The sequence below is a fragment of the Sinohyriopsis cumingii genome, chromosome 15, assembly GCF_028554795.1.
Source record: "Sinohyriopsis cumingii isolate HCF-2022 chromosome 15, ASM2855479v2, whole genome shotgun sequence".
In the NCBI taxonomy this organism is placed as follows: Eukaryota; Metazoa; Mollusca; class Bivalvia; order Unionida; family Unionidae; genus Sinohyriopsis; species Sinohyriopsis cumingii.
Window position 1 is genome coordinate 33,755,940 of NC_142975.1, and position 139,103 is coordinate 33,895,042.

General features: G+C 36.6%; 1 protein-coding gene and 1 long non-coding RNA gene across 2 annotated transcripts; one reads left to right on the forward strand and one right to left on the reverse strand.

Moving 5' to 3' along the window:
- Window positions 1–50,507: 50,507 nt before the first annotated feature.
- Window positions 50,508–54,963, reverse strand: LOC149781578 (uncharacterized). The gene is made up of 3 exons (XR_016414738.1): window positions 54,888–54,963; window positions 52,693–52,747; window positions 50,508–51,316 (listed from the first exon to the last, which is right to left on the reverse strand). It is a non-coding gene; the product is annotated as an uncharacterized LOC149781578 (long non-coding RNA).
- LOC149781579 (cell surface hyaluronidase-like) lies at window positions 54,465–120,380 on the forward strand. Its single transcript, XM_089935619.1, has 25 exons — window positions 54,465–54,981; window positions 63,425–63,641; window positions 68,439–68,593; window positions 69,489–69,651; window positions 69,946–70,122; window positions 77,297–77,521; window positions 78,103–78,207; window positions 79,117–79,304; window positions 80,102–80,174; window positions 80,666–80,796; window positions 85,338–85,468; window positions 85,878–85,947; window positions 87,090–87,224; window positions 89,596–89,722; window positions 90,130–90,193; window positions 90,992–91,027; window positions 91,607–91,741; window positions 92,860–93,043; window positions 95,624–95,830; window positions 96,349–96,548; window positions 102,509–102,682; window positions 112,397–112,559; window positions 115,308–115,361; window positions 115,775–115,877; window positions 116,303–120,380. The coding sequence occupies exons 1-25, from the start codon at window positions 54,832–54,834 to the stop codon at window positions 116,485–116,487; spliced, it is 3,552 nt and encodes a 1,183-aa protein (XP_089791745.1). The 5' UTR covers window positions 54,465–54,831; the 3' UTR covers window positions 116,488–120,380.
- The last annotated feature ends 18,723 nt before the right edge of the window (window positions 120,381–139,103 follow it).

Consider the following 139,103-nt stretch of genomic DNA (forward strand, 5'->3'; position numbering starts at 1 on the left):
ATTCCTTCCTCATGTAGTGCATTTCCCTTGCTCGGCTATCCCACTCGCATAAGAAACACATGTATTTTGTATATCCTTGCTGCAGTCCCATTAAAAGGGCAACTACCTTCAAATCACCACAGAGGTGCCAGCTGTACTTGTTATACTCAATGGAATTCAGTAGCTGCCTTAAGTTATCGTATGTCTCTTTCATGTGGACAGCATACGCTACTGGAATAGATGGAAGAATGTTTCCATTGTGCAAAAGCACAGCCTTGAGACTCAGTTTCGAAGAGTCCACAAATAGTCTCCATTCTTGTGGGTCATGAGTGATTTTTAAAGCATTCATGAGGCCCTCAATATCGGAACAGAATATCAGATTACTTTCCTTTCTGAAGAAAGGCTCCAATTGCTGGTGGCGCTTTCGATATGCAGTAATTGTGACATCTTCTTCTAGAAGATTCCATTGTTGGAGTCTTGATCTTAGCAATTCTGCCTTGTTCTTTGATAAGTCCAAATCACGAATCAGGTCATTTAGTTCTTCCTGTGTTATTCTGTGTGGGGTTGATGATGCACCACAGTGAAAATCTGGATCACTGCATGCTGATGGACCAGGAGAAGAACAGGTCGACTCACCTTTGTCTTCGTCAGATGAATCAAGAGAATATTCTGCTGGAGGTTCTGGAATAGAAAGTCCCTCACCATGTGGAACTGGTCTCAATGCAGACGGAATGTTTGGGTAGACTATTCTCGACTTCTTTCGCTTCGTTATTCCGCCGGAAAGAGGAGGAACCAAGCAGAAGTAACAGTCATTTAGGTGGTTGCTTGGCTCTCTCCACACCATTGGGACTGCAAACGGCATTGATGACCTTTTGCAATTCAACCACTGTGAAAGCTGTGTTGTACATGTAGCACAGCATATATGCGGAGCCCAAGGCTTGTCTTGGTCACCAACCTTGCATCCGAAGTAAAGATGATATGCCTTCTTCACTTGAGAATTGATACTTTTCTTCTGGTTGGCAAATGTCACTTCCCCACAAATATAGCAAAATTTGTCCGCGGTATTAACACACTTTCGAGGCATTACTGTTCTTTATTGTACGTAAATGGATAAAATAATAAGTTTTATGTAACAGTAGCTTGAACTGTCTCGCACAACGTCTAAAATATTTTAAATGCTGAACCTATCTGATTGGGCTTTATATAGTACACTGCTTACGTCAGCTTCAGCAGCCGCCTGGCATTAGTATAATAGGCCTACACATGTATAGTACACTGCTGACGTCAACTTACTTCAGCAGCCGCATGGCATTAGTATTGCATTGCATCAGAAAATGATGCAATCAACTGTGGATGATGTGAGCATGATGGTATTATGCAATGTTACATCATTATTCCGGATGTTGCTGCAGTCCTACTGGAGAAATTTACACAGTGAAACATAGAAAATGAGGTATATGAATATCTTCAAAACGAGAGCCAATACAAATTTTTCACGGTTATATTCGTGTTCGGCACACCAAAATACTACAGATTAGGGCCTTTTCAAGTCAGTAATGATTTCACTGTTGACCAGTGTTTTTTACGTCATAAGTGCGGTGTAGCCTTTTGATATCATATAGATCATTATGTCATGAGTGTTATATAATATTTATTTCAGCTAATTCATTGTTTCACAATGTTTGATATGACTTCCACGTCATCATCTCGTACATTATGTCATAAGTGTGATATGATATTTAGTTCATCATTTTGTTCATGACCTGACACGTCTGATATAGTTTTTATATCGTCACATATAACATCACGTCATAAGTGTGAAATTTCCTCTATGGCTGGGACAGTTCATGTGATTACAATGCACTGATGGAAACAATGGAAACAACCATAGTCTGGAAATTAAATGACCCACTTCTAACGGTTGTTCTAAAAAAGAAATATAAACTTTATGCCCTCATATCATGAGCCATCTTAAGGACTACACATTTAATTTTATGCAGTTTAATAATACAGGATTTTCTGCTGCGAAAACATTATTAAGGCAACTATTAATGGTAATATATAAGAGTTGCCAGGATTACAGTTGATGGTACCCTTGATAGGAGGAGACGGCGGGGTTTGGAAGGGCTTCATCAGTGTCGCAGCATGGAGCTTTCAAATGGATCAGCGCACGATTTTTAAAAGCTATATCAGATGTGTCAAGTCATGAACTAAATGATGATATAAATATCATATCACGTAGCTGGAAATAGCATATCACTTGGCTGGAAAGCATTTAGGACTACTATTGGTGGTACCGTTGATAGGAAGGAACAACGGAATTCGGAAGAGCTTCATTGGTGGCGTGGCATGGAACATGTTGCCCTGATGCTTGACAGGTTTTGAGGCTGGTGTGATTTGTAGGAATTGAAAGCATTTTAGACATACCATTATGTTTAGCCTCAGTGCGATTTATAGGCTATCGGGATTTAGTGAAGTTGTAAAAAAAAGCTTATATAACTACAGTTGATACGAAATTTCTATAGAACCGCGGTTTGGGTCATTTGCAATGGGACTTTGGCACAGTTGTGAACAAATTATAGGGCTGCTGAGTAGGCCCTAGTTGCACGGGCACACAGCGTTTATCAAAGAAATATGCGGCATCACACATGTTTCGAGCGAACATGGTGCCGCGGAGCGAAAACATGTACTTCCGCCTGAACATATCGATTTATTTGCTTGAGCATATCGAGCAGAATTTCTAATACTGACGGCTTGAACGAGCTGCTCCAAAGAGGACACACCGAAGTGAAAACGGTGCGCTGGATCCACTACTAACCCGCGATACGCATCAGCAAGTAACTCACACCAACGACCACTCCCGGTTCCAATGTGCGATATTGAGCCTCCAATACATACGTGTAAGCGCAAGAGTACGGCGCTATCTTACCGAAACCATGAGATTGAAGAGGACGCTTAGGTATTTGTAGCAAATCGGAGCGTAATGTGCAATGTGTCATCGTAAGGGAGCTCTTCAGACTTGGCCGACTGAAGTATAGTCGAGTTCCGAACGCTCGGCGGGAGAAAGCTACACCTGACCAGGCGAGCCTACTCAAGGAAGATGCAGAGCTAACAAGAATCGTCCAAGCATCAGGTTTTATGACTCTAGATCTTCCAGCATATAAAAGACAAAGGTTAACCCAAACATTTAAGTAAAATCAAAAAGCAATTTATTTCTCTACAATGAAAATTCAAGAGACTCTTGGAGCACTGTGAGCTAATTCAAACTAATCTTAAATGTCTAAAATATAGAATGTTCCGAATAAATTCCAACAGCTTGACGAACAGATGTAGGGTATCACACTCACCCCACCCCCACCACAACCATTATCACCTACACCCGACCTTTCTAAAAGAGTGTGGTAAAAAGAATAATAACATGTGCAAAATTTTGATCAGGATTTTTCGTTACAGTAAATAATTCCACTGATACCATTGTACCATTATTAATATCTAGCCCGGCTTTCTCAAGGTCATTGTAGCTATTTTATATTTGGGGAGATTTTTCTCTGGAACAGAAAGGAATTTTCTAAAATGGTTAGCAACCAGTCTATATGTTCATAGTAAGGCTGTCAATTTTACTACCATATCTGTTAACTCTGTTGTGTGTCACTCTAGCTCAGTAATAGTAATGTAACAGAACACTCTTTTAATATTGATGCCTATATTTTATAGGGAGCGTTGAAAATAATTGCCTTTGCGCAACTGAACCCATTGTGTATGCAACTGAGCCTTCAGCACTCTCGGGGGAAGGTGTACTGCAGAACATAGATTTTGGTTATTTTGCAGGAGTTGCGTTAATATACTTTCTTTCCACAGATGACCATTCTTTGCCACCCAAAGAAATGGTATGTATGCTTCATGCAAAAATACAGGGACTATGTTATTGTACATTTTCACGTACACCATAGATATAGTAACTAATAATTCATGCATTTAAATGCTGACTGGCACAAAAGCTATAACATTATTGAAACTTCTTCTTCAGCAGGTTATTTTATTCAACTGTTAAAGGAGAGCCATCAGCAAGATCAATGAAACATCCATCTTATAAATCTCAAGCCAATCTTTACATGGACATAGGCTATTCACTAAAATACCATATAGTTCGTCCATCAGTAACACCCATAAACGTCTAATATAGTTTCCATGGTGGCCTCTTTAAACTTTTATTATCACTACTCATACTGAATGGAACTTGCATTGACATCGGGTTTTCACGGAAAGATTTTAAATCGTCTTAAATACAAATGGCACTTCTCATACATTCAGAATGATCGCCATGGTGGCCATCTTGAAAGTATTATCATTCCTGTTGAAAGGATGGTCGTTGCTGAAAGTGTTTTTCGCTATAAGACTTCTGATGACATGCCTACCAGATTTTGTTCTTGTTACATTTTCTAAATGGATAGCCATAGCTATGAAGGATTTTCACGAGGAGGCTGAAATATGTTCATTGATTGATCCTAAATGAAAATAATGCTGATCTCAAATACATTATATAGGTTATCTTGCAAATCTTTTATGGATACTTCTCCTAAACAGATGGTAGTATCAGCATGGGGGTTTCATTAAAAAAAACATTTTTTTTCTCCCTCGTGTAGTTAGTCTTCAGTTTATACTTTATCACTATGACACCCAATATAGTCATTATTGCGACCATGTTTAAAATCTTGCTGAAAGACTTCTCTAGAACGGATAGTCGTAGAAACATTGGTTTTCGCAATAAGGCTTCTTAAGATGTTTAGAATTTAACCGTAGGATGATCTACTGTATACAATGTAGAATATTCATTTTAGGCTGAATATTTGATTTGTTAATATTCAAAGATTTCCTCACAAGAAAGCAATACGAGTTTTGAAAATGCTAATTTATATTTGCAGTCATGATTCTAGAAATGTATGGGTAGAACTGTAAATTAACATTTTAAAAAAGTCTACAGTTGCAGTAACTGATTGCTAGAGGTATCTGCAAAGAAATAAACGAGAACGACGTCATAATTATTGTTGAGATTGTTTCTACTATATACCGTCTCGAATATAACCAAGTAATGACAGACTTTTCACGATGACGTCTGTGATGACTCTTTTAGATGTATGATAGGAAATATTTTCATTTAGGTACAACTAGACTAATAAAAAGTCTTTTGGTAAAAACCCTATGTCGATATAAACATGCAATCAGGAGTAGAAGCGATGAAATACTGCTATCATATCGGCCATATCGGATGAAAGATCGACACTATTTTCATTTAAAGCTAACTGATATCATAAGAAATCTTATGGCGAAACCGAATATCGATATGATTATCTATTCAAAAGAAGTAGTAATAACAAGATTTTCAAAATGACCGTCATGCTGGCCTATTTGGACGTCAGATCAGCATAACATTTATTTAGGACCAATCAGAAACATAAGAATTTTTTTTTTTTTTTTTTTTTTGGGGGGGGGGGAGAGAAAACGCCATGCCAATATGATGATCCGTCAAAGAGGAGAAGAGGTAATAACATTTTCAACATGGCTACCATCATTGGGAACCAACTAGATACTATAAAAGTCTTGTGACCAAAACCTTCCATCGATGATTTTTCTTTCAGGAGAAGTATATATAACATATTTTTAAGATGACCGCTGCTGTGGCCGTATTGAATGTCAGATAGGCAACAGTTTGATTTGGGATCAAATATACCTTGGGATGAATGTGTAAGAACAGTTTTATTACAATCCTCCAAGTGGGTTTAGAGAGGTAGCGCTAGCAAAAAATTTCTATGACCAGTTAGAACTAAAAATGCGAATTTAAAATTAAGGAATGTGCAAATCACACAATAATTATTCAATATATTTTGCACAATTATCACGTTAGTGGTAACATACTTAACAAAACAACATAACTTTTTAATATATATATATATATATATATATATATATATATATATATATATATATATATATATATATATATATATATTAGGACAGAACTTTAAGTAAAAGTATTACGATTGAAATTTATTCTAAATTGTATTAAAAGTAATTTTTCATTAATTTATATTAAAAATAATTTTCCACTAAACCATATGGAGATACAATTTATATATCTGTGAAATATAACTGTATGCTATTTTATAAAGATCGCACTTTACAAGCAGGTGCAGAAACCCATACAATAATACAATACATTTCGCTCATAACTAAATATCAACAAATTGTCAGCACAAAATATACAATACATTTCTCTCGTAACTAAATGTCAACATTTATCAGCACAAGTACATTTTACTCGCAACTAAAAATCAACAATTGTCAGCACAAAATACATTTCGCTCGTATCTAAATGTCATCAATTTAGATTTGGAGGAAAGCTGCAGAACATGCAAATTATTAATATATCAATATTGGATGCGTTGTGCAGATGGTACACACGATCGCCATGGAAAAGTTCAAAGGGCATGTTCTCACTAACATTGAGCAAACGAAAAACTGTATAAATAGCGAGTCAGGCTTACGAAGAATTAATTCGTTGCTCCAGTCAGAACAGCTCTGTCTTTTCCTTACAGCGATTGCGTAATTCATTCCCCAAAGACGTATTCGTATCTTCACGGTTGTTGTTGACACCCTTGTTGGAGAGTCTGAATTCTCTCTCTGAACATGGGCAAAGACATTTCTTAACTTATGAGTAATCCCTTCTCATAGCAAGATATGAGAAGAAGGTTATGATACAAGTCATGCCATAAAAGTTGGTGGAGAAGAAACAAAGGAATAGTGAAGATTATCATGAATAAGGGTGTCACCCCGCATAATTATGATCTACGGAACAGACTGTCACTGAAACTCTTGCAACCATCAGACTTCACGCCGCCCAGCTGTGCTACATCAACTCCGGAACGACTGGACAACTCTTCTGTGATTTTCGTACCTTTTGCCCGCAAGAAGTTTCTATTCTAAAACATCAGTAAAATGAACATCACAACGGGATCGAACACAATTACTGAGACGATTTCCAGCATAAGATTTATACATCGCCGGTGATAATTCTTCTTGCAGTAACACCTGAAATTCCCAACATATCGAATACATACTATTTCTAGTCCAGACCCGAATTCGAGCTACCTACAACCCAGGCTAAAATACATCTATCCATGCCATAAACAATTTCCATGGGTGCAACAGCTACATCTACGCCAGCCCCAAGTCAACGACAGCCGCATTGACAGTTTTCTCTCCAGTGATAGTGACTTTAACTTTTACTATTCATTAACATATAATTAGTGTCTTAAAAAGAATATTTATGGACTGTGGTAATTCTCACATAGGTATGCTTTTGTATTACCATATTTTGTTTCTTGAAATGCAAAATTACAAGGTTAGTGCGTTAATTTCAAAATATTTCCAAAAGCGTATCTAATATATGCTGTATTTAATTTATTATATAGTAACAATAACTTTTTCTATACCTACTTCAGTAACATTTATCGCGTTTGCTAAGGTTTCTACTACAGAGTGTACATGAACCTACTGTTTTAACATGTATTCCACTGACTAAGCTTTTATATCAAACCTGTTCGTACTGAAATTTAAAACCAGTGTATACACGTTTCGCTGCATAAATACATGACAAGGTCTTACCGTATTTGCCTGTCTTAGGGAGAATTGTAATTTCCGCCTAGCCGTCTCAAACATATTGATGCAGATGTTTATTTTGTCAGCCTAATGGGGTTCGATAATGTTACTGAGGTTTCTCTCTCTCATGTTGTCATACGAATCGTATGAATGTGTACCTTATGGTATTGTGTCTCGGCGATAACGCCATAGAAACGGCTGGAATGCCTTCAAACCAGTCGGAAGAGGAGCTTCCTTCCCTGGCTTGGCAACATTCAATGATGTTGTCGTGTTGTTCATTATATATGTATATATGTATGTTAAAATGCTAAATTAGTCAAAGTGTCGAAGCGATTGCTCGAAACCTAGTTTTCCACGTTGCATAGCTGTGATAAGACATGAGCATCTATAGGCCTACATACGGCCAACTTCAAAGTCAAATTTGTTTGAAACGAAAACGGCGATACATTCTCTTTCATACGTCACAGGTAACGTCGGTAATACATGTCCATTTCAAAGTTGCACTGGACCTCACCAAACCAGTATTACAATTATAATGATATTTTCACTTATTACTCTTCGGTTGGTTTAAATGCGATTTCTATTTCACACAAGCGCAGGTCCAGGTTTGATTGCAAGTGAACAGAGGTCATAGTTATTAGGGTAAGATTAACACAACACTCAAATTTTCACTTTCCTTGCTCTTGGTTAATAACAAATTATTACGCGATTCTCTTCGCAAACATTTTTACTTCAATGTCGCTGGTATCTCATTGTTGATAGTATTTTTGCATTAGGAAGATAAATTCAATATCGATTCAGTAGTAATATCCAGAAGAACGAGAATTCATTTCACCACACGTGGCTGAAGCAAAAATAATTACAGCAGTCACCCATATATATATATATATATATATATATATATATATATATATATATATATATATATATATATATATATATATTCTGCTGATATTAAAAAAGATAATAACAAAAAAAGAGTAAACTAATATATAAAAAGAAAAATAATGAAAAAAAGAATTTCATGCTAATATCAGTGTCATAATTATTTAACAAGACTAGTCGTAAATGTAAATAACGTAGAATTGTATTGTAATATTTTAACAAGACTAGTCGTAAATGTAAATAACGTAGAATTGTATTGTAATATTTTAACAAGACTAGTCGTAAATGTAAATAACGTAGAATTGTATTGTAATATTTTAACAAGACTAGTCGTAAATGTAAATAACGTAGAATTGTATTGTAATATTTTAACAAGACTAGTCGTAAATGTAAATAACGTAGAATTGTATTGTAATATTTTAAAACGCCTTTTTGTCATTGTATCTTTTCAATTTTTATTTGGTGTCGTGCCATGCTTTTTTGCTTGTACTTTTGAATTTTATTGAATGTCGTGAAGTGTCATTTTCATTTATTTTTATTTTAATTTTACTAAATACTTTGCAATGTACTTTTCAACGTATCTTTTTTTCTTCTTTTTTTGGTTGCATTATACTGAGTATTTTGCAGTTTTTTCATTTTATTTTTGAACTTCACTAAATGTCTGGCGATGTTTTTCCATTGCATATTTTGAATTTTACCGACTGTTTCAAATATTATTGTATTTTTGATCTTTCACCTTCTTGAATGTAATTTATTTTTCCTCTGTCGAGCCTTGAGGACTCGGCTCAAATGACCCGGAGGGTATTATTAAGACAGAACTTTAAGTAAAAATATTACGATTGAAATTTATTCTAAATTGTATTAAAAGTAATTTTTCATTAATTTATTTTGAAAATGATTTTCCACTAAAATATATAGAGATACAATTTATATATCTGTGAAATATAACTGTATGCTATTTTATAAAGATCGCACTTTACAAGCAGGTGCAGAAACCCATACAATAATACAATACATTTCGCTCATAACTAAATATCAACAAATTGTCAGCACAAAATATACAATACATTTCGCTCGTAACTAAATGTCAACATTTATCAGCACAAGTACATTTTGCTCGTTACTAAATATCAACAATTGTCAGCACAAAATACATTTCGCTCGTATCTAAATGTCATCAATTTAGATTTGGAGGAAAGCTGCAGAACATGCAAATTATTAATATATCGATATTGGATGCGTTGTGCAGATGGTACACATGATCGCCATGGAAAAGTTCAAAGGGCATGTTCTCACTAACATTGAGCAAACGAAAAACTGTATAAATAGCGAGTCAGGCTTACGAAGAATTAATTCGTTGCTCCAGTTAGAACAGCTCTGTCTTTTCCTTACAGCGATTCCGTACCTCATTCCCCAAAGATGTAGTCGTATCTTCACGGTTATTGTTACACCCTTGTTAGAGAGTCTGAATTCCCTTTCTCTCTCTGAACATGGGCAAAGACATTTCTTAACTTATGAGTAATCCCTTCTCATAGCAAGATATGAGAAGAAGGTTATGATGCAAACAATGTCATAAAAGTTGGTGGAGAAGAAACAAAGGAATAGTGAAGATTATCATGAATAAGGGTGTCACCCCGCATAATTATGATCTACGGAACAGACTCTCACTGAAACTCTTGCAACCATCAGACTTCATATATATATATTCCGATTTTCTTATATAACAGAGAGAACATGAATATGCTATATGCTACATGTGTGTAACTCTTCATCCGTCTCCGTACGTCCATCCTAATCGCTCTCATTATAGTCCAATGAACACTGGTGTCACTTTGATTGCAAAATACGCTACACACGAATGACTGTTACAGATTATAAATTCTATACTAGTCTGGTTGCGGAGGTAGGGGTGGGGGCTGAAGGGTAAACGTTTATTTCTGTACGCAGCACGAGGAAACGTGTTAGAATGGATTGAGGCTACTTTCGGAAACTTCATTGCCTATATAAACTGTATGAAACGTGTTAAGAGCACTCACACCCCGTTGGTAACCGTCGGTATGATTAATTTTGGACCGGTAAGAAATTTACATATTAGAGGTGATTTCAGAAAACGATACTTGTCCTTGTCAAATTCCTACGTGTGTTTTGCTCACGTAGGTGTACTGAAAATATAATAATTTAAACCTTATGTGCCATTGCAAATATTTCTGATCAGCATGAATTTTATTTTAATATGAGAAACAGGTCACAGGTTGGTGAGAACACTGATAAGATTCATTCAAGAAAAATCGTTGACTGTGAAATTGAGTTATCTCATAAATATGCAGTCGACGGTTACATGAATATATACATTCAAAGAACCTGTCATTCATTATTTTGTTTCATAATTCTTACACGTCTACTATTATTTTGAAAAGATAAGTATCATTGGACTTTATTCCGTGCACTAACCTCCTAGACCCTGTCTAGATTAAATATCACATGATATCTCCTTTTTAGTACAACGTGATGCCTCATAATTTGATCGCAAATGAATCATGCAAGGGAACACTTTAGTTTTGAATAGAAGGTGTGTCGAGAAATCTTAAAATAGACTTTATCTCATAAGAAGAAGATATCACGTAATTTAGTCATAATCGTTTTCGTGACATAAAAATCTATGCCTCATTAAAATTTCCTTCTCAACCCCAGAGTACTTACTTCAGTCCACCTCGATTTCTGAACATGTAAGCACTGTGTGGAATTATTAGATTTGAACCTATGTTGTCTGAAAGGAAAAGTGAAGCTTGTATTTAAAAGCTGTATTATACATACAAATAGTACATATCTTCGACGTGCTGATTGTGTAGACATTAATTTTAGTTCTGGGCAAGGCTTCTGGGGAAAACGATAATCACTTTTTAGACCCTAACTTCCCTTTGATCATTAACTTAAGACGTAAAAGCTCCAAAAAAGAAGTCATCGCCTGTTATCAATATGTTATGTTAAAAGCATGTCAGATTCTGTTCAAAGAATACGTATTAGAAAGACTGATTTTTCAGCCACACTTTCTTTTTTGTGCTTTGTACTGACACAACATTGTGGAATTATGGCCTATGTAGACATTATCATTTTATTTGTTTCATATAATCCTTGTTTACACATCGAATTTGTGAGGTTACTCTGTGTGTGTGTGTGTGTGTGTGTGTGTGTGATTTGGATTTGTAACGTAGCTTTAACCATTTTTCAGTCTTATCACTACGATGTCTGCAGTGTGGCAGGTTATAGTGGTGTCTAGCACTGGTGCATCATGCAGTAGTCATATAACATGATATTCCACCCAGTCACATTATCCTGACACCAGGCCTACCAGTCCTAACACTAACCTCTTAACACATTAACCCCTGGCGACGAGTTAACGTGGCAGGAGGTAGTAGCCTACAGCCGAGCTCTGTAGCGTCATGATCATGCATGATACCCTAAAGGGGGTGGTATTATAGAAAGTTAGACAGGCGTAGCTCTATAATGATACAAAATAATCTGGAAGTTCGAGAATACAGAGGGAAAAACCTCATTTTTGGACCCGATTTGTTTCTACCCAAAATTCGCCTGTGGTCAGAATCCGATTTTGTGTCCGGATTTTAGACTTTTTGGTCTGAGATCTAAGGCAAACCGGTATGAACTGCAAACAGACAGAGTGGTCTCGATACAAAAATAATGGCTCCGTTTAGCAACAAAAAAAAAAAATAATTAAAAAATCCAACTTTTACCCTTCTTCTCATGCTGGAGCCAAATCAATCAATCAATTAAGATTTAAGTCTCCTACGCAAATGGTGCTTTCGCGACTGGTTAAGTCTCGAAGGTCAAGATTTTCAATTGATCGGGACTGTAGGAATGGAGCTACTACAGTCCCGCTTTAATTCATGAACATGTCCGGCTGAGGAGAGGAGGCAAGGGGCCCGCGGGACGCGAAATGCCACAGGAAAGGTGTACGCCCAGAAACGGCAAAGCGCGTAAGATCAAATCAAGTCCAGTTGTACTAGTGGACAGAAATCTATTCCAATGGTGTGTAAGCCACTCGTGTAATTTTCCTAATCCTCTGAGTTGTGTAATTTCATTACTATTTTTAATTAAAGTTGGAATTTGGTGTACATGGTGTACTTTTGATTTTCCGAAATGTTGTCAATCAGCTGGGTGGCATGCACCCTATACATGTTTGTGTCATCTGTGTTTACTTTCGGTTTTCATTTTTGATGGTGGTATACAAATGATCGAGTTAGGGTTGTGGGGATAGAGCTTGTATCGAAAGAGGTCTTCAATAGCCAAAGGAATAACCTCATATAAATTGGCAATTTGAAAGTCGATGTCCGTTTTCTTCTTTACTCCTTCTTCATACTGTGATACCCTCTTTCTTTCTTCTTCGTGCTGTGGTAGTGTTTTGCTGTTTTGATAGAGTTTGGTGTTCTGTTCTGGAGCCAAAAAGCCAATGAAAAACGATGTTTCTAACACAACTAGGCAGTATGTTATTGGATGATCACCTGGAAGCTGGTGTTTTCGGATGTTTCAGAAAAAGCTTTCAAATTTGTTTCCTACTCGAATTTCAGGCGAAAACGACAAACACCTTCAGGGGTTAATGTGTTAACGCTGAGCACCTAGCTAGGCGGCTATTAGTACCATTTTTATAAGGCTATGGTATGATTCGGCTTTGGTTCGAACCTTGATCTCCCGCATCCATGGCGGATGCTCTAACCACTAAGCCACCTGAGCAGTCGTGAGGTTCATTTTCTGACTTGTTTACAGATCGATTTTGTGAAGGTCATCATATACATTGTTTATAAAATGACTTTGTGAAGGTCATCGTATAACTTGTTTAAATATCGACTTTGTGAGGGTCATCAGATAACATGTGTATACACCAATATTGAGACAACTGTAGTGCATACTCTCACTTATAAGGTAATTATCATACATTTCAGACAAAATACAATAAATACATATTTTACTGTTAGGAATATCTTCAGTGTAAAACTCTTTGTTGTAAAAATCTTTGAACATTTAAGTCCGGTCTTTTTTGAGTGAGGTCTCAAATCAATGGCTCGATGTGCTTCATATAGTTTTCTTAAGTGGCATCATATCGTTCGAATCTTTCGGATCTGTCTAGATTACTAAGATAGATTCTCAATATTTTCCGAAATTCGGATATTTTGCTTGCTATTTCTCATGCATAGGAGAAAACATAAGGACACCATAAACCAACGTATGTATCTTACCAATATCACATGTCCTCCTAATATTTTTTATGCAAACATGAGGTTTCCTCATAATCTTGGTAAGGTACACACGCACACTAAGATACAAATGCGCTCTCGTGCGCGTACGTACGTTTAAACATATTTATGATGAAGTATTCGAAGTGCGACATATTTGAAAGAGTTTTTGGATGTTCCTGGTGAAACGATTTGTACATTGTTTTCACTGGGAAAAACAAATATCTTTGTCAGATAACACTTTTTCCATGTTGACGTACATCACAGGTAAAGAGAAAACCTCAATGGAACTAAACAATATTGACAGAATAGAGACAAATTTTATTTTCATGACCAATGGCATATTTTTTAATCCAATTCTCCACTCACCTGTTTGATATTGGGCCCAGTTCCGTTTCAAAGGAAAATCAATGTTATTTTCCCAGTTTCTTTCCCCCAGTTTTGTGATAGTTTACTAATGTATGATCTTTGAATCTTGAATATTCAATTTGCTTAAATAAAGTTTAACTTTGCACAAAAATAAAGTTTAATTGTACACAAAGATAAAATAATAACAGTGCTACATAAGATTTGTTTCTTTCGAGTGTTAACCTTTTATTTCACTTAGCTTGTTATTTCTGAAAGGAGAATGCATCTTAATTTCGTTTTAACAACAGCTTCCATTGTTTTGAAAGGGAGGAAACATTTTTGTTTCTAATGTTAAAATAATCCCTGGTTAAAATGTTATTTCTTACATAGTAATATTCTTGCATCATAAATAAACTGTTTCGCAGCAAAAAATATTTCTCCATTTGTTCCACGTGGGGTAGTTCGTTATTCTTTAAAAGTTCAAGATGATCTTGACCAAAGGAAAAACCAGTAAAAAGAAAAACGAAAGCGTGTTTTGGAGGAAAATAGTTTCATGCTCGTTCTTGAATATACTTACATTTAGTGTATACATTGTTCCAGTGAAGTGATAGTAGATATAATTGGAGTTAATATTACCATCTAAATCTTTGTTAGGATACTTTGGGAGCTTTATTTTACCTGGAATATTGTAACGTATGCACCCCATCTACCAACCCATACCAACTCTCCACCCCATCTATAAAGACTAACCAGCAAAACTTCGTCATAGCCATATAGATGTTATTATAGATACAGTCGTTTCAGTTCAAATTAATGTTCAGTTTCACAAAACACGTTCAAAGTTATATTATATGCTTGCGTTGTTTTGTCATACTTTTAGTTTAATTCACCAAGAATGTATGGCTTATGTTATTTGGTAGAAAGAGATGGTAAGGGTGAGATTATTGACAGTCATATGACCATACATGCAGTACTCCTGTTTGTCGGTTATTTATTTCGCTATCATGACTGATATTGAAGATGACTGTATATATATTAGAGTTTTAGTATATCATATTTTTATTTAAACAATCAATGGTATGTCATTTGTACATTACAGAAAGTCGTACATAAGGAAATATGTCGGGTGTGGTGATATTATTTGGAAAGTTGTTTTCTCGTATTCAGCTAACTAGATGTGGATAACTGTATGCGGGCTAAACAAGATGTAGCTAGAGACTCATATAGTGAGGAGAGAAGAAAGACCGCCATTAAGTGCCATCGTGTGTGTGCATGGAAAGCCTGGGTGGTTCGCCGGGATAACGAGAAATGTCAATACAGTGGTTGGCTATAAAGACAAGATGTACTGTAGTGTTTGACTATCTAAGACAACGTCAAAGAGTTTTTGAATATTCCAAATAATTATTTGTTCTTCATCATTGTTTTCTATTGGATCCATACTATGTACCTTTGTATTTATTTAAGTGTCCTCTTTCTTTATTTTAAAATCATCAGTGCAAGAGGATAATGCATTTTTCATTGTCACTCACATACGTGTTTGTTTACTTAAATCCCATTCAGTCTCAAAGGATGTTAGCTCGATTATATTACAATCCAAGGAATGGAAATCTGAAGCAATAACGTTTTGAATCCCACACCTGGATCAATACAGATATGGAACAACATGATATAGGGTTTGTTCTTGTTGATAAGTAAAACTTTAACAGCATTTACCGTTATAGGTAAAAGGGATTCATATCGTTAAACTTAGATATATGTAACATTACATTTCACGTTAGACGCCTTATAGATCTATACGTTAAAGCAATACACATTTTTGTTATGATTAGATTTCGGGTTAAGAATAAAGGTGTGTTTAGGTTTTTTCTCCATCCTGCTTAATGTGTAAGACGCATCTGTTGCGTTAGTAAATTATCTTTTATCACAGATGAATGCATACATTATTAATGATGCTCGTTTACAAGCGCATTCCATCTTTGAAGATTTCAGAGATTGAGATCTATACTTAGGCAATTATTGTTAGACTTACATTGATCGCCCTAGAGCTATCAACTTAACATTGAAGACGAACGTTAGGAACATAGACCTACTAGCATCACAAGGAGGCTAATTTAAATTTTGCCTCTGGAGGACGTAAAAATTACGATTACCATTACATACACAAACAAGGACAGCATAATGTAAAAGGACTAACTCTGAACTGTTGTTGTAGTCGAGAGATCGATTCTGAGGTCGAGTCTTGTTAAGATCAATATTTGCGTGTCAAAACGGTGGACTTTTTAAACGATTGTACGTTTGTCAGTCCATGAAATCACGCGACAGTCGACGTTAGGAGAAAGTTTATCAAATCGGCGAGAAATGGACGAGACTTCCCCATCACAACAAGATACCTCACAGGCAAACCAATTTTTTAATCAAAAGACAGAAAAGGAGAGAGTTCCAAGACAGAACGTTCATAGTGGGTACATACGTTGACCGAGAATTGTGCATTACACACAGAAAAATCCTGGTCTCTCGTACACAAGTTTAAACGAAGCCGAATATGATGCTGCAGCATGCAACCAGTGATGCTGTACCGTGCAACTTGAGCGAGGCTGCACACACTTGCCGCTCTACTATCAAATGCGCTGTTTTGTGCGCGTTTATGTATCCCATCCATACTCACAAACCACACTCAAAGTAGAAACATATTTCTCTTGGTTTTGCCTGTTTATTGTGAGTTTGAAATTCGATTCCAGGCATTCAAACGAAAATGAAATGTCCTAAATATTTTGAAGTACTTACACCAAAATCTTTTAGCGCCCAAAGACGAAGCAATTTAGTGGCGTGGGTGTTTTTTTTCTGAATACTTGCAACGACAGAGACTCGAAACCCTAGAAGATAGCAGATTCTTTGTGACACGACTCTTCCACGAACAGGTTATAAAACTTGTCATGACATTACTTCTATCGTCATAGACACAACCTATACCTAACTGAGTACACACATTATTTTAATCTACGGAGATGTAAGAGCCACGACCGGTCAGAGATTTACAAAAGACTCTTTTGAACATACACTTGGAGAAAGACTCCTGTAGATATCCAGGCTACTGCTCTGAAGATAAAGTCAATATGCGTTTTACGTTTGTCAAGATTAAGGATACTGGACTCCACGACGTCCAACCACAATGAAAAGGAAAAGAAACATCCAAGACAGGAAAAAAGAAAGAAAATACAGAATGCAAGTTATCATTATGAAAAGAAAATGAAAAGAAAATGACATTGGTATATAGAGAAACCCAGTAAAGTTGAAACAAAAGAATCAGACAAAGAAGAAACGGAATAATCTATTACAGCAAAGATCTTTAAAGCAAGACAAGTGGAAGAAACATCAGATAAAACAATGTCAATAAATATATTCACAAAGGATATATAGTCCATGAAGAAACAAAGAAGTTTTTGGAATGTGCATGGACCATTCGTTCTGATTTTTCACGAAGATGAGCCAAACAGTTTCAATGACTTTATGTCTTGACTTTTTTAGTGTGGATACGATATATTTAAAACTTTACTCTGTTCATTAGAGGATATGGACGTTAGCTTTGTTTATAACGGATTTAGATTCCATTTTATATGTCTTCCTTTACATCCTACCCTATTTGACCAGTATGAGTATGTGTTGGTCACTCCAGGCATGGTATTGACTTGTAAATGTTTGGGTATGGTATAGTAGAAAGGTGAGTAATGGTTACTACATATGACTTACTGGAAAGTACATAACTTGATGTTTGATAGCTGGTAACTGATCTCTGGAACTCCAAAACGAATGTTGATGTTTTTTGTGCGGATGTTGGATAGTCCATATGTGGGTGCTGACATATATGTCGCTGATTTATAGTAGACACGCAGGTGTTTGATAGTAGATAATTATGATTGATTGTAGATATCTTTGTGTTAGCAAATTGTGGTACTTGGTGTAGTTATACCATTTCCTGTTTGACCATAGGAAGACCCACGTGTTAAATATGTGGACAGTTTAAACTTTTCATTTGAGTTACACATTCTTCATCGTGAATACTTCATGATAAATCACCGTTTGACCCTGACGTTGCTAAAACATGTCAAAATTGTGTATTTTTTAACATTACATTTTTCCCTGTTCTGGATCAATGATACAAATGGGACATAATAATTTATATCGTTTCAAAGGATTTTTACATGTACAAAAACCCAATTGTCTTCAGACAGTCCCATAACGTTGTATCTGTATAATAATGAATCTACCAAATATTAGATTTGAGGGAATTATTGGACGTTTAGTCAGTTTTGCAAGCATAGGATTCAGCATGACTTTAAAATAATTAGCTTCCTTTGTTGAGTCATTCTGAGTTATAATAGTCATTTACATTTTTTAATAGGCTAATCGACGTTTTTGCTTGTTTTGTTGTGTCTTTGTTTTGGTTTTCGTTTATTGTTGTTGCTGTTTTCGAAGCGGCAAAGCTGATCCAACAATTCTGAATGTTTTCAATTTTACGCTTTCGGGGGCGTGACAGTGTCAAAATTGTAAATTAAAAAGGCATTGGTAGAAATCATTGGTCAGATCATTACATATAGTTATACCCGTACTGTCTGAAAGTTGTGTGTGATTTTAATTTTTAACGTAGCTTTAACAATTTTTCAGTCATATCGCTACGATGTCTGGAGTGTGACAGTTTATAGTGATGTCTAGCACTGGGGCATCATGCCGCGGACATGAAGCATGATGTCCCACCCAGTCACATTATCCTGCCACCAGGCCGACCAGTCCTAACACTAACCTCTTAATGCTGAGCGCCAAGCGAGGCAGCTGTTAGTACCATTTTTGTAAGTCTTTGGTATGACTCGACCGGGGATCGAACGCACGACCTCCCACAGACGAGACGGACGCTCTAACCACTGGGCGGGGGGTGGGGTGGTGGGGGTGGTGTGCTGTTGCTACATTCATATTATCAGTCCAGTCAGCAATTTGGATCAAGAGAGTTATGAGGATGCTACATATCCTACATACCACTTACGATTTGGGAATCATGATTAAGTTGCTTTAATAATCATTTGACAAGTCCATGAAAAGAAATACATATGATTGAAAACAATTTGGATAATAGCAAAACAGCTTTTTATGTGCCAGTGTCCTTCTGTCAGCAAAAGAACAATATCTAAGTGATCCAAAAGAGGGTGCAAATTTGTAATAATATTCATCGAATCTCTTACACTTGGTTGATCAAATTATCAGATGAGAGACAATGGTTATTGATGATCGGGACTTATTCTTGATACAGTGATTTATAGGTCTGATTCGCGAGACCTTCTGCGGCAAGAATTGAGAAGATTTTCGTTCGAGTTCATATGTATGTTTATTTATGATTTCAGACAGATGTTATTTAGGTGAACCGAGGATGATGAAGTATCACATTTGATATTTATGTCAAGTTTCCTTAGTGAAGTTCGTTAATTAAAGACGCTTGTGCACTAATTTCAGATAAAGATGCGATTTGAAATACTGACTATGAACTTGTTCGATTGTACAGCTAAGCAAGAAATATTAAAAAGTCCACCTCAAGGAAGTCCAGCCTTTATGTGTACAAAAGAAAAGAGAGTAAATTACTACAGAACAAACGACGTTTAGACCCGTTAAAATACAAAGATTGCTTTCTTTTGGTATGGCGTCGCAGACATAGAATAACATCCAAACCAGGGAAGTAGATTAAATGAAAGAAAAACAATCCCTCGTGTATAGGATATATGCAGTTTTACTTTGGTCCATACAAAAGCAGACCATCGTTTGTAAGATGTACGCAGTGCGAACTGCTCAGTTTTACTTTGGTCCATACAAAAGCAGACCATCATTTGTAAGATATACGCAGTGCGAACTGCTCAGTTTTACTTTGGTCCATACAAAAGCAGACCATCGTCAGAAAAGAGCAGTGGATTTGGAACATTACACTACAACGATTCTAGAAATGGATAGCAGTGTTCTGGATTCCTCTGCAAAATGCCATAATAGGAAGCACATTTGGAATGAAATGGCCGGAAAATGTCCAGAGGTAAGTATGGAGGGTCATCATGTGGACTATTTGATGGACACTGGTGATCAAGTTTATTCTGTTACATGACGTTTGTTGAGGCAACTTCGTAGAAACAAAGCTCAGGTAGACTGACATAAAATATAATTGAACAGTATAGATACCTATGGTTCAGATTTATTTACCTTGAATATACTGAAGTACAACTAAACCTTTTGACAAGACTTTTGAACATGTCAGGTTCTTGGTCGTCAAAGATTCAGTGATGTTTATGCCGGTGTCAGATAAAGACAGGTCTGTCTAGTTCTTAGAAGTACATTTTGTACCATGATCAAAGACGTATTGACCACTGAAGTTGAATATTAGTATCTGGAAGAATAGTTTGTCTTTATTTCCAATTGTATATTCTAATTAAAATGGCAAGATCGGTGTTGTCATTTCTTGAGCCCAGCCAGTAAAGGTACCTAGTAAGTCAATAATAGTTATTTTTATTATTTTATAGAGCATATTTTCATGGTAAAATAGTCAAACTTAAATTGCTGCTTTCCATGCACATCCAATAAACGTTGTGGTTATCGGCACTACTGTCAACGCTCAAAATGGACGAATGCCAGTAAGCATTATCAATAATGGTAGAACGATATTTGATGGGCTGTAACCCAAACCATGACCTGAAACGTTGCACAGGATTGACATTGAAATGGAGCGCACGTGGGACGACGTTTATGATAATACTGTGAATTATAGTAAGATTCATGTCAGAAGAGAAAATGTTCAAGTCAAAACAATCCCAGAATTCAAAAAGTCAGTAAATATGTAAGCGTTCTATTTGAGTTTGAAATATCTCAGCTACATTCCAGACATTAATGGAAACTTTACTTCGTCTAGTAAATTTTTATATTCTTTAGACATAGCTTAAGATGGCGTATTGGTGATCTCTGCGACGTACGAAGAACACCCTCAAAGACATGACTTTGCCTTGTGCCTTCTCAGAAAACTTCAAAACTATAACAGCGTCATCTCTCGCTAGAGCAAGTACAATATGTAGGTCTTTTTATTGACTGATGGAGAGAAAGAAGAAGAAAAACATTATAAGTATGGATTGGTTTCATCCAAAAGTAAGGAGTTTTGTTCGATTTTTATGTTTATCTGGCAATTACCGGGAGTTGCTAAAGGTGTTGCACACATGGTGGCTCCATTAGATTCTTCTCTTGATTAGTATTGATTTTGAAAGTTAGAAAGAAAAAACAACACCCAATTAGGTACGTTTCTATTACTCAGCCTTGTACCAGAGATTGCCAAGAAATGTTAGAATATTTTTTTAAATTGATCTCTTCACTTGTTTTGAGTTAGCAAAACTTAGTTAATAAATTATTCATTTTGGAAATAAACTCTATAGTTTTGATGATATTTGCTCTGTGTTGTCCCACGATCATAAACGGACAGAATTGTACTTGCACGTGCGTGAAAACATCTAGTCCTATCTGAGAAGAAGAAAAAAAGAACAATTACTGCCCCATTAAATTAGAGTTTTTAGATGTAAAATGGTTCGTAACACAGAATACAGAATGTATTCCCAGTTAAGTCATATTGAGATAACAATTATGTTAACTACTTGCTAATAACAGAAAACTTAGTGCTGCCTATACGCTGTCTGAGTTGCCATAATTAAATTTCAGTATCGGTCAGGTAAAACAAATAGGAATGATGATGCCTTGCACCGTAGGCCTCTACTGTATGGAACGTTTCAGCGACCTGACCCAGTCCATGTCACTGGAGGATGCCAAAGGTGATTACTGATAAGTCTGCTAAATAATATCTCGTTGTAGAAGAAGATGATGGTCATTAATGGTTTTGCCAAAGTTTTCTTAGACAAACGTGTATAAAATGAAATGAGATAATATTTAATTGGTTTGGAAAGGTTATCACCCAGCCGATCGAGAGATACGATATCAGGCTGCAGATGACCGAACATACATCAGGAGATTGAGCAAACTACACATACTTTATCAGGTCATTTATTACAAAATCACTTCTCCAGATGATGGAGAAATGTTGCGGGGTGGAAGAGAAATTCAAGATATTGGAAAACAGTCACACTCATTTCGGCTATCAATACAAGGAGGAAGCGAAGACAAAACTTTGGAGATATTGTTATTTGCCAGAAATGATAAAAAAAAAATATTGACTGTTATGTATCACACAGTGACTGTCCTACAATTACAAAGCCTAAATGCATCCATATGAGATACATAAATAAGCTACATAACAAAACCCCTTAACATTAGTTAAGTTTAAAGTTTATAGGACGATTAAGAATACGGTTTGGTGACATATCTTTGAAGCAATTTACACACATCGTAAATACAAGGGGTCAAATGCAAGATGTCCCAAACGTTTTGGCAAAATATTTGGTTTATAAAATCGGGATTTCAGTCCACGCTATTATCTACTGATCAAGCGGGAAAATTTTAGTCTTGAGATTAACATTTATGACAAAACAAACGAGCCGAACTACATCACATATATGTCAAGTAACTATCAGTGCGAGAGATTTAAAATGACTATACAGAATCGATTGAGAACCTTACCACCTGAAAGAGAACACAATAGTTTTGAATATTTACCAGAATTGGGTGTTTGCATATTAGAGAAAACCTCATCCAGCCAACGGTTTATGTCCCTTTTTCATTATGTTTGGTCGGGAATCACCGCTTCCATTCGACATACTGTTGAGTACTGGGGGAATGAAAAGGATAAATTCATTTGATTGGTTAGCTGGTCAGTGGGACGGATCTTACAAGAGTGAGACAAGTTCGAATTTGTGATAATCACGATCACAAAATCATTTTTTAAAAAAATAGAACGATTAGCTTTTAGTATCATAGCATACATTATTGCTTATAAGTCAATTATTTCTGATATTAGTAGGGTGGTCTTTTATGTGAAATATAGAGCATGATATTCTCTGACTACAACGTTCTCATGAGGCAGCAAAATACTTAAAGTAGGTAGATTAATATGAATCGGTCATAAATATATTGATACCTAATTTAAGAAATGGATATATTTTCTCCCAGAGAATTTGCTATATATTGATTGGAAAAAAACTTGATTTTTGGATGGTTTAGTACACTATTTTGCAGTCAGCTTCTGGTTTTTCGCGGGTGATGAATTGAGAGAACAATGATATTATTCAAGTTCCAGGTTTTGCCGATAAAAATATTTGGCTTATCTTCTGCTTCTTTAAGAGAAGCGTGTCTTTATAAGTATAAATTATCATTACTAATGCATTATATTTCTTGACAAGTCAGTACTTGGCAACGTAATTGTATGAATATAAATATTTTCCAAAATAGTTTAGTTCTAAGATCGGTAAAGTGTAATGCCTGTTTCTTTTAAATTATCTGCATTGCAAGTCTGAAAGTGTGAACATCTTATTGCTCTTTGTAACGTCTGATGCATTGAATATCAATGCCAGTATATTTAATAGTCCAGGAAATTTGCAGGTTTGTAACGAAGCTAGCAATCCATGTTGAAATCCATTAGTGTCGAATTATGATTAAACTTATTTGCCATATGTGTGTCCTTTCCATGTATTTTATATTCCTAATAATTTTAAATCTTTGTAAAATATTGCAAATATAGTGCTTATATTTTCAAATACTATTGTTACGAGACTAGTACATACATGACGGAGCCTGCAGATTTTTCGATGATATCTGTCCAATCTGGAAACTGATCTGCCTCCTGTAGCAGGCAACACACCCTTAAGTAGAGCGACCCTGCTTTATACGTTATGAGCTAAAGGAGAACACACTCGTTCACTAAAACTGACAAAATATGGTAAATATACAATGAAGCAACAATCCAGTAAGTAATAAGTTATTGAACATTTAAAATATTACAATAATGTAGGTGCACCATGTGCATAATACGCGTGCCTATGATAGCGATGATTTGCGAACTCTTACTTGGGTTTTGTCGTCGTTTTAAGACGAAGCTGGGCAAAGATTTTATTACTTTAAGTGGCTTTATTACTTTAAGTTGCTTTGCATAACATAACTGGTACAATGTGGACATGTCGTAATGCCATATATATATATATATATATATATATATATATATATATATATATATATATATACTGTACCTACATACCCAATAATATAGTGTAATTATTCAAGCATGAACAGTTAATGAAGGGAAGATTTAAAAAGTCACTGAATCGTCAAATATGATTCACAGTGACTTACATATATAATGAGAACGTTATACTCATTAAAATCCATTCCCTCACAGTTGCACAGTTCTAGATTTAACAGGAAACCAAACCATTAATAATGTGAAATGCAGGTCATAGTAATCTTCTTTTGTTGTAAGGTTGTGATAACGATGATGCATACACTCATCTAGTTTCATTATTCTAGCATGATCAGAGCTTGATTATTTTGATTAGTACATTATAAACACAGAATTCAACCCTAGTCAATGAAACAGGAAATATTGGTCACATTGACCTACATTTCTGATGAAGGTGATGTAATCACCATAATGTATATCACCTGACAAAACGTCCCGGTTCTAGGAATACTATTATGCATACAGAGTGAATGAGAGCAGGGTTTAATGCAAAAGTCCTAATACAAAACATACAACTATGAAGAGTAAAACTGTTAACACTTTAAACATCTCCCCGGGCAATAGGTCCACTGAAACTCACTCCAAACTGTTTTCGCTTGATATAAATGCATGGTGCAGTTTACAAATTTAGACTAGTACTAATATTATAAAGAGCACAAAACTTTGGAAAGAAAACTTCAGACTGACGTGACTGATCAAAATGGTGATGTACAGACCCGAAACGAACAATTTAAGCAGTGAAATGAAAACCAAATTCTGAGTGAACACAAACGATGACACTGTTCTGAAAATTGAATTGTATATGATAACGACATGACCAGTAAATGTGTCAGTACAGTTACAATTTTATATTGGAATAATGAGTTTATTTATTGCAAAATAATGACACCAACTTGTGCATCAAGCTTCTAATTTCGAACTAATTTACTTATTGGGGCATGACAGAGAAAACTCAACGGTTGTTACACTTCAGGCTTGCTTTCAAGCATTTACACCATTTGATTTGGCACTGTTTTGCTTCACAGTTGCATTGTCTGAATCCCTGTACACCGCACCTTGACTGATTGTTAAATGCTCCACGTAGTGACAGTGTCTTATCTCGTCTCAAGTTGGCTTCTGTAAGAAGCTTCTGTGGACACAGTTCAAGCTGATTCCTGGAAAAGTGTCCCGTTAATATAATATATCTTACTGCTGTTTTGTACAGATCAGTTTCTGGATCGTGACATGAGATCAGTTCGTAGATATTCCTGGGGTCCCCTCTGTCCCTGTCAACTAGTGGAATAGGCACGCCAATATTGTCTCCCACTTGACATAGCTGACTGCGTTTCACCATGCGCTCAGATAAACTGGCTTGTGCTTGTTGGTCACCTTAATGATGTTGCTGAATATTCTCCAGTATTTTGATGACAGCTGTTGGTGCAGGACTAAGATCTGGTGGGCAGTTGACAGTTGTTGATGGCGGCATGTCTGGCCGAGAGGACAATGGTGTGTCAGGCATGGTTCATGGTGGCAAGTGAAGCTGGGTGGATGGCGAATTGTCAGTCTGGCTGGATGTTGGATTTTCAGCCTGCGTACATGGCGGCGATTCAGACAGGGTGGATGTTGTAGTAATAGGTTGGGGTGTATAGTAGTACGTCAGGCTGTGTGGACAGCGGTGTGTCAGGCTGGCTGAATGGCGACAAGTCAGGCTTGCCACGTGTCAGACTGAGTGGATGGTAAAGTTTCAGGCTGGGTAGATGGCGGCGAGGCAGGCTTGGTGGACGGCGGTTTGTCAGGCTTAGTGGATGCTCTATCGTCGGACAGAAGGGTACGTACCATCGAAGACAGCACTTCTTCATCACCATGAAGGTTTCCAATAATTACGTGGGCAACGATGTTGAAGCCAGTCCAAGCTTTGCTTTACAGCCAAACACAGCCTCATATGGCGACCTTTGTATTCCTGCATGGTGGGCACTGTTCTTTGCAAGTGAATAAATTTCACCCCAAATATCCAGTCGAATGTGTTGTTATCCCCATGCCAGGCTCTCATCATCGCTTTGATGCCACCTTTGGCTCCTTCAATTGAACCTTGGTTCTGTTGATGGCGGGGTTTTCAAAGCACAAACTTGTGCTCCGGACATATTTCTTACAGCTCATGAAGCACACGTGCAGTTAACTCTGACCCATTGTTAGATCGAAACACGGCTGGTGCACAAGCAGCGAACAAATATTCATCAAGTGCAAGGCATCCTCTGCAGCTCGTTTGAATGTGATTGTTCGAATCACACAAAACCTGGTCAAATGGTAGGCACCTTTCGTTTGAAAACTGAAAATGTATTTCACCCCATATTTTCAGTTGGATATGTTGTTGTTCCCTGGCCAGACTATAATATTGCCATTACGTATCGGTCAACAAATTATTCCAGCACGGGTAGATATGCCATACATCTTATACCTCAAAGAGTTGTTGTTGTTGTGGGGTTTTACGCCATTTTTTATCACACGATAGGCTATACATTGAGGCCAGTATTAATGGTGGAGGAATAACCTGGGGAAACCTCCGGAAAGAACCACTGACCCACGAGAAGCTACTGGCAAGCTTTCTCACATACCCACATTGGCCAAATCTGAGACTCCAAATCCACGCAGACAGAGGTGAGATGGCTGTGATCCGTAACGGAGAGCGCTTTAGACCACTAGGCTACTCGGGGCCCCTGTAACTCAAAGAGACCATTGTACATAAATGTAAAACCTAAAAACGAGTTCTGTTTGTCAGCTTACCCATCAGCTAATCACAGCCCAACGAAAGTCTTTTTTTATATAAAAAATAAAAAGATGCTCGTATCTTTTATCACTTTTGTTTTGTTTTGGCTACTTGATTTGTTTTTGTTTTGTTTTGGGAGGGATTGTTTTTGTGTGTGGGGGGGATTGGGGTGTACAATGATCTGTAACACACGTTACGTTATATTTGCTGTTCAGTGTTACAGGGAAAAGAAATATAACTGGAAAGAAGCATGAACCCACCAAAATGCTACCGGGAAACCACGTTGTACTGTAGTGTACAATACTAACACAGTGCAAATCGTGCTTGGAGTCGCCATTATCCTTGTTTGCTCCAAAAGCTTGATAATGCAGATTTTGCTTTATTCACTGTATCTACCAAATCGCATTCTTCCAGGTCACATTCTGGCTTCTCCTTTGTTTGTCATTTGTGTCCGACAGCAACCAAGAACAATTGAATCGTGAAAACTTATAATAAGAGGGAAGTTTGTTCGAGGCTAAGTCAATAGATTCTTCCTGATAAGATCACTAGCAGACGATATTCTGCCCATTTTGCCTCGACGTTGTTTCTCTTATGGGTTGTTTGTTTTCAGAGACGTCACGATTGTGTACGCAAATACCTACAATTCAACGAGCGCGTACCTTTCGCCGCCATGTTGAGTCCCTAACAAAATTGTATCAACACCAGTCATCAAGTATATTAAAGATAATACTCGGATTTAATTATCGATTAGGATATTTACTTAATCGAAACAATACATAGATTATACTTCAAATTATGTGCCCCTATAGTACGAAAATAAATCTAAGCTACCTAGCTTATATCGAATGACAGAAAAGTGAAGTTAAACCGTAATCGCGCATATTGCTATCAAATAGAAATGGAGTTTTTTTTAAATATACAAACAGACAATATTGTCTTTTTTTTTAATTAAAATAAAAGTATTTTGTGTGATGTCCCTAATATTGTCACCTTGAAAGAGTCATTCCGGACAATGATCTTCGGGATACAATAACAGTTAGGGAAATACAAGTTCATAGCATGTGTATTATGCCAGAACTTTATGAACAAATACTTTTTGCAAAAACGTGCATGTGTCAAGACCGGCTGACAAATCAGTTTTAATAGGTACGGTCAACTATTGTGTTTGTGGTGGAGATGATGGACGTAGGATGATACTGAATGTAAGCGATAACTATCCAAAGAATTATCGTCTAAAACGAAACATTTACCTAACGGATCATGACTTTGTACCGAATGTCAAAACCGATTATTCTTGAAATACGTTTAGAAATATGAAAACATATATTAACAATTGGCTTTTTAACTTGAACTTTAATCAGATGATTAATTTCAGCCCATGTAAATTAAAAATCACTACATATTTCTACTTGTTTGTGTATCCATTTGTTTATGCGTCTGTTTATTAATGGATCTATTTGTTTATGAAAGAATGACAATGATGGTTGAAATTTCAATGTTTTACTTGAAGAAAAAAGGGGAAAAGTCATGCATTTGGTCTCGTCAAGTTGACATGCACAACAGAGTGTGATGTTATATTATGTCCTTGCGCACAAAAATGAGACATGCATTCGTAATTATGTGGGATGAACAATGTTGGTAGGTGCCGGCTTTCGTGGCGAGAGAATCAAAATGGCGGATATGGAAGTACACACGTTTTGTGACGTCACGTGAAAACAACGGCTATGTAAGCACCAAAACTGACAATTTTGAACAAGCCGAAACTGAAGCAAAATCAGCGTATACATTACTAATATAGATACTAACAGAAAGCCTGAGTTACGTTCAGTTTATGTAAGTATGTTTTGTAACAGCATCTTCAGATTTAATGAATTTATTTCAATTTATAAAGACCATATAAATTCAACGGCAAATCTGCCAGCATACCATAAATATGGCTGCTGATGACGTCATTCGGGAACTATCGATACCTATATGTGCAATTGCCATTTACTCAATAATTTTAGTACGATTACCGTAGCTGTGTCAATAGGTTTTACGGTCGCTTACTTCAAAGCAGACTACAGCTTAGCTTGTATGGTATTTTACTCGAAATTTAGCTTAAGTTACTATTGCACATAAGCTGAAGCCAGCTCGGAAAGTACAAAGCAAACCATGTAAAGAAAATCACAGATTCTGAAAAGGAACTAGGATTACAATTGATTACAATTGACATTGGATGGCAGAACATGGAATTAAGTAGATGAATCAAAAAGAAAATAAATCATAACACAGAAAAATACAGGTACAGATTGAAAACCAAGGTGAACTCAAAGCACGTGAAACACGAGAAAACATGGCGGGTAGAAATGAACTGAAAAACCTAGAAAAGTTCTTAAAGCTTAGGTGAATTGAAACACATGAAGGGAATTTTATTGTGTGTGCATATAAGGAGGGAGTACAAGAGCTGGACATGTCACATATACCGAAAAAGAAAATACCGGGATCATCAGCCGTGATGATTGCAATTAAAGAACTAAATCCGGACTACATAAATAGATTGTAATCAATCGGTTCACATTTTACTGTAACACACATACACACACGCGAGCACACAGACAACCACGTACATACATACATACACACACACACAAACACAGACACACAGACACACACATACATACATACATACATACATACATACGTTTGTCTCTGTGTGTTGTGTGTATTGTTTTGTACTTGTTCAGTATTGCAGGTAGAAAGCATATTACTAGAAGGAGGCATGAACCCACCAAATGCTAGCGGGAGAACAGGCTGTACTGTAACGTACAGTACTTAGTGCAAATCGTCTTTAAAGTCACTTATATCCTTGTTTGCTCCCAAAACATACTAAATGTAGATTTTGCTGTATTCATTGTGTCTTCCAAATCGCATTCTTCCAGATCACAGTTATGGCTTCTCCTTTGTTTGTTCTTCATGTTAAAAATCTGTAACGCATATTATAAGAGGGAGTTTCTGTCCTTGGCTAAGTCAATACTTTTGATGTGTAATTGCCTCGTGCTCCATACTTTTAGTACAATTACCGTAGCTGTGAACCTTGGGTTTAAGGTCACGTACGTAAAAGCAGTCTACAACGGTATTTTACAACGGTGAACCAAACAGTATTGATCTCGTTGTCATCATACTGGGATCACATTTTAATACGTAGGTATTTACACTTTTAAGAGAGAATCTTAAGTACTGGTGCACTGATACAAAATTCTAGACTTTAATAATTTAGTGAAGCCATATAGCCTACTTATTTCATAAATCTATACTGCTTTGAAAATAGCTGAATATACGAAGCCATTCCTGCAGGTTTTGTTTAATCTGGAAACCCATATTTGGACTCATGTTATAGCTTCATAACACCAGTCAGTTACAGGGAGACATATCCCCACTTTTTTTTTTTTTTGTATTAGTTTGAAATGAAGAACAAGTATGAGGCCACATTCTACCCTTTGATCTCTACAACATTACACATTAATACTAATTTAGATTTAGTAACCTATTGAAGTATGGTGACCGTTAAAGAGATAAAATTTTACATTAGTACTGTAACACATACAATCACGGACGCAGGCACACACACAAATACATACATACATACATACTTACATACATACATACATACATACATACATACATGCATGTGTGGTTGTGAGTGTTTTTTTTTTTTAAAATGTGTATTCTGTGTAACCTGTACCTTTGAAATACATCGAGATATAAAAGTTCTTAAATAATGCAAACATGGCGTGTCAAATTTCCTTTAAATGAATAATCTATACTGCATGATGATTTTGTACAATCTGAAACTCAAGTTTAAGATTAGTCGTCATCGCTACATTGCGGAGTTCACTGTTTCACGGATTACGCAGACAAAGCACGGTTACAAGGATGGCAGATACATACTGTATTAATTCATTTCTATAAAGGGGGCCTAGAGGGGCCGAATGGTCTAAAGCACTCGCTGTTACGGATCATTGCCATCTCAACTCTTTCTGCGTGGTTAGAGTCCAGGGTTCGGCCAATGTGGGTATATGAAAAAGCTTGCCGGTAGCTTATCGTGGGTCGGTGGTTCTTTTCGGGCTTTTCCCGGGTTCTTCCTCCACCATTTATACTGGCCACCATGTACAACAAGCAGTCTATCGTGTGCTGAAAGATCGCATTAAACCCTATAACAACAAGAAGTTCTATAAAATATGGCATTGGAGAGTCTTACTGTAATATGTGTTTATCATGTATTAAAGTTCTATAAAATATGGCACTGGAGAGTCTTATTGTAATATGTGTTTATCATGTATTAAAGTTCTATAAAATATGGCATTGGAGAGTCTTATTGTAACATGATCATGTATTAAAGTTCTATAAAATATGGCATTGGAGAGTCTTATTGTAATATGTGTTTATCATGTATTAAAGTTCTATAAAATATGGCATTGGAGAGTCTTATTGTAACATGATCATGTATTAAAGTTCTATAAAATATGGCATTGGAGAGTCGTATTGTAATATGTGTTTATCATGTATTAAAGTTCTATAAAATATGGCACTGGAGAGTCTTATTGTAATATGTGTTATCATGTATTAAAGTTCTATAAAATATGGCATTGGAGAGTCTTATTGTAATATGTGTTTATCATGTATTAAAGTTCTATAAAATATGGCATTGGAGAGTCTTATTGTAATATGTGTTTATCATGTATTAAAGTTCTATAAAATATGGCATTGGAGAGTCTTATTGTAACATGTGTTTATCATGTATTAAAGTTCTATAAAATATGGCACTGGAGAGTCTTATTGTAATATGTGTTTATCATGTATTAAAGTTCTATAAAATATGGCACTGGAGAGTCTTACTGTAAGATGTGTTTATCATGTATTAAAGTTCTATAAAATATGGCACTGGAGAGTCTTACTGTAATATGTGTTTATCATGTATTAAAGTTCTATAAAATATGGCATTGGAGAGTCTTACTGTAATATGTGTTTATCATGTATTAAAGTTCTATAAAATATGGCACTGGAGAGTCTTATTGTAATATGTGTTTATCATGTATTAAAGTTCTATAAAATATGGCATTGGAGAGTCTTATTGTAATATGTGTTATCATGTATTAAAGTTCTATAAAATATGGCACTGGAGAGTCTTATTGTAATATGTGTTTATCATGTATTAAAGTTCTATAAAATATGGCACTGGAGAGTCTTATTGTAATATGTGTTTATCATGTATTAAAGTTCTATAAAATATGGCACTGGAGAGTCTTATTGTAATATGTGTTATCATGTATTAAAGTTCTATAAAATATGGCACTGGAGAGTCGTATTGTAATATGTGTTTATCATGTATTAAAGTTCTATAAAATATGGCACTGGAGAGTCTTATTGTAATATGTGTTTATCATGTATTAAAGTTCTATAAAATATGGCATTGGAGAGTCTTATTGTAATATGTGTTTATCATGTATTAAAGTTCTATAAAATATGGCACTGGAGAGTCTTATTGTAATATGTGTTTATCATGTATTAAAGTTCTATAAAATATGGCACTGGAGAGTCTTATTGTAATATGTGTTTATCATGTATTAAAGTTCTATAAAATATGGCATTGGAGAGTCGTATTGTAATATGTGTTTATCATGTATTAAAGTTCTATAAAATATGGCATTGGAGAGTCGTATTGTAATATGTGTTTATCATGTATTAAAGTTCTATAAAATATGGCATTGGAGAGTCTTATTGTAATATGTGTTATCATGTATTAAAGTTCTATAAAATATGGCATTGGAGAGTCTTATTGTAATATGTGTTATCATGTATTAAAGTTCTATAAAATATGGCATTGGAGAGTCTTATTGTAATATGTGTTTATCATGTATTAAAGTTCTATAAAATATGGCACTGGAGAGTCTTATTGTAATATGTGTTTATCATGTATTAAAGTTCTATAAAATATGGCATTGGAGAGTCTTATTGTAATATGTGTTCATCATGTATTAATGTTCTATAAAATATGGCACTGGAGAGTCTTATTGTAACATGTGTTATCATGTATTAAAGTTCTATAAAATATGGCATTGGAGAGTCTTATTGTAACATGATCATGTATTAAAGTTCTATAAAATATGGCATTGGAGAGTCGTATTGTAATATGTGTTTATCATGTATTAAAGTTCTATAAAATATGGCATTGGAGAGTCGTATTGTAATATGTGTTATCATGTATTAAAGTTCTATAAAATATGGCATTGGAGAGTCTTATTGTAATATGTGTTTATCATGTATTAAAGTTCTATAAAATATGGCACTGGAGAGTCTTATTGTAATATGTGTTATCATGTATCAAAGTTCTGTAAAATATGGCATTGGAGAGTCTTATTGTAACATGATCATGTATTAAAGTTCTATAAAATATGGCACTGGAGAGTCGTATTGTAATATGTGTTATCATGTATTAAAGTTCTATAAAATATGGCATTGGAGAGTCTTATTGTAATATGTGTTTATCATGTATTAAAGTTCTATAAAATATGGCACTGGAGAGTCTTATTGTAATATGTGTTTATCAAGTATTAAAGTTCTATAAAATATGGCATTGGAGAGTCGTATTGTAATATGTGTTTATCATGTATTAAAGCTTGATATTTGCCATTAAAAATTTATATGCAAAGTTACCTTTTAATTACAATTTATATCACATCTGAAAGCATGCAAGCGTAATGCCAACATCAACTATCTTTGGAAAAAAGAAATAATTCCCACTGTTCATAGATTACCATAAATTTTCTATTGGCCGATTTGACTGCAAGATATGTTTCTAATGTATAAGCATTTTCCAATAAATTATTAGCCATTTTATATAAATAGGTCTCATTATATTTTACTCAAGTGTGTATAAAACTCATTAAGACGACGAATAAATACAAAAGGTTGCATATAAATATCACACATATGTAGTCTTAAAGTGACATCTGCCGTCAGCACATGCAGAATCCAATGATAACCATCATTCCATAACCAATTAATCATACTTCATTCCCAAAAGAAATGATGTATAGTTTCAGGTGAACCGTTACAAAAAGTACATTCCTCAGTCTTATAAGCATGTACTTTACGGAAAATTTATTCATCGTTATAGTGATATACACAACACGATCTTTAAACGTCTGTAATGTCTAGTTTTTCTTACATTAAACACTTTATAATTTATTTTTGGCCAGTAGCCTTATGTAAAAAGCAATAAAATGTTTTCGTGCCGTCTTATTTCACAGCTTAGTGAAGGTTTCGATCTCAAAATAAGTTGCACACAAAATATGTGGTACAACCACTATTACAAATAAATTCTTTTTGGTAGGGAATAAAAGGTCTGTCATTTGCACATGTGTCAAGTTTTATATATACCTTTCTGCCTAATGACTGTATAATCTGACAGGCAGTTTGAAACTCAAGAAAACCTATACTCATACCCTGGTTTCATTTAAAGCTGTCAACTTCAAGAAAGCGTCCCCGATATGTAAACATGTCTCTAAAATATATTCAATACAATGTTTACTCATTTCGTTTTAGTGGGTTCAGCCACATGACTGTGTACATATCATCGCCTGTTTGAGATAAATTTCTTTTCATTCGAAGTTTCCAAGCTTATAAAGCTGTCAACATCAAGAAAGCGTCCCCGGTATATAAACATGTCTATCCAGACTGTATTGGCTTGTGATGAAATTTTTCTGTTTTATGTTTCTTGCATCCTATCCAGACTGCCTTAACTTGTGATGAGTTTTAAGTTTTAAATACTATACTTCTTACATTCTATCCAGACTGATTTTGTTATGTTAATTCCAAATGTCATTCCCGTCAGTCTTGCAACCAAATTCAATAGAGATTTATGAGATTCAAACGAACCATCAAGAATTAAATTGGTATCATCTGATAAAGGTGACAAACGAAAATATATTCGTTTGATCTTTAAATGTGAATATTAACCAAAATTAACTTCTAACGTAAGATTGACTAAAATTGCAGTAGTTTTATAAACCCCAAATTACCGCGGTATCTATATTGTGCTATACATCTACGCCAGAGAGAGAGAGAGAGAGAGAGAGAGAGGGAGTGTGTATGCAAAACTTTTATGCAGACAATATTATTAACTCATACACGTTAAAGTTACAGGAAACGCGGTTGATGTTAAACACAATAAAGACACAAAAACGTCTTCTTTCTGTCCAAGATGACAAGGTATACTGCAATTCCCTACCAGGCTAAAAAGTATAGGGGGAGCAAGATTGTTTTATTTAATAAAATAAGGAGACTCCAATATTTATTACTTTTAAGACCTATCCTAGGTAAAGAATAATTATATTGCATGATGAAAGGAGTAATAATTTTCCCTTTTGTACATTCTGCTATGTTTCAAGCATCGTTTTAGTTAGAATACGGACTTTATTTAAAAAAAGAAACAATTACATATCCAGGAAAATTCCTACTTTAGGGGTACACAACATGTTGGGTCAAAATGCAAAAACTTGATAATAAAGAATGTTTACAGAGAACGTTACTAGCTTCCCATTCACGTCAAATTCTGATACGGCATAGTTATTCACGATTGCTCAGTTATAACCGCGAAACATTAAGGAAAGTTATATCCCGGTTGTCTTCCTCTGTTATCTGTTTACATGTTCAAGGTTTGTCGTAGCCGTGTTGGCATCATAGACGTGAACATATTTGTAATTCATGATAAGCTAATATGCCTCAGCTGCCGTTTTTATTATTTGCGTCTCATCTATATGTGGTTACTCTGTACGTAGTATTGGATGCTGTTCTGGTTGTGGTTTATCTGGCCCGGATTCTGGCTGCAGTCGATCTGGTTCTGATTGAAGTTGTCCTTCTTTTCGTTGCGATTAATATGGCTGCAGTTCTGGTTGCAGTTATTATGTCTCTGGTTGTGGTTGTTGTTGTTGTTGTTGTAGTGTTTAACGCCATTTTTCAGCACAAGGTAGGCTATACATGGCGGCCAGTATAACTGGTGGAGGAGGAACCTTGGAAAACCCTGGGAAGAACCACCGACCCACGAGAAGCTACTGGCAGGCTTTCTCACATACCCACGTTAGCCGGGCCTGAGACTCGAACGCACGCAGACAGAGGTGAGATGGCAGTGACCCGGTCTGGTTGTGGTTATTTAGCTTCTGTTTCTGGCTCCGGTTGTGGTTATTTAGCTTCTGTTTCTGCCTCTGGTTGTGGTTATTTAGCTTCTGTTTCTGGCTCTGGCTGTGGTTATTTAGTTCTGTTTCTGACTCTGGTTGTGGTTATGTAGCTTCTGTTTCTGGCTCTGGTTGTGGTTATGTAGCTTCTGTTTCTGGCTCTGGTTGTGGTTATTTAGCTTTTGTTTCTGACTCTGGTTGTGGTTATTTAGCTTCTGTTTCTGACTCTGGTTGTGGTTATTTAGCTTCTGTTTCTGGCTCTGGTTGTGGTTATGTAGCTTCTGTTTCTGCCTCTGGTTGTGGTTATGTAGCTTCTGTTTCTGACTCTGGTTGTGGTTATTTAGCTTCTGTTTCTGGCTCTGGTTGTGGTTATGTAGCTTCTGTTTCTGACTCTGGTTGTGGTTATTTAGCTTCTGTTTCTGACTCTGGTTGTGGTTATGTAGCTTCTGTTTCTGCCTCTGGTTGTGGTTATGTAGCTTCTGTTTCTGACTCTGGTTGTGGTTATGTAGCTTCTGTTTCTGACTCTGGTTGTGGTTATTTAGCTTCTGTTTCTGACTCTGGTTGTGGTTATTTAGCTTCTGTTTCTACCTCTGATTGTGGTTATTTAGCTTCTGTTTCTGACTCTGGTTGTGGTTATGTAGCTTCTGTTTCTGACTCTGGTTGTGGTTATGTAGCTTCTGTTTCTGCCTCTGGTTGTGGTTATGTAGCTTCTGTTTCTGACTCTAGTTGTGGTTATTTAGCTTCTGTTTCTGCCTCTGGTTGTGGTTATGTAGCTTCTGTTTCTGGCTCTGGTTGTGGTTATGTAGCTTCTGTTTCTGCCTCTGGTTGTGGTTATGTAGCTTCTGTTTCTGACTCTGGTTGTGGTTATTTAGCTTCTGTTTCTGCCTCTGGTTGTGGTTATGTAGCTTCTGTTTCTGGCTCTGGTTGTGGTTATGTAGCTTCTGTTTCTGCCTCTGGTTGTGGTTATGTAGCTTCTGTTTCTGACTCTGGTTGTGGTTATTTAGCTTCTGTTTCTGGCTCTGGTTGTGGTTATGTAGCTTCTGTTTCTGACTCTGGTTGTGGTTATTTAGCTTCTGTTTCTGCCTCTGGTTGTGGTTATGTAGCTTCTGTTTCTGGCTCTGGTTGTGGTTATGTAGCTTCTGTTTCTGCCTCTGGTTGTGGTTATGTAGCTTCTGTTTCTGGCTCTGGTTGTGGTTATTTAGCTTCTGTTTCTGGCTATGGTTGCGACCTCTGTCCATGGCCAGTTATTTTCTTGAAGCTGCAAGTACGTGGCCGTACATTGCCTCAATTTTTGTTTTATAAAATTGTAATGGGTTTGTGTTTTATTTTTTTTTAATGTTTTCTAAAACTATCTTTGTCATGCTCTATTATGTCTTTAGCACCCGCAGAAGTACTCTCAGTTATATGTTTTTGCCCCGATAAGACTCGCGAACGACGTTTTTGTCTTGCCGTATAATAGGTAGAGATATTTTCATCGTATCCTTGTCTTTAATTGATACCCGACAATATGATCATATGACTATATCGCCTTTTAGCCCTGTTTTCATGAGCTGCGGCATGCATGTTGGTGTCATAGATGTTATGATCATTGTATTTCATAATATTATAAACAAGCGATCCTCATACGGCAGGGCCCTAACTAGTACAATCGTAGTACAATCGTGTCCAGATCGTCAAAGTTCAAACCAAAATTACTTTTACTGAGCCTTTGTTGTGGATGTTTCTTGATTTAAAATCTTGCTTTCTGACAGATTCGTCCTTGCCGTTTTAAACAGCTTTGTGATCGCCATCGTCATCTTTTCATAAAGCCAATGATTGTTTTAGTCTTAGACAGTAGATAGGTGCAACTTATATTGTTTACCAGCGTCCCCATGCTCTTGGTATGTACGTTGTCATTGATATCACTTTTTACGACTAAATTCTTGGTAATTTGTAATTTTATATGTTCAACTAGCACACCTCTATAACTGAAAAATAATTTTCCGCATTCTTGTCGATAATATTACTATTCTGGTTGGCATAAAACAAGGAATGGCATCGCTTCATCACTCCAATATTTACATAATGCGCCTGGGCCTGGTTTACTCTTAGAGAATAGTTATCCGCATAATCAAACATGAGCAAATACGTTCTTTTGCAATTCTGATAATTTCAGACTCTTGCTCTGCTTGTGACATTATATAATCACTTAAATTAGATCATCAACTGTAAACAGTTGAAAGTATGTCAGTCCAGGGTTGGATGGCTCCGCAATTCAAAATAAGCGGAAAAAGCGGTGTTTATGTTACCTGGCGGGTCTATGATAAATGTCCGCAATGTCGATTTGATTAGCGGTAGAGCTGCTATATAACGTGATCAAGTTACGAGCAACGTTAGACTCTAGTCACAAACTTAAGTATGGGTTCAATAGTGCGGCCTCTCCAAGAGCATTTCACACCGTGACCATAGAAGAACAAAGTTACTTAAAATCCAAAAATGCCTTTAACACCTGATCTTGCCTACTCACCAATGCTGGCAGAAACTAAATGTTTTGAAAACGCACAAAAAGCCAGATAACTAGTCCAGACACCAGTGGTACACAAATATTCAAGATATTGTCTGTGTTTGATGTCAATGTGGGTATAAAACCAGAAACAATTTCTACTCGTCGGCCATCAGCGTGATTTTTGTTTGCTGTATCAGTGCCCAATGTTGCCAAGTCCACATTTGTTACAATTGCATTTCTTGTGTCGACTCCACTTCCGCTAAAGACTTCAGATACTGCCTTGACTACAGTATTGATGATTTTTATGAAGTTGGCCGGCGCCTGCATTATTATTGGTGTGTAAGGCATCGCTGTTTATATCTGAACTATCTGCCCAAAAACATCCCAAAAACAACATAAAATGTCCGGCTTTCCGGCAAATCAATTAAAATGACAATACTTATGTCTGTGCCTCTAAACGTATTTACTTAAAGGCGTTGTCTGGACCAGATCTGAGTGGTCAGTTTGTTTCCACATACTGTTGTGTCCCAGCTTCTGGCGTTGTGGTTGATTCTCCCAAAAACAACAACAAATGTCCAGCCTTCCGGCAAATCAATTAAAATGACAATACTTATGTCTGTGCCTGTAGACGTATTTACTTAAAGGGAGTTGTCTGCACCAAATCTGAGTGATCTGTTTGTTTCTACATACTGTTTTGCTCCAGCTTCTGGTGTTATAGTTGGTCTTGCCAAGCCTGTGACCTTTGCCAAGCTTGGGATCTAATTATTATTCGTATTTAATGGAATATTAGCTCATTGTGAGACTGCATCGACAGAATACCTTGTTGCATAGTTGCCGTCAAAACATCTAAACATCCGCTATCACCAAATGTCATTGCCGAGTAGGCTCCATTTGATAACGTCTCACAATATAGTTGTGTAGATGGGTTTTAGCGATAAGTCATGACGGTGTTGTTATTCATCTCGTTAACGCCACGAATTTTTAAACCTGTTGCTTATTTGACACAAACAAGTCTCCGCCAAGCTTATCATCGGCGTTTTATTTGCTTGTTTCGTCTGTTGTCGCATTCGCCGTGGCCATGTTTGTTCCCATTCGCGCTGACAAGATTTGCTGGACCAAAGGCAGCTCATTTGGTGCCATTAGCTGCATTTGTTGATAAAACAGTTTGTGACGCCAGGTTTAAACAGATAGAAAGAGTTTACGCGTGAGAACAAATTAAATGAGCATCTGTAACAAGAATATTTACCGCCTCGTACTTGTCTGCGTACTGTTTTGTTGACGAATTGTTATTGTCTGTTGGCGTTGTCAGTTTTTTATTTTCTGTGGTGACATATATAACGAGCCTGTCCTTGTGTCACAAATGTTTTACAAATGCTTGTTTACTAACTTTCTCACCTGTTCAAGTGAAACTACCTGCATTGTAGCCATCCCTCCAATAATTGTCTCAAATGATAAAGAATTAATTACATAACCGTGCTACACGTATCATTGTCTTTGTCTCAGAAAACGTCCAGGCTTCCAGGCACAATATTTTGTTTCTGAATTGTCATAATACGTGTTTTGGGCTAGCTAGTTGCGTAAACCCTAATCTGCTGTTGAATATGCTGCCCAACAAGGGACCTAAATTATGACAACGTTGTTATTTGCACGCTGAATCCAGAGTTCGACAATATATTAGAAAACTTCGATGAGCTTGGCAAAGACACTAGTGGTATAAACATATTTACGACATTGATCCCAGATGAGATTACTCCTGTGGAAAAAGTTAATCGCGACAATGATTCTGTTGTGGTTTTTGAAGACATTATAATAGACCGAGACAGATCGACCCGTTTCGCTAACCTTACTTTTCCTATCTGAGTCTGGTTATCTAAAGCCTGTCGTTGCAGTCATTGTGTCCACGCGCTAGGAACTACATTTGAAAAGAAACCCTTGATGTCTTCTGCAGTGCCGGATGGAGTTGTTATAAAAGCCAAAAATCAACAGATATATAACAAGAAGAAATTCAATCACAAGGCAACTTAAGGTCTTTCCTATTTTGATTACATCATACAAAATATTTTGCCACATACACACATTCAAGTCGAGCTAGTTGACAGATCTCCAGTAACACGGGCAAAACACATCAGTGGTCATACAAACTTTGTCGAACACCCACAAATTCCCCAGTTGAATCAAATATAACAATGCGATTACAAAACAAAACTCATGCACTAACCATCCAGAGTGATTTTTCATTCATCAGTCGAGTCCCATTCGATTCCAGAAAAAGATTTCGATTTTCTCATGCGTAGAACTCTTGTACTTATTTATGGTCGACAGGTCACCTCCATTGCCCACATTAACAATTTTTTTCTTAATGCTCTGTATACACAAAAACACGCGGGTAAAGACTTTTGTTGCACAATACTTCAACACATAAAAACTATAACTTGTTTCTTGATTTTTGTTTTTTTTTCTGTGCGCGGAATATACAGCTAGATTCCATTTTGATAATTATTTAGATTTTCATACCAGAGGAGAACACCTGATGACCTTTATATAGAGTGTGAAGCAACAGTAGAACCTGATTAATAATGTGTTTTGAATCTGCTAACTAAATTGCAATGGTGCAGGCTTATTTTAATTTAGTTCGACAAAACTGAGTGAGACAAATAATCTTTGTCGGTGTTTATACGAAGACAAAGAAAGACCATTTACGATGTTACATTATTGGTATCCCCACGAGGCCGGGCCTCGTGTGGGAGACAAATAATATAACACCTTGACTGGGATATCCTTTCTTCGATCCTAACCCAAACATAGATTCTTTTAATCTCTCATTTCCACGAAACAAGCGCTGCAGTTCTATTTACCTGGCGTATTGATAGGATGACTTTCTAACATGCATAAGAAGAAACATTGGTTGATTTATTTTAGTTTCCTGCGTCTATAAACGCGACATGTATTATTTTTCACGCAATCATTTTCCTGAAATAGACGTCAATTTTTAAGTAGCATTACCACGAAGACATAGGCGGAGGCAAACACTGTTTTATGCCGTTTAATGAAGGTGCGAAAAATATTCAAGAAATGTACTTGTTCCGTTTTGAAGAATTGTGTCTACCTGATTCATAAACAGTGACATTTGTACCCGTGGAAGCTTCATATTACAAGTCTGAAAATGCAGAAGGATACAGAACAACATCAACTGCGTCGCGGTGTTCTCGCTCAAAGGATTAGCAAGAAGAAGGCCAAGTGCGATGTTGAAACACTACTGCAGCCGGTAACATCAGCGTTGCAAGAGACAGAGATTGCACACGACGCCAAGCTGATTGAGCTTCGGAACAAAACTAGACTTTGTAAACGGAATTTGCTTGAGATTCTTCATACAAAGAAAATACAATAGGTAAACATTATCGAAAAGCATAATCTCTACGGACATTTGGAACTCGTTTCAGAATGTCTCCCAAATATATTTGCGTGGGCACAGCAGATAGTTTCGTGAGCGATCCTAATTATTCCACAGTTGATTTTCCAACTGCGTGTCACCTGAGAAAAACATACACGGGTGTGACTCGCGCTTGGTACAAAGTTACCGCAGTAAACGTTAGAGAACTAAACAGTCTGTTCGTAAACTGTTCTATCCTTAATGGATCTTTTGTTGCCATTGTTAGCCGCTGCCACGTCATATATGTCTGTAGCCCAAATGTTTTGTCAGGGTCTCGGATGGTTATAAAATATTTTAATTTTATTTATTATCCCACAAACAAATCACAATGTCAGTCACAGATCAGACGATGCTGACATTAATGACGAGCTAGTCACATATTTTCTGCATCTGTGTGCCGGCGATAGAGTAAACCAAAAACGTTTTTCAAAACAACTTGAACAATTTGTATGACAATACGGTAACGACGTGTTAAGCGTAAACAGGTCATGTTGGCGGTTTCGTTGGACATTATTTTCCACAGCAGTCTCAAAGTTACCCGGGCAAATTTTTAAGATGGACTGATGCATTTCACACTACAAAATTAGTTGCAACTGGAGCAGCTGACGTAGCATTCATCGCGGGTTGGCTCAGAAATTGCTAATAGGATTAAAGGGATACCAACGCAGGCAATGTTCAAGATGATGTCGCGTATCATGGGATGTAATAGTATTCTACAATTTCTTGTTTATATGCAATCAGGTGATGTTATCTAACTCCTTATTGAAGTGATTAGTCATTTATGCCTTATTTGTTCTCGTGCTTTAATTACTGAAATGTAAATACGTTGTGTTGATGTGGTGTTACTTTTTTAACAAAACTTACACGTGTGTCAACCCTATAATTATAGTTACAACCTCCTCTTCCTCCTCTGTTCTCAAATGATTGACGAAGAGTTAGATGGTCAAAATTCGGAGGCACTGTATATTCGCTTTCCCTTTAACATGTTGATAGTTGGACCGAGTGGTTCAGGAAAAACCAAATTTGTCGAACGTTAAATCATAAACAATTTATACTTGTTTCATCGTGCACCGCAACGTATCGTGTGATGTTATCAAGAATGGCATCTGACGTACACCTTACATGAAGGAAGTCAAGAGAGAATCTATTTCGCCTGTACATGGCATTCTTCGCAATGAAGATGGGACTTTGTCTGACCTTAGTCAAACAAATCTTGTAATATTCGATGACATGTTAGGAGAAGACGATAAAGAATTTAAATTTGAAAATATATCATCGCAACGCTTGTATAATTTAATTTGCTTAATTATTTTTTTTTTCAACAAGTAAAGCGCATTGCACCATCAGTAGCAATGCCCGTTATGTACTCTTGTTAAAACGTCCAAATGACAAATCTCAAGTGGATGTGTGAGCCGAAGATTCAGGAACACCTTGGCTGAATTATGAACAATGTCAATCACCTCATGCATAATTACTCATCGTATTAATACCCACCACTCCCAGTTATTTGAGATTTCATATATATGGGTTTCACCATTAAAAATGATGCACTTGCTAATATTACAAGTCAGGTCGCGATTTGTTTGCCATGCCACCTACCATGATGACAATGCAAGAATCACAGTGGGTATAATTTCATCCCGTCTAATCTTGTACTACCTCAGCCGTTATTAAATGTGAAATCGAAGGAAAATTAGAAATATTCCATCGATCTAAAAAAGTCACTTGTATCTGAAAGTCAAAGTTCTAAAAGTGGATAATACCTATGCAGAGGAAGATGCTCCCGTCAACAAGTATATGCATTCGTTGTCGATTTGTACTTCAATAACAAATTAGTCAGCAGTAGAAAGGATACATGCCCTTACATAAGGTGCATGGAAAATCACTTGAAGTACACAAAGAGCATACATTTGGATTATTTCGCAACATGGAGACCTGAGACTTTGGATGTCCTCAACAATGCATAACTTACAGAAACTGACAACTCTCACAATGTAAGAGATACAGACACAGGTAAGGACTGATAGTTCGTTATGCTTTCGGACAAGTTGGTGCAAGTCACTTGTTGTATCGGGTGGATATACGCCTGTGACTGAATTGAAGTAGTACCGTACACCATTGTATGGACAATATTAACTAGCACGAAACCATCATTGAAGAAGTCAGATTTTACATGCACCATTTGGAGGTCTTATTTAAAGTGGGAAACAACGTCAGTCAAACGTTGAGCAGAACGAAGGAAGTGACAACTTTCAACATTTCTCCTATAACCCGATGCAAGATCTGAAATCATACTTTCCAAGGATAACTACCCACACGTTTACTCATTGGCATCGTCAGAAATGTGACCCTCAACGGAAACATCGTAAATCGCGTTCTTAATTTCAGCAGGTCAAACTGTCTGAGATAGAAGTCACTCGAGATGACCATGTATTGTGTACCAGGCCCTCTGAACCTAACTTGCCTACAAAAATTACTTGAGATCTCACTTGACACTGTTTGAACCCACATGACAGGTACCAACAGGGGCCGTGGTATTTCGTACGACCGACTATGCAGGGTCATAATACTTGTGTGGATTTGATTGTACCCAGGACCAAGGGAGCAATCAAGGACATTTTCATCCTTTAAAATCTGGCATCGAAGCTCTCTTGCAAATCCGGGAAAACGCCAGGTTTGAACTGATGACTTGTCATTACCTAAAAATAAAACAGAAATGGATAACTGGGAAATTCATTACTTTCTGTCGCGCCATTCGAGAATTTCGCCTCCTTGCTAGGTAAGCAAGGATCTGATGATCTGTCTCCAAAATGAAATTCCGCCTGTATAAATACCGCTCAAACCGTGATATGCCGAGCACGATTCCTTGACATTCCTTCTCCGATATGAAGCAGAGCTTCTTGGTAGCGGACAGTTTCCGACTACCGTACGTGACTGGAAAAGAGTTCTATCATCTTCTTGCAAGTACACTGCGCCACGACCGGTGTCGCACTCGTCCGAGCGATGAACGAAGGTCAAAATAAGTGATTGGGGGATACACACATTTCTATAGAAGCATTTGGATTATTCAACCAATGTGAAAACATATGTGCATTGTTTATGAAAGCCCTATCTATATTTATTTGTTAAATTTCTTCTATTTCCTGAACTGGTTATTGTGCGCATGGTCATATTCATGATAAAAATTAAAATAGACGACGATGCAAAATGATAATAATGAGGAGCAATAAATTTAAAGCAACGATAAATGTAAAAGTTAACTCAAAGTTAGCCTCTTTTCAAAATTGTTTTTGTTGTTATTGTTGTTGTTGGGTTTAACGCCATTTTTCAGCACATGATAGACTATACATGGCGGCCAGCATTAATGGTGGAGGAAGAACCCGGGAAAACCCCAGAAAGAACCACCGACCCACGAGAAGCTGCTGGCAAGCTTTCTCACATACCCACTTTGGCTGAATCCGAGACTCGAACCGGTGCAGACAGAGGTGAGATGGCAGTGGTCCGTAACGGAGAGCGCTTTAGACCACTCGGCCACTCGGGGCCCCCTTTTCAAAATTGTTTTTGTCTTTATAAAAATCTAAACGTTATAAGGTAAGAACAAAAATAGATACAATAACTATATATTGGATTTTTCAGTTTGACCACGTAAGTCAGTTGATATACTACATAATCAACCAATTAGCGATTTTGCAAGTACTGTTATTTAATTTGCACAAGCACATTTTCAGGAGTGGTGCTCCAGTATCAGTTTTGAACTTTTATTTTTTAAAAGAAATATTTTGAATAATTGTAATTGAAATAAGAGTATCGTGCATATCAATTACATCGATACTCAATACCTTTTCTTGTTGTCAATAACTGACCTTACTATTTTAAGACAAAGATTACTACATCATAAGTGTACTGTAATAATACACAGCAAGATACTTACGCTCCTCTTCTGACAATCGTATTCTCATTATTCCCACTATGAAAACAAAGTCATATGGACAGCGTTCTTTTGCATACCAGGGCCCAGCAACGTGGAATGAATTGCCCACTGAACTTAGACATAAAGACACAGTGATCACATTCAAGAGGCTCTCAAAACTCACTTATTTCGACTGCAAGAACAAGCTTAAAGACCTAATAATGTTTCCTACCTGAAATATTCTCAGCATGTTTTTAATTTTTTAATATTTTTCTAATTTCATGGTGTTTGTTTTTGTAATAATATTATTATATGTTTTTATCTTATAGGTGTTGTCTAATGTTGTAAAGCGCTTAGAGCTTCTAAAGATTAGGCTCTATACAAAGTTCTCATTATTATTATTATTATTATTATTATCATGTTTTGATATATAAAAAATCAAATATGTGCCTTGCTACAGACCACCAGGCAACCCTTGGATAGGTATTAGGTTATTTCCATTCCTAGTACCGCTCCGGTGGTCTAGTGGTTAGAGCATCGGATGCGGGAGGTCGTCGGTTCAATCCCCAGCCGAGTCATACCAAACACTTATAAAAATGGTACTAACAGCTGCCTCGCTTGGCGCTCAGCATTAAGAGGCTAGTGATAGGACTGGTCGGCCTGGTGTCAGGATAATGGGACTGGGTGGGACATCATGCTACATGTCTGCGGCATGATGCCCCAATGCTAGACATAAACTGCCACATTGCAGACATCGTAGCGATATGACTGAAAAATTGTTAAAGCTACGTTAAAAATCAAAATCACATCACATCACATCACAGACCATCAATGTAATATGTGTGGAAGCACATGTGGCAAGCAGTCTTACAATGTAAGACTTAAACTAATTAAGATTTGTAAAGACTGGTGTCGAACTTTGGAGAAGACTTATACTATTGTCAATTAAGACCAAATTTCACAAGATGTGATTTAGAAATACTCCATTGATTATTGATGATTGAATTCGATGTATCTTTTTTAAAACTAATTTTATAAACATGGTGTTACTCTTCCAGGAGCCTGCTTGAGAAAGAATAGAAAAGTCAGGCTAATGAAGTGGAAGATGCCGAATCGGAGACCCTCAAGTATGCACCCTTGAGTATGCACCAAACAGACGAAGAAGGACGAAATGCAAGATTAGTCACTTGAACTCTTATTTCACAAATATTGGATTCGATTTTGTCTTTTGGGATATTGAAACGTGGATGCATTTATAAATTGCAAATAGAACTGACCCCCGGGAGTATCAAAAGTTTAGTACAAAAAACTACAACTTACACCCATCTTCATCTGCTTCTACTTGGAATTTTGTTGAAGAGAATTGTCTGAACAAATAAAATCTACCTTTGCGCAAATGGATTTCACCATCCACTTGCTTGAATTGACATGGGTATGCAAAAGTTAGCAATGTAACATTCTTTAATGACAGCAAGGTAAGCACATGTACAGCGACGAAAGTTTCATTACACTAGTTACCTTGACTTCTACACGTGTACACAGTGCTGAGATGACACGACTTTGTTCAAACATTAATTTTTTTCTCGAAGCAGAAGAAGGCATGGTCCGAATTTGCTGTGGATGATATCGATTTTTGTTAATGATATCGATTGCTGTGGATGATATCGATTGTTGTTAATGATATCGATTGCTGTGGATGATATCGATTCTGAATTTCAATCTTTTCAAAATTCAGAAAATCAACAAAAATTAAAGTAATGACAAAAAATATATGTTTATTTGTTTCTTTTTTCAGACCCAATGGTCTCTCCTAATTATGTATCGTTGCTACCTAATTGTTTCAGAATCTTATTCAGTTTAAGTTAAATAAAAATTATCTACAATATAAAGTCTATTTTTACATGTGCGACTTTGAACTAAATTTGTAGATGTTTGTGTGATTTGTGCACTTCTGTGTTCTGTCATCTTAAAACTACTCCTTCTATTATGGCCAAATGACTGGTGGTATTTTAGTGTGTCACAAAAGAAAATGATGCAGACCTGACACCCAATATGGTGACCATGGCAGCCATCTTGAAAATCTTTTATCTCTAGAAGTCCTGGGGAGGGGGGAAATGTTAACAATTTTGTAATGTTTAATTTAAGTTTTGGACTTTATCGGCAGCTATAGGGGCTGATGGGTTTCAGAAGCGCAAACAGCTTTCATTCTTCACTCTTCAATATTGTTTTTGAACGCTGGGGAATGCTATGTTTTTACCTTAAACAACAACGTTGTAGCAACTATCCAGCAAGTTCATCTAATCACGCTGCCACGACGTTATATGACAACGATGCCACAACCTTAATGCAACGTTGTTGCAACGTTGAACTTTAAGCTGTTATTCCTTTCAAATGTACTAGAGAACAAAAGACTACATTCATATCGCTGAAGGCTCATTGGTGAGAAGTAAAGTTCTGACATCCTTTGATCTGCGAAATTTCATACAAAAGAGCTTTGGGCAACAAATTTGTTTCGTATGCAAGTCGCTCCTTGAGGTCAGGCTCGCAGCGGTTCAGCAAAGACTAAATACTCTTGTTCTGAATAATAGGAGTACGCCATACCCATCAACGGATTTAGCCCCAGTTTAGGTAATTTTCTCTCGAATAAACAAAACCATATTACCTCAGTAAACTGTGAAGCCAAATGACAATTCTATTAGGGAGTGGGATCGTCGATCGAAAGTGAAAAACAAGGGTTATGGTGACAATCGAGGCCACGCACTCTAGAACAAGGTAATCATGGTTTGATAAACCAGCGAAGCAAAAACAAATTTGACACCCCTTTCAACCCAAATCCAACAAAAGTCGTGTTGCGCAAGGGGTCAATCATAACGATTAGGCATTTTAAAAAAATCGTCTCCTTACACGAGATACCAATTCGTACTTAGTTCCGACTTCATCTGTCGATGCATGTAATATATAGAGTTTGTAGTGTGGAGTCTGAATAAAGAAGACGTATAAACCTACTCGAGTTTGATTCATTCTTGACCATCCTTTAGGGTCCGTAACGACGACAGAACATTACAAACATAACATAGAGTAGAATCACGGAGCAGAATCTAGTTGAAGAATGGAGTATCCGGGTGGGGGTAGGGTTGTGATATGAAAATGAGTGTCTCTTTGCTTTCAGCTTAAATTTGCTTTTTATAAATTTTTGTAATAACGCCCTAAGTGTAAAGTACTGAATAATCGTACATTAACAACCTTTAGTAAAGTTATTTTAATATTAAATTCTAAAATAATTAATATTTTATTTAAGATCAGTAAAGGAACTTACAAAGCACGTTGAACTATGTTAATGTGAATCTAATGAATTATTTAAAACTTTTATAAAATCTATCACCGTCACGGTTTCTTAATATTTCAATATATCCTGTGCTGAAACTGGGTTTATTCAAGTCTTTCGTGATCAGTGTAGTTTCTTCTTCATAAAACACTGACCAGTGTTTAATATTATAAAAGTAAAGATGCAACTGTTTCCTTTTTCACCTATTAATTTCTTTAACAATTTAACACTCGGTACTAAACAAAGGTTTTGTCCACAATTGTTCAACACGATTGCAAACGAGGTTGATGCACATCAGCTGCACTATTAGTCGTGAGACATGGATTCTACATCAGCATATATACATATATAAAGTATATTCTCGTCTTACCAGGGAACCTCCTCCCACTTTCATTAGTTATTCTCCTTAATTGATAGACCTGGATGTGTTGAGACCTTAGAATCTGGCGCAGAGGGATTTTTTTAATATAAATACATACAAATTGTCTAATGTAGATTAAGTCCCGTTTTACTGATTTGAAAGTATAATTCTTGTTTAGACCTCCGAAAAGAGCGATTACTTTATAGATTTCTCTTGATGTCGATAATTAGACGTATTGGACAATAGTTGTTCCATTGTCGTCTGCAAAATAAGATATCAGCATGCGTCCTGGCGCATTTTGTCATGGATAGCAGCGCCATCATGTGTGTGTTTGGGTTTGGGCTAAATGACTGGCAGTTTGACCTCAAATTGTAGTTCCAGTCTCAGGGAGACTTTGCTAAACTGTTTACTTCCATACATTGTATGCCCATTTACGTGATTTCCTGTCATATCACTTTAACAGTAATCAAGCTATTTGATACTGGATTTATTTACACTTTGTTCTTTTCTTTGTTGAAATGATTTCTTTTCATGGCATGCAATTTACTTATGCTTCACATCATGTGCATCATATATAACTTTGATGATCACTGTTCCTTCATTTTGAATACCAGTTGACTATTCAGCCAAGGTTGTATAGGTCATTCCCTTTTCTTGTATTTTTTTCATGTTAAATTAAGTATAATGTTGCAATATATTTCACAATAATAGCATTTAATAATGAGTTAGAAATCTTCGTTCAGTTTTGTTTTCCAACGTATTTCATTTCACCCTACGTCATTTGGATTTTTATTCATCATTCCGTTTTGACCTTCAAATCATTTATATTTAATACCACCACAACTTGAATCCAATTTGATCATTCCATTTTTTGCGTTAAATCATTTCCATACGTCATTGATTAATGTCTTTTTGGCGACGATGGCTGCTCATACCTTTGTACCTGTACCCATTAATGAAATCGATGTATGAGTCACAGCCTAGAGCTGCCGGTAGTCAATATCGATTCATCATCACAGCCTCAAACAAAATACATGTGTATCACTCTTGCATTATATCGTATAGTTCAGAAATAAATGACATCGTATATAACATTCCCTATCAGTTTACAAAGTAGAACACGTGAGTCCGCCTCATGCCAAAACTTGCCTATAATATAAACTCTGATAAAATGCTGCTAAAAATATGTGAAATCAGATTATCAATTAATATTATAAGTGCATTAAATTAAGCAAGCATATTTTCAAATATATATATATATATATATATATATATATATATAGCAAAATTTAATAATGGGTCAACATTCAATGTTCATGAATAGACCAATGGATCGAAAAATGAAAAGAAATAATTTAAGTCAAGAATTGACCTTATTACTGTAAATTGATGACATTTATCCTTAACACATTGTGTTAGGCGAAGACGAAAGTCAAAAAAAGGTTTCGGCACCCCCGGACTTCTGGTGCCCGTGTGTTAGGCTCACCAAGGCCTCTGGTGCCCGGAGCAACCGCCCCATCTGCTTCTCCGCCCACGTTATTACGCTACTGAAAACAGAACATCAGAAAGTACACAGTGTGATTCTTTCTCGAGGTCTTAAACTCTCTGAACTATGTCTCTCTGTTCATATTAATCAGTACAATGAATAAACAACTATTTTTGTTTAAAATTAACAAACAGATTTAGAAGAATAAACAAATTAAAACTTGTTTTAAGGTCTTTAGTCTTTTAATTAGGGAGATTAGGGTACTATGGGCTACTAAAATAATTGCTTTATTGTTAACTAAAATAACAGCACTAAATAAATACCCCCACTCAAATGTAACCTCACTGTTGTAATTTGCACCTCGCATTTCCCTTGCTAGTTTCAGAACTTAGAATATCCATTTGCGAATGATTTAGCTGTTTATTAACATTTCTACCTTCATAAAACAAAATCACAAAATTTGTCTCAGCCATATTTAGTTTACGGTAATCAGAATATTTCAAACTTGAATGCTACAGACATTACGCAAAAGGATAACATTATCTTGCGCATACAGTCACATAAAACACTTAAGCTATATCGAGACATGTTTTTATCTGGCGTGATTTTTGGGTCTTAACCGGGCCACTGACTAGCTAACAAATCTACTACAGTCAGAGGTACAAGTAAACCTGTAAGGTACTGTACACCGCGTAGTTGACTTATTTGCCAGTACGGCCGTACCGGAAAGACAGGTTCCTTGCTATCGCTACTTCTAAGCTATATGAAGGATTGCCACCAAACATTCCACATATTTATATCAATTTATATCACGACTTGGCTATTGTTAAATGAACATTGATGCCGTTGGAATATCAATAGTAGATGACATGGAAGCCATCTTCAAGATCTTTCTATTGCTACTCCTCCTGGATGTGGTTTTTACCAAAACTGCCTGTTGATATCTCGATCATCCAAATTGAAAACGGTGTTAATCTGACCTCCATTTTGGTCTCTATGATATAATATCGGATGAGATAATTTTCTTGATTTTAATCTTTTGCTAAGTTAAATGAAATGATGAGCATTTTAATTTGTTTTCTTCTTCAAGTTTTGAAAACAGTTATGCATTTAATTGTCTGTTTTCTGTTATCTGTCATTTTATTATTATTTAATCATTGGAAGAGTTCATCTTTTGACGATATCCGTGTTACTTCATCACCTGGACCGCTACCATTGACCAGTGACCTTGACTAAGACCATCTGACAGATTGTCCAAGAAAGTGACGTCAGAATCTACACGTTTTGCATCTCTGCATCAGCCAAAGGCCAATGTAAACAGCCATGGAAATTATATCAAAAGTAAGAAATTGATAAAGTAATATTCTAGATAAAGACAAACCGCCGATATTTATTTTATGGTGAAAATATATACAGGTAAAGAAAGCGTCATCTTACTTTGCTTTGCTCATGCCGATCGTCAGTCTCTGGTGTCCTTGAGGTGGTGACAAACCTTGGTAATTAAACACAGAAGAGTGTTAGATGCATCGATCTGTCTCTAAAAATCAAATCTTTTATATGGCCACTTTTGTGCTCACCAATGAAAGCATTAACAAAATAAAAAGAAAACAAAATTAACTCTGACCTCAAATTAAACTGAATGTTAGAATTTAAGATACTTGATTCCAAGAAAATAAAAACAGAAATTCATTTAAAAGATACGTGAATAGTATTACTTGATCCAAGTGTTTGAAACATTTTACAGACTTATCAAGACTCTTAAAAAATAAATGTTTTGCTAAAAGTATTTACTGTTCATGATTCTGATTAGGTCGATTGGAAAAAGATACAATTTTTCTTTGTTTTGTTATTTATGTAACCTTACAGGTATACCTTTGTGTGCAGATATGATGATATAGATTTGTATACATACATACATACATACATACACACATACATACATACATGTGTGTGATTCGGATTTGTAACGTAGCTTTAACAATTTTTCAGTCATATCGCTACGATGTCTGCAGTGTGGCAGTTTATAGTGATGTCTAGCACTGGGGCATCATGCCGCAGACATGTAGCATGATGTCCCACCCAGTCACATTATCCTGACACCAGGTCGACCAGTCATAACACTAACCCTTTTAATGCTGAACGCCAAGCGAGGCAGCTGTTAGTACCATTTTTGTAAGTCTTTGGTATGACTCGGCCGGGGATCGAACCCAGGACCTCTCGCATCCGAGGCGGATGCTCTAATCACTAGGCCATTGGAGCGGTATACATACATACATACATACATACACACACACACACACACACACACACACACACACTGACATACATACATACATAAATACATACATACATACATACATACATACATGCATTGCTTCAGTAATCAGTGAAGAATTGTAGAAGATAAATTAGACCTTAAAATTGAATATTCCCTTCGAATACTTACAATGCTTAACTTAAATACATAATCCAATAGTTTCTTCATCCATCTTGAGCGAGTATTTATTCATGGAAACAAATGTGAACGTAATTACATTTTGCTGAGTCTTTCTTTGCTGGCAAAGATAAATCCGTACATATCTTAATGAAATGACCGTGCACATTTTCAAATGAATTAAATTGATAAAATTGCTATACCCAAACTCAGCGTAACATTGATATGACGGTGTTAAACTTGATTTTAGTCTTTGGGTGGAATTCGGGTTTTATTGCTTACAATTATATATGACTTTTGACTGGCGATGAAAGTTGAACAACGCTTCAAATCCCACCACTGCAGCATTAGTCTTGCATACAATGTAACATGTTCTGTACATTATTGTGATGAACGTTAGATCTCAGTGGGTCAAACTTTGAAAATAAGGAAAACAGATGGGAAAGAAATCAAACATGTGAACATCATCAATCTATACTGGATTTTTTTCCAAACACATTGATTGAACAAAATATTTCATTTTTGGTTTCAGTGTGAAGCGATATTATTGCTGAAAAGGCTGTTTTGACATAATTAGCAAGATTCCATGCTCTCTCTCTCTCTCTCTCTCCAAAAACAACAACAACAAAACAACAAACATAAAGCTTTGAAATATCCCGAGGCAAGGTCAGCTTTCATAATATCAATGTTATTTATTATTACTTTAAATTGCTCTCGACTGAGACATCACACAAGATATACAATATACTCCCTATTCGCTAAGTCACTCTGCTTGAATGATTTGTGTGTGTGTGTCCTCCACGTGGATTGCTGGGCGATTTTACACGCAAGATTTATGAAATCGATGGGCAGACTAAACCAGACCTGTTACTTGTACACATCTATGTCCTGGCTTCAGAATTTACCTGGTAACCTTTTTGCTCTCAAAATATTTTTAAAGTATATGACTCGACCACGCAAGGCGATTACGACTGATTTGCATCACTAAGAACATCTGCACCTCGAGCAAACTATGTTTATCGTTGTGTGACTGGTAGAGCATGCAATACAAGGGGGAAAACATACAAATAGTGATCGGAAACTAAGTATAATCACAAGAAGAATTAGATCCGGAGCCCGTTGAATTTTGCCACACCCTGAAGATGACATTTTCGTACAGGTGGTTCCAGATTTCGATGTTGGTTCTCCCATTACTTACCAATAAACAAACTGATGCTGCAGTCATTTGTCCTCATCAAGACGCATTTCTTAAGCCATGGTCCGATCCTGCAACTTGGCCTAAGGGAAAAAAGGTAACATTTTTCGAATTTAATTAATTCATTGTTAATGTTGTCTATTTTATTAATCGACGAACAATGTGTGTAAACATTTAAATATGCCTTTTACACAACTATTCCAAACTATTAACTATTTACAAATACAGTTTCAAAAGGACCAACATTAATCTTTCTTTTTCTGACTTCTCTGTCTCTCTGTCTCTCTCTCTCTCTCTGTGTATATGCTTGTCATACACCCGGTTTATCCTTTTAATGCTTCTTAGAGTATTTTTGAAATACTTAATATGTTATTTCCTCTGAGATTTTATTCCTAAGAACAGTTACAATTGTAATCGCTTTCCCCTTAACACAACTGTATAGAATAAAAGCTGATATAGACGAGACACACGTATAAATTACTAAAGATCTATTGAAATGCTAGAAATGTAACACATGTGTGTGTGTGTGTGTGTGTGTGTGTGTATATATATATATATATATATATCGTTCATTTTTGTGCTTACCCTTCAGCATAATCATAATCATTTGTACTGCGCAGTGCCACTTATCTGCGCCCATGATAATCACATGTATTTCTGTATACCTTTCTTATGTCATTACTAGACGAAATAGACTGTGTAACACATTTTATCCAGGAAATTATAAACGGAAAAATTAGTGGCTTTTGTTGTTGTTATTGTTGTTGTTGTTGTTGTTGTGGGGTTTAACGCCATTTTTCAGCACACGATAGGCTATGATCTGAGACTCGAACCTGCGCAGACAGAGGTGAGATGGCAGTGATCCGTAACAGAGAGCGCTTTAGACCACTCGGCCACTCGGGCCTCCTCCCCCCGTGGCTTTTGTATCATACAATAAAATGCAGATGTGTCTGTGTTTATTCCGACTATAGGAAAGTAATGGTATCGGAGTAAGGAATCGATTCATCTAACCTCGATTGAAGACGTTTTGTACATGTTTAACGGCTGTGATACATGGATGGAATGTATTGATGCAACCATCGATGCCTACACAATAATCATATCTGAGCATATTTATGCCATGCCAACAAATGTTAGTGGTAGAGTCAGTGCAACTTGCAGGGATACTAATGAGGTTCAGCAGTTTACAGAATTCATGTTCTTATTTCTTAATTTAGTTTTTTTGACAGCGGACCCATACTTTCTATGTGTGAAATGTGACCCGATCAGGCCTAAGTTGTTCAGTGATGATTGACACATGGACTGTCGCGCGCAAAATTGTTAAACTCTGCTGTTGTACTTCAGTTTCCAGGAACATTTCATACCCAGTTGAATAAATACTTTCATATTAAATAGTTACTATCCGAAGCAATGCCTTAAATTCCTTTGAAAATTCTACACTAATGAGCAAGCGTTGTTTTCATTTCTGTCGTTAGATTCGTCAATTTTGGCGAGTACCTTTTCTTTTTCAACCCATTTTACGTGTGTAATGACCTTTATGTTTGTGCAGGGAATGAAACAATGCATTACGTACTATTTGTATTCCATCACTAAATTTTACCATTTTAGTCACCCTGTCACCCATTTCAGGTCAGACGATCTTGCGTAGGAAATGCTTCCGACAATAAATGTTCTCCTTTACTATTGTTAGGGGGCCCCGAGTGGCCGAGTGGTCTAAAGCGCTCACTGTTATGGATCACTGCCATCTCACCTCTGTCTGCGTGGGTTCGAGTCTCAGGTTCGGCCTATGTAGGTTTGTGAGAAAGCCCGCCAGTAGCTTCTCGTGGGTGGGATGTTCTTATCCGGGTTTTCCCGGGTTATTCCTCCACCAGTAATACTGGCCGCCATGTATAGCCTATCTTGTGCTGAAAATGGCTTTAAACAGCACAAAAAACAAACACTATTGTAATATACACTTAGTTTGTATTGTGTGCTTGACCTTTTGTACATGATTCAGGATAGAGTTTTAGTGCGTACCTGATTTTGTCTTGCTTGTAGGTTATTTAATAGATGTCTTCCTGGGTTTAAGTTCAAGTTCAAGACCTAGCCTCGATTATAACCTTATAACATTTCAGCTTGAGTGCACGCTCGTGTTGTTGAGTTTGGCGAATATATAGCATGTCCAGTACATGGGTAGTTGCTACATTTGTATATAATTAGCATTTCCAAAATAATAAAGGTTTCTGTCGCTTTTACTTACTATGATATGTTCACCATTTTATCGCCACGGTAAGTAAGTTAAAAATAATGACAAACAAAGAAATATGTGTATTTTGAGGTTACACATTTCAGGCAGTAATTCCTCATAATTGCCAACTGTGTCAGCTCATAAGTATTATTAGACATGTATATCCTTACCTTGTTATCATTTTGGTCCAGCCTATGCTAGTGGAAAGCAAGATTAAACTCTCACTTTTCATGCGGCAATTGCTGTCTCGTGGTCACGAAAGGTTTGTTAAGGATTTTTATATATTCTAAGTCCATTAAAGGATGTTTTATTTGTGTGTATATACCTGGGTTGGATCATTACGAAGCTAAGATAATTTATTCGGTAACACGCATTCTTGTTCCTTTGACCTTGGGGATAAGACCACAGTCACAGAACGTTTGCGTTAGGGTATGGTTTAAGTTTCCTTTATGTGCTTACATTTCCTAAACCAGTTTATGGATATATTAAAATTTTTAAATTAATCATTAAGAAGATGAAACAAGTAATTGACTGACATGAACGCTGGCAACATTTTCCTTCGGGTCAAGGTTACAATCATAAAAAATAAAAAATAGTGTTAATGTTGTTTAATTGATGTTTTGTTTTATACATTTAATTCTAATTTCTGAACCTTTGCATTCTCCACACTTATTTTGAATCATTGTCAAGCAAAGACAATTAATTCCGTGATTCTTTTGGTCTTGGGGTCAAGGTCATATAAATTTCATGTCTGCGTAGATATGAGAAATCCGTATAATGCAAAGACTATTCATTCTGAAACGTGCTCTATCTCCCTCTCTCTCTCTCTCTCTCTCTCTCTTATTTTGTCATATTGATCAATGTGATTTGTTCATTAAAGCGCGATCGTCTTTTCTATTCGGCTACATTCAACCATTAGTAGCCGCCTCCGTTTGCGAATTCTTTGTAGTTGCATCCTGATACGTGCTCATGTAGTTAAATTATGTCGTCGTTATTGTTGTTGTTATAGGGTTTAACGCCATTTTTCAGCACAAAATAGGCTATGCATGGCGACCAGTATAAATGGTGGAGGAAGAACCCGGGAAAACCCCGGAAAAAACACCGACCCACTGGACGCTACTGTCAAGCTGTAAATTATGTCATGTGGTAATCTTCTGGGGAAAAAAGTATTTATCTTTGTATCGCAATAAATACTTTATATTCATCAGATAAATCACAGCATAAGCAGACATTAAGTAAGATTTTAAATAGAGCATCTCTCTTAAAAATTTCAAATCAATATTCACAAGCATATACCTATTTTCGAGGCCACACGTTTTCCACTACATTCTTTACCGATTAATTTGGATAGGATATTAATTTAGCATTAAGAGAACGAATTACAGAATTTATTCTAATTGGTGGCATGATATGAAAAATATGATTAAATTAGTACAAACTTTGACATCAACTTTAGGGTTTTATATTTACTTTATGAAGTTAATTTTGGAGAGACGATAACGTAAACGTTTTATAATGATAAAATAAATCGGCACTGGGACAGTGAGCTTGCATATTCGTGACGGAGACTAGGGTTTAAAATTATGATCACAATAATACTGCCAACAGTTTGAAACCGTCATCAGGATGTCTTTCTTGTATGTTCAACTTGTACATCTGGTTAGATGTGGATTTCTTCAGTGGACCTACCATTAAGGTTCCTTTGATGCTATATTAGTTTTCCCCGACTGGGTAATTTTTATATTAATAATTACTTTTCAGATGCTTCATGACACCACGTGACTATTAATGTTTCTTGTTAATACTACGCTACAATGCCTTTTGCCAAAGAAGGCCTGCACTGAGGAGGCTTTGAGAAAATAAAATCAAATCCATACTTCAGAACCTGAAGGTCATCCTTTTGGCATTTAAACTCGCAACACCCACTTGATAACATATTAGATCTATTGTCGTCTATTGTTTAATGAACTTTTCAAGCCCCTTGTTTTCATACATTTATCTAAGTGTATAGTAATGTTGGAATTTGTACATGTTGTTAACAGCCGGAGAGAATTCTAGGGACAAGTCATTCCAGTCTGGGGTAAATTAATTGCAGTAGTTGTTTCAGGTCAGCTGTTCCAGGAAGTACTGATTCTTAAAGAAGATATTATCTCGTCTGAATATTATGCCATCCTTTGTAAAGGCAACTTAAAATTGTCTAGCCCTTGTGATGACTTCATTTCCTCAGTTGATGTAAAATCAATCCAAGGTCAAATCTTCAACCACTCAACTACTCTGTCTACCCTAGTTTTATTAAGTACGCTGTAATTATAGTTACGGTTCTATGGACTTAAACTAATTAACAAAGAAGCAAACCAACAAATTAAGCGCAATCATCAAATAAATTCAATTCGCTAATTTATGATAACGAAATTGAAGAGGAACTTACAGTACTGTGTATTACATCCCCAAAATTCTAAACGTCCAGTCACAAGTCCAAAATTACAGAGTGTTCTAATGAATTTCATGTCTTGAGTGTGCTGATGTACCAATAGCCTTGAATGAGATATTGTGCCAACGGTCTTAATGTATTACAATGATAAAATCAAGAATGTCCATGAAAGAATTCGCAATAATCCCTAAGTAGCGTTTTATTCCAAAATGTCAAAGAGCACTTTGTAATTCCAATGAATAATTACAATTAATAATTCCTCTCAAATTCTACCCGGGGTCCCGAGTGGCCGATTGGTCTAAAGCGCTCACCGTTCCCACCGTTCCAGATCACTGCCATCTCACCTCTGTCTGTGTGGGTTCGAGTCCAAGGCTCGGCCAGCGTGGGTACGTAGGAAAGCCTGCCAGTAGCTTCTCATGGTCGGTGGTTCTTCCCTGGGTTTTCCAGGGTTCTTCCTCCACCAGTTATACTGGCCGCCATGCATAGCCTATCTTGTGCTGAAAATGGCGTTAAACCCTACAACAACAATAACAATAACAACAAATTATACCCAAACACAACTAAAATTGATCCCACAAAGAATGATATTAAAATGGGAATGACTAATTGTTTACTTTGTCTTTCTTTTATAGAAACTTTCACCTGACTTATGACACAACCAAATGCTCAGGACCCAAATCATTTGCAAGATCATGATTCTTTAATGTTTAACAAAACAAAATCAAGGACACCGTGTAATCTCCCAGTAAAAGACCATGGCCGTGCACTCAAATTCATGTAAACCAATTATTTACAATCATTCGTTTAAAATATAATCTACAATTATAGACAAGCGTTAGCTATGTTATATGGTGTCTACAAATGACTTTGCAATCTATACTCATGGAAAGGGGCCCCGAGTGGCCGAGTGGTCTAAAGCGCTCTCCGTTAAGGATCACTGCCATCTCACCTCTGTCTGCGCCGGTTCGAGTCTCGGATTCAGCCAATGTGGGTATGTGAGAATGCTTGCCAGTAGCTTCTCGTGGGTCGGTGGTTCTTTCCGGGGTTTTCCCGGGTTCTTCCTCCACCATTAATACTGGCCGCCATGTATAGCCTATCATGTGCTGAAAAATGGCGTTAAACACAACAACAACAACAACAATATACTCATGGAAACTTAAACACACAATATAGTTACACATAGCTCTAGATGTCTTACAACAGGGATGGGGAAATAACTTAGAAGTTAATATTGTCCTTTGGCACATATTATAAGTTATGCATAAGTGGTTGTTCAAAGGTTTGTTGAAATATTACAATAATAATGTGGCAAAGGAGTTAATGCCACAGTGTAACTGTGATGAGCATTTGAAATGAAGAGGCCACGAGAAGCCAGCTATTTGCTATTCATTTGTTGTCCAATTTTGAGTTGACGATAAGCTCAATAATATAAATGATATCTGTAAATGTTACCTATAGTACAACTGTAATAAGTAGCAAGAAATGTTGACAGTGTTGTTGATTAATTATTTTTTGAAAAGTTGAAATCATTGTGAGAATATCACTGGCATTAGTGTAACGTGCTGACAATTGCTCCAGCGGCGTCGCTAGGGTTGGTGTCACCCAGTGCGGTAAACTCATGGTGTCACCCCTCCAGACTTCCACCATGGATTTCTTCTTCTTAAAATAAGTCCACAGTATAAAAATGAAAAGAAAAAAAAACAAATTAATTGAAGGTCAGAAGGTACAAGTATTTAATAACTGTAACCACGTTAAGTTATAGTTACTTTTACATTAAACTTACTTGCAGACTGCATGGTGGCACCCTGTGCCTGCTAGTCATGTATTTAACTATGATCGGTTATCCGCTTATGAAATCCGACTAGACCGAGCAGTGTGTGCTCTGTGAAATTTGCAATTTTTCATTTTGGTGTCACCCCTCTGAGATGGTGTCACCCGGTGCGGTCCGCACCCCCCGCACCCCCCTCGTGTCGCCACTAAATTGCTCACCCTATCTAGCTTGAGCTACCTGAAGATAGTTAATCTAGTTAACTTTTCTAAGATATTATATGCTTAACTTTAATACCAATGAAAAGGTTGAAAGTCCGTTTGTTCTGCATTGTGATTATTAATTAGCAAAAGATGAAACTTGTCACCTCAAAACAGCGAATGAAGGTCATGACATTTATAATGCATTATGTATAGTACAAAATTCTAGGCTTTCCGCCTGATCAGTTCACTCAAGTATTTCCGTTTTTAGTTCTCGTATATGCCAGTATTTGCATGCGAAAATCATATTTTTGTCATAGTTTGAAGTATAGTTTGAAGATTGGAAGTCTTTAAATAGCCCTAAAATTGAATGGTAATCAGCGGTATTCCAGGCTGCACATGAGTACGACTCACTGTTTATTTTAATAGACTACAAACAACCAGTCTAGGTGTGGTAGTGTACTGAAGGTAACATTTAAAGCTTTGCACGAGCTCCATTGGATTAGTAGTGTAGTGCAAGGTTTAGTATGTAATTTAGTAATGATGAAATTACGACATTAAGAATCGAAATAAAAGATTGAAGTTAATTCTTTAATTAGGTTTATTTTTTATTACTTTTAATCAATAATGAAGCATCCCATACAACATTTAAAAATGGGGAATTACCTATCTGAAGACTAATGTTATGGCAGTATATCACGGTTTAGTTTAAAAAAGGGCAAGACACAAAAGCAATGCAATGTTAATTATTTATGTCTTGAACAGCCGAGTGAACGTCTGTTTTATCAAAGTTTACACACAATATTTTCCAGACACATACACATAAATGAAAAAGACTAGACCAAAAAAAAAAAAAAAAAAAAAAAAAGTTCTTTATTTTCAAAATAGTTATGCAGGCGCCCGAAAACATAATTTCATTCCTTATAGCGTTTATACGGAATTCACTTCGTAAGACAAAAATGATATGATGTAAAAGGAATTTAACTGGAATCAATATAATTGGTGGACAAAAATATTGCAGTAGATCTGCGAACAGGTTATCTCCTTGAATTGATAGCAGCGATGCATGGGAACATCTTAATGGTAATTCCAATATTTTCCCCCCAAGCACACCAACCCTCGTCTCCACCACACAAGCCCCCTTTAAATTTTCTCTATTGCAAATCATGTATAAAACGGCCACCTGCTGAACTGTTGTGGTCTCGTACTGATTAAAACCGGCACTCCTGGTCATCAACCTTGCAAAGAATCGCTTGATTTACCCAAGAAAAACGTTGTTTTGGTGAATTCATGTCCTGTGAATTGATGAGTAAACACGTCTTATTTTACTTATACTTACTGTTGTCATATATGTTAGCTTGGAATATAATAAAGACAACATTTTCTGCGTCAATACTGGACATAAGTCATCTTGTGGTAAAAAAAACCAAAAAAAAAACCAAACATATATTTCACTACTAGTGATTTCGATACTCGGTAAAATATCACGCTTTCTTTCTTGTTTTTGTGTGGGTACTATACAATGAAATATATCTGGTATTAACGTTGGAAAAAATATCCCACCTGTTTGTCCCCATTCGTAAGACGATTTATAACTATAATTGATGTGCATCTTTCAATAATAACACCAGACTGTCATTTCTTGCCGAAGGCAGTATCATGTGTAGTCACGTTCTACATTGTTTGTCTTTAACAGCACACACACACACACACACACACACTCGATCTACCAAGCTTGTCAGATTATATCACAACTTTAATAATTTGATATGGTTCTCTCTCTCTCTTTCTCTCTCTCTCTCTCTCCTTTGATGTACTTTAAGGCTTATGTAAATTTTCGCCGTGACAAGATCTAGGAAGTGTCCTCATAAACACAAAATACATGAAGTTATTATTATTATTATTATTATTCAGCCCACTACCGGCGAGAAGGTAACAATTGACACAGCCATTCTCATGGACGAACCGTCCCTGAGTCTGATAAGTATCACAGTGAGCTCTACGGGGAAGCTGGTATTCAAACCGGATGTAAATATCACACTAACATTAAATTACTGGGATATATCTGGAGCAGTTCACATTGGAAGTGAATCGTGTCTTTATCAGGGAAATCTTCGTATAATTCTTGCTGGTAAGAAATAAATTTCGCAAAAGGGTTAACTTAAATGTTCTGTTCATTTGCATTTAATACTGCAATGCATATTTAGCATGCAAATTACATACTACATTAAATTAAACAAATAGTCACACAAAATGCTTGGAGAATGAGAATGATGAGACGCTTTATTCAGAATTTCACATACAAGTATACAAAGGTTGAATCCTTGATTTTATAGACAATGCATTTAAATGCCAAAGTTTTCTTTTATCCTGTATTTACTTGTAGCGCAATGGACTCGACAGAGTTATTTTTCGTATATAATTTCTACATTTATTTCAGATTTTGTTGTTGTTGTTTGTTTTGTTTCTCTGCTGTTGTTGTTATTTTATTTTATTTTGGGGTGGGGTGTAGGTGGTTTAGAGAGAGAGATAAAGAGGCGGAAGGCTGGATTGTAAAGTATTAAATTTGCAGTGGGGCATGGATTTCAGTTCCGGATCAGTACCAATGCCTCGTTAATCATGCACTGTCGTCAAAGTACACACAGACAACCACACAATAATGCTCATATTCTAAAGAATACATAATTACATTTACATCAATACCAAGACTGCATAAATCTACCCGTTATACGAGGACTAAAATGAGAAAGGAAAATAAAATTCTCTAAAAGTAGACATTCATGGGTACTAAACAGGAAGTAACACATTGTGACTCGAGTCCAAATAGATGGTTTATAGATTTAACGGAACAAAGCAAAACAAATGGAATTACCGGAAAGAATATAAAAATTACCGGAACATAGCACACATATTTATAATGAATCACGGAATTAAAATGTTTCATAAATCAAATTATCGATTTTTGACTAATGGTGGTACACACTTATTGACGCTTTTAAAGGGTTATACAAATACCGAAATACATTCAAAAATCCGAAATACATCGATATACATGCAGTTCATATATCTACCTGCGGAAATTATGATTTGTAGTTATTTCAATAATAATACAAAGCAAAATAAACTTTGATATAAGTGATGTGGGCATGAAGTATGTTTTTTTTCCTATTTCAAAGACATCACACGATATTACGTAACTTGGTTGTACTTGATTGGAACTGTCTAATAAACGGCGATTGGAGGTAATGCATAAACATATTGAAAATGTAAGGGTCGATTATAATTTACTAAATCCGGAATTGCAATCATAATAATGTAAGGATAACTGTAAATTATGTCTTCTGCTTTGAATATCAAACATGGATTAATACAGTGCTTTTGAAAATACGACATTAAATTCTATTTTGTAAAATCAAGAATTTATAACATAATAAGCTAATTAATTAATCTAGTTTATCTCGAAAAGCTTCATCTTTCTTACTTCTATGCAAAGTGAGTTCTGCATATAGGAAAGACAAGAATGTAGTTTGGAAGGTATCACGCAATAATAATGTTAAAATCTTAACCTACGTGCATAACACACTGACTGAAAAAGTTATTTCAAAATATAATGGTACTGAAACGAGAACAGCTATGCTTATGTTAGTGCATGAATGTGATTTTGAAATGTGTGTGTGTGTGTGTGTGTGTTGGGCGCGCGCGCGTGTGTGCGTGTGCGTTTTTGTTTGCATGAGGAGAACCTAATTCAACCAACTTTAATTTAGCCTCGAGTACAATGTCGGGTGCACGCAAACAATTACTGAGAAATACGCAAGTTAATGATAAAATTCCTTATCGTCATCGTCTTCTAGTGTCTGTTCCTGTCGTTCACTTGTCTTTGTCTGTTCGTTAACCTCTCTTCTTGTTTTTGACGTGGTTTTCCGAGTGACACACTGTACCAGGCACATCCCTTTTTGTTTGACATGGTTTTCCGAGTAGATGTATCTGTGCCATTTTATGTGAGATGGTTGTCCGAGTAGATATATTCTGTACTGGATACGTCCCTTTTTATTTGGCTTGGTTTTCCGAGTAGAAATAAAATGTACTAGGCACGTCCTTTTATTTGACATGGTTTTCAGAGTAGATATGTTCTGTACTAGGTACATCCCGTTTTGTTTAACACGGTTTTCAGAGTAGAGATACACCGTACTAGGTACGTTCATTTTTGCTTGTCACGGTTTTCAGAGTAGAGATACACTATACTAGGTACATCCCTTTTTGTTTGACACGGTTTTCAGAGTAGAGATACACTGTACTAGGTACATACATTTTTGTTTGACACGGTTTTCAGAGTAGAGATGCACTGTACTAGGCACGTCCTTTTTATTTGGCTTGGTTTTCAGAGTAGATATGTTCTGTACTAGGTACATCCCTTTTTGTTTGTCACGGTTTTCAGAGTAGACATAAGCTGTACTAGGTACATTCCTTACGATTTAGATGCAAGTAACAATATTCCATTTGCCGCTAGAATAAGCAATTTAATTCTTTTAGCTTTCAAAAGTAGGCAAAAAAATAAGTCCAAAAGATCCAGATTTTCTTTTGAAAATAACCCGTAATCATGTACCTGTAGTGAAGTTGACGTTCCTCATCCTAACATTATGTGTCCATTATGGTTTGAACAGTAAGAAGACTACTGCGCACGTGCTTTCATCATACATTATTAGGGATCGTGTCAAAATTGTTTTGAGATGTCGTTTTCTGCTTTGAATGACTTCAAATTTAAATTGCTTTTTTAAGTCACAGTTCATTAAATACTGTTTACTTATTTGTAATTGCAATACTGTAAGTATTCTTATCATTTAAAAGTAAATATAATGCATAGTTTCTGCAGTGCTCTTTGGAAGTCATGTGGCCATAGTACATGGTCGTATCACCTAAAAGGGCATATACTCCTTAACGTGTATGCAAGAGAAAGATGTGTGCATAATTGTGTACATGCTACATTAGGGGTTACAGACATTTATTTCTAAACAAACAGGAAGTAAGCCACAAAATATATTTATTTCCTTACGAAAAGGAAACAGTGCGTATCGAAGTGGTACAAATTTGGTTAAGCTATATCTGTTAACATTAGGTGTCTGCGTTACACGTGCCAGCAATTTACTACTTATAAAAGAATTCGGAGCGTCTATTAAAACTAAAGCTCATCGTGAATATTGTGTAAATAATTCCTAATCCTAATAAATAATATAAAGATTTTATTTAAATGTTTGCCGCAATAAGTGATTCACTAAAATTATAAATTACACATATATACAAAACATACATAAAGAACATGGCTTTTAAAGTGTTGGTATAAAGCAATTTGATACACGCATATATACCACCATATCGGCCAGTTCTGCGCGTCGATTAATTCTGCGCAACGATACGTCATTTCTGTAAACGTTGGAGTACGTGTTATTTTGGGTCAAAAATCCATTTTGTATCGAGAAAGAACGATCGTAAGAAAAGTGATATCCATAAAGTGTACAAAAATGTTCTACATTTCGACTCGAAATACATATGAAAATGTGATTTCTAAATGTCAACATGAGAACCCATTCCATGACCTTCAATCCAGAAAACTTATTTAGACCTACTATGTATCTTTTTGAATCATACAAAAAATACATTATTTAAAAGATGGAAATGTGTACCATAAAAAAATTCTGCATCTTAATCCAAGTTTTCAATTTTGCAAGAAGTTGATCCACACGTACAAAATCGTCTGCTATCCAACGTGTCAACTTGCCGCTAGAACGGGATTCCCAAGAAATTCCAAGGCGTATAGTATGTTTCTAAAATTATTTAGTAATTTTTCACCATAAACAAGGCGTTGTAAACAGATTACATCCTATTCATTGTTGTTTCTCTCCCAAAGAATATCATAAGCGTATTTACTGAATTATGTCGTGATATTTGAAAAAAGATATATACTCCAATCAGTGTCACTGTTACGATCACACAATATATGATGAGAACCAAGTAATGAAGATTGGAGTCAGTCATTCCCAGACCGAAAATCTTCATCATGTACCATTTAAGTGCTGAAAAGGACTCCAGAGAGACACGGGTAGCTACTTTATTAAATGTTGAAAACACGTAAATCTAAATGGATAGACTGTTTTTCCAACATCTACTTTTCATGCATTTCGCATTTGTATTGCAGTCCGTCGTACGTGTTAAAACTATCAATGTAACTTTATAGTTCCCTTGATGAAAAAAGATGAAAGTTACACACACACACACACACACACACACACACACACACACACACACACACACACACATACATACATACATACATATCTTTTAAAGTGTTGGCATAACACAGGAAAACTTAACTGTTTATATTTTCTGAGTAAATAATCAGGAAGCAACAAAATATAAAGCTAACCCGCTGATATCGCGCAATCTAGTAAAAAAGATATGCTACATCAATTTGTTATAGAGTACATCTTGTTAGCCAATATATTTTTTTGTTGTTCGACTACTACTTTTTTGTTCAGGTAATTTCATTTTTGTTCCGGTAAATCACTTTGTTTTGGTAAATCTAGGGACCGCAAATTAGGCAACGGTAATAGGTTTACAGTTTTCAGCATTTACGGATGTACTATACATTTGTGTATATTTTCTTTAACCTCGTCCTGAATATACTTGTAAACATTGATTGATTTTGAAAAACAATTAGGAGGGGCATAACAAGGGGAAGAGAGAAAGGTGAAACTGCAAAGTTATGAATGACCGATGGAGGGAAAACTCGAGAACCACTTACAGAAGAAAAAAGTGAAAGCACACATAATAACACGATGACATGCATAAAATATAAATAAAATACAGACATGTTGACAAATAAAGTGGAAAAAATGTTATACAGATTGACTTATTCCCAATTTTATTTTGTCAGGAAAGCGTGGTGATTACCCGTGGATAGGAAAAACCATTATAGTGAATAATGGAGGCATACTGGAGGTTCATGGGAAGAGAAAACTGTCTTGGACTAAACTGAATGTTACTCTACAGAAGCTCACTAAATCAAATGGAATTATATTTGATCATGGTGTAAGTGCAGAATTAAAAATGTGTGGGTAGGACTTTTTCAATACCTTGTTATATCTTCGATTTATTCTGATATATCGTGATCTGTTATGTCTGTCCTCTTGTCTGAACACTTATCCGGCAGTTCGCCTTGTAACCAAAGGTTCTTCTAAATAGGATGGTTATATTGCTTTCTTCCGTTACTCCGATATAAATAGGAGGGATTGCTTCATGTATAGAGTGCAGGAAACGAGGGAGTTAACATCAGTCTCGTACTTTTTGGGTAATATGGAAACTCGCTTTTATCGTGAACTCAGTCTTCACTGATTGGCTAAGGGCAATTATATCTGAGCCAATATTTTAAAAAATTTGCACACGATAAGGAAGGTTTCTTTTGCAGGTGCAGCCCCATTGTAGGGTGGGGATAAAGAAGTTGAGAGAGTAGTTGTGATTGAGTCGATATTAATATTGTATTATTTTATCTCAACCTCTTATGTATTTTGTTGCTAGTAATATTAAAATAATTGCAACGTAGAGAAATATAAAAAGAAGAGACATAAAGCCTTTATTTCCATATTTTATAGCTTTGTACATCTTTGTTCAGTTTAAAGCTCCTCTCTCTACTTCTAAGGAATATTCCCGAAATAGTCAATATTTATCCGGCCATTTTCTTCTTGTACTACAGCTGATTTTAGGTACTTAACAATACAACTGTGTGGCTGAAATTACAGTTTTTCTGTTTCTTCTATATCTTTCGAACTATTTAGCTCTATTTAGCTATTCACGATTGCTTTCTAACTTCTGGTAATTCCAAGTGTGTGTGTGTGTATATATATATATATATATATATATATATATATATATATATATATATATATATATATATATATAATCTGTTCATCCATGCATTCTTACTAAGGTCGATGGACCCAGTAATTCCAACACCCCGACGGACGCCCTGGTAGCCTACGTCTTCGGAATCAACGCCCAGAACAATCCCGTCAAGACGAAATTTGAAGTGTTTGACTTCAACACGACAAATGTCATTGAAAGGAAGGAAACGTTAAGAAGAATGATTACAGGTAGCTACATCAGTCTACTTCAAATTTTGTAAACAGTGTTTTTTTTTATCCATTTTTGGTAGGGACAAAACTGAAAATTATCATAATTTAATGCTGTAAAATCAAATGAATGTTAATGCACTATAGATTATTGGCAATGTTTATTATTGTGCAAAATTAATTTTACTTACATTGTTATTAAAATAAATATTCTAATCGTAGATAATACAACCGGTTTCAATTTCAGTGGATGTTTGTCTTTACACGGGCATTTCGTTTTATGCTCATATATTGATGCATTTTCGTTCTTCACAGAATTAGCTAATGGCGAAGTGCTGATGTTCTCGCTAAAAAGGAATATGATCTTGGGCTTCGATTTAACCGAGATCTACAACGTATTTGAAACTCTAGCCTTTGGAAGGGTGACAGGCACGAGCAAGCTGAGGGCACTCAGGAACAACAAGAATGCATACGCAGCCTTGCTGTATAAAAGTAATATTTCTAACAAAATGACAAATTCCATATACAATTACTCATGGCAAAATATAAATGCACATTCACTTTCAATGATGCAATAACATTAGCTTGAGACTTTATAAGTTTGTTTTCTCTATACTTTACAGTAACGTTTCCAAAATCCTTACATTAATCAAATTAGCAACAGAACATGCCCTAACAGTCAACCTTATATTGGGGGCAATCAGTCTTAACGGCCATTCCAATTTCATGCTTTTAATGCCCCCAATCTCCTCTCCGACCACCCCATTCCCTTGAAATTTTCTCTACACAGATCATGTATTTAATGGTCACCTTCTGTCCGTTCATCCTAACTAAACAATGGTTTTGTACCGCTTATAACGTTCTCTCCAGCTTATCGATCTTGTGAATGAAGTCCTTGCTTTGTATCATACAAAGGCATTGCTTAGGTAATGGCACATCATGTGAATTGATGTAAAAACTTGTCTTATTTTACTGATGTTCAAGTCAGTTCGTGAGTATAAATCTAAACAGAGTATTCGTTTGCTACTTTAAGAATTTGAATAAAGACACAATATTGCTTAGACGTTTATTTTTAGAATAAACCATCGTTCACATAGCACCCACGTCCTTTTTTCTTAGTCATATAATGGCCCAGTCAGATTAACGTTATGGATTACTTCTGTTACCTTCTGCTACCTCGTGAATCCAAGTCTTTATATCCATACTTATATAAACAAAGGAGATAACCCGTACTTATTACCTCCCCTTGCCCCACTAGGTAGCGTTTCACATACCATATATCGTAAGTTTTAACATTCGTATGCATTCGAGAATTCGTGGAATTTTATCTTTTTCTGTTGGCCATTCAACAATATTTTTAATGGTGGCAAAGAAAGTAAAATAAACGTACTATCTAGTGTACAATGGAATAATTTGTGCTAGTTTGTTATTAGTTAATAGGATCTATATTTAAGTCAGTAGTGCCATATTGCAGCCACATGGAGCTCAATACAGCTGTTCTTGTTTCAAGGTTCGCCTATTCTCACCTATTATTAAATTATTATGATATACTTCTACTATAATTATAATATTATCAGTTTATTTTTCGTTATTGTTTCCTTCTATCCATTTTAAGTCGATCCGTAACTGTTTGTCTTTTCCATTTGCGGAATATAGTTAATATATGACATGTAACGAATCATATGCTTATTGAATTATATTTGATAGCTATTATCTCACACTGTGTTCATACCTGCTGTGTTTTCCTCTTTGTTTTCTCAGATTTTCTGCGACCACATGGCTATTAAATGTAAAACAAATTCAGGCGTTTTAAGGTGTGTGTTCGTTGTTCAGGATCTGTGATGTGTGCTTTTTGTGGACGGAAGAGGTATGGTCCAATTTTCTTAGAAAACAGCTTAATATATTTGAAGCTTTCAGTTTTCCCTCTGAGCCGTGATCTAGTTTAACAGGGAAATGCCAACCCCGCCACCTTTTTACATCTATTTGCATGGGGAATATGTTTTAGATGTACGCCAACAGTGATCTTGAAACTGAAGGTAATCCGCATGATCTATAAGCTTTGTTCAGTAAGATTGTCGACAAGCGAATACGACGAAGTGGCTTCTAATAACCTGGGCAACCCGCTGGGTATGAGTCAAATTCCCAGTCCTGAACTGTTTTAGGCCAGAATACCGGCTGTATGGGAGTGTTTCATAATTTTGCAGACCTATCCGGTCAACATCTTTCTTACGGTGATTTATTTTTACCACTCCGGCTATTGACCAAAGCGTCCAGCAATCCAATTTTACTCCAATCTTTGAAGACTGCCGAAATAGACGGTCGCTTATCAAAGAAAATCAGCGATATTGGTAACAACACGGCCTTTGCTGGGCAAGTCAAATTGCAGTCATTTTTTCTCTGTATTGGTACAGGTCGCATATTGAAGCCTATCACCCTGACGAGTCTATCCTTGATATTGCTGTAAATATGTCGTCCTCTTTGTATTGAAATGTGGACAGACAAGTTTTCAACGCCACATAAAAACTTTAACGTTATGTGGTTTCTCTTTCATTTCTACTGGTTTTGGCCTCTCTCACAGTTTACAGAGGAAATTAAGAAAACGGAGCACATGAGTTACCTCTACATCTGTCAGAACAAAATCCATTATCGGTTTGTCCTCGTCACAAGCAGCCACAGAGACGGGAATGACGTGTCAGAGATATGATCAAGGTTATTCTCAGACGCAGCACATTTAAAGAGACAGAGAGAGCAATAGTCGATCATTTAATCATTTTATTTTCAGACAGGCAGGTTGGGAAGAGAGAAAATAGGTTTTCTCCTAACTTAGGCCTCCTGACAACAAACACTGACTTATCTCCACTATCTTACCCTGGCAACCCCTGGATAGGTACTAGGTTATTTCCATTCCTAGTACCGATCCGGTGGTCTAGGGTTAGAGAGTCCTTTTCAGATGCGGAAGGTCGAGGGTTCGATCCCCGGCCGAAAAATGGTACTAAAAGCTGCCTCGCTTGGCGTTCAGCATTAAGAGGTTAGTGTTAGGTCTGGTCGGCCAGGTATCAGAATAATGTGAATGGGTGGGACATCATGCTACATGTCTGCGGCATGATGCCTCAGTGCTAGACATTACTGTAAACTGCCACTTTTCAGACATCGTAGCGATATGGCTGACAAACTGTTAAAGCTACGTTAAAAATCCAAATCACATCACACATCCGTTCCTAGTTCATTAACCAATGTAATCCCTCACTACCAGTAGTTGATACAATTGATTGCAAAGGGAATCCGCATCAATCCCCCTCCTCTCTCGTCAGTTTCCTTCATGACGGAAACTCCGACCGACTCCTTTAAAGCCAGCATCGTACAGAAGCAGATAAATATTTTAAGAGGTAAGGACAGCAGAGATCGTTCGTAAAACAGGATACACAAGCCTCTATTCCACGTAGAAAGCCAAAAGGGTAATTACGTCCCATTACAGATTTAAGGAATCTAATAATTTTCATCAAGGATCCAAAATTCAAAATGGAATCAGCAAGGCCTGTCCATTTTCCCGTATTTACCCAACGGATACACAAAAAGCGTGTTGTTCTACGTACGTTTCCACCTTTCCATTCATGCAGCATCAAGAAAATAATACATGCGTTTTGGCTGCAACAGAGCAGTGTGTCAGTTTTTTCCTACCTTTCGGCCTCAACCCCAGCCATTAAGCTTTTACCCGAACATTGTACTCTATCACCACCCTTTTCCGCAAGACATCCTAATCCGAATGGTCAACGTATCTAGACTGCATTCAACAGAAATACTTTTTAAGTTCGATTTTGCTATGATAATATACACTGCATTTCTGTTTCATTCGAAGTTTATGGTGGATAGTCAATATGGACGAGTCTTCGCTGGTTCCTGCCTAAAATTTAATTTGTTTAGTTATGGAGTTCCTTGCCCATATGAACCAGGTCCGTCTTCCTCCCAAATGCACAGACTGCATTGTCCTAGCGTTGGAAGGAGCTTTTTTCCAAAACTTTTTATTACGGCGACAGAGTTCCTTCAACTCATTGGCTTCTCATTGCCGTAGAGGTCTAATGAATCTCGGTCGCCTCTACATACACCCTTTGCATATGGCTTTCCTCTTTCAGTTGCGTCCAATTTCTTGTCCGTTAGAAGTATATCAACGTAATCGGGCACCTCCTGATCCAATGGCAGCACAAAGATTGCGTAGCGTCGGGAATTCGGTTGAAACGCAGCAACCATGGATCCTGAACTGCTGAGACACAAGCTTGTTGGGTTGGGGGGTGGGGATCCACTTGTACCGGACTTCGTGTTGGTCAGTGTCAGGTGGACACATCTGCAGAGACCTTTCATATAAAACTCTTAGAACTGAACGCAGTCTTCAAAGCTTTTAGTGTTTGGCAGGAACTTCTTTTTTAGAAACAGTCCTAATAATGTCGGACGGTTCAGTGGTGATCAAAATAGTTCATAAACAAAATTGAACAAAGTTGCCACAACTATGCTTGTTGATATGGGTCTATTTTTACAACTGTTCTCATCATTAAGTAAGCATTCAGGGCAGGCTCAACGTTTTGGATGATTATTTATCAAGGAGGGGCAGCTACTGTACACATAGTGTCTTCCCCCTCCAAGCAGTTCTGATTCCGAAATTTATCCAGAAAATGCGGAGCACAGAGAAGCAAAACAGTTCTGAAGGTACCACCTCTCTGGTGGTACAAGTCATGGATCACCGATCGCTGGACTTGAAGAGAGAAGTGCCCATAATCCCGAAGCTTCTTAAACAGCAACCTGATTCCGTCTACTGGCAACCAGTAGCGGTAAGGGTAGAGTACCCCGGTACGTGCTTTACGAATTTATATGCCAAATTCTACAAGAACAAGTAAATGATGACGAAACCTCCTGCACGTTTGATAATAAATACAGGACGAGCACAGCCTTTGTAAAAGGTGACCTGCCAATCAATGGGTTGATAGCTTCTATATTAGGTACAGGTCTGTAACTTCTGGAACAGCCGAATTCACTATCATGCATAAATTCAGATGGAAATAGTTTCATTCATAAACTTCTTTAAGCTTCCATCTATCATTTGTCCTGTATGTTTTTTAATTCCGTGAATATGAAGTTATATAAATTGCATGAAATGATAATAATAATAATAATAATAATACAGTTAGTATTTGATACATGGTATTAGTTCTACAAAAAAAAAAAAAAAAATAGCAATGATAATACAACATTCCATGGTCACCAGTATACAAAGGCCTGCTTGGCCTGGAATAGCTGTTAATGGCAATTTTGATTTTATTGTTAGAAAAGCACATTCTCACATATCAGGAAAAAACTACAAGGATCATGGCATATTCCTCATTAGGCAATGACTCACTTCAAAAAGGAACTTAATTACGAGTTTGTCGGATTTCATTGTATTGTGTTATTAATATTTTGTAATTTGTATGTTCAGGTAATTAAAATGTATTAGTTTGTCCGTTATAATTAGGACATCGTTAATCCTATATTTTTTATAATTTCTGTATTGCCAATTTTTTTTTTGAAGTCCTTTAAAATCTCACATATGTTCGAATACTATAGTTTGTAGGCCTTTAGTTCATGTTAGGTGTATAAAATGAGGCACTGTTAGTTTATGGCTTGGTAATTACTATAAAGATAATCTGAAACGGCACAAAGACAATGCATATACAGTAATCCCCCGATAACACGATGGTTATGTCTATAAAAGATGATCGTGTTGCTATAACCAACAGAGTCAGCTGAAGAAAATGATGCATGAGCACCACCCACCCACCCACCCCAAAAAAAAATGGCTGGGGGGAGAGGTAATAAAAGCGGGCTATAAGTACGTACTTCATTGGCACAGTTACCATTTTAATGCATAATAAATGTGAAGACAGATGTAGTGAAAAACTGCAGATTTGATATATCACAGTTTACTTCTTCAGAGAACCACGCATTGGTACATATGTGTGTATATCTGTCTAACGTATAGCAAGAATAAAGTATCAACACCGTGTACTCGATAGCCGATCTGTTGGCATGCAGTGAATCCATAATAGATGTAATTCCATCGAAAATATACACACAAGTTTAAATAAGCAATTATTTTGTCACAGATCATTCTGTGTATGAATTCAACGGAATTATATAAAAGCAAAGACGAAGCACATTTTTCGCGCTTGTTGCCCTCAGATGATCGACTCGTTAACATCTAACTAAATGAGATTGTTTAACACCGGACGAAATCCTGTCCAGAGTTTCCAGCTTCTCTTTAACGGTGAAAACTTGGCGTTTCCGTGTACCAGTATCCATTGTAAATGCTCACTAACACTTTTATACACATATCCGTCAGCACGACTACAGCAAGAATAAATATCAGCTACAAATGTGGTCATTTTATAGGGAATGGATGACATTATTCACTGGTCACCTGATTAAACCGCCAGGCCAAACACGCGTGTTGGCAGCTTTCGTATTTTTTATGTTTTATAAATAATTGTTTTAAACTTTGAACAAGATTTATCTCTGCGTTTGATTTGATGATTGGCAAGGTACGTATATTAATTGATTTATAAATTGAATAAAATCTTTTATAAACCGAATCATTCTTTGGTTGATTGTTGTGTAAACATTTTAAAGAACAGACATATTTCGGCTGTTGTTTGAGCAACGGTTGTACACAGACTGCGTTGAACACAAATAAAAAAAACCCACTTAATGGCCTTATTGATAATGGATCAGTGATAATAATTAACGCTTACGAACTGACTTCTTTCAACAGTAAACTGTATCAAAGTTCACTGGTTCACGTTTATTTTGGCAGAAAAATTCCACAATCTGGTGAAATTATAAAATTATAAAATTTCAAGAGCCACGACACGATGGTGTTATATTCGGATTCTTACGGGATCTCTTCCCCAAATTGAAAGTAAACATTTTGCACATTATTTGCGTACTTTTAAGGAAAAAAATACATGTGAAATTTTAGGACCCGCGCAAGATTGTTTTATATTCGAGTTCATACGCCATCTCTCCCCCAAATGATAATTAACGTTCTGAACATTATTTCTTGTACTTTGCGAAATAAAAAAATAATTGTGTACGAAGGGTTAAAGGTGTATAAAATTTCAGGAGCCACATCACGAGTTCGTTATATCTGAATTCGTGTCATAACGAAGCGTGATATAGCGGGGTCACACACGTAGATGCTTACTACAAATATAATCTGAAATGACACAAATCATGCAAGTAGATAATTACCGCAAAGATAATATGAAATGACAAAGAACTTGCATATAGTTGACTATTACAAAGATAATCTGAAATGACACAGAAAATGCAGCCTGACTAAATTTTATATTCACCAACTGAGAAATATACAACACATTTATGTGTTTTTATACATCACACAAATGTCTCTATTATTTAGCTTTCTTAAACATTTATTTATTTCTTCTGCAACTTATTAAAATGTTGAATAATATCACCTAAAATTGACAGCTTTGGAAGTGAAATGCTTTAGTCTTTTTCTTTATCTTAATCACTATATATATATATATATATATATATATATATATATATATATATATATATACACACACACACATATACATACATACATATGGTGAGAAAGATGTATCTTGTTTTGTAGCTTCAGCTGGAGTTGTGGTCAGAGAGACTCAAATTCCTCCCTCTAGGACAGGCAGTCTTGCCACAGCTGACTTAACTCTCTGGGACAAAGGATTGAAGTTCCTAGTGGAGAGCTTCACTGATGCTGATGAACCCTTGAAAGCTAAACAGAATTTTTTCATCTTTACTACATCTGCAGCCTATCCCATAATAACTTTGATAGATTATGTCACAACATGGGAAGCTGGTAATTACCAAACAGTTCTGATAGTTCAAAGATGCATACAAGGATTAATAATGTCCTGAAATATATATTCAAAATACAGCTGACCTTAAAATCAAGTTCCTGTGACAAGATAAGACTATTAAATGCATGCGGGATATAAAACAAATGTAAAATGCATGTTTTCATTAATATCAAATGGGGACAATGGTCTTACTGACAGAAATACTCATAAGTATTTCTATATAGAAATATGTGTAGTCTTTAAAATCCAGTCCATAGGTAAATTGTGCCATTATATTTAAGGTAAATGAGAGCAAGCTAAATGCAGCGTTAATATTATTCAGAAATCTTTTTAATATATTTAGGTCATTCATTTTCCATACAAGTGATGGTTTGCAAAGTGTACAAAATGTATGTAATGACCAACCCACTTTTGTAATACAGTATATTAGATTTATCTTACTGACATGGTGTGATATACAATCTCTTCGCAATGAAAAGGTTAGGAATGAAACAGAAGAAGAAGAATAGTTTATTGCGGCCATGTGAATAATAATGAATTTACCTACATATATACTTTGATGTTTTTGTCTTTGTTTTAGGGGACAGGATTGTCATTTCCTCTACTGATTATGATTGGAACCAAGCTGAAGAGGGGACAATTGTAAAATGTTCTATGTGTAATAACAAGCAAGTCATGATAGACTGTAAGTGATCCTTAATTATGCCTTTGATAACATTGAAATATTTAATTGTGAAGTCATTTTCCATCAGATGCTGAAACTATATAATTGGCCTTACCTGTTGCTGTGAAAACATGACTTTATCAACAAGAAGGAAAAAACCAAACATGTTACTTTTTCTATACTGAATAATTCACAGTAACCATAAACTATGCCTTACCTGGTGCAATGAAAATGTTAAATAGGAATATGTGACTTTATCAACAAAATGGAAAAACCCATAACATGTGACATATCTGTACTTAATAATTGACAAATAATGAATTTACACACAGATGAAAGCATATTTAGTACTGTTGGATACTTTGCAGAGAAATTTATTGAAACTTTTGGTTGTCTGGCGAAAAGTACCAGTGTTAATTAGATATATGTAATACATTTTTTAAATGTCTGTACATGTTTTATTGCTGCTGTTGTTTTCCTATCAAAGAAGTAGAAAATTTTCATAAATGTCATGACCTTTGTTCTATTGTTTTGAATTACATGCTGGATAAGGTGGTGAAATGGTTGCACAGAAAAAAGACACTTTGGTGGTGTTGAGCAGGAATGTTCTTTTCCATTAATTAGGATGCGGGAGGTTGTGTGTTCGATCCCCAGTCAAGTAATACCAAAGACTTACAAAAATGGTATTAACAGTTGCCTTGCTTGGCACTCAGCATCAAGAGGTTAGTGTTAGGACTGGTCGGCCTGGTGTCAGAATAATGTGACTGGGTGGGACATGATGCTACATGTGTGCAGCATGATGCCCTAGTTCTAGACATCACTGTAAACTGCCACACTGCAGACATTGTTTCGATATGACTGAAATATTGTTAAAACTATATTAAAAATCCAAATCACACACACACATGATTATATGCTTCACATTACCAGTGCCTCCTCGTTACACTCACTGGGGCAATATAGAAGATGGAGTAGTGGACATGAGGGCCGAGGTGGCGCTGCTGAGCAGAAACATTGTCTTTGAGGGCAAGATGGAGGAGAGTTGTTACATCAGTGATAGCAGTGTCCCAGGGGGATGTAGCAACTTTGACTATGACACATATGGTGGAAATATCAAGGTACTGTCAAAATAATTATGAAACAGATACTTTCAACATTTGTGCATAAGTCCTAATTCATTAACTCAGCTTGCCAAGATTATAAAGTTAGATTCATGTTCACAGTAAAATCTTGTCTTAGTAAAATTACGCCATGAACATGATTACCTCCCATCACATTATATTGTTAATAAATCTGCAACTTAACATTTTCCTCATGCAAATTGAAAATGTGCTTCACTGTGTTTGATTCCTTTGAAATTTATGTAACAAGTTTTGAAAATGCCTTTAGTTGCTTGATGACAAATTTGCATTTCATAAATGACTAAAAAGGTCATTAATCTACTCTAATTTTTTTTATGTATGACTTTGTTTCTAGCTATCAAATATCATATATTAGTTTCATCAATATATATGAGGAAGTAGATATATCTTTTGCACAGAGTGTGCTTGGCATTTTGTTTTAGAAAATTTTATTTAATATTTTTAGAATATTTTAAAGGTTTGATGTGCAATACAGTTTATAGGAAGGCACTGGATTTTCAAACATTTGAACTCGGAATTTATGCAACACTTTCATAAAATTTGATTTGAACAGAATATAATTTTTAAGATCCTAATAACTTAAATAACCTATGTTGATAATGGTAACTGATTGAAAATTTAAATAAAAAATCATCAGAAACTATGTTGATTAAATGATTTAATATTTTCTTTTGATAGAATAATTTCAACTAATAGAGATAACTGTTACCATGATTATTTAAATATATACTGTCATGATCCTGACTAAATTCAAGTCTTTTGTTTCATTTCAGTTTGAATATGGCTTTAAAAGTGGGAGAATAGAAGGGGTAGAACTGTATCACATGGGACAGCAAACGGATTTAGGTATTTGAAATATTTGTGAAATTATTTTGTTGCACCACAAGAAAAAAGCACAGAGCCAACCTTGTAATTACTGTAATTATTTTCTTGGAAACATTTATCAAACTGTCCATTGTTGCAGTAATTATAAGGATATTATTCTTAAATAAACACCAGCTCCAATGATGTCTTTCTGTTTAAATGAAGCTTTCATAAACTTTGTTTCTCTGCATTCCATCTGTGAGCAGTGTTTATTACTTTTAAGGCACTTGATGAATTTGAAGAGATAAGCATACATACCATAAATCATTGCAATGCTTAAAACATTTCTAATATGTTGACATAATCCTCTTTCATACAAAGTCTAAGCTTATATTGATCCTATAGCAAATGAGACTTTTTTTGGTAACAATATTGTGATAGTAAAACTGGCATGTTCTTTAATATATGTTGGATTAATAAATTGATCAATAATTGATACATATTTATGTGCCATATTTCTATTAATCTTTAAGGTTCATATCCACTGCACTTTCACATGTGCCAAGATACAAGAAACTACACCAGCAAACCTTACTTAAAGGAAAACAGTATACATCATAGTTTTGCAAGATGTATTACGATCCATGGAACTTATGGCATTTTGGTAAGAGCTGATACAGTCAGCCTGAACAGAAAATTATTTGTCCTGATATTTACATTCTAATATACTTGAACAATTTTAGGATTCATTTTTCTACTGATACTAACTCTTTGAATCTGTCTTATATGGATATACCACTACAACTTTCATGAACTTTCATGACATTGTCTTTGATTACCATTATCAAAGGCAATATTAGTTTGCAAAGTTTAACAAACTTTCTCACTTTGTGTGTGTGTGTGTATGAGTGTGTGATGTGGATTTAGCTTTAACAAGCTTTTAGTCATAATTTTAAATCAGTCTTAAATGTCAGCTAATAACACAAGAATTTCATCAACTGCAGTCTTAACATTAGAACTAGATTATAAATGGTAATTTTGTCAATTTTAAAGCAAAATTATATTACAGATTTGGGATTCTAGAATGAAGGGTAGGCATCAATTTAATATTTTGTTTTTAATAATCTAAGCCAGTCTTTTGATTTCAAGAATAAATGTTACAGACCAAACTCAAGTTTTACTGCTTAATTCCATGGCAAGGTTGTTTAATATTTCCTAGAATGCTCATTACCAGTACAAAGGAAATCAATTAAGTCAAACAATTTTTCCTTAATAATACACTATTTCACTTTTTCATAGGAATATAAAACTTTTTTAAATTCATTTTAGTGCATGGCAATACGTAATCAAAATCTTTGCATTATATATATATGTTTATTATTAGAAAATATATAGTATTGATTTTCTTTGTAATAAGAAAAACAACTAAGCAACTAGCTATATCACAGTGCTGTACTTATTCATGTTTAGTAATTGTTAAACTCTTAGATTTAACGTTACTTTCTGTTTTTAAGCCGGTTGACATTTTAACCATGTATGGCAACTGTCAATCAAATATTGCATCACTTAGATACCATTTAGATAGCTGGATATTGAATTGTTAAATAACTGGATGATGAGATATGAAAGTTTGCCCACCAAGGTAGGGAAATCATGTAACTGGTGGTGAGACAAATAAGCTTGCCTACCAACGTAGAGCAAATCATTATGAACTGAGGACGGCAAGATAAAAAAAGCTTGCCCTCCAGGATAAGGCGAATCATTGTGTAAATAAGTGGCAAGACAAATAAGTTTGCCTACCAGGGTAAGGGAAATCTTTATGTAACTGATTGGCAAGGCAAAAGAGCTTGCCTGGGCAAATTTGAAGATCTACTACTTGTACAGTAAATGTGTTTCTAATGAGGTCATATATAACAAACTTCTGACTTTTACTACAACATAAAATATGGGTCCCAATTTGGTATTCATTTTATGTTGCAATTTTATTCATTAATAAGATGATGCCCATCAAAATGGCTTATGATCTTGGCGATTTTCCATCACTTATTCTCATTATAAATGGATGACCATATCAAAATGATATTTTCACCAAAAGTCTTAAAATTATCTCTAGTTGGCCCTAAATGAAAATGGTGTTGATGTGAAATCCAAAATGACCACCATGGCAACCAACATGAAAATAATTGTATAGATACCTCTCCTGAATGTATGCTTATGGTGGCATAGGATGTTCAATTTTTGCTTCATCTAGTTGGTTTTAAATAAAAATGATACCAGTATGATTTTCCCCTCAATCCATCAAGCAGGCTGTTGGGCATTATATATGTCAGAACATCTTTTTTTCATTATTTATCCTGCACAGAGAAAACAGTGACTCAGGGCTTTATCTGAAAGATTTCTTAAGATGGCTTATTGATTACAAATGAAAAAGGTGCATTTTGTATCATGCATATGGCTTCTTTGTACCCACTTCTATATAATGTGCCCATTGTACATGGTCTCAGACATCAATATGGCTTCTTTGTACCCACATTTCATATAATGTGCCAATTGTACATGGTTTCAGACATCCAATATGGCTTCTTTGTATCTACTTTTCATATAATGTGTCCATTGTATATCATCTCAGACATCCAATATGACTTCTTTGTACCCACTTTTCATATAATGTGCCAATCGTACATGGTCTCAGACATCCAATATGGCTTCTTTGTACCCACATTTCATATAATGTGCCCATCGTACATGGTCACAGACATCCAATATGGCTTCATTGTACCCATATTTCATATAATGTGCCCATTGTACATGGTCTTAGCAATCCAAAATGTCTTCTTTGTACCCACATTTCATATAGCGTGCCCATCATACATGGTTTCAGACATCTAATATGGCTTCTTTATACACACATTTAATGTGCCCATTGTACACGGTCTCAGACATCCAATATGACTTCTTTGTACCCACATAATGTGCCCATTGTACATGGTCTCAGACATCCAATATGGCTTCTTTATACCCACATTTCATATAATGTACCCACTGTACATGGTCTCAGAATCCAATATGGCTTTGTATCCACTTTTCATATAATGTGCCCATTGTACATGGTCTCAGAATCCAATATGGCTTATTTGTACCCACTTTTCATATAATGTGCTCATTGTACATGGTCTCAGAATCCAATATGGCTTCTTTGTACCCACTTTTCATATAATGTGCCCAGTTTACATGGTCTCAGAATCCAATATGGCCTCTTTGTACCCACTTTTTGTATAATGTGCCCAGCGTACATGGTCTCAGAATCCAATATGGCTTCTTTGTACCCACTTTTCATATAATGTGCCCAGCGTACATGGTCTCAGACATCCAATATGGCTTCTTTGTACCCACTTTTCATATAATGTGCCCACTGTACATGGTTGGTCTCAGACATTCAATGTGGATCTGACAATAGCCATCTTGAAAATTATGTTGACACTACTCATCCTAAATGGATACCCAAGGTAGCATGAGTATTTCTTATCATATCTGTTTGGTCCTAAATGGATACCCAAAGTAGTATGAGTATTTCTTATCATATCTGTTTGGTCCTAAATGGAAATGGTACCAGTCAGATATTCACTCAAACAGAAAAATGTAGTTAGTTTGTTATGAAATTTTGTATGTTGGAGTTTCATTTAGAAAAGAAAAAAAATATGAACTTTTGGGAGCCCAATTAAAAACAAAACTTTTGGGGATCACAGTTAAAATTTTTTTAACAAATTGGACTAGACTGGGATTCCTATAAGTTATTTGTGGCAATTAGAACATCAGTAAATGTACTTCTAGACCAAAAGGAATCAAGAATATGAGTTTACAGATGAAAATATGACTAAAAGTAATACCTTTTAAAATAACTGAGTGTCCTAATGGCAATATTTTCATACTAAACTAGTCCATTGAATTTTACTAACAAATACATTTGTGAAAAACATTGGAAAAGTCTCTACAAACATGTGATCTTTATGTAATGACTCCTTAGAGACTTTATCTCACCTTTTTGGAAATGTTCCAAAACTGTGTCATTACTTACTAGTTGGACTGAGTGGATAATGAGTAAGTGTAATCATTTGTACACTTTTGAAGTTTAAGAAAGGGAAGTTATTCTTGTTATAATAAACCAAAACAAAAGAGATGCAGTAATTAATCTCCCTTAGTTGCAACAGAAATCATATATTTATGAATGTAGATTCAACAATGAAAAACCAAATGTTGCCCATTTAGAAAAAGAAATGAAGTTCTATTACATGTTAGAAACATATCGTGCTAATATCAATTGTACATGAAAAACATTTGATGACAAATGGTAACTACACAAACATCTCTTTGAACTATTAATACATGTACTATGTTTGCAATCCCAACTTCAGTTTGCTCAGATATGGCCCTATATGACATTAAGCTCATGTGATGGAGGTATGTCCTCATTTATTTTATTGTTGGGTATATTACAGAGAACAAATAAAGTAGTTATGTAATACAAACATCTACAAAGAAGAGTAATTGCAAACGTGATAATGCAGTATATTGTTAAAGTAATATTTGTCTCCTAATTTACTGTATGTATCTACATATTGTGAAATTGATAATAAGAGAAAATAACCATTGAAAGGATTATAGTTTGTAAACATTGTCAATTGTCAAATAAGTATTAAAAAAAGGTTCCTGAATAAAACTTGTCATAAGTGAACATTGAATCTAGTAGTAGCATGTATATGTGCATTGGCATATATGAGTGTATGTGTGTGTGTGTGTGTACATATGTATGGGTATGTGTGTATAACTGTATGTATGTATATCTATGGTGGCCCCGAGTGGTCTAAAGCGCTCTCCGTTACGGATCACTATCATCTCACCTCTGTCTGTGTGGGTTCGAGTCTCAGATTCAGCCAATGTGGGTATGTGAGAAAGCTTGCCAGTAGCTTCTCATGGGTCAGTGGTTCTTTCTGGGGTTTTCCCAGGTTCTTCCTCCACCACTAATACTGGCTGCCATATATAGCCTATCGTGTGCTGAAAAATGGCGTTAAACCCTACAACAACAACAACAACAACAATGTATATCCATGTACACGTAAAAAATTGGTTACAATGTGCATTTGTACAGGGAATATTAAACATGAAAAATATAAACCAGTCCTTTCAATGCACTCTTGTATCTTATAGGCAAAGGATAATGTTTGCTATCGCTCCCTTGGACACTCTTACTTTTTGGAGGATGGTGGGGAGAAGTACAATGTACTGGATGGAAATTTGGCCATTGGAACACTTAGGGCAAAACTGCTCTCATCTGATAGGTAAGTGTACCAGATTGCATTTCTTGTTTCATTATGAACAGGGCATATTCTGGTTTTAACAGGCATGCATGCATTGAAAATTATAAAAGAATCCTACTTTGGGTATATCTTGGTAATGGTGCTGAGCATCATTAAAAGGTATAAAATCAAACACTAAATTTGCAAGTAACAGATTTTATAGAGCAGAGGTCCACAACCTTTTTTGGCCAAGGGCCAGAATGCATTTTCTAAGACCACTTGAGGACTACAAACTCTAATTTCTTTAATATAATTACTGTTCGTAGGCAAGATTTATATGTTGTTTTAATTTGCCCTGAGGGCCGGACAGAAGACATTCATGGACTGGGTGTTGTGCAACCCTAATATAAAGAAATGTATTTAATTTTCATAGTTTCTAATTTCTTTGCAGTGACCCTGCCGCATTTTGGGTGACCAATCCTCTGAATAGCTTAACAAACAATGTTGGTGCAGGTGGCGAGGTATTCTATTTTGTTCTTATCTTTAACTTGTATTTGCCTTTTCCAGTTAGAAAGATTGTTAATTTTGATCCCAGATAATTGTGGCAGATAATTATAAATTTGTAACAGTATTTTAGTAGATAATAATGTGCCAAACAAGATGGCAGTATTAAGTCTAAACATTTTAATGCTGATTATTCATTGATTTAGTTTCACATTTATATGCAGATGACCACAAATGCATGCATTTTTATCTTCCAAACAATGATTGTAGACTGCATCTTTATAACCAGCATATTGATACCTTCCTAAAGAGCACAGAAACACCCTAATTTAAACTCACGAATTTGGCCCCAAAAGTGAACAAAATATTAAAATCACCCGGTAGCTCATTAAGAGTTTTATTTTTATTTTTCCATATATCTGGGAAAAATCTCTGAAAATATTGATCAGATCTCCATGAGGGTTGTAAGACAAGTATCTCATGAAGTACTCAGTTCTCTTGCTTATAGTTCCAATGAATTGCATGTACTCGCTTATAAGTTGATTCCACCTACAAATCCATAGAACCTGATCTAATGTCACATAATGCACCAGCAGATTTGGATATATATATACATTTTGTTGGAGTAATCAATAGAGCAAACAACATAGACCGTGATCTGTCAGAGCATTATCTGATGGCAGATCAGGGTCTGTCTTTGCAGATGGATTCAAATTATCAGTGACTATATCCAAAATGTATTTTCGTGTCCAGCTGTTATTTGTAAACTAATTTTTAAAATACAGTTTACCATCAACAGCTGAGTTCAATTATCCAATGTTGCATTGATATTTTGGCTGGTTAAGGCTTTACAATTGGCTTATATGTTATGAACACTTTATGGCTGGTTAAGGCTTGTCTCCTTACCTTTCCAATGCAATCCATCTTGCTTACAAAATGTGTAACATCCAAGACATTTACAGCAATGCTAAGAGTTTTCACTCAGCATCCTGGGTCTGTTCTTGCTTGTCATGTTTCTCAAGAATGTCAAAACTTTGACTATTTAAAACTGAACTGGATCAATAATTTGTGTGGATGATGCTTTGTTAGTCAAATAAGACATTAAGAATACATCTTATTTTACAAAAGAATTTTGATATTCATCTTTTTCTTCAACTAGGGGAAAGGAATTTGGTACATTTACCCAGATTCACCAATAGCAATATCAGCACCTTATAATTTCATGGCACCTGGGGAAGCTAGCCACACAGCTATTTCATTGTTTAAAAACAATGTAGTACACGGATATGAAGTTGTGAGTATGAAACAATTTAACATGGCTTTAAACTCCTAGATTTTCTAAAATGATTATGTTAAAATGAGACACAAACATTAAAACATTTACAAATATTCACATTATTATTTATACTTATTATTTGAGATGAATAGACTGTAATGTTTTCTTTATATGAATAGACTATAACATTTTCTTTAGATGAATAGACTTTTCTTTAGATGAATAGACTATTTTCTTTAGATGAATAGACTATTTTCTTTAGATGAATAGACTATTTTCTTTAGATGAATAGACTATTTTCTTTAGATGAATAGACTAGATGAATATACTATGTTTTCTTTAGATGAATAGACTATAATGTTTTCTTTAGATGAATAGACTAATGTTTTCTTTAGATGAATAGACTATAATGTTTGCTTTAGATGAATAGACTAATGTTTGCTTTAGATGAATAGACTATAATGTTTGCTTTAGATGAATAGACTATTTTCTTTAGATGAATAGACTTTAATGTTTTCTTTAGATGAATAGACTATAATGTTTTCTTTAGATGAATAGACTATATTGTTTTCTTTAGATGAATAGACTAGACTATAATGTTTTCTTTTGATGAATAGACTAATGTTTTCTTTAGATGAATAGACTGTTTTCTTTACATGAATAGACTTTAATGTTTTCTTTAGATGAATAGACTGTTTTCTTTACATGAATAGACTTTAATGTTTTCTTTAGATGAATATACTATAATGGTTTTGAGATGAATAGAATATAAAGGTTTTGAGATGAATAGACTATAATATTTTTACATAAATAGCCTATGATGGTTTTGAGATGAATATACTATATGTTTTAGATGAATAGACTATGATGTTTTTAACATGAATAGACTATGATGGTTTTGAGACAAATAGACTAGAATGGTTTTAAGGTGAATAGGCTATAATGGTTTGAAGGTGAATAGACTATAATGGTTTTAAGGTGACTAAACTATAATTGTTTTAAGGTGACTAAACTATAATGGTTTTAAGGTGAATACACTATAATGGTTTTAAGATGAATAGATTATACTGGTTTTAAGGTGACTAGACTATAATGGTTTTAAGGTGAATAGGCTATATTGGTTTTAAGGTGAATAGACTATAATGGTTTTAAGGTGAATAGACTATAGTGGTTTTAAGGTGAATAGGCTATAATGGTTTGAAGGTGAATAAACTATAATGGTTTGAAGGTGAATAGACTATAATGGTTTTAAGGTGAATAGACTATAATGGTTTTAAGGTGAATAGACTATACTGGTTTTAAGGTGAATATACTATACTGGTTTTAAGGTGAATAGACTATAATGGTTTGAAGGTGAATAGACTATAACGGTTTTAAGGTGAATAGACTATAATGGTTTTAAGATGAATAGGCTATAATGGTTTGAAGGTGAATAGACTATACTGGTTTGAAGGTGAATAGACTATAATGGTTTGAAGGTGAATAGACTATAATGGTTTTAAGGTGAATAGACTATAATGGTTTGAAGGTGAATAGGCTATAATGGTTTGAAGGTGAATAGGCTATAATGGTTTGAAGGTGAATAGGCTATAATGGTTTGAAGGTGAATAGGCTATAATGGTTTGAAGGTGAATAGACTATACTGGTTTTAAGGTGAATAGACTATAATGGTTTGAAGGTGAATAGACTATAATGGTTTGAAGGTGAATAGACTATACTGGTTTTAAGGTGAATAGACTATACTGGTTTTAAGGTGAATAGGCTATAATGGTTTGAAGGTGAATAAACTATAACGGTTTGAAGGTGAATAGACTATAATGGTTTTAAGGTGAATAGACTATAATGGTTTTAAGGTGACTAGACTATAATGGTTTTAAGGTGAATAGGCTATAATGGTTTTAAGGTGAATAGGCTATAATGGTTTTAAGGTGACTAGACTATAATGGTTTTAAGGTGAATAGGCTATAATGGTTTTAAGGTGAATAGGCTATAATGGTTTTAAGGTGAATAGATTATAATGGTTTTGAGATGAATAGACTTTGATGATTTTCACATGAATAGAGATTAGAATGGTTTTCAGAATGAAATATGAAGGTTTTTAAATTTGTATGTGATAATTAAAAAAGGATCTGTTTGCAGAATAAATGTCAACTTGAATTGAAGCTAATGGGTGATTTAAAGGGAAACATATAGTTTCTGTATTATGAGTCAAGTATGTAACATTTTTTCAGTGATAGGAAATGATACATTATTGTGTTAAAAGCATGTACTATAATAAGTAATGTAAATTCTAAATTTATTGCTGACTTTTTTTCTTCTTACATATCGCCATTTCTTATTCGACCACTCTGTAGCAATGACATTAGGTAATGAATTCATTTCCATTTAGGGTTTGTTCATCGAAAGCAAATTAGACCCTGATGGACACGTGTTTGGCACAAATGATTATAGACCATTGGTAGTTCCAACCAACACTAGCTCACCTGAAAAGAAAGTAGAACTTATTGGTTTAACAGGTAAAGAATTTGAAGTCAAATTTAAATAAATTTCTAATAGGATTAAGTAAGAATTTGTTTTTGTTCTTTGCTAGCACAAGCATTTGAGACAATGTCATATATGTAGTGTAGTAATTATTTTCTAGGAGGATTGAACCCTGTAATTGTATAAATTTGTTCTATCCTGCTGAATATTTGAGCACAAGACAAGATTTCATGTTGTTTTCTTCTGTTTTGCTTCAAAATTAGATAATTTGTTATTGTAATAAAAGGGTTATTTATTTTCAATTAAAAAACCCTTTTAACATGAAACACTTGTAGCCTCTAATTACATCAAGGCACACTAAAAAGATCTTAAACATCAAATAAACATCTTCTGTTTTATTAACCCATGCTGTGACAGGTATTAAATTTTGTCATTTTTCCAGCTTACAACAATTGGAACCAGAATGCTTTTGTGCGTGGTGGCTGGATTGAAATGTCTAAGTCATCGTAAGTGTCCAGAGATTTGTATTTTACTTTTTATTAAATTGTGTACATTGTGAAACCGTTTGCATTCATTTCTGTCTGCATGTTATGGATGACATTAGCCTTCCAAGATTTTTTTCTCCCATCAATATAATTGGTTTGAGATAAGCAGAATGTGTTGAGTTGAAACTTAAAACAAGCAGAAGCAATCAGCAAGTATTCCTGCTTAAAAAGTGTCAGGACTTTAGAAGTATGCAGGACTTTGCATACCATTTTCTCATGGACTAATTGATATGTGCATCTATTTAATATTGTCTGCAAACAGTAAGTATTTTTCTGAGAGAGGGAGAGAGATAACAGTTATTTAAGGCTCAATCTAGTAGCAGAGCAGCAACTTTAAGACTCCAGATTTCAAATTTCATTGATGCATTCAAATTGTAAATTCAAAAAAGGGATCTAAAAAAGTATTTTGTTTAGGTGCAAAGAAAATTAGATTTATTATTAGAATCAATACATTCTCATCATAGAATACTTATTTAATTAGTTATAGTAATTGTATTTGGCAACAATTTCAGTGTGACTGAAATACAGACTTTCAGTTAAATGATGGTCTTGTATGTACCAGTCAGAACACGCATTCTTCAAAATCCATTCATGGGTTTTCATATTATAAAAACATATTTAGTCATTAATGTATAAACGCTGAAGGACATTTCCAATAAATAGACATTTCATTGTCTTTTGTTAAGTTCGTGGTTAATAAGCTGTTTTCCAAATTTGGGCATTGTTCTGTTTTATCAATATGATCCTTCTATTTTCCAGATTTCTTGGCAGTTTAAGAGGCCTGACATATGCCAGGTGAGACAGTTTTTTCTAAATGTTGCGTTTAAAGCATGATTTTTGTTATCATTCATTGATAATGTATACGCATTGATAACACTGAATCATTAAAAATTCAGACTGTTAAGTGGAAAAAATAATAAGTTATAACTTTGTAACATCACAGTATTTAAAAAACAAGCCTTGAAGACGATGTACATCTGTTTTGAGTCATAAGGAGCTGAAAATGAGTCACAGGGAGCAGGGACTGAGTAACACAGAACAGGAGCTGAGTTGTATGTAACAGGAACAGGTCTTCCATGTGAAAGATTTGGGAAAAATAAGCAAAGAGATAATATTGCAATGCTTGTCATATTTTGAAAGATTTAAAAAAACCAAATTAGTTTTATCATAATATTGCTTTGTCGAAGCTGACATCAGATTTTCTCAATTATCTAATTAGCTCTTTGGTCATTTACAGGGACTGTTAATAAATAAACAAAGAAAAACTAAGCAATAAATTAATCAAAAATCGGCAGAAAGTACTCATATGATGAATTATCATAATAAGTCAGCAAATGGAGAAAAAAAATATCATCTTTTATTATCTTTTTTTAGTTCAGGTTCCAAGGAACAGTTCATAAAAGATAGTGTTTTTATTGGAGAATCAAACAATCTTGGTGAGCCAGCTGCATTCACTTTTAATGGAACGAAAGTTTATTACAGTCGATCAGTACCGAAGGAGTCATCAGTGTAAGTACTTTTAATTTTTGTCTGTATGGTAATATGTACATGAAACATTTTCCATAAGCAGGGTCTTGTCAGGAAAAATGTATGATTAAGGTTTAATTTGCTAACATTTATCACACATTTGAATGATCTTATGAAACAGTTACCTCCAATGCATATTTCATGTTGTGAGGTACTTCTAGTTGTGTAAGATATGTACTAACTGTATAGCCATGTTAATTATAGTCACCGTGCCCCTCTATTTTTAGGGGTTATACAGTGATTCTTTTCATAATGCTGAAACCCATACACTTTCATCCAGTCTACTCATTGATATTACTTTATATTTTACTCTAGCTAGGCTACAGTGAAATCTTCTTTCATCATATAGTATTTGCTTGAGCAATAGCTATTTACAAATATGTAAAAAGGAATCAGGTTTACAAGTAAATTTCATGACTGGTCATTGTGAAGCTATAAATCTGTAAATATTCAGCATTTCTTGGCATATTCAGGGCTGGGAAGATCATTTATTGATCCAAAGAATCTTGCTTAATAACTATAGGTCATGCATTCTGTAAAATTTATCACAATTAAGTCTGTGTTTTTGTGTGCCTTTGAAAATTCTGACAGTCACTATTAGTTGCTTTGCTTTTTATTAATATTCAAATATTCCTATTTTCCATTGTGCAGAACAAACTTGTTTGAATTTACACAGATAATCTTATTTCTTTTTCTGCAGCTTGTGCATTTGAAGATAAATAACAATTTAATGTCACCAACATTTTGAATTGCACTACAAAAATATGGTTGAATAATGTCCATTTAATATTGTCTTAGCAATATATCAACTGAGTACCTATTACTTATAAATAATGAAAATGTTGTATTTCTAGGTGTAGTAATTGTTCTACATGTAATGCTTGTGTTAATTGGTGAAAAAGTTCTCCAGTCTTAATTATTTGAGGCAAGTTCTATGAATGCTACCATCTAATGCATATTTTTGCTTTTAAGCTGGTTTCAGCACTGAACCACAAATAACCTACTTGATCAACACATTTTTTATTTCTTCAAGAATATTATGTGAGTGTAGGATGTGTTCATCCCTGTTATTCTAAATATAAAATGTGTACCTCTTGCAGGACCAGTCCTAGACAGGGATTTATCTACAATGATGGACCGGTATATGCAGATAACATCTGGTTTAAGGGGTACAAGAAAACGCCCTACTACAACATGGGGGCCATAGGATTTCTGAGGCTAGATAATCTGAGCAGTTCTACTGTTAGTTCAATGAATACTGCCAAATTTGCTTTTGCTGATGGGGTTTGTATTGTATATGATTGCATTTATTACCATGCTTATTACTTGAAACTGATGTGAGAAATAAAACTTAACTGCTGCTGTTTGTACAGCAAAATGATTTTTAAGTGTTATCAAAATGTATATTGTCACATGAAGGCTATCAAAATGTCTGAAGTATCACATTGAAGGCTATCAAAATATATAAATTGTCACATTGAAGGCTATCAACATGAATATGTTGTCAATATTGAAGGCTTTCAAAATATATAAATTATCACATCAAAGGCTATCAACATGAATATTTTGTCACACTGAAGGCTATCAAAATATATAAATTGTCGCATTGAAGGCTATCAGCATGAATACATTGTCACATTGAAGGCTATCAACATGAATACGTTGTCACACTGAAGGCTATCAAAATATATAAATTGTCACATCGAAGGTTATCAACATGAATACGTTGTCACATTGAAGGCTATCAAAATATATAAATTGTCACATGGAAGGCTATCAACATGAATAGGTTGTCACATTGAAGGCTATCAAAATATAAAAATTGTCACATCGAAGGCTATCAACATGAATATGTTGTCACATTGAAGGCTATCAAAATATATAAATTGTCACATCAAAGGCTATCAACATGAATATGTTGTCACACTGAAGGCTATCAAAATATATAAATTGTCACATCAAAGGCTATCAACATGAAGATGTTGTCACATTGAAGGCTATCAAAATATAAAAATTGTCACATCAAAGGCTATCAACATGAATATGTTGTCACACTGAAGGCTATCAAAATATATAAATTGTCAAATCAAAGGCTATCAACATGAATATGTTGTCACATTGAAGGCTATTAAAATATATAAATTGTCACATCAAAGGCTATCAACATGAATATTTTGTCACACTGAAGGCTATCAAAATATATAAATTGTCACATCAAAGGCTATCAACATGAATATGTTATCACACTGAAGGCTATCAAAATATATAAATTGTCACATCAAAGGTTATCAAAAGGAATACATTGTCACATTGAAGGCTATCAAAATATATAAATTGTCACATTGAAGGCTATCAACATGAATATCTTGTCACATTGAAGGCTATCAAATATATATAAACTGTCACATTGAAGGCTATCAATTGTTACACTGAAGTCTTTTAAAATGTATACATAGTCACACTGAAGGCTATCAGTTGTTACATTGAAGTCTATTAAAATGTGTACATTGTCACACTGAAGGCTATCAATTGTTAAGTCTATTAAATGTATACATTGTCACAATGAAGGCTATCAATTGTTACATTGAAGGCTATCAAAATATATAAACTGTCACATTGAAGGCTATCAATTGTTACATTGAAGTTTATTAAAATGTGTTCATTGTCACAATGAAGGCTATCAATTGTTAAGTCTATTAAATGTATACATTGTCACAATGAAGGCTATCAATTGTTACATTGAAGTCTATTAAAATGTGTTCATTGTCACACTGAAGGCTATAAAAATATATAAATTGTCAAATAATTGTCTTAGTCACTAAAATCTAACTTTCTAGAAATTTTAGTCAGCAAAATCAATAGTAATCAATAGGAATGAATAGTAAACTGTCAGAAATGATATAAATATTTGGAACAAAGTTTCACAAGTCACTTGCTGAAATAGGAAATCATATGATGAAGACAGATTTTACAATGGAACTGGGTCAATTTACATTTGTATTTGGGGGCCATTTACATTTGGATTGGACCCCATTTACACATGACTTGAGGCCCATTTATATTGGAATTGAGATTCATTTTCATATGACTTTGGTTTCATTTACTCTGGGATTGGCAGCCAGTATAAATGGTGGAGGAAGAACCAGGGGAAACCCTGGAAAGAACCACCAACCCATAAGATGCTCAACTGGCAAGCTTTCTCACATAACCACGTTAGCCAAATCTGAGACATGAACCCACACAGACAATGGTGAGTGCTTTAGGCCACTTGGGGCCCCCGTTTATAATGAAGATGACTCAGACTCATCCCTTGCTAAATTACTTTTGTATTTTGACATTTTAACATAACAAAAATGAACCAAACTTGTAGACTAATGCAACTACTGATTTGATTGTGTTTTGCATTTAGTATTTGGATTTAAAATCTGACTTCAAAGAAGTTTTGCTACAAACTCATCAAAAACTTATTAACAGTGTTCAAAGTACTTGACACAGCATTGTCCTGTTGGTAGCTAATCTCAGCCATTTAAGGAATCTGTGAAATTTTGGTTGTCTGTGTCTGACTGCCTTAGTATAAAGTGCCTCAAGGATAGATTTTCATGTGATCTAAGCAGGAGACCGTACTGTTTATGCATTATACAGGCTTCAGACTGGTAGAGAAATGTCAGGTATTTTAAGATTATTACAAAATATGGTGTGGAGTCATAAAAAATTATTTTTGCATTAGTAGTTGTGTTATGGCAGGAATTATTCTTTTATTCATACCTATAGAAAAATATACACAAAAAGAAGAAAAATTCTCCCACTAGCTACATGAGAAAAATTTAAATGGTTCCTTATACTTTATATCTTTCTCTGTTTCAGGAATCTACAGGCAACTGGGTTCTTAGTGGAGATCCTGGATTTGGAATGGAAAATGATGACAAGACTGCAACTTTCCAAGATGCTGATGGGTCTGTTACTGGTGTTCCCAATAACCAGATCATCAAGCCATATGATTTTTACATTACAGATAAATGCAAGAAGAGAGTAAACTGGGCAATGGCAATTTGTCCACATGATTATGGAAAGGTATTGAAAGAACGTCTTTTAATGACATAGCGATTAGTATATAAATAATTTATCATGTCAACAGAACATAATGTTTCCAGTCTGTTCTTCTATAAATAGAAACATTTTACAATTCAGTAGATCACAACTATGCAGGAAAAGATTTTTTTAATGAACCATTTTAAAATTATTGGTAATGGACAGGGTAAGTACTACAACACAGTGATGATCAGACTTGTTGGAAAAGGTTTGATTATACAACAATATACAGCATCTTCAATTTATTTTGTCTATTACAAAATGTTGGATCAATTTTCTTTTTGTAATGCATGTTGTGTTTATTTAAAGTATGCTTCACTAAAATTTCTTAACACTAGTGAATAAATTGAAAGGTCAGTTTGAGATCTTCACCTTTATATCATCCAAAATCAATATGCTAGAAATCTCGAGATTTCTGTGTGTAAAATTGCAAATGTTGAAAATGTCTAATGATCCCATCAGGCCGATCCTATGTCTATGAACTCTTTTTGTGATTTCAGATCCGTCCAACCATACCAGATAGTCTTGTGGGTATAACAAATCCCATCATGACAAGAAATGATAATGGAGCTGAGGAACAGCTAAATGGAATTAATTCAACTGATTTTGTGGTAATCTTGGGTGGATTAAAGAGATATGTGCTTCACTGGAGTAGCAAGATCCCAAATCCTCTTGAAATATACAGCGATGGAATTGAAAAGTATGACACATATATGCACATATCAATATATGGTGCAAAGCTAGTTTTTGTAAAGCAAATTATCTGCCCCTTAGGCAGCAGTTAGCATTATCCTCTTGATACCATGACTGGCATAAAATCCTGTGAAATCGTCTGAGTTACCAGTTCTACTCGTAAAGAGTACCACACTCTTTGCAAACAGAGAGGCCTAGCACAATCCATTCAAACAATTTTGAAAGTTTTCTTCCTTAAAACAAATTGAGGGACTTTCTCCTTCGAAGGGAAGTACACACTGTATACTCCATCTATAATTTTCCAACTTTTCTATTCTTTCTATCATCTACGACATATTGTCCAACTTACTATCTTCACACAGTTTATATGCCCTTGGTATATACCTGTACAGGTTAATTGCGTTGGCGTACTCTCACATTGCTATAACCATGTTAATAAGTGCAGGTTGGGTGTGTGATATAGAAAACTTAATTAATATTGCTGCGTAATTTCCACCATGGCCAGTTACATACATGTACATTTTCTATATATTATCTTTTCTAAGCATCAAAGGTATATCCATGATGTTTTACTGATTTTATCTGTATTGAACATTAGGCATTTCCTACGGGCACCATCGTCTCAATAGATATGGTAGCATCAAATTTTAAGTATCATTAATGACACGTCATTGCTTTTTTATGTGCAGATATGATGTGCAATAGAAAACTCATTTATATTACTGTATAGTTTCTGCAGTCACGGTCAGATACATGCATGTATGTTTTCTATATATGGTTTTTTCATAGCGACTACTTCATAGTTACCATATGCGATGCTTCATTGTATAGGCAATCAAAACTTGACCTTAATGCTGGTAACTTGTTACTAGAACTGGTTAATTAGCACCCACTTTGAGCAAATTAAAAGCAACTCTCATTTTTCCTACCTAAACAAATTTGTAAAGCCCACATGTGTTACACTTCACATGTATATATTGTCTGCTCTATTGTCCTCAAGTCTTTGCCACTGAAGGAAGCCTCTTAGCGATAGCTTGGAAGTAATGTGATCTAACTCAGAATGTGAGCAGCCATTCTCGACATTCTCCTCCAAGGTAACACATTAGACACTGGCATCACAACAGTAATCCAAAAATGAAAAATACTGGCTATTAGATTAGTTAGATCTTTCTATGATGTGTGAAGAATCAACTAGCTTCAACTTGACTTAGTATTGAGTTTTGTACCCACTCCCATCAAAATTTGGTTCTCCTCATTCATCAACAACATCTGCCTGTTCCACAGTTCCAGCTTCAAGTGATTGTTGGCTAAGACAGATTTGTAACCTTTAACTGCTTCCACAATCTGACAGAGTAACTTACACTTTGTGTTGGCTACATCATCACTTGCAAGTCCCAAGTATATAAAAAAAACTTTTTCTCACAGATGCCTTTCTCAAGTTGTATAAGTGATTCTACAATCATCACACACCAATTCTCTGTATGGATAACAAACAATTGATTCGTAACATCGTGACCGTGGAACCATCATTGGATCTAGTTCCTTCAGCTATCGTTCAAAAAGATCCCATCCCGAATCTCACCGGACATGCGTGGAACCCTGTTTATATAATGGCCCGCTTCTTAAATAGAGGACCAACATACTATGTATGGCCATACAACTTACAACTGGTGGAATGATAAGAAATGACAAGGAATGTTCTCTACCTCCACCTTCCTAAAACGCCATCATAAGGGGAAACTATGCTAGTAACCTGAGTGAACTAATCTTCTTTGTAATGATCAGGTTGATGAAATTTGTATACAAGCTACCAACAGTGCCTTCTTTCCATCCCTCACAGTCTTAGCTACAGTGGAAGGATTTGCAGGAAATCAACAAACACAGAGACAAACCACTGGGAATCTGTCCTACCGAGTTTGCAACAGTTGAAAATTGCATTTCCCCCAAACATAAGTGGAAAAGAGACAAAAGGAATAAGATCATTTGCATCCTTGTTTCTCTCCTTGAGATCGAATGGCGAGGATTTGCCAGGAAGACATGTGGACTCAACAAATGGTTTCCAATGAACTTGGTATCATGTTCAGAGAATATCATCCTTTGTCTCAGAGTTCCTACAGCTCCAAACAAGTCACCCTGTATTTGGTCATCAATCTAAAAGCATTCACAATACTTTTATGTTCTTAGCTTCACAATGGACTGCAACAACGGGTTCCAGATGCAATTTCACTGGGGAGACTATGCGATCAATGTGGACTTGAGAAGTGTGGCTGAATCACTACCCTATGCATATGTCCTCCAGAGCATTCTATGATTGGCCTGCACAAACTACAGGCTACAAAACAATACGGCAGTTTTATCTTGGAGAAGGCATGATATCACTGTTGTCATGGTGACCTTCCTTCTAATTCTCAGTCTCTTTGTCAACAATGACATTTCCAACTTAGCACCATTTTGTGGTTTGTTCATCTTGGTCTAGAACTCAACATTTGAGTAAACACTGGGTATGTTTCTTCCATGAAAAAAAATTGAAGAAGTACAATGGTGGAATCCTTTCCTATATAGTACAATCTATCCCTTCGCATTGGTTTGTTCAATGCTGCAGCGGATGTCTGAGTCCTAGGTCGCCTTCTTCTGCTTACATTACAATGATTATGTGCTCCTAATGGAGCCTGAACATTTGCACAATGGACCAACTTTCATAATCTGCACAATATGAGGTTCCATCTTGAATGTTTAGAAACCACACTGGATTCTTGGATAATATTTACATATCAACATTCTCAAGATGAAAAACGTTCCGAAAGCTTTTCCATAGTGGCTGGAGAACCCACATGGAAATGAAGTTGTCCTTCTGTCCAAGAACTCCACTGTGATAACTAATTAGCGCAAATAGCAAGTATTCGTGTTTTTGATTTTCTAAAGTTGTTTCTTCAGCAACAAATTCACATCCAAGTTCAATAGGCCAGCTAATGTATTGGCATACTTGTCTAGCATGAACATTGAAACTCATGCAAATGTATGGTCTCTTCATCCCTTGGTGCTCGCTGTATAGCTGTCTGATGGAATCGACTTATTTTGGTCCTAGATGACAAGGTGGAATGCCAAAAACATCAACCTTTGTCTCACCGGTCCCATATCCAAAGACCTGGACAGTCGATGTCCTAATGGAATGGTATGGCTCAAATGTATACATTTCCCATCCAACACCTCATGTTCTGAAGGTAATACAGGAAACATAATAGAGTGTCGCCTAATACTGATTATGCCATTCAGGTGGGAATCTTACAGTAAAGACCTAATCTATCTCGGAAAAGAATTGAGATATTCCGTCAAGCAACCAAAAGGGCTGTTGTTTCATCCCAACCCTGAACCTGCACATCTGGATCATTTTAAAATATGCCATCAGGAACAAGCAGTTCTCATGTGACTCAACTTGTTGTGGAGAAATTGTTCAAGCAAAATGGCCCTCCACCATAATGGCTAATGAAGGGAATTAAATATATTATTATATTAGTGCGCACAAAAACACTTTATACTACAACAGGCATCTATACCTCAAAAGCTGACTTCCTGTGGTTCTTTGATGAAAAACAGTTAACATCAATCACAATTAAAACCTACAGTTCCACGATAACTGGTGAATCCCATTATCTTGGAAGACAAGTTATCAGACAAACCAAACACCTGTCTGATCTTCTATCCACTTTGGATTACATGCATCCAAAAAATGTTGCATCCTCGTCCAAGTGGAATTCGACTTCATGGATACTGTAAAAGACACTATTTGAACCATTCTCAAGAGCTTCATTTGTTTACCTCTCATACAAGTCCTTCCTCCTAACTGAATTGGGAAACAGCAGGTAAAATCAGTGAATGCATTTCAGACAGGATGGGTCAGTATCACTTGTGATAGCCCTTATTTTCATTACCAAGAACAGACTACTTTTCATGGGTAATCAGACTTTGGCAGTAAATTCCTGTCAACTTTGGACATTTCATCACAGGACCTAGTGCAAGATCTGAAGTGTTATGTACGGACAGCCGAGCAATTTGCATCAAGGAATATAATGCCTCCTCTTGCCCTCACAGTGGGAAAGGACAATATATCAGCACAGATACTCTCATCCTGCATAAAGTGCATATTCATTCCGCATTCTGCATAACCTCACACCAATAAATTTGCTTCGCATCTAGGTACATGAAGTTAAGGCAGTAACTACAAACACTGCAGCAAAACTTTTGTGTTATTATCCATGCTGTGGAATAACACTTCTCCAGTTTTTTTCTCAGAACTCATTTTATCCTTAAGGACTCAGCTTGATCTGGTGGGACCTATCGCATGGTGCAAAAATGTTACCTTCCAAGTTGTTTAACAGCTTCATAAGAACGAGGCTTGAGAACTTCTATTGAGGTAAGGGATAAAAAAATTCCACATCGAAGCCGCTCCCTGACATATAGAGTCTATTTTCTAGTTGTGTTATCTAGAAGCTGTCTCAAGTACCTTAGTATCTTTTACTAATTCCCATGAAGTATTATAACCTAGTATTGTATTTGAAGAAGCCATTTTCTTTTCTAGTAAGATATGTTTATTGGATAATATTTACCCAATCATAATACAAATACACCCTCCTGGCATCTATGCAGTTACTTCCATGCAGAGTGTGTGCTTCCCGATCCAGTAGTAGCTGAAAAATCACGGGATTTAGTGCCAGTTCTGGTATTAAGGGCAAGTCACTCTAACTGCCACTTTGGTGGCAGTAAACCCTTTGCTTTTCAGCTAAAAAGTCTTAATCTGGAATAACTGGATTTGCAAGGTAGTAGTAATTACTCCAAGGTATGATGATCAGGTAAGTATTACAAAAGAAATCTATTTTACTAGAAAATAAATTTGTTTCTATACTACTTGTGAGGAAAACATCATGAACATGTAATCTGAAAGTCTGACAAAAATAATGATTTGATTTAGTATTTCTATATCAATGTGAATACTGCAGCTAGAGTAATATTTCTGATTAAACGTGTCACAAAATAAAACATGTGCATGCATATTGAGAAATATGATGTAGTCGTTTTGTTATTAGTAATGTTATGTATATTTACTTCATATTATGTGTTTGATATTTGAGGGGATAGTTTTGGCCTACCTGACCATTTTCATGTTATGCTTTCCTGATTTTTGTCATTATTCTAAATGGTAAAAAAGATGTTTATTCAAATTTAAGTTTAAGGCCTCAACTTGATTATGAAGTTAATGTAATTTTTCATTTGAAATGATTCCCCTTCTCGGTATTCAATTGTCTTTGGTCTCATTAAGTTAAAATATATATATATATATATATATATATATATATATATATATATATATATATATATATATATATATATATATATATATATATGAACAAAAGAGTTTATACCTGTTTAAGTTCAGTCTGTGGAATAATTTACTGTCATATTCATATAAATTTTGAGATAATTTATTTCTATTTTTGGGAATTACAAAGTGCCTAGACTTTATGGACTAAAACACTATTTGTGGAATTATTGTGAATGTAATCAAATTCTGGTTTATATCTTTGTGATTCATCAAGACTATTGGTACATTAGCACATTCAATATTAGAATTCATTCAAAACATTTTATTCTTTTAAACTTGTGATTGAATATTTGTGATTATTTGGGATTCTCAACACTGTAAGCTCCTCATAAATGTTCTCCTTGTAACTTAGGGCAAAAAATTATTTGTTAGTTTTACTAAACAGCGTGGATTTTGGGTCTTTTTGTTTATGACCATAAAGTGGTAATAGTAATCAAACATAAAAACCAAAAACAAAACATTTGTAACGATTATCGGGAACTCCTTTTCTACACTGATATCATGCAAGCTCTTTATTTAGAAATTTTAGTGGGAAAGATCATTTTAATTAAAGTCGGTGTCATAATTTGGATTGTTGGCTTTCATTTCAGAGATAAATGGGTGGTATTTGGAGTGTGTCTTCCTCAAGGAATGAAATTCAACCTTTATTCTCACACTCCCTTTCTGGCCACGAACTTGAGTAGTTGGATTGCAGCCAGCAGTATTACTGATTTAGAAAACGCAACTTCTGATGGAAAGAAATATTACTTTGATGCCACGAAAAGGTATGTTATAAATATTTTGCCCTGCATGCAATAATTAAAACACTTTACAAAGAGAAGAATTCGGTCTGGCTTCAAAATAGATAATACATGTGCATTGATATAATAATGAAATACATTTGTTTTGTGTTGATTATAGTCATTATTTATTATTTTATAAAGATTATAACATTATGAATCTTCTTCACAGTTTGAAGTTACTTAGTGTTGAACACTGATATGTGCTAGCCTGATAGTAATCACCCCTTAGGGGCTATCCATTTAGTACATACACATTGAGGGGGAGGAGGGTAACCCAAAAGCATATGCTTTCATGGGGGGGGGGCTGTTAATAATGTATATATACTATGCATATCGCATAGGGAATGGGGTGGGTGAGGTGAAACCTTGATAATAATTTGTCTAATATGTAACCAGTTCAACTGGTTCAATAAGCGTTTGAATTTTAGTGGATGACAAACTGTTTAAAGTTACGCAGCTTTTTTCTTTGATGCAGCCAGACATTCAATGTCGGTGGAATATCTGTTTTATTAAACATGGTAATATTGTTAATCCTTTAAGGTTTCTGTATGGATTAACGATAGGCCATTCTATAGAATTCGGGGTGGGGTGTGTGCCAAGCATACATACGCAGGTGGGTTTTTAAAAAAAAAACTATGCATGTGTACAGGGAGGGGGAGGTCAAGCTTTGCCAGACTTTTGCGCATATACTAAATGAATGGGCCATTATTTTTGTCTCTGATGATCAATATGTCCATTGTCACATCTTGTAACTAGCATTGCTCTGTAGCCCTTGCACATAATTAGATACAATTTAGCAGGTGAATTGTTTTTTATAACCAATAGGAAATCTCCACAACAAAAGATCCAGGAAACAATCAAAATAATCCAATACAATTTGGTATGTGGACCTACATGTGTGTTTAGTCTTCAATGCTTAGATATGCCATTCACCATTGACTTTATATCTTCACATGGTACGTTGGTTGTAATCAGAATAGGTCTGCAACCCATAAGCATACTTGGAGTTATGACTCCTTAATTGCTGGTCCCTCTGATTCTGATCTCTAATAGATCACTACATCTCTCCCTCGATAACTCATGCACAACGTGGTCCACAAACATAACATATAAGTGAGGCGTGAGTTACTCAGGGACCTTTTGACATCGAGAAAACCATGGGGGGGGGAATGCAGCATTAGGGAACTGGGCTGTTTATTGACTGAATCCTCATTTTACAATCACATCGATAATAATTTTTAATAATGCGCTTTTTCTAATGAAGTTGTTTTTTATTCTGTTTAAATAATATTTATTTTCAAAATGTCCAGCATATGAAAGATCGTTCCAAATGGTTTCAACAACCATCATGTGTACATGAAAAAAACCTGTGTATTATGTCACTCTTTTTGTTTTCTTGATGAGTCTGGTTTGCATATTGGTGTTTAATATTATCCTGCCAAATCAGGAGTCCACGGAGCAGGGAACTAGACTAACTGTTGATAAACCACCAAAGAAGATTCCTTTTTTGCTTGAAAAACATGCGACATTTATTTCGTGAGACAATCGTCTACATTGAAACTCTATTTTTTTTATTGATCAGTTAGTACAATACTGATGTCATGATCTCATTGGAAGTAATAATCAAACTTCTTATCATCCTTGAGGATATCTCTAAATGCCAGTTCAAGAGGTCTCTGAAACACGCTTGCCCACAATGGTCTGTATCTGTGAAATCAAGCTCTTTATTTTATGAAGTATTCTTTTCGCTTTGCTGCCTTGTTATGTTTGATCACAGTTATGAAAGAGTCAGTTAATTTAAGGTAGTTAATGTTACATACACAATAACATTTATAAGTGTTCGATTAATCAAATGAAGTGAGTTCACCCGACACATGACCAGGGCTGCAAGATTTTAAGTTTGTAGGATTTTCATGCCTTTTAACTTTTTTTTTTAATTCCACCTCCTTTATTTGATTCAAAAGACATAATTAACATGATAATATAAAGGAGGCCAGCTTTTAATTCAGTGCAACAATACAAAAAATACTACTGGAAGTCAGTTATCAAAACATGGTCAGCACATAATTGGGTTCTCAGAGAAACACTCGTGGACATAGCTGTTATGGTAGATTGATGCATTTTACGTTTAATTACAAGAGGACACATTGCATTTATGACAATTACACTTAAAATGAACTAAAAGATAGAGCTGGGGCCCCGATTGGCAGATTGGTCTAAAGCGCTCTCCATTACGGATCACTGCCATCTAACATCTGTCTGTTTGGGTTCGAGTCTAGGATTCAGCCAATGTGCCAGTATGTGAGAAAGCTTGCCAGTAGCTTCTCGTGGGTCGGTGGTTCTTTCCGAGGTTTTCCTGGGTTCTTCCTCCACCATTAATACTGGCTGCCATGCATAGCCTATCGTGTGATGAAATATGGCATTAAACCCAACAACAACAAAAACAACAACAAAAGATAGAGCTAGAACATAAATTTCAATTGAAAAAAAAATTATTTAATCTCTATTTATTTATTAAAGTAATGCCTCCACTTGGCATGAGTGACATTTTCATTGATCAAAATTTCCTTATGTATCTTTAATTGCAGTATACTTGGAACATTGTTTGCAATAAAATTATAAAAAATTGTTTGACCTATTGTTCAATTTGATATTTCATAGTGTTGGTTAAAATTTCCAGGTCCTATCTATCGTTTTCGAATATAAAACAAGCTATACATAAAAATTTCCGTTATCCCTGTTTTCAATTTTAAGTGCGATTTTCTTCAAGATCAACAAATAGGGATCAATTTTTTGTTGTATTTTCTGGTTTAAAAAATGAGATCCACACCTGACCCCACGTTATAAGAGGAATAGCAATTTATCAGGGCATGAGTTACCGAGGGAGTGGTGTCCATCAAACTTTTGTTGTTGTTGTTGTTGTGGCGTTTAACACCATATAATATGGCTCAGGACACTTGATCATTAACCATGTGGACTTTTCGTACGGTTTAACCTGGCTGAATAAGACACCAAATAAACTGTTCCCAAGAGCTTAATTAGTTCACCTGTCTCCTCACCACATTGAAAGTTGGCAGGCACAGTTCAGCAATACATTTCTTGTTGGACTCATTTAGTTACAGTTCCAACATGAATGATCACAATCTCTAATGAAGCCCTCACTTGCAAGAGCATCATTGACTTGCCTTTCTTACAAGACATTATTTCTCATTTTCATTAGTTACAACATGTACAATAAGCGACATGTAGATATTATCAGTGGATCCAGTTTAGATGCAGTTCTGACAAGACTGGTCAGTGTCATTCATGATGGTACCCTTTTTCATTGCCAAGAACAGACTCCCTTCCACGGGAAGAATGTTGTAATGAAATCACTGTCTATTCTGGACACTTCAGCTCAAGACCACCTACAGGATCTAATTAGAGCTTTAAAGTGGTATCTCAAAGGACAGAACTGTTGCATCAAGGGAGATCACACTTATTTTTTACCTCTCAAACAGGACCAGGAAATATTACTACAGACCCTTTCATCCCGGAATATGTGGGTTATTTACCGTGAATATCAAGAAATAACTCCAGCTCAAATAAATTTGTTATGCATTATGGTACGCAAGGTTAGAGCACTTGCCACAATCATAGCTTTTGACTGGAACTGTTCTCTGACAGACATTATCCAGGCCATGGGATGGAGATCAGAGTCAACATTATCCAGTTTTTCTGTCGGAGATCTTTCATCCCAAAGGCTCAAGTCGATCTGGTATGACCTATAGTCATGGCGCAACAGGTCATCCTTCTTTGACAGCTTCATAATTGTCCTTTTTTTATGTTGTCCTGATAGATGGAGTCTTCTCCTGTAGGGATATCTAAAAGGTGCCTCACATACATAGGGACACAGATGACATTTCCTGAGTAAGGGGATTTATCTCTGTACACTTTTTATATATTTCCCTAAGATATTATAATTGGAAAACGTATTTAAAAAAGGAACTTAATTTGTCTAGTAAAATGTTTCTTCGACAATTATCACCCAGTCAAAATACATATATGCCCTCCCAGCCGTTTCATCCATAGAGAACATGCCTGACACTCCAGAGAACATGCCTGACACTCCAAGGGGAGATCACTCTGACAACCAGCACCTAGGGGGGCAGGGTCCAGTTTTTATGTACAAATTTAATGCCGCAATCAGCGACCTAGAATAAAAAAATCATAAAAAATCAAATACATAAATGAGGTCAAAAAGGTCCATATTTTTAGATACCTATATTAAAACAAAGCATAAGAATAGTATACACTTGACCAGAGAAGTCAATGGCAGTTCATAGCAGAAGAGGTTTATGCACCCCAACCCCTATTTTATACCTGCATTTTTCACATCCAAATGCCATTTTTGACAGCATGTAGTGCTCACAGTGCAAATGCAAGCCCTTTCCCTGGATGAAAAGTTTGAAAAACATTGTCTACTAAATAGTTTGATGCAATTCAGAATAGTTGTCATCCAAGCCGTTTTTGAGATACTCAGCTTGCCTTGAACCCACGTGTCTACTGCTATGGGAGCCTAGCTCTTCTTCCTAGCCAACTATTGGTATTTCACTATCAACATACTGCAGAGCAACTATGGAAGGTGTACATGCCTGACATCAATTTCAAGAACAACACAAGCCCAAAACACCTAGTTCACAAATATATCCATATCTATAAATAGTAAACAATAATAGCTGAAAAAGTCACACCATAGCCTGAAGTTAAGAAATTTGCCAGGGGCCAATAAACGAAACTGGACCCTGCCACCTAGGTGAGCAGATAATTTTTAGCTTAGTGTAGCTTAAAGTTATATCTGGGAGGGCTGGATTTGCGAGGTCGTAGCAGTTCTCTTACGATATTATGATTGGTTTTTGAAGAAGCTTATTGAAGACCACAGCATATCAGGAACTTTTGTTTGTACCAAATTGATGCATATAAAATAAAATTGACTAATGCACTTGGCACACTATATTCGTGTGCGCATTTATGTTTATATTTGTTACAACTATATACATGTGTGCATCCATCCTTATACCTTTTACAACTATATACATGTGCTCATTTATATTTATACTTGGTACAGCTATGTTCATGTGCGCATTCATCTTTAAATTTGTTACAACTATATTCATGTGCAGTGTTATGTATATCAATATATTTTTAAGTCCTGGTACATGATTTTATTTCATTTACTATTATTTATTATTGTACAGAATATCTTTAGTTAGATTTTGTCTACATGACATGTGTTTGTTAAGAGCGTTAAATTAGATGTTGGCATATGTTAGTCTCGAGAGACAATGGAAGTGCGCCCATGAGAGATGTCCTGGTTGGTGGTTGTGCAGCATCTGCTGTGGCTATTTAGTCCAACATTGGAGTGGCAGTCCTTGCTGCAATTGAATGTTGCATCTGGTCTTTGTTGGAGCTGCTTCTTTTTCCTCCGCGATCGTTTTTCATCAGCTAGCAAGCATAGCTTGTCCTCACTAACTTTCAAACCAGTGATCAGAGCATGTCGCCAGCTTGATCTGTCTAGAGCGAGCTCTTTCCAGGTGTTGACATCGATGTCAAAGGCTTTCATGTCATGCTTGCAGACATCCTTGAAGGGGAGATGTGGCCGTCAGATCGACCTTTTGCCAGAGGCGAGTTTCGAATAAAGAATGTCTTTGGGGATCCGTCCGTTATCCATCCGACGTACATGGCCCACCCATCTGATGTGACGTTGGCAGAGGAGTGTGACCATGCTGGGAATCTTGGCACATTCAGGTACCTCGTTGTTTGTTATGCGATCGCTCCAGGTGATCCCGAGTATGCGTCGGAGGCATCGCATGTGAAAGGCGCTTAGTCTTTTCTCTTGTGAGGCATATAGAGTCCAGGTTTCACTGGCATACAGGAGAGTGCTTAGCACGCAGGCATGGTACACTGTGATCTTGGTGTTCAGGGTCACCATGATGTTGTTCCACATTCTCTGTGACCACCTGGAGAGAGTTGTTGATGCCTTTCCGATCTGCTTGTTGAGCTCAGCATCGAGCAAGAGGTTGTTGGATGTTGGTGATGGTAGATCCGAGGTACATGAACTCATGTGTGCAGGTAGATCCCTTCTGTGGATGTCCCTAAGGCATGCTTGAGCAGGACTGTGAAGAAGATGATGAAAAGCATGGGGGTAAGGACACAGCCCTGTTTCACTCCACTGTGGATGTTAAAGGGGTCGGACGTTGAGCCACCGTACTGCACTGTGCCTTTCATGTCATCGTGGAAGGACTGGATCATGCCTAGCAGCTTTGGAGGGCATCCAGTGTTTGCCATGATTGTGAAGAGTCCGTCTCTGCTGACCAGATCAAATGCCTTGGTGAGGTCTATAAAGGCCAGGAAGAGGATTCTGTGTTGTTCTCTGCATTTTTCCTGCAGTTGCCTGATGGAGAAGATCATGTTGATTGTGGACGTTTCTGCATGGAACCCGCACTGCTACTTTGGATACACTCTGTCAGCAAGCGTCTGCAGTATGTTCACGATGACGAGTGCGAAAACTTTACCCACAATGCTGAGAAGGAATATGCCCATGTGGTTGTTGCAGTCGCTTCTGTCGCCCTTGTTCGTGTATAGGGTTACGATGTTGGCGTCTCTCATGTCCTGAAGCACTGCACCCTCATCCCAGCACTGGCAGAGGAGGTCGTACAGGTGTGTGAGCAGCACGCTACATCTGCATTTGATGACTTCTGCTGGGATGCCATCCTTCATTGGGGCTTGACCTAAGAACAGTTTCTCTAAGGCCTTCCTTAGTTCAGCTACAGTAGGTTTCTCCTCTAGTTCGGCCATGAGAGGGGGGTTTTAATGGCGTTGAGGGCATCATTGGTGACATGGTTCTCTCTGGAGTACAGTTCAAAGTAGTATTCCACCCATCGCTCCATCTGCTTGCCCTTGTTGTGGATGGTATCGCCTGTGGCAGACTTCAGTGGTGCTGTCACTTTCTTCGTGGGACCCATTGCTTTCTGTATGCCATTGTACATGCCTCTAATGTTTCCGATATCTGCTGCTGACTGGATGCTCTGACAGAGCTGAAGCCAGTATTCAATAGCACGCTGCTGTGCTAATCTCTGCACTTTGCTTCTGGTAGACCTATATGCCTGTAGTGTCTTCTGGCAGGGGGATCACTTGTATTGCAGGTGGGGGATTGCTTGTATTGCAGGTGAGTACTGCGGTGCTCTTCTATGGCTGGCATGAGTGTGGCAGAGTTAGCCTCAAACCAGTCATTGTTCTTTGATTGCTTCTCACCAAAGATCCATGTGGCTGTGCTGTACACAGTCTCTCTGATGTGATCCCAACTTTCTTTGGCACTTCTGTTGGGAGGTTCTGAATCAAACGTCTTGGAAAGAGTATAGGTGAATTCCTCAGCCTTGTCTGGATATGACGTTTTGCTCACATCTATGCGTGGTTTACCCTCTTGCCTAGAGCTGTGGATCTTCTCCAGCTGAAGCTTCATTTTGCAGCACACTAGCAAGTGGTCGGTGTCACAGTCAGCACTGTGGAAGGTACGGGTAAGAAGCACACCCTTCATGGCTGACCGTCTTGTAAAGATCAAGTCCAGCTGGTGCCAGTGTTTAGATCGGGGATGCTTCCAAGACACTTTATGCTGTGGCTTTGTCAGAAAGAATGAATTGGTGATGCTGAGGTCATGGTACGAGCACATCTCTAGAAGGCGCTGCCCATTCTCATTCATCTTCCCAATGCCAAACTTGCCAAGACTGGAGGGCCAAGAGTCATGGTCGGCACCATCCCTAGCATTGAAGTCGCCCAGCAAAATCAAATTCTCTTCCTTGGGAATTTTGTTGATGAGCGAGTTTAACTCATCATAAAACTCATCCTTGGTGTCTGCTGAGGCGCTTAGTGTGGGAGTGGAAACGATAGCAGTCTTCCATTTCCTTGTTGGCAGGGTTCTATCATCCCCAGCAGTGTTCCTGACAGCGAATCTGACACCAAACTCTCTGGCTTTGCTGGTGCTCTTTCTTTGCCAGAAGAATGTGTAGTTCTTTTCTCCGGAATCTGGTAGTCGTGTTTCCTGTAGTGATGCGATGTCGACCTGGAGTCTTGCAAGTTTGTAGTTGATGACTGAAATCTTTCGAACATCGCTGATTTCCTGTAGATCATCTGAAAGCCCAGCAAGCATGGTCTGGACATTCCAGGTACCTAGCTTGAGAATTGGAGGTTTCCTTGTTGGTTTTCTTTTGTTATTTCTTGGTGCAGTAGTTGCAGTCCACTTGTCAGGTACTCACGTACCTTAAGCCTTATGCACCCAGCAAGGCAGGCGAACTGTGACGAGATGGCACCTTATTAGCTGGCGGCTGCCCAGTTTGAGGCAGGCGGTAGCTGTCCAGTGAAACCTGTTGGTCTCTCCCACTGCCAGAAGCAACCCCTGGCATCTGGCTCTAGGCCAGTCGAGAGGTAACCTATAACCCGTGTTGTGTCGACGCTGTGGAGTGAAACTGGAGTGTTCTCTCCAGGGCGCAAGCCTGGGCAGGGTGATATGGAGAATCAACTGTTACCCATGCAGTTGATCCCCCCTCTCCATGCAGCTGGTGGATCCAAGGGAAAGGACAAGCTGCGTCGCAGGAGTTGCCAAGATGACAATGAAAACAATGCCAAGTCGCCTTAGGGACTTCGTCTCCGGATTTTCTGTTGAGGTTTACTTCCTTAGCCTTTCCCATGAGAGGGTATAGTTGCAAGGCAGCGAAGGTTTGAAATCGGAGTTTACCTTCTCCTAGATGGGCGACCACCCAAGGTTAATGAGCCCCATCTGCCCGAAGCATCTGGTTTTAAGGCACTAGAAACTCGCCTGTCATCCAATCTCCAGTCAGTTTAAACAGGTTCTGCCACTTGTGAAGGCCTGGAGCCGGATTTGGTTGTTAGAGGCTCTATCAGACACAAGCCATTGGGAGATTTCCAAGGAAAGTGGGCAATTATCTCCCACATCCTCCCCCAGTGATGACAACCCTTGGAACCCAATTAAGTTACATAGGATGTATAAATAGATGCTAGTACATATGTGTTGACAATTAATAATAATAATCTTAATCAGACTTATTGGAACCTTTGGATTAATTTCTCACTGACTGATGGGGTTTGGATGTTCCTAGACAAATTCAGTAACTTCCCATTGGTTGGCAATTTCGAGGCTAAATGAGTAGCAAGATCTATCATGTGAGGTATATGGTGAAATATAGTCACAAAAGAAGGTGAATAAAATGTATTAGAACTGAGAAATCAGATTTCATTCCTATTTTGGAGTCTTCATTGTTTCTTGTGTTCCTGTTTTAAGTCTACAGACATGTTTTAGACATTATTCAAGAGGAAAAATGTTTGGAAATAGAAAGTGCTCATTATTTGGACTATAATATTATTCTGAAACTGTTATGAATTATTTTAAGGATGGACAATGCCTTCTTAAAAACATCATGATTCTTGGCACCAGAAAATTTCTGGTTTTGAAATTTATATGGAACTTTTCATTCTTTGTGACTTTCATACAACTTTATCAGGATAATTTTGGATTCACTTGATAATACTGTAAGTTTTTCTCACATTTTCATTTATAACTTTAATAATTAAATTATTTACTTTATGACCATAGAGTCATAACAGTGGATTCATCTTGATAATTACTATCCATTCTATTTCTAGTGTTCTCTACTTCAAATTCATCAATCAATATAATCGTCAACCAGGAGAAACCAGATCCTGTCCAAGCAACCTTTGTCCTATGGTAAAGATTACTTTGAATGGAACCAATAATGCCTACCCAGATGCTGATTGCAGGGTCCGCCTGAACATTAGTAAAACTGTGGTAAGATATCTACCAAGTAACCTTGTAAAGAAATAATTTTTCATTTATATGCTGACCCTTTCATTTAACTGAATTTTAAATGTGCAGTACAAGTCGTTAGTGTATATTTTTCCACCTGAAGCAGTGAAAGTGATAACATAAAATGTTACCTGTTCAATATTTCTCCTAAGCCTAAGTGAATCCTGTGTGCTTGTGTGTGCACATAGATTTTTTTCAGTAGGATGTAGTCCATTCACAGCAGCAATTTTAAGCTTCTTCTCAAACCCTGCTGTCCAGGATTCAAATGAATGTGAGAAGACGCATCAAGGCATGTGACTCTTTTAAATTTGTTCCAATGATACCAAACTGCCACCAAATATGGCCACCATTAGAGTAATTAGATAAATCATTTGACTATATAAACACTGCTCAAGACCGCTCTGGTGGTCTAGTGGTTAGGGCATCTGTCTTGGATGTGGGAGGTCGCAGGTTTGAACCCCAGCTAAGTCATACCATTAAGACTTATAAAAATATGGTACTAACAGTTTCCTCGCTAGGTGCTCAGCATTAAGAGGTTAGTGTTAGGACTGGTCGGCCTAAGGCATCAGGATATTGTGACTAGGTGGGACATCATGCTGCTGCACATCTGCAGCATGATGCCCCAGTGCTGGACAGCACTGCTGCACTGCAGACATGGTAGTGATATGACTGAAAATTTTTAAAGCTACATTAAAAATTCAAATCACACACACACACATACACATAAACATTGCTTGAAAGAATTGAACACATCAGAGGCAAAGCATTGATTTTCTGGCATGAAGTCATTTCAAATTTGTTCCTATACTACAAGTCTGCCTTCAAATGTGCTAACTGTTACAAAGAATATAATTTTTTTTTTAAAACATCTCAGAAACCATCTGCAGAATTTAACAAAATTTAATTGAAAACAATGCCAGTTTGTTGTAATATATTGAAACCATTACTAAAAGTTGACAGGGGAAAAAAAGGAAGAATCCCATTTGAAGAAATTGGTCTACAAACCATAAACAGGATTTGAACAGATTTGACAAAAAAGATTTAAGCATGAAGGTCATCAAATTTGCTACAGCCAATCCACAATCAAATATGGGCACTGATGCTATAAAAATAAGAAATTTTACATGTCATCTTTCACAAACTGCTCAACATACTCTCACAATTTGGTGAAAATCAGTTACTTTAATGATGTGAAAGTATTTATACTTTAAGGCTGGGGCCTTAAAGTATTCCAAAAATTATGAATTAAAGCCAAGACTCTGGGCATAAAGGAAAATGTTGGCTGTATGAATGACTTCACATATTTATGTTGAGAAAGTGATTCTATCTGTATGGCACAGGAAAGAAGATTAATCACACAATATTGAGAGCAAACTGTATGCTCCAAGCCTTTCCTTCCCTTGTACAGTTTCAATAGGTGTGTGAATTGCATTCATAAAGTTGTGTACATTTACCATACAGGTGACCAATGTCGGACCCACATGAAACTCTCTACTTAATGATTCATTACATATTTTGTGTTCACAAAAATCAGTTCAACCTGAGGAACTCAACATCTCAGGAAACAATAGCATTTAGCCTCACTTATACAATTTGTATGCAGATACATGTATTTTCTTTTGTTATCCTCCTTAATTATTACTTATGAGATGTTGTGTTTATTTGTTTATAAAGGACTTACTGTACTCTCAAACCTTCAACAAATAATTTTAATTTGTTTCCCTAGGTTACAAGTTGATAAATGTAAAAAGAATTTGCAGTATTGGGAATTAAATTCCAAATAATTCTTGAATTTCTAACACAAGTTCTCATGATTAAAGTTCTGAATAAACTATTAATGGTATTCCAAACTAAATCCAGTGCTAGAAGTGTTGATGTGCTTGTGATGACCTTGTTGTAGTTATGTACCAACAGTCTTTTGTTGAATCAGAATAACACAATCCAAGAATAAAGCCTTAATTTAATTTCAAGATAAGTCCAAGTCTCTATTTCCAAGAATATTATTTTTTTTATCACTTTGTAATTCCTGAGAAGAATAACTTGAATTAAAAATTTGAATAAATAAATTCCAGCCCAGGTGACATACTGGACACAACAATAATACAACTGTTTCAGCTCAGATCTTACAGCATGAAAAACTAATTTGTAGATAAATAAAATTATATAGTCCTCTACTTGACCTTAGATCATAATTATCATTCTCTAAATATATATTACCAAATATAAAATTTAATTCTGTAAGGTTCTTAATGTTTATAAGATAAAATCTTAGTTGTAATTAGAAGTGCTGTTACAAAGATAATAATATAAAATGTGGTAAACAATAAGTAGACCCAGCATTACATGGAGAATTTCCAATGCTCTGCATGGACTCAGATTATGATAAAGATATTGTTTACAAAAGCAAAAGCAATGATTCAGGTTAAGTTGAAAATGAAGTTGATTTTGGAGAAGGTCAAGTCCAAAATACAATTATCATTAGCATATAATGAATATATATATATATATATATATATATATATATATATATATATATATATATATATATATATATATATATATATATATATATATATATATATATATATATATATATATATGTACTCTTATCTTTCATGCACATCATTTACAGATCTCCATCTCTTTCCCTGCAGAAAGGAAATACTAGTAATTGGTAATTATTCTAAGCTTTACCTACTTTTGACAGAAAATGCAACTTTCTTTTTCTAGGTGACCTTGGCTAATGACCAATCTGTTGTTAGTATATTTCCTGTGGCCCCAGAGGTAAGCTATTGTTTCCTGTATAGGGTGTGCATTGAGAGATGCATAACGAATAAATTAATCAACATAATATATAGTAAAGTATATCAAATTCCTGACAAAGTCACTATACATGAGCTTGTAAATGGAGGAGAATGAAAGCTGAGAAGCATATCTGTTTTTAAATGACTATTATATAGAAGTGTTTCCTCTTCTAATTATATTACAATTTGTTTAAAATCTAGTAGTGCCCATATATAGAATGTTTTTGGGTGTTTCAGCACATGAATAGCATATTATATATTGTATTTCTATTTAAGAACAACTCTTCACTTAATAACTGTAAAATGATGCCAATTAATGACAATTAGTGACTATATATTACTATTTTAATTTATAATGTCATTTTCATTAATGCTTATTAATACATATTTTAGTCAGTTGGTGCCAGGTCAACACGTCCATTTGCAGACAGAGGAACAATAAATGGAGGCTGGAGTGATTTTGGACCCTGGGGTAGCTGTATGACAAATAACGGAAGTAAGTATTGATGCCATAATGAAGATGTTGCATTATCTAGTAAAGCCATCTACATTTGGTTGAAATTCATTTCTGTTTTCTCATAAACCAGAAAAAGAGAAAATTAAGTCACTATTTGTGTCTTACTATTCTCTTTTAAATGTTTTACAGTTTGAAGCTTAGATTTCTTGAATATTTAATCTTTAATATTTAGCAAAATCTCAAGATATAAAACCAAAGTCCCATTAAAATGAATTCACTTTAAAATATCATAAAGATGTTTACTTATAGTCTCATTAAAATGACATTCACTAAAAATGAAATTCACTATCATGTCTAAAGTTGATGAGAAAAATGCTGTCTCTTTATGAAATTCTGCAATAGAGACTTTTGCAAAATATTGATGCTTGATAACAGAGGCTTAGAACTAAACATTCCTTCTGCAGGTGGTATACAGAAGCGGTATCGATACTGTAACAACCCAATACCTCACAATGGGGATTACTGCGTGGGTTCTGCTGAGGAGGAGCAGACTTGTGACGTAGTTAATGGATGTCGAGGTCAAAACCCCACGATTATAACTCTGCTAGTTACCATACTGCTAGTGGGGGCTGTTGTGATAATGCTGTAAAGGAGGCTGCACAGCGTGCTTCGTGTTCCAGTGGCAAATATTGTTTATTTTTCATGACAGCCAGTCTAATATATATATATATATATATATATATATATATATATATATATATATATATATATATATATATATATATATATATATATATATAATTCACTATATGGTGATTCTGATTAAAAACATACTATAGTTGGCTCACTGTAATTATAAAAACTTAAATGTATCAAGGGATATTTTAGCATTAGAAGAATTTGTATCCTCTTTTAAATATGTTGAAATACTCTTGATAATACACATATTCCACTTTTTAAAATCTTTTATTTAAAAACATTTATTTTGGATACCATGGGCATTTCATTCAAACTAATCCGTTTAAAGATTGCACTTTTGTTACAAATTAGTTTTTTTCGTTTGATCATGTAAGAAAGTCATGATTAAAAGCTACCAAAGATGAAAAAGACACAATTCCTGAGGACAGCCTTCCTTAAAGTAGTAACATTAATGAGAGACTTGCATAATTAATGTAATTTATTAATTACTGATAATTTACTTCAGATGACTAATTTAAAGTGACTCTAAGGTAAAAAGCATTGAATATGCTACAGCAACAATAAACCACATGATAATAAATGATAAGCTGTTTTTTTCCAAAATTGTAATTATGCAATGCCAAGGATAATTAGGTTACAAAATAATGTGTCTAATAAATTTAACAAGAAGGTTCACTGTTCTACTGAATGATTGTAAACATAGTGTTGCAACAGGGAATGTGCTGCACACTAATATATGAGACGATGAATAAAATAAAATAGACAAAACTCATTATAGATTTAAAAATGGAAATAACAGTATCATTCAACACTCAAATATTGGTTATGCATTATTGTAATAATATTATTAACAAGCTACTGGCAAGCTTTCTCACATACCCATGTTGGGTGAGGTGAGATGTCAACGATCTGTAGAGGTGAACATGGGTATATGGGTGACACCCAGGGCCCATATACCTTATTGAAATTACATGGGAAGAATGATGATATAATGCTGGGTCAGGTGTGCATCCCATTTTTTAAAGCAGAAAATACCCCAGACATTGATCCCTAAATGTTGAACTTGATGAAAATCATTTTAAAAATTGGTGACAGAAACTGTGATATATTTCTCGTTTTATTGTTGAAAATGGTAGATAGGACCTGGAAATTTTAATCAACATTATGAAAGATCAGCTTTTAATAAGAAGAAATATAAATTGTTACATTTTCTTTCCTAACTACATTCTTAGTACACTGTAAATAACAATATTCAAGGAAATTTTGATATTGAAAATCTCATGTATGCCTTGTGGAGGCAGTTGTTGTTGTAGTTGTTGTAGGGTTTAACACCATTTTTCAGCACACGATAGGCTATACATGCTGGCCAGTATTAATGGTGGAGGAAGAACCCAGGAAAACCCCGGAAAGAACCACCGACCCACGAGAAGCTACTGGCAAGCTTTCTCACATACCCACATTAGCCGAATCCGAGACTCGAACCCACGCAGACAGAGGTGAGATGGCAGTGATCCGTAACGGAGAGCACTTTAGACCACTCAGCCACTCGGGGCCCCTGTGGAGGCAGTACTTTAATAAATAAATACAAATTAAATATTTTTTTTTATCAACTGAAATTTGTGTTCTGGTTCTATCTTTTTCTAAGTTTCTTTTAAGTGTAATTGTCATAAATGCAATGCATCCTCTTGTAACTAAACCTAATATATAAGAGCTATGTCCACGAACGTTTCTCTGATAACCTAATTAAGTGCCAACCGTGATTTGAAATCTGACTAATGGAAGCATTTTGTAGTGTTGCACTGAATTAAAGCCGTCCTCATTTGTATTATCATCTTATTTACATCGTTGAATCAAATAAAGGAGATGGAATTAAAAAGATAAAATACGCTAATCCTACATGCTTAAATCTAGCAGCCTGGGTCGTATATCGGGTAAACTCTTTTTAGTTGACCAACTGAACACTGTTATAAATGTTATTGTGTATGTAATCTAATTAAACTACCTTAAAACTAACCTACTCAGTCATAGCTGGGATCAAAGATAGCAAGGCAACCAAGCAAAATGAATTCCTGTGTAAAATTAAAATGAAAACTTTGTTTCACAGATATAGGCATTGCGGGGAAAGCAAGTTTCAGAGAATTCCTGGATTGGCACTTAGAGATATCCTCAGGGATGATAAGAAGTTTCATTATTACTTGCAATGAAATCACGGCATCAATATTTTACTAATTGAACAATGCAGAAATTGAGTTTCGACATAGATAAATGTTTAACGAAATAAATGTTACATGTTTTTGAAGGGAAAAAAGAATCTTGTTAGGTGGTGTATCAACAGTTAGTCTTGTTCCCTGCTTTGAAGTCTCCGTTTCGCAAAATGCTATCGCATCCCACTGTGGGAACCAGACTAATCAAAAAGCAGTGACGTAATACACAAATGTTTTCACATATAGGTGGTGTTTGTTGAAACCAGTTGGAATAACATTAACAATATTTTGGTTGTTGGACATTTTTTAAAAAAAATGTAATTTATGCAGAATAATGAACAGCTTTATCAGAAAAGCACTTCACTGACAGTTATTCTTGATGCAACTATAAAAAGAGGATTTTTAGTTATTAAACAGCCCAGTTCTCACCCCACCCCCAATTGCAATTCATGGTATTCTTGTGTGCATTGTACCTTGTGTAATACTTGGAACAAAAATTAGAAATTGTGTTTCATAAGTTTTTTACTTTTATTTCGCCTTATTTTTTACAAACTGATTTATCATAAATAATTTTACATCCTGTTCTATCCATAAGTAATAATTATGCAGAAACAGCATAGCTGGCAAAAACATATCATTTCAAATCTTCAGTAGCAGTCTTTTCCTCTTAAATTAACCCCATCTATCTTGAAGGTAACTTGGCCAAAATATTTTCCATATAATGCACACATCATTTTAAATCGTATCAAAATAATATATAGGTACTGTCACTTACATGAAAACATGCTTCACACCAAATTTTAAAACTATAGTTTTATTCTTTTAATCAAACTAAAGGTAAGCAAGGCCAATTAAAATACAAATGTAGTATGGTGTCCTCTGTAACAATAAGTACTTTTGTGTGACTTTTCATCATGCTTGAAACATTTTCAACAAAAAAGTTTTTACAGTCACTTGAGCAAGGAGTCATTAATATTTTGATTCAAGGCAAAGGCCAGTGTTAGAGAAATCCATGCTTTTTTATCACTTTTTGTGATGGAACACTTTTGTTGCTCTTAAAAGTTCATTAGTATTTACCAATCTCAAACCACCATGCTCAATACATTTAAGCATAACTCATATCTAGGTTTTGATTTCATTAGAACTCCAAATGTATTGAAAACATCTTTTCTAGTCTTACAATTCTTTTGATTTAATTACTGTAATCTTATCTAAGAGCGTAAATAACAGGTATGAAAAATACAACTGTAAAATTGTTCATGATCCCAGATTCTCATCTAAATTGCACATTTGTTATCTGACTTTATTAGAGCACCAGTGCAAGGTGCCCTTATTAACTTAATAGTGACTTCTGTTCCCAACATTTGGCAGAAACTTTAAGTTAAAGAGAGTTGAGATGACTATTTAAATACTAGATTATACTTTTATGCTTCTAATTGGTTGCAAATGTCTGTTTGTATATTTGTAATTCAGCAAGTACTTTGTAACTTAATATTTGTATAACGTTTTATATTTTTGTTACTCTTATTGAATATTTTAACCTTCTCTTTCAAGCTGTATTTCTTCCGAAATGTTTTTCTTCCAGATTGAGCATATTTTATTGTATTTCCTCAAAAAATTAATAATAAAGTTTTAAAAACACTTGATATTTTATATTCATTTCAGATTTGCATTAACATCATTACATAAATATTCTTTTTAGGATATGTTTTATTTACTTAATAAATTGTTCAATAAACCATATTGATATAAGCATATCTATAAATACTTATTCAGTTTTCTTGCACCCACTTCATCTCACATTCTTCAAGAACTTCTAAACTAATTACTTAATAATCTGATCTTTACACACAGCTGAATCTACAACAAAACTGAATAAATCAATGAAATCAGACAAAGCTGAATGTGATTATTACTCTGAATTTCTTCTGTACCAAGTTAAACCTCTTTTATGTACTGCGAAAATCTTTTTTTTACAGTGCCAATATGTCGGTAGCTTTGATCAGTGAGGAATGTATGTAAAAAATTATCATTTTTCCCAAAATGGTTGTATTTGTCACGAATGAATAGTGAATATTACTGTTATCTCCACTTAATTTTCATTGTTAGCTTAACTTTTTTTCATGGTTATAAGTTGTACAGAGAATGTTTACAAATATAGCTAATTATGCCCATAATTGTGAGTTGTACAGAGAATATTTACATAGCTAATTCAAGGCTGGTCTTATTTACAGTTAGAGGTCAGGGTTCTCCACTTGAAATCCTCGTAATCTATAATGATATAGGTCAAGTGAAAAATATGTATAAATATGTATGTGGTAAACAAATGATTCATTCCTGTTTTAGTTAAGTCTCCGGCAATCCAGTTGTGTTGTTAAGTCAATATAATCGCAGAAGAACTACTTATTTAAACCCTTTCATTCATCTATTAGATCTATTTATCAATATATTCTGGGCTGCTTCATTGTGGAACAACATTACAATCAAGACTATCAAAATTCATTTAAAACATATTTTTGAACATTCTATATATTTCGACTTGTGATAGGATATACAGGATTATTTGTGATTTAATTCACAGTAAATTTCAGATTAATAAGCAAAAACAAAAACATGTTTTAGTTATTTACTAACTTATAAGAATGTGTCAAGATTATGCATTCCTTTGTTAGACTGCAAATCATCCTACGATTTTCAGAAGTGCATTTGTTTTGTCTGAGCATTGTGTAATTTCTCAAGTCAACTAAATATTTTCTCATTTTTGAGTATATTTTATGTTTGGTGGCCATCTCTGATAAATATCTTGTCCCGGTTGTTGGCATCCCACTGAAAGTTTCCCTGCCTATTATATCAGTGGTGCAATTATAAAATTGTAGGCTTCAATATCAACACTTTCTTCTTTTATCAACAGGCTCTCTAACATCATCAATATGAGCTATAATGCAATCTTAATCGACTACTTTAGTTACTGCTTTTAGATCACAGCGTATGCAACAATCAATAAACCCAATGCTAATTCATCTACTATAAGGTACTGACCATTTAGTTTGGGAGAAGAGGGGAGGGGACTGGTTTCGCTTTGAGCTGAAATATTTCCATTTTCCCCTCAAGTAGAATTTTACCAAAATAATAGCATGGATGTAATTTGGTGTTATTTTATCCTAATGATATCATGGATATAATATGGTGTTATTTTATCCTAATAATATGATGGATATAATATTGTGTTACTTTGCCCTAATAATGTCATGGATATAATTTGGTGTTATTTTGCTTTAAATCAGAGCAAAATATTTTTCTACCTATTGACAGACGGAAATTAAAGAAGTGTCAGGCCACTGGCCACAGAATAAAGAATTATTGGTCCCTAATATAGCTGTGGTACACCGTGACACGTATCGTGGTACGTTCAGAAATATTGCTGTATATCATAATGCAAAATTTGGGATGAGACGGAAGTATATCGCAGATATAACACTTGTCAACAACATGAACCTTTACGTGGCCAGGAAAGTTATATCAGTATGACCCTAACTTCCACAGGCAGGGTTGGAGGGGGCAGATAAAACAAAGTTTCTTCTCCCCCAAGCCGACCGTCAATGACATGCCGTCCCTTCCACCTGCTGGCGTCTCTCCTGCAGGCCCCAAAATAGCAAGACTTGGAACAAACTATTGCAGACAGAACGATTAGGCGATCCGGGTAATTTTGGATAGGTTCCTGATCTTGTTCATGCAGTACACTCCACTTTCATCGTCCCCCTTCAAGATGGAAATTCTGAACGATCCAGCAAAAGCAAACATTGTACAAGAGACAAACTTTTGCTCATAAAGCGGACATTGAAGCCGTTTTCAATGCAACTCACACTTCGGTGGAATGCATAAAAATGAAGATGATACTGATACGGTCTGACATTTTGTTTCTAACGAACTGCCTATTCTGGTCTGTATGGGGCCGACCTATGCTAGATATGTTCTCTACTAGGTGAAACAACATGCTTCCAAACATTCATCTCTCCATTTCAATACCCAGAAGCATGGGCATTCAATGTCGTTTCAATCAGTTGGGATGAAATATGGGTATATTCCTTCCCACCAGTGGATCCAATACTGATACTAATCCAGGGCATGGCTGCAAAATAGCTGCTTGCCCTTCTCCAGTGAGATAGATACTGGATCAACAATTTGGTGATGGATGTACTAGGGAAAATCGGTCCGACCTAAAGTATACAAAAGTCAGATCAATGTAATCTTCGGGCTGTCCTTTGCATTCAAACTCGATAGGAGCTGATCATGAGTCCTTGACAGAGGAGATGGGATGAAATTCGACCCATTGGGATTCTTACATCGTCATCATGGTGAGTGACATGGCAAACAGATTCAGTTCCGACTTGGAACAGGCGCAAGACTCTCAGTGCATCCTTATCTTTCTTTCTTTTTCTCTCTGTTTTTTAATAATAAAAAACGTCTAAGTCTCGGACGGTTCTTCTTTTCTTGGTCTTTCTAGCTCTATGGATGTGAAGTCCTCTTGAGGGGTGTCTTCGTTGTCTCTTTATTCCTTGTTCTTGCTGTGGTGTTAGGGAAGCATTAATGCTTGACTCGGTAGCGTCCAGTGCATTTATAGGAGTATCTCGTCGGCCCAAAATGTCTTTGCCTGTTTGAAGCAAGACATATTTGCCTGCTCTCAAGAAAGCTTCTTTTGGGGTGTTGTTTGTCGATGATGATATTTTGGAGAAATTAGTTGCCCTGCGTCAATCTGGCATCTTTCCAAGCGGGTAATCCTCGTGTCACCATCAGTTTCAAAACGAGGGCCACTGAATAAAAGGCCGATTTCAGCATATCTTCTAAACCATATCCTCGCTGTCTAGTGATGCCTCGGTACACTGGAAACATGACCTATAACTTGTTAGAGAATCGTTTTCGAAAATGGAGTTGCACCGTGAATTTTCCTTTGGAGAATGGAATATTTTATCCCAGATCTCTTTATAGCAATGTTGACAGTGTCAAAATATAACATACTGACGGGTAAATGGTGAGGATATACTAATTCGCGGTGAACATGATAGGTGTTTCCACCTTCCTGGTCATTGGTGGTGGTAGAATCCACTTTGAAAGGAATGACATGTTACAGTCACGGTGCGGATGTGTTTACCACTACGTTGTACTCTACCACATTAGAATAGACAAACATCAAATTGAGCCCTTCTCTCAGTTCTACAGGAGATCCAAAAGCCCTGAAAAAGTTCATATAACTGTTGATCTTCGGGCTCAGATTCTGTGCTACCATATATGGATAACCGCTCAAAATTTGAAACAAACTATCATTAAACCTAATGGACAATGATTCGGTATCCTGGAATTTCATCCGTAGGTGGCTAGCCACTTGATGGCATTCAATCTTAACACACTTTTGGCTCTGCTCAGGTTTTGCATAGCGATGCCTCGAACCTGTCAGCAATTGTGTCCAACAAATGTTCACCGCTAAAATAATAGCCTGGTGTAATTTTCAACCTGTAGATGCTGAATGAGGAATTGGTTGCTAACTTTGAGTCACCTGAAAACCCGATTTCATTCATCTCTTCTTGCAATTGGGCATTCAGGGTTTCGACCTTGAAAGTGTTTTGAGCTTTAGTGTTGTTTTTGTTTTTATGTAGGCCAAATCATTTCCACCAAAGCCACTTCCCAAAGGACTTCGTGATCTAATCAGATGGCCTGGGATAATTAGGCGTGTAACAACACAAGGTATTGTTGGGAAACACCTCCATGGAACTGTCACTGGGTAACGTTAAGTAAAATTGGTTGTTGTTTGTTGTTCATAATTCCCGAGTTCTGCTGCTGTCAGAGGGGTCACAGGAAGTGGAATGCTGTTGTGGTGATTGTTGGAGTGGTGACTGACGTTGGACGCAAGGCTCCCATTGTTCCCGTCTGAGGAGTATTTTAGAGAAGAATTGAGGAGAAGGTAACCGGTGCAACTGCTCAGTAAAATGGTCAAAAATTCTTTGTCTCATTGTTGCAAACTCAGATTGGCAAAGGGCGCACCCAAGAAACAATAGACCACAAAAGATTTGATAGAAAAAGACGCTATTTGTTTAGGCACACATTCTCCCCACCACACACAAGGATTGTTTTTGTACACCTTGCCGAGAGGAACTGGGTAAATGGGTGGTCACTGCAGTGGTAGTGGTTGAGGCTGTGTCGAAGGGCATTATGGTCACTCCTTTTTATTGTAGATCACTTGCAAAGCTTTGATCCAAGAATCAAACCTTGTAGGATATACTTTCCAATGTACTTTGACTTCTTTGACACGTTGTTTTTCTACTTTTTGGGTTCTTCATTCGAAAATGCTTTCGATCTCATACACTTTGTCTTCTGTTTTGATTAGGTGTTGTAACTCGGGCAAGTAAATCGTTCCTTTTAACACTCCCCGTTCAAGTTGTCCAATTCATAGACGGCAGGATGACAGCCACGCACTAGTCAATGACAGGAAACAATTCGGTGGTCCAGTTGGGTAAGTAACCCTTGTCGAAAGTGCGTTTGGTTTTGCCAATGCGCACCCAATCTCCTGCTGACAACACTCCACCTTTGTTGGGGCCTGCCACCGTCTGGGATGTACCAAACAGGAGCTCAGACACAGTCACTTCGTTTTCTAGAGTCTCTTCCTGGGTGGGGGGGGGGGTCCATCCGATGGTCTGATTGCAAGATTGGTTGTACGCTTGGACCAGGCTTGGTAAAATGTCGATGTGCTTGAGTATGTTGATGCATAAAATATTTCCACATGTGTTCGTTCAAGGTGCGATGAAGATTTTACACGATGCTGGCTTTGGTTTCGGGATTTTCTCTTGTGAAAGAATGATTGTCACGTTTCTTAAATATTTTGTTTGGAAAGCTTGGTTCAGAAATTCAGCGCCTTTGTCGGTTTGTCATCAAAGAAGATGACAACCACTTTGTTTTAACACCAGTGTTAAGGCTCACACTAACTTACTGCTTGATTTGGAAGTCAATTTTACGACCCATGCAAATTTGGAAAAGATGTCGATGACTCAAAACAAATATTTGTAGCCAAGATTGTATTTGGCCAAATTAGTGGCATCGGATAAATCGGCTTGCCGTTGGTGATCGACGCCATCCAGTCGGGTGCGACTTCTGGAAAAGTTTCGTCGAATGGGTTTGGGTAAAGTGTGGATGGCTTGTTCCTTTAAATATCGATGCACATGAGATAAAAGGAGACTTTTTAAGATGCGTATTGGCAGCACGATATAATTTCTGAACTCCTCCGTAACCTGCATGATGGGATGGATCGTACTAAATGCTGGCTAACACCTTTTCCAGTTTTAATAAGTCACCCACTCATCGCTGATGCTACGGTGGATGAGGCGAGATGCAGGTTTGGAAACGGATTTACGTGTTCAACGTGCCACAGGAGTAGAAGTCGATGGTTGTGGTGGTGTTGGTGGTGTGGTAATGGGATGCCTTTTGGTCATCTTTTCTTTATTTTTCACTTCTGGTTTCCCTTCTTAATTTTTACCTTGTGTTGAAAGAGGAGTGGACATCATCACTTTAACCCAAATTTGAGTTCTTCTCGTCGAGGAGTTGAGGAAGGTCCAAATAGGACACTGCCATCTTGCTAGGGATGAGAGCTGCTGATGGTGTTTGAAAGACTTCTCGTGCCTCTTCTTCCTCTGGCATCCGTGGGGCTGCGTCTGTCCTAACCACTGGGGGTAGTGGTCGTGGAGGTGGGGATGGATTTGTAATCGGGGTCTTAAAATCTTTTAGAGTTGGTAGAGTTATTTCGTCTTAAGCTTTCTGGCGAAATAGTTGCGCTCGTTGCAACAGTTGACCGTACCTTTGCAATTTTTCCGTTTCGGACAAACCGTTGAGATCCATCAACGATTGCGGTTCGTGTTGTAACTGGAACATGTCGGTCAAATGAGGATTGGGATGCAAATCCAGGGTTAGTTGTTTTTACCAACGATGGAATTCCATTCATCGTTTGTAAGGCACTATAATCAGTTTTCGTCCTTTCATCGGATTTAAATTGTTTGGTTTGAGATCGTTTAGCTCCAGAGGTCCCTTTTATCTTCCTGGCAGCATGGGTAAAATACCTCCCAGGATTCCCAATGCAGGCCTTACTATTGCTTGTGCATTAAGCGCTAACAGAGGTAAAAATCCTCCGTGTTGGACAACATCTTTTTCTTCTGACGAATGTGGATTTTCTTTTGTGCCATTTGGAGAAGGATGTGTCGATGTTTAGCTAAGCATTTATTCTGATGTAGAGACATAGGTATTGTGCCTTTTAAGAAATGCATAAAACATTCGCTCACGGTATCAATGATACCTTTGGAGGAAGCTTGAATAAGATATTTTCACATGGGTGCAGACATTTGGACAGAACGGACATGTCCCTTTTTTCGACTTGACGAGGAGGAATTCATTTCCTACTCTTTCTTTTAGGGAGTGAAGAAGGAAGTTTTCTGGGGGGGTGACCGCTTTGTTTGTTGGTTATGGGGAACACACCAAATATACACTCACGTCAATAACTAGGCATACATCATTTTATCTTATTTTGGACTATCGCTTCGTCAAAAAAGTGACGATGTGTTTTCCAAAACTGACAAAGAATCCTCCCCTTTTGTTGCTTCTATTTTTCTTTGGATGACAGTGTCTTTTCTGGGGGTGACGTCGATGATTAGCTAATTGTTTCTTGCATCTTTGGGTGTTCAGGAGCATAAAAACACTGATTCCAATTCTTTTCCTCAGGTCTTTTTTATACTGGAATGCCTCGACACTGATTGTCTTTACTTCGTATCAATTTGATGACAGGCATCACGCGTCGTGAAGGGTTCGCAAAGGACTAAATCGGGAAAGTTCTTGGTTGGATAAAAGTAGTGAATGGGGTCACTTTAGCGACAATGGGAATTAGCATTAAAAACCACCCTGGGTCACTTTGGCGACAATGGAAATTTAACATTAACCACCCTGGGTCACTTTGGCGACAATGGAAATTTAACATGGGCAAAAAACCCTGGGTAAGATTAGCGACAATTGGAATTTAACATGGGGAATAGAGTTTGGGTCTGTCTAGGGACAAGGGGAATTGAACATGGGGAATAGAGTTTGGGTCTGTCTAGGGACAAGGGGAATTGAACATGGGAATAGAGTTTGGGCTTGTCTAGGGACAATGGGAATTGAACATGGAAATAGAGTTTGGGTTTGTCTAGGGACAAGGGGAATTGAACATGTTGGAAAAAAAAAACTACTTTAGGGACAAGGGGAATTGAACATGGGATTTTTTTTAAAAAAAATTTTTTAAAAAAGGGTAGGCAATGGAAAGTCAGACTCTTTTCGAGAAATGTGGGTGGCCCTGAAAAGGGCCTTTGGGTTTCTTCTTCTTCTTCTTCTTCTTCTTCTCCTTCTTCTAATTCCTTAACTTCTTTATCCATCCTCTTATTTTTTCCATCATTCCTTTCTTCTTCTTCTTTTCTGTTTCTGGTATCCAGTCCGGGTGACCCATGGCTCGGAACTTCTGTTGGAGTTTTATCCAGTTAGCGTTCAGTTTCTCTAGTTCTTCCTTTTTCCTTCTATTTTCTTCTTCTTTTCTATCTTTTGCCCACCTGTCCTTTATTTTCTCCACTTCTTCATCTATCACCTTTCTCATCTTTTCTTCCCCTTTTTTCAATCTTTCAACACTCCTTTTGACAAAGGGCCACTCTGACCTTTTTTCTATCTCTTCCAAAAACCTTCTTACTTCTTCTACCTTCTCCAGGGCCTCTTTTAATGTTCCCACTCTGACATAAGGGGGATTTATTAGCCCTCTCAGTCTCTTCACTTCTTCTTCAATTAATCCTTCTATCATCTCCCTGGCTAATTTTAGTTCGTTCACATAGTGCACACTGGTTCTTAACCTCCAATCTCTTTCAATCCTTTCAACTCCATATTCACCATCCACTATCCAAAAATAAACATGCCTTAAATCATTGAACAGTTGGGACACTTCCATCTTCTTTTTTTATTCTTTGTAGAATGGTTTGAACATCAAACCTTGTGGGTTCTTATACGAAAAGCGCGGACGTGATGGAAAACATCCCCCTACTTTCTCATTTCATATAATATACTATCCACATAAGTGAAGCAACATTTAACAAACCCATAATCTACTATCCACACAATCGTACGTGAGCGGTTACAAAACCCAAACTATACTCTCCACATACGCTAAGAAACAATAAAAAAATCCATAATCTACTATCCACACAATCGTACGTGAACGGTTACAAAACCCAAACTATACATTCCACATACGCTAAGAAACAATAAACAAACCCATAATCTACTATTCACACAAACTTACGTGAGCGCTTACAAACACAAACACACAATCACAAACACAAACACATACACTCACACTATGAAAAAAGAGTCAGTGTTTATATTCACACTACTCTACCTAGACACATTGGCAAATCGATTGTTATTTCTTTTCTAGAGTATTGGGTAGCCCTGAAAAGGGCTGTTGGTTTTTAACTCCAGATGCACCTATCTAATGCTGGCACTTTCCTGGCCTGGCGCCACACACACATCTTCTTCCCCAGTCTCTTTTCACTCTTTTTTGGGGGAGAGCAGAGGCGGGATATGTGGCTTCAGAATCCCAATTTTCTGTCTCTGGGATTCTGAAATTTCTTCTCTCCTTTTCCTCCTCTTCTTTTTTTCTTCTTTCCTCCTCCTCTCTCATCCTTCCCTCTTCGACAATGGCCTCCGCGGCCAGTTCATTCAACAGGCGCCTGGCATATTCCAGGTGCATCTGGAGTTCTAGAAGCTTTACAATTCTGGTATTCATTCTCTTCATCAATCAACAAGGGTAGCTAGATGCCCAGCGAGTTTCAATTTATACTGAAAACGCGGACGTGAAGGAAAACATCCCCCAAAACATAAAATTGATCTTACCTAGATCATGACCAAAACAACGCGCGGACCTAAATGAAACACTCACTCACTTTTTTTATACTACCCATTTCTATTCTAAAAAAAATGTCATTAATCACTTCAATATACTATCCACATACGCAAAGCAATCCAATCAAACCCCCAAATCTACTCTCCCCACACCTCAAACAGCCAAAAACATGATCTTAATCTACTATCCACACCAACGTACGTGAGCACTTACAAACACACAATCCTATACACAAACACATACCCTCTCACTATAAAAAAGAGTCAGTGTTTATATTCACACTACTCTACCTACACACATTGGCAAATCGATTGTTATTTCTTTTCTAGAGTATTGGGGTAGCCCTGAAAAGGGCTGGTTTTTTTTTTTTTTTTTTTTTTTTTTTTTTGTTTGCTATGGCAATCTTTTAGTTTCTAAGAATGCGACGTCCTCTGAGGATAGACTTTCTGACGATAGGTCTGCTTCTTCGGAAAGAGAAGAAGAACTCTTTGGTGTCGATACGACAATCGACAAAGCCTCTCTCAGGTTCCTGCTGCTGCTGCTGCTGCTGCTGCTGTTGTTGTTGTTGTTGTTGCTGTTGCTGCTGTCTCTGAAGTCTGTACTTCTCTGTCCATTCTTCTTTCTCCCTGTTCACTTCTTCTCTAAAGAGCTCTTCTATCAGGTCTTCAGTGACTTTTAGCATTCTCACATTCTCTATCTCTTCTGGCTTCGGTATCAAACTGTGTCTGACCCTATGCAAATTCACGTAGGTTTCGTTTAGCTTAGCTAGTTTGGAGCACATTTTCGTAGGAGGATGAGTCGACAATGGATGGTTAGACTGGAAACAGCCCCGGTTCTTAGAGTCAAAGCGCGGACGTGAAGGAAAACATCCCTCCACGGTTTTTTCGAGCCGCAACGTTCAATGAGTGTCATGAGAGGGATAGTAAGAAGTCAAAGAGCATAAATCAACATTCTTATAGCCAAACAAACCACAAAGGTATTTTTTTTTCAAAATACAACATTTTTTATTCAAAATCACTTAACACTAACCAACAACTCTATATATATGACATCAAACATTTTTTCAAATGACAAACATTTTTTTTTCAATTCATACTCTACTTTAAACAGGGCTGACAACGTTGTGAATGAAATTATGATTTCCACTGTTGGAAGTCATTAGGCCATTGATGGACACTACGTTTCCTAGCTTGAGACAAAAGATAAGCATAATGGTCACAAAACCATCGATCTACTTTCACATCGTTTCTAGAAAAAGAACGAGGATCAAAATGAGTCACTAAATGTTCTAAGGAATAGCCCAGGCTGCGATGATGCAGAAAATACACACAGTACTGTCCGCACACCAAGGAATCTGTGCCTTGTAATTTCACATTATTGAATCGGGTAGTCTGAGCATTTCTTCTCATAAAGTCGATGATATCGTCTTCCAGAGGGGGCAATCCGTACGAATCGAAATATTCCACACATCCTTCTTGAGGAAAGTAGACGGCTACCCAGTGGGTTCCTGGGAGATGACTGTCGTCCGTGTTGATGACATAAGCTTGATGGTCTTGAGGTTTGCGATGAGGGAGTTCATCTTTAGCACAGACGACAGGATTCCAAGAAGCCGTGTACGAACTGTGGTTCAAAAGGTAATAAAGTTCCCAGGTATCCATGTTTTGTGTGGTTTTTTTCTTCTTCACAGGTAATGATAAGTGATCAATTCGATCCTGACTTTTTGCTTGAAAGTGTCTGACAAATAACCGTTTCTTCGTTTCGCCTCCTCACTCTGATTCAGGAGAGCTTCGATACGATGGATCTCTTGAGTGGTTAATGGTGGACAAGAATGTTCACGCAAGTCTTTATACCACTGATGCAACACGACTTCGTCCGAGATGAGACTCCAAGCTTCGTCCAGATACTCGTTCAATTTTTCTTGTTGACTCAGCATTAGGCATTTATCGTGTTGAATTTGACTGGGATGATCGTTTTGACATCCATAGCAATTTTTCTTGATCAATTCCGTCATTTTTTCGACCAAGTGTTTGGCAAAACAGGAGACTAAATGGGCTTCTTGTTCTGGCCATCTCGACTTCATCATGATAACTTCTTCTTCCACAGTCTCCTCACATTTCATGTCTAAAGTTTCTCCACTAGGTAAAGAGGGATGACAGTCTTCCATGGCTTCTAATAGTCTAGAATGACTTCTCTCAAACTGCTGATTTCTATGGTGTTATCGAATTCTGCATACAGGATGACGTTCACTGTCTCCTCCAGTGGTTCTGTAAACTGAAGTTCCACACGAATCTGGCCAGATTTTATAGGGTGGAAATGTCCCTCGTCGCTGCCTTGGTCTGGAGTGAAATCGAAAGCCCACAAAGCATGGCCTCCTGTGTAATCGTCGTACGTAATGCCGTGACTGGTGTTGGATCCTATCTGACCGGTGGCTTCGTACAGGGACAAGTACGATCTCAAGTAATTCATCTTGTCAAAGTCAGGTTCGAAAGGACGGGTACACAAGGTCTTGCCATCGCGACTGACTTCGATTTTCTTCACCTTGAAGTGATGAAAGTTGAAAGGATTTTTTTCGAAGGCTCCGTTGAAGGCTTCATTGTTGACCATACCAAGGATTAAACGCTTGAGTAACTGTCCTTGAAACAGATGATCTTCGATCATGGATTGATGGTTACGGGAAATAGTGAACGTTTTCACTTCCACCCGTCGGATGGGATACTTGGCGGTCGTTCTGCTCAACGTCTGACTGATGTCGTTTCCCACTTTAGGTAACACTTCCACGCCTCGTACGTAGAGTTTGGCCTCCTTGATTTTGCTTTTAGGATTGCCACTAGCAGTAGCATCAGCATCAGCCAACACATGGAAAGCAGCACTGCTCCGATTCAGTCTCAAGCGAACATTTACATCGTTCAGCAAATATTTATCTTGCAACCACATGTCCAAATGCAAACGATCCATCAGTTCTAAACTCTTTCCATCTTTGATTTTGTTTCTTCGTTCTACAAATCCCTCATTGGTGTCTGCTTTTTTTTTTGGGTCATCACCAAGACCTTTATCATCAAAATCGCCCGCTTCGTCAGGTTCCTATAGCACGCAAGCATTGAGATGGGTGTTCTTGGCATCTATTCCGTACGTCAAAATATTTTCCAGGTAGGCACGGTAAGGATAAGTATCCATGCTGCTACTGACTAGTTTGTTGTTCAAGTACAAATCCACTGAGCTGAACAAGGAATGCATGAAATTGTTGACGGGAGCTACTTTCTCTTCGCCGCTTTCCTTTGATTTCAAACTCGATGGGAGCGGAATCTGTCAATGAGGAGACGGGGTGAAATTCCACCCATTGGGATTCTTGCATCGTCATCATCGTGGGGGGCATGGCAAACAGATCCAGTTCCGACTTGGAACAAGCGCAAGACTCTCGGTGCATCATTTTTTTTTTGTTCTTTCTCAATAATCGAAAACGTCTAAGTCTCGAACGGTTTTTCTTTTCTTTGTCTTTCTCGCTTTAGAAGTGTGAAGTCTGGTGAAAGGGTGTTTTCTTCGTCGTCTCTTTCAGCCTTGTCCTTGCTGAATGCCTGGCTCGGTAGCGTGCAGGGCATTTATAGGTGTTTCGCGTCGGTCCAAAAGGTCTTTACCCGTTTGCAGCAAGACATTTTTGCCTGCCCTCATGAAAGCTTCTTTAGGGTTTTGTTTGTCGATGATGACATTTTGGAGAAATTCTTTGCCTTGCGTCAGTGCCACATCTTTCAAGGCTGCAGGCTTCAAGGATTGCACATCCGCGTGTTACCATCGGTTTCAAGACTGGGGCCACCGAACGAAAGGCCGATTTCAAAATATCTCCTAAACCGTGTCCTCGCTGTCGAGCAACCCCTCGGTACACTGGATACATGACTTACGAGTCGTGAGAGAACCGTTTTCGAAAATGGAGTTTCACGGTGACTTTTCCTTTGGTGAATAGAATATTTTGTCCCAGATCTCCTTTTATAGCAATGTTGACCGTGTCCAAATATGACTTACTGACAGGCAAATAATGAGGATGTACAAATTCACGGTGGACGTGATAAGTGTTCCCACCTTCCTGGTCACTGGTCGTGGTACTATCCACTTTGAAAGGAATGACACGCAGTAACGGCACGGAGGTGTGTCCCACCACGTTGTACTCCACCACATCGGAATACACAAAGATCAAATTCAGTCCTTGGTTCAGTTCTACCGGGTTTCCAAAAGCTTTGTAAAAATCCATATTACTGTTGATCTTGGGGCTCCAATTGTTTGCGACCATTCCTGCATGTCCAGCCAAAATTTCAAACAAACTACCATTGAACCTGAGGGACAACGTTTGGGTATCCTGAAATTTCATCAGTAAGCGACGAGCCACTTTATGGTACTCCAGGGTGACACTTTTTTTGATTCTGTTCAGGGCTTTGCCAAAGGCTAACTCGAACCTTGAAGCAATGGTATCCACCAAATGTTGGCCACTAAAATAAAACCCTGACGGAATTTTCAAGGTGTAGATATTGAAGGGTGGATTGTTGGATGGTCTTGTGATCCCTGAAAACCCGATGTCAATCATGGCTTCATGCAATTGTTGGTTCAGGATTTCGACCTCAAAAAAGTTTTGCTTTTCGGTGATGTTTTGGATTTGTGTAGGGTGAATCATTTCCACTAAAGCCACTTCCCAATGGTCTTCGTGATCTAATGGGATGCCCTGAGGTAATTTGGCCGTGTAACAGCACAACGTGTTGTGGGGAAACACCTCCATGGAACTGTAACTAGGTAAGGTTAAGTAAAATTGGTTTTGGTGACTCATAATTCCAGAGTTCTGTGGCTGTCCGAGGGGTTACTGGACGTCAGAGGCGTGTCTCCGCCCAAAATGGGGTTCTGGTTGTTGTTGGAGTGGTGACTGGCACTGGCACTGGACACAAGGTTTCCGTGGTTCCCGTTCGAGGAGAATTTTAGGGAGGGATTGGGAAGCAGGTAACCGATGCAACTGCTCAATAAAATGGTCCACAATTGTTTGTCTCCTTGTTGCAAACTCAAATTGGCAATGGCAGCCCCGATGACACAATACACCACGAAGATTTGGCAGAAAAAGACGATTTGCGTTTTAGGCACACGTTCTCCACACCACACCCACAAGGGTTGCTTTTGTAAATCTTGCACAGAAGAACTAAGTGAAGAAGTGGTCGACGTAGTTGAATCTGTGTGAAAGGGCATGATGGTCACTTCTTTTTATAGTCGATGACTTGCGAAGCGTCGATCCAAGAATCAAAACTGGGTGGATATCCTTTCCAACGTACTTTGACTTCTTTGACACGTCGTTTGCCTACTTTACGGGTTCTGCGTTTGAGAATGCTTTCGATGTCGTACACGTCGTCTTCTTTTTTGGTCACACGTTGTAACTCGGGCAAATAAAACATTCCTTTGAGCACTTCTCCGTTCATGTCTTCCAATTTATAGACGGCAGGATGACGACCATGCACTCGTCCAGTAACACGAAACAATTCGGTCGTCCAGTTAGGTAAGTAACCTTTGTCGAAAGTGCGTTTGGTTTTGCCAATGCGCACCCAATCTCCTACGGCCAACTCTCCACTTTTCTTGGTGACAGCCCTTGTCGGGGACGTACCAAACAGGCGCTCAAACACCAGCACTTCGTTGTCGGGAGTCACTTCTTGCGGGGCACGTCCAATCCTTCGATGGTAAGGTTGGTTGTACGCTTGCACCAGGTGCGGTAAGGTGTCGATGTACTTCAGAGTGTGGTGATGCGTAAAATATTTCCACATGCGTTCTTTCAAAGTGCGTTGAAAACGTTCCACGATGCTGGCTTTGGTTTCGGGATTCTCAGTGGTAAAAAAAATGAATGTCATGTTTCTTTAATTCTTTTTGGAAAGCTTGGTTCAGAAATTCGGTACCTTTGTCCGTTTGCCATCGAAGAGGGTGACGACCACTTTGTTTCAACACCCGTTGCAGGGTTCGCACTAACTCTCTGCTCGATTTGGAAGTCAAGGGCACGACCCAGGCAAATTTGGAAAAGACGTCGATGACACAAAACAAATATTTGTAGCCACGATTGTAGCTGGCCAAATGAGAGACATCGGCTAAATCGGCTTGCCATTGATGATCGATGCCTTCCACTCGGGTGCGACTTCTGGCAAACTTGCGTCGAATGGGTTTGTGTAAAGTGTAGGTAGCTTGTTCTTGTAACCATCGTTGCACTTGAGGTAAACGGAGACTTTTCATCACATTTTGGCAGCACGATACAATTTTTGAACTCCTGCGTAACCTGCAGGATGGGAGGGATCGTAGCAAATGCTGGCTAACACCTTCTCCAATTTTTTGGTGTGTTAATAAGTCACCCACTCTTCGGTGATTCTACTTTGGGTGGAGCGAAAGGGTGGTTTGGAAACGGATTTACGTGTCCGATGGGCTACGGGAGTAGAAGTCGAAGGTAGTGGTGGTGGAGGTGGCAATGGAATGGCTTTGGTCTTCTTTTCTTTTTTCACTTCTGGTTTCCCTTCTTTCTTTTTCACTTCTGTCGAAGGAGGAGTGGACATCATCTTTTTAACCCAAGCTTTCATTTCTTCTCGTTGGGGTGTGGGGGACGGGGTCAACAAGGATGCTCCAATCTTACTTGAAATGGGTGCTGCTGACGGTGTTTGAAACACTTCTCGCATCTCTTCTTCCTCAGGTCTTCGTGGGGAAGCATCTCTGGTGACCCCTGGGGATGGTAGTAGTGGTGGTGGTGGTGGTGGTATTGATGATGGTGCTGGACTTTTCATTAAGGTCTTAAAATCTTTCAGAGTGGGTAGAGCTGTTTCGTCTAAAGCTTTCTGGTGAAAGAGTTGCAGTCGTTGCAAGAGTTGACCGTACTTTTGCGATTTTTCTGTTTCGGACAAATCTTGGCGATCCATCAAGGACTGCAGTTCGTGTTATAACTAGGACATCTCGCTCAAATTGGGATTGGGAGGTAAATGCGGGGTGCGTTGTTCTTGCCAACGATGGTATTCCATCCATCGTTTGTAAGGCACTAAAGCTAGTTTTCGTCCTTCCATGGGGTTGTCAGGGGTCGATTCTGAGATCTTGGGACTTCCGAGGGCCTTTTTATCTTGCTCTCACCAGTCCTCCCAACATGGTTCCCAAGACTCCTTTCAGTAAGGGACCTAACAAGAGGGGTAAAATGCCTCCACGTTGGACCAACATCTTCTTCTTTTGACGAATGGGAATTTTCTTTTGAACCATTTGGCGAAGAACGTGACGATGTTTTCCTAAGCATTGTTTCTGGTGTTTGGACAAAGGGATCGTGCCTTTCAAGACGTTCAGACAGCATTCGCACACGGTATCGATGACCTCTATGGAGGCTGATTGAATGAGTTTTTTTCGTAGGGGTGGAGAAGCTTTGGACAGGACAGATAACATGTCCCCATGTTTGACTAAACGTGGAGGCAGTCCTTTTCTTTTCTTTCCTTGGGGCTGTTTAGAAGAGGGATGTTTTCTGGAGTGTGACATCTTTGAGTCTTCAGCACCAAAAACACTGATACCCCGACTTGGTCACACACCTTTATTTATACTGGAACGCGTCGCCACTGATTGTCTTTACGTCGTATCAACTTCAGGACAGGCATGACACGTCGTGCATGGGTACGCAACGGACTAAATCGAGCCAGTTCTTGCTTGGACAAATCCAGTAAACTTTGTAACATGCCCGATCTTTCTTGGACTTTGATTTTGGGAGAAGGTACTTTGTGAGCAGCAGCCACTGCCACTAAATTGGAGGGTCCTGCCACTGGAGAAGTTCTTCTTGGGGTCATCAACGGAGAAGTTCTTGGTGTGATCAACGTCTCCAAGTACTCTTCAGTTCTTGGTGTCATCAACGGAGAAGTGGATGAACTTGAGGCTGCCTGAGACACGGTCACCGCCGTGGCAGGTCGTGGTTTGCGAGTGTAAAGTTGCGTCTTCGCCGAAGTGCCTCTCTTGCGACTAGTTTTCTTCTGTGGACTTTTCTTTTTCTGGGGGCTTCTTTTCTTTTTCCGGGGTGGTGTCTGGTAAGAGGAGGGTCCCGCCACTGAAGAAGTTCTCATTGGGGACCTGGTCTTTTTCTTCTTCTTGGAGCTTCGTTTGACTTTTTTCTTGGGGAGAAGTTTGGGGGCATTAGGATCCCATCTTAAGAGAGAGCGAATGATGACCCCTCCTAGAGTACCGCTCCCTCCAGGTTTCAAAATGATTTGTTTTTTGGTTTGAGTGTCGATGCGGGGATCGGCCAGTTGGGTCAAAGCGACTTTGTTTCGATCAAAAAAGCGTTTGGTTTGGTGAGGAATCTGAATGATTCCTTGGAGTAATTGACGTGCCGTCACCGTGAACCATCGTAAGACTTCTTTGAGACTAGCTTCTAAGACACGAGCTCGTGTTTGCGGAATTTTTTCTCGACTGATGCCATACAAGGCACGAATCAATTTGACGAGAAGATGCGACTGAAGCGACGTCATGTTCAAAATGTGTGTGAGACAGACGAAAAGGGTCTGAGGTTTTTATAGATTTTTTTGTGGAGTGAAATTAAGTCGAGGACGGAGACGTGTACAGGACAGGCCCTCCGTCTTGCCCCAGTGGTGAAACAAGTGGGTACGAAATCGCAAATCCTCGGGGGTCGTAGGTTTCAAATCGACGAGTAAATAGGCGTGTGGCGTTTGAGTGGCATCGTCGTACGCCTGAGTCAGCCAAGGTGTCCCTAACTGTTTGGCTAAGACTTGCACTTGCGATTTATCTCGAGGGCTTTTAAACAAGACCACGTAATGCGCATTGACACTGATCGTGCGATGGGCTTTACTTTGTTGAAACAAATTTTGGGTGATGTAAACGACACTGGCATTACGGTGATGCCCTTTGCGCGTGAACCACAGTTTAATTTCTTCTTCGTCTTCTCCTAACATGTCGTCGAAAATGACCAAATGGGTTAGACGGGAGTCAGAGACGATGCCATCGTCTTCTTTAGGAATGCCTTCCACAAACACGATGGAATCGCCTTGACTTTCTCGCAAGAGGCTGTACGCCGATTGCCACTCTTTGTAACACCACACGATCCGCTGAGGTGGCCGATCGATCAAATGATGTTTATGTTCGATCAAACGTTTGACGAATTCGGTTTTGCCTGAACTGCTAGGTCCTGCAATGAGCATGTTAAGGGGATGGCAAAGATACAAAGCCTCCCAACTGGCACGATCTAAGTGTTCGTCGATGACTTTGACAGTGGAGGAAGAGGGAGCAGAGACAGCAGAGGTAGCCATAGTGTGAGGAATGTCACTTGTGACACAAAAACAAACAAGACGAGAGTTTATATACTTTTTTTCAGAACACGTTTATTGAATGTTTTAAACATGAATACGAAAGACAAAAATACATAAAAGCCAAAGGCTTAAGTACAAG

Bases quoted from the DNA above. Each gene is read 5' to 3' on its own strand.
- LOC149781579 (XM_089935619.1), top strand. From the start codon at position 54,832: ATGACATTTTCGTACAGGTGGTTCCAGATTTCGATGTTGGTTCTCCCA. The intron at 54,982-63,424 runs GTAACATTTTTC...ATTATTATTCAG, and splicing joins CTTGGCCTAAGGGAAAAAAG to CCCACTACCGGCGAGAAGGT. The intron at 102,683-112,396 runs GTATGTTATAAA...TTCTATTTCTAG, and splicing joins TACTTTGATGCCACGAAAAG to TGTTCTCTACTTCAAATTCA.